A 144,179-nucleotide genomic window follows, 5' to 3' on the forward strand; every position below is an offset into this window, starting at 1 on the left:
TGTTTAGCGTCCATAAAGGCCGCCCAATTTGTTTTCTAAATTTTATACCTATTTATAATATAAGCTGCCAGTTTTTGTTCATATAACCGATGCTCCGTTGACTGTTAATGTATCGTCTCTCGATGTAGCTATGTTTCTCCTGTCCTGGTTTATTCCACTTCTTATGCGATGATTTTAGCCATGTAACTTATGTCTAGTTTATTCCACTTCTTATGCGAATATATGTATATGTATCCGTGTATCTTCCTGTCCACTTGTTGTTAGGTGTATAGTGGGTAGATCCAAATGGTTATGGTTGATGTGTTTGAAATAGTGGTGGTAGAATTTGATTTGCATTTCCTGGTGTTTTCGTCAACATTGGGTGAGTGTTGATTTGATTCTATAAGGTGAATCCTGGGTTTTATTTTTTCTTTATTTTTCCGAACTGACAGGCTCTTCTGGCCAGCTAGGTCTTTTAGCAGTTGTGCTAGTTATTGACCTAGGCTGGCAGGATCGCCATGAAATGTTAAGTTTACAGGCGAATCCTGCTTTGTTTATTATTACTAACAGGCTCTTCTGACCAGCTAGATCTTTTTAGCAGTTTTGCTTATTATTGATCTAGACTGGCAGGATCGCCATGAAATGTTAAAAAGGAAAAGATGTTTAGTGTTCAATGTTCCAACATTAAATCTTGTTTTATTAAATAAATTCTTGTCTTTTATAGTAATTTACTTAACCTATACATTCATAAATATCTTAATACTAATAACTAAAAATAAGTACATAGGAAATGGGTTATGCATACTTGTACGTTTGTATACAGTCTTTGTATACATGTAGTTTTGTATGCATAACTCCATACATGTAGTTTTGTACATTTAGCAGCGTCAGCAGATCAATTTGAGTGTTTTAATATTTTCCCACCATGGGTTGTATGTTTGTATGTATAGTTTATGAGCTGTGAATGGATATGGGTCTCATATTCGGCATTCCATTGATGTTGGTTAGCCGTCTGGGTTAGTTCAATAATTTATGTTGGAAAATATTGTAATATGATTATTACTAAAATATATTTGGAGTTTGTTATGCGTAATGCCGCGAATATGTTACAGTGAGTGTGACGTATAATGATACAATACAGTGGGTGTGACGTATAATGCTACAATGGTCCGAATCGATGCTAGGTCCTCGGATCGTACGCACATCTAAAACACTGGAGGCATGCCGTCCGTCTATCACAACGTGATCGATCTGATTGCGAGTATTTCGATCAAGATTGAGTCTTACTATCGAGAAAATTTATCTCATCCTTGAATTAATTTTAGTTATTTAGTTTTAAGTTAATTTGCAAACTTGTAAATCTAGTCAGTAAGGTTTCTGCCATTGACTCAATAAATATGAATATGAATAATATGAATATGAATAAACACATTCTAGGGGTACCAGGGTCCACGTTTTGGGCTATATCTCGAGACCCTAGCCTCCCAGTTGTATGAAAATTATCCTGTACTATAGCACTCATCAACAGCTTTAATTTGATATCCACATTGTATAAACACATTCTAGGGGTACCCTGGTCCACGTTTTGGGATATATGTCGAGACCCTAGCCTCCCAGTTGTATGAAAATTATCCTGTAATATAGCACTTACCAACAGCTTTCATTTGATATCCATATTGTATAAACACATTCTAGGGGTACCCGGGTCCCCGTTTTCGGCTATATCTCGATACCCTAGCCTCCCAGTTGTATGAAAATTATCCTGTACTATAGCACTCAGCAACAGTTTTCATTTGATATCCATATTGAATAAACAGATTCTAGGAGTACCCGGGTCCCCGTTTTGGGCTATATCTCGATACCCTAGCCTCCCAGTTGTATGAAAATTATCCTGTACTATAGCACTCATCAACAGTTTTCATTTGATATCCATATTGTATAAACACATTCTAGGGGTACCCGGGTCCACGTTTTGGGCTATATCTCGAGACCCTAGCCTCTCAGTTGTATGAAAATTATCCTGTACTATAGCACTCATCAACAGCTTTCATTTGATATCCATATTGTATAAACACATTCTAGGGGTACCAGGGTCCACGTTTTGGCCCATATCTCGAGACCCTAGCCTCCCAGTTGCATGAAAATTATCCTGTACTATAGCACTCATCAACAGCTTTCATTTGATATCCATATTGTATAAACACATTCTAGGGGTACCAGGGTCCACGTTTTGGGCCATATCTCGAGACCCTAGCCTCTCAGTTGTATGAAAATTATCCTGAACTATAGCACTCATCAACAGCTTTCATTTGATATCCATATTGTATAAACACATTCTAGGTGTACCCGGGTCCACGTTTTGGGCTATATCTCGAGACCCTAGCCTCCCAGTTGTATGACAATTATCCTGTACTATAGCACTTATCAACAGCTTTCATTTGTTATCCATATTGTATAAACACATACTAGGGGTACCCGGGTCCACGTTTTGGGCTATATCTCGAGACCCTAGCCTCTCAGTTGTATGAAAATTATCCTGTACTATAGCACTCATCAACAGCTTTCATTTGATATCCATATTGTATAAACACATTCTAGGGGTACCAGGGTCCACGTTTTGGCCCATATCTCGAGACCCTAGCCTCCCAGTTGCATGAAAATTATCCTGTACTATAGCACTCATCAACAGCTTTCATTTGATATCCATATTGTATAAACACATTCTAGGGGTACCAGGGTCCACGTTTTGGGCCATATCTCGAGACCCTAGCCTCTCAGTTGTACGAAAATTATCCTGAACTATAGCACTCATCAACAGCTTTCATTTGATATCCATATTGTATAAACACATTCTAGGTGTACCCGGGTCCACGTTTTGGGCTATATCTCGAGACCCTAGCCTCCCAGTTGTATGACAATTATCCTGTACTATAGCACTTATCAACAGCTTTCATTTGTTATCCATATTGTAGAAACACATTCTAGGGGTATCCGGGTCCACGTTTTGGGCTATATCTCGAGACCCTAGCCTCCCAGTTGTATGACAATTATCCTGTACTATAGCACTTATCAACAGCTTTCATTTGTTATCCATATTGTATAAACACATTCTAGGGGTATACGGGTCCACGTTTTGGGCTATATCTCGAGACCCTAGCCTCTCAGTTGTATGAAAATTATCCTGAACTATAGCACTCATCAACAGCTTTCAGTTGATATCCATATTGCATAAACACAATCTAGGGGTACCCGAGTCCACGTTTTGATCTCAAGACCCTAGGCACGTAGTGAAAAAAAAGTTAGACGTTGGCCGATTCTCAGATCTACCCAATATGCTCGCAAAATTCCAGAGAATCGGTTCAGCCGTTTCGGAGGAGTTAAGCTTCTAAAACCGTGACAGAAGAATTTTATATATAGATATACCACCATATATATACTATATATACGACCGATCTCATCAATTTTTTCAGGCAACAATATGTTTAATATACGAAATTATATGGTGAAGTTTGAAGCTTCAATCTATTAAATTGAGTAAGATATGACAAAAATCCTCTTTTTCTGAAAAATCGGTTGTATGGAGGATGTATGCTATAGTTGTCCGATCTGGCCGGTTCCGACAAATGTCTAATCGGACACCCAGATACACCCGCTAACCAAATTTTATCAAGATATCTCAAAAATTGAGGGACTAGTTTGCATACAAAAAGACAGACGGACAGACGGACATGACTAAATCAACTCATCTTTTCATCCTGATCATTTCGGTATACTTAATGGTGGGTCTATCTATTTTCCTTTAAGGACTTACAATTTTGGGTTTCGTGACGAAATTAATATACCATTTCATTTTCATGAAAGGTATAAAAACTGGTTCAATCAACGGAATTATTTGGAAATTCTACCGATATTTCTTCGATATTTTTCCATCGCAAATAGCTGCTGAATCATCTTCGCACAAATTGTTGATTCTGAATTAAACGCTTTAATCAACCAAAAAAAAAATCGTTAAATGAAAAACAAATAAAAACACTTACAATTGTTTATCAAAACTCTTAGAGTATAACAGTGGCTGTAAATATTACAGAAAATTCTGTGGCACGAGAGTTATAAGAACAAAGCAGTGAGCGTCGTGAGCGTAAGATTCTCTTTAAAATTAGCTGATGCATTTCCATAGTATTGGCAGTTCTTCGCTGTTGAAATAAACAATAAAATCAATTCTTTGATTGAGAATCTGTAATTTTCACAGAATATTGTTAACTTGAGTACAACAGTTTTGCTTCTGTTGAAATATGTTTCTTTAACAGCCGAGGATCTGGCGACCACAAGTTCCTCTTGGATCTAGGGGCTGGAAGAGTGGTATGGCCTTGAAGGTTTCATGAGGTCATACCAATTGATGATGGTGCTTGTTACCGGAACGTACGGCATCTGCATCCGCCAAGGGACCATCAACATCGATAACACTCCCCAACGCCTTCGGGTAGTTTATTTATTTCTACAATAATAACAACAACCATAGACACGTAATATGCTATTTTTTTTTTTGCTTTTACGACCATAAAATAATTTAAAATGGGGGGGATGGGGACAACCAACTTTGTTTACACTTTGTGTAAAAATAACCCATATCTATTTTTTCAAATCAGCGTACGTCTGTTGGGTGCGATGTTGCGGCTAATCCTTCTTGCTTATTATTTGTTATCTCTATAGTTTTATTATGGACCTTGAAAAGCACGCGCGAATAGTTGCGGAAAGTAATCAGAACTAACTATCATCTATTAAGAAGAAGAAGCATACGATACATAATATTCGTAACTATTTTGAACAAATTTTTCTAAAACAATGAACGAAACTTTTTGCACTATTCAAATATTTACAAAACTATAAAAGTTAAGAAAGTGAGATTTTGGCAAATCTTTGTTCTACAATTTCACTCAGGTTTTTGTATAAAAGGCCAGTTGATTTTCAAAAGTCATACACTTGTCTTCAAGCAGTTCTTTATCTAAGCAACAATGAATTCATCAACTTTCGTATTCGCTCTCGTTTTAGCTTTGGCTTGCCTTGCATTCGTTCAATGCGCCAGTGTTCCAGCCACCGACAATTCTTACGCAGGAACCGACAATTCTGAAGCAGCAAATGCCTTCGCTGTATATTGTGGTAAACCTACAACCGTCCTAAACGCGCTGGGAGTACTCCTTTGCAATGCCGTTCAGGACCTCCTTGGTCCCAAAGGGCCTTAGAATGGCAGAAATTGGATAACACGCAAGCACTGGATATTGGACTCCTCCGATGGACTTACAATCATCCTACATATATGAAATTGGAAATATTGGAAATAAAATAAATTTTAAGTTTTGCGTCGTGCAATTTTCACATTTAAACTATGTGTTTATTTCCCCCTGTAAAAATTTTGTGAGACCAAATATGATGCGCACCTACTGCATGGTAAGTAACTACCGTTGCGCGCCCATACCCAGGGTCGACTCTGCTTTAGTGCTGCATGGGCAACGTAAGCAACCAACGCCCCAAATATGGTTGCCAAACGGTCTGTACCTTAGGTTGCGGCGGAATGAAAGGGGCTTCAGGCTAATCAAAGACTTAACTCGAAAACCCGATCAGGAACCAGGATAATTTAAAAAATCTTTGTCGTATTCCCAATTAGAACAGACTTTCCAACTCATCCCAAGTACTGCTTTGATATCTGATAGATGCGCTATCTCTAAAATCTGAAGTCTTAATCTGGCAAGCGCGTGACATGAACATTGATTTGCACAACCGTTTCTTTCTGCAAATCGAGCTTGCGACAGATATTCCTTGAAAAATGTCTATCATAAGCATATAGTCCTCTCTTTTTATTTGGCGTTGCATGCTTTGTTATAAACCCTTCCTGCTTGGTTGATCATCTCAGAATGTTGCCTATGTTTCATTCCGTCCCAAATCGCATATACGAAATTACTCATTTGAGCTCATTTCATCGGATTTGGCCTACAAGTGCAGTCCACACCCTCTCTTGACATTTTCTTACTAAAAGAAACCCAGCAAGAACACAATGGTTAAACGACGCATCCGAGTTCTTAGCAGGGACCAACGACCGGGCCGCCGCAGCCACGAGAAATGCTATTTGTTATTTATTGGAGCGAGAGCAAAAAAAAAGAATTCATTGCTCTGTTGGGCATTGTTATGCAGAACTTTGTCTATCCAAGGTGATACTACTTATTTACAACAACTTAAAATGCAACGTGGGAAAAGAGGTGAGTGCCGCAATGCAATCACAATAACAACAAAAACAAAACGCTACAACACCAACCTAAAGACCGACAAATCAAACCACAAATACAAAAACAACAACATCACAACAACTACATCTGGTGCAACAACAAACACAAGAGACACGAAAAAGTTCTCAATAACAATGCCAAACAGAGCCGAGAGCATACATTTTTTGTTCTTTCGCTATCGCTCCATACAAATAGCTTTTGGTTTGGAGTTTTTGTTTTGCTATTTGCTCCGCTCTAAAACACGATGCAACAACGCATAAGAAATGCTATCACCTTTTAATACTACGGCTCTGCTCTATGCTCTGCTCATCTTCAAAGCCGGAGCAGTAGCAGAGCATATTTTTCGTTGCTACTGTTGCTCTGAAGCAGCAGATGCAAACACTGTATAGAACTTCTTTCTGAATCTATTATGACTCTGGGCTGTTATGTTTCTTAATAAATTAATATTATAGCTACTATGATATTTAAAATTTTTGCACATTTATTCAATAATCTTTTTACTATTTTTTTCTACTGAAAGTTTGTTTTACAACTCTGCCTGATATGTCTAAACAAAAACCAGTAGAATTTCATACTGCTTGTATACGAATCAAAAAATATGATTTTTTCTATACATACATACATACATTCATCAACGTTTCCATGCACTTATGCTTTGTACTGCCATCAAAAATTTCACTATGGGTCTACTTATTGTATTAATCGTTAGCTTAATAGCTAAAGTTAATTTTCTATTTTAAGCTTTAAATAAAATTAAGATTTCAAGTTCAATTGGAGGAAGGTAACAATTGTATCAGCTGCTAGATATAATATATTATAATATTCGTTGGTCAGTTTCCTTTTGTTTGTTTGTCCATTCATTAACGACACTATCTCCCACTCTCTCGTTGACACCTCCGCTTAAGTACGTCCTGGTGCGCTGGGTACATATTTTCCAGATGGCTGATATTGCCATTGTGCACAGATCGTATCCTGCTCGGTTTGATTGTAACCAGCCCTAAAAAGAAGAAGAAGAAGATAATTAGACTATCAGCTTATTACTATAAATCAGACACGTCTTAAATATAGCAAGCGGTCAAGAGCTTTATTCAGCTTTCTTAGACAGACATGACAAAAGCTCGTTGCACGCAGTGACGTCTCTTCAACAGATAGTTGGTGGTTTCGAACGCATTGCCAAATTTCTTTCGTATGACAATTGAGGAAAGCCACCGTGGTGTGTTGGTAGCATGCTCCGCCTACTATACTCAAGATCCTAGGTTCACTCCTCTGGCAAAGCAACATCAAAGTTTTAGTAACAAGTTTTTTCAATTAGGAGAACATTTTTCTAAGCGGGATCGCCCCTCGACAGTGTTTGGCAAGCACTCCGAGTGTATTTCTTCCTTGAAACGCTTCTCAGTGAAAAGTAATCTGCCTTGCAGGTGCCGTTCGGAGTCGGCATAAAACAAGTAGGTCCCGTCCAGCCAACTTGTAGGAAAAAATTAAAAGAGCACGACGCAAATTGGAAGAGAAGCTTGGCCTCAAATCTCTACGGAGGTTATCGCGCCTCACATTTATTTATTTCTTGGACAATTGACTAAAAAAAACAAAAGATTACCAACTATATCTCACCTCACCGCATTACGTTTATAAAATCAGATAAATAATTTCTTGAAAGATAAAAAATTAAATCCGGTTATTACCCTCATAGTCGAGAATTGTCTCGTAATTCCTTAAGCACATTTGTCTGTTACTATGTGATCACTGACGCTAAATGGTGGATCTACTGAGATCAAACTTTCCTTCAGCTCCGCTTAGGACTTCGAGCCATCATCCTATAATCTCACACAGTACTTTATCAAGAAGTGTTTTGGAATGCAAAGAAGCATTGAAAAAATTTCGCTCAGGTCGGACCATACATCTTTATTGGGTTCCCAGTCACAAATGGATAGAAGGTAACGAAAAGGCGCATAAGTTGACAAAAGAGGGTGCAAGACTCGCTGAGTCGACGACGGAAATCAAAAGGAGATAGGAGTGTCATACGATTCATCAAGCAGGAAAGGCGTGAACAAAAGCGCAGGGCTGCAAAATTTCTAAGATCATGTGCAAGATCTACGATATTAGACGCACAAAGTGGCTCATATCTCTGAAGAGAGAAGACTTAAGGCTCACGGTGGGCATACTGGCTGGACACTGCCTTCTGGCGTCACATGCCTATAAGTTAGGTCGCGTGAGTAACAGGAAGTGCAGGAAGTGTGAGCTGCAGGAAGAAAGGGTTGAGCACGTTCTGTGTTCGTGTCCTGCGTTCGCCAGCTCAAGGTTCCAGTTATTACGGGCGGCAGAGTTGCCAGATCTCGAGACAGCAATTAAGCTGGGCCCCAGAAAACTGCTAGTATTTGCCAAAAGGACGGAGTTATTCTATAAAGTAAGTCCTGGCACCTGATTGGGGTTCTTCGTTTGGTCGTCAAACAAATTCTGGTAACACTATGGACACATTCAATCTATATGAGGTCTTCATTGACCTGTCAGTTCAATGAGAGCCATATAGAGCGGGATTTTGGCTCGTCCTGAGAGGCTTCTACCATCGACCAGATTTTCACTATGCGCCAAATCTTTGTAAAAACCCGTGAAAAATAACTTACACACATCACCTCTTCGCAGATTTTAAAGCCGTCTTCGACAGCACAAAAAAGAACTGCCTATATGCCGCTATGTCTTTGGCTTCCTCGCAAAACTTATACGACTATGCAAAATGACGTTGAGCAACACCATTAGGAAAGGTTTGTGGGGGTATTTTGTCAAGAGCTTAATGTATGCCGCAAATTAAGTAGGCTGATCACTGCAGCGTCTTCCAAGAGGAAGCTGCGCGATTAGGGTTGCGGTGGATGAAGTGCTATCAAGTGCTACTACGGATATGGAATTTAACATCTACTCTGATAGTCAGACTAAATAATAGGTCCTAGACTCCAAAGTGATTTTCGGTGTGAGCCCATGCAGTGTTTTGAAAGGGAGCCTCCTTCCGACATCACCTGCATGCTCACCCTTTAATTTGCATTTACTTCAAGGGTACAGTACAGTTTCCACCCCCCCCCCCCCCCCCCGCCCCCCACCCCCTTCTTGTAACCACAGACGTAAGAAACGATTTCAACAGTGCAGGATGGGCAGGTATGCCTTAGACCAGCAATTTAAAATCTCATTATACCTACAGCACGATGATCCGTACTTAGTTGGATACACGGACGACTTTGGCGCCAGCCCGAAGCGCAAAAGAAACGCTCAAAAAGCTCAATCTTCCCCAGGTGACAGCAGGATAAACTGTGTTGATACTGCGAACAAAAAACACATACCGCTAGAAATTTGGCTTTCAACACATCTCTGAAAACATAACCTCAAAAAAGGTAGTCAATAATAGGTATTAGATTCGACTGCCGACTTCCAACATGCAACTGAAAAGGCATCTAAAGAGCTTATATTTCTAAGCGGGTCGATGACAAATATCGAGAGACCAATTGAAACCAAAAGAAAGCTGCTATTGGACAGCACCCTATCCACGCGACTATGCGGTTCGAACTGTGATTAAACACACTTCAGATTAAGAAACTTTGTAAGCTCTATCTGCTGTACATTGGTATCACTTAGTGTCACTCATATCAATCAATCTAATAGCATACGCGAATAATTGTACCCTCTTATTATAGTATGTGCCATCACGACTTAGTCGCGTTGCTAGAACTATCTTCTCTCACTTAAGGTTAAAAAAAATCACACGAAAGCTTCATTTGGTTTCGAATGCTACGGATAGTTGTTTCCCAATCCTTGTGGAGGTGCTGGTGTTGCAAGGAACTTAAATTCAGACATATCAGCATACAATCAACTCCTTTTTGCGCTGTCAAAGACTGCGTTCAAGTCAAGGAAAGGTGGTCAATTTTCCTAACGTGGATTTGGCGCATCGTGAAGATCTGGTCGATAATAGATTTACCAAGCCTGAATCCGCGGTAATTGGCGCGGTTTGTGGGATTACCTTTCTTGTGGATTGAGCAGAGCTTACTAAAGTTGCAATCTACAGGCATGCGCTCTTCCCACCATATTTTGCATAGGAGTTGATGTATGATCTTTACCAACTCTTCGCCTCTGTGTTTCAACTGCTCGGCGATTAGTCCGTCATTACTCGGCGCCTTGATATTTTTTAGACCGGTTATTGTCATTCTCACTTCGTCATAGTCGGTTGCAGGAACGTGTTTTCCGTCATCGGCGATTATGGTATTGGGTTTGTCTTCCCCCTCGCTAGCTAGTAAGTAGTAGCAAAGATTTAGTAACTTATGTCTCATGATTTTTCGATCAAATTAGGCGTCTCTCTACCTTCTTCGCGCCAAAATAGTGTTTCAATATTCGTCACCTCTTTGGTTTTTCTTCAACGAAAGCTTTCCCCTATGCAGAAAGATATTCAAAGCCAAAACCGACATACCGCTTCTGATTTATTTCTTGTAAAAGTCCGTCTTGCAAAGTTGTCAAGTAAGAGTGCAACTTTACGCACGTAGGAGTAAAGCAAAAAGCAGTACAAATTTAAGAAACTTATATTAAGAACCCGGCAAAACAAGAATTATGTGACAGTTTGGAAAATAAATTGTCAACATGCTGGCAAATGAAGTTTCAATGTCAAATTTTTCATACCGTCGGGCAATTGCCGTTTTTACTTATTGGACAGTTTAATTGTCACTTTGTAGTCAAAATGGACGCTAAACACATTTGACGTTGTATGACAAGGCGTTTTCATTGATATGACCAAGTTTGTGGTCAAATTTGACCTAGTGAGATAGAAGCATAAGAAGGAAGTCATTGACAAACAATAAGGTTTTTGGCGTTGTTCCTTTCTTTGAATATTTTTTTTCTTTAACTATCAAGCAGTATGAGCGGGACTGTTATTTTGTGTAAACTGAAAGAAAAAAACTGGTTCAATCAACGGAATTATTTGGAAATTCTACCGATATTTCTTCGATATTTTTCCATCGCAAATAGCTGCTGAATCATCTTCGCAAAAATTGTTGATTCTGAATTAAACGATTTAATCAACAAAAAAAAATGCATGAAATGAAAAACAAATAAAAACACTTTCACAATTGTTTATGAAAACTGTTAGAGTATAACAGTGGCTGTAAATATTACAGAAAATTCTGTGGCCCGAGAGTTGTAAGAACAAAGCAGTGAGCGTCGTGAGCGTAAGATTCTCTTTAAAATTAGCTGATGCATTTCCATAGTATTTGCAGTTCTTCGCTGTTGAAATAAACAATCAAATCAATTCTTTGATTGAGAATCTGTTATTTTTACAGAATATTGTTAACTTGAGAACAACAGTTTTGCTTCTGTTGAAATTTGTTTCTTTAACAGCCGAGGATCTGGCGACCACAAGTTCCTCTTGGATCTAGGGGCTGGGAGAGTGGTATGGCCTTGAAGGTTTCATGAGGTCATACCAATTGATGATGGTGCTTGTTACCGGAACGTACGGCATCTGCATCCGCCAAGGGACCATCAACATCGATAACACTCCCCAACGCCTTCGGGTAGTTTATTTATTTCTACAATAATAACAACAACCATAGACACGTAATATGCTATTTTTTTTTTTTTTGCTTTTACGACCATAAAATAATTTAAAATGGGGAGGATGGGGACAACCAACTTTGTTTACACTTTGTGTAAAAACAACCCATATCTATTTTTTCAAACCAGCGTACGTCTGTTGGGTGCGATGTTGCGGCTAATCCTTCTTGCTTATTATTTGTTATCTCTATAGTTTTATTATGGACCTTGAAAAGCACGCGCGAATAGTTGCGGAAAGTAATCAGAACTAACTATCATCTATTAAGAAGAAGAAGCATACGATACATAATATTCGTAACTATTTTGAACAAATTTTTCTAAAACAATGAACGAAACTTTTTGCACTATTCAAATATTTACAAAACTATAAAAGTTAAGAAAGTGAGATTTTGGCAAATCTTTGTTCTACAATTTCACTCAGGTTTTTGTATAAAAGGCCAGTTGATTTTCAAAAGTCATACACTTGTCTTCAAGCAGTTCTTTATCTAAGCAACAATGAATTCATCAACTTTCGTATTCGCTCTCGTTTTGGCTTTGGCTTGCCTTGCATTCGTTCAATGCGCCAGTGTTCCAGCCGCCGACAATTCTTACGCAGCAACCGACAATTCTGAAGCAGCAAATGCCCTCGCTGTATATTGTGGAAAACCTACAACCGTCCTAAACGCGCTGGGAGTACTCCTTTGCAATGCCGTTCAGGACCTCCTTGGTCCCAAAGGGCCTTAGAATGGCAGAAATTGGATAACACGCAAGCACTGGATATTGGACTCCTCCGATGGACTTACAATCATCCTACATATATGAAATTGGAAATATTGGAAATAAAATAAATTTTAAGTTTTTCTTCGTGCAATTTTCACATTTAAACTATGTGTTTATTTCCCCCTGTAAAAATTTTGTGAGACCAAATATGATGCGCACCTACTGCGTGGTAAGTAACTACCGTTGCGCGCCCATACCCAGTCTCGACTCTGCTTTAGTGCTGCATGGGCAACGTAAGCAACCAACGCCCCAAATATGGTTGCCAAACGGTCTGTACCTTAGGTTGCGGCGGAATGAAAGGGGCTTCAGGTTAATCAAAGACTTAACTCGAAAACCCGATCAGGAACCAGGATAATTTAAAAAAGCTTTGTCGTATTCCCAATTAGAACAGACTTTCCAACTCATCCCAAGTACTGCTTTGATATCTGATAGATGCGCTATCTCTAAAATCTGAAGTCTTAATCTGGCAAGCGCGTGACATGAACATTGATTTGCACAACCGTTTCTTTCTGCATTCTTCTGCAATCGAGCTTGCGACAAATATTTCTTGAAAAATGTCTATCATAAGCATATAGTCCTCTCTTTTTATTTGGCGTTGCATGCTTTGTTATAAACCCTTCCTGCTTGGTTGATCATCTCAGAATGTTGCATATGTTTTATTCCGTCCCAAATCGCAAATACGAAATTACTCATTTGAGCGCATTTCATCGGATTTGACCTACAAGTGCAGTCCACACCCTCTTTTGACATTTTCTAAATAAAAGAAACCCAGCAAGAACACAATGGTTAAACGACGCATCCTCATTTGAAGCATTTGAGGCCAGGCAGGAAAAGCTTAATCCCAATTTTTGAACTAAACGGAGAAAGAAAGCTGAATCTAGCTTGAAACAAATAAGCAAGGCTAAGTTCGGGTGTAACAGAACTTTACATACTCAGCTGCCAAATTACAGCTTGAAGAACTTTTAAATTACGTTCTTTAAAAAGTGGGCGGTGTCACGCCCATTGTCCAAGATTTATTAGTTTTTTATTCTGCGTCATAAGGCCAACCCACCTACCAAGTTTCAACGCTTTATCCGTCCTTGGTAATGAATTATCCCACTTTTTCGGTTTTTCGAAATTTTCGATATCGAAAAAGTGGGCGTGGTTATAGTCCGAATTTCGTTCATTTTAAATAGCGATATGAGATGAGTGCACAGAAACTTACATACCAAATTTCATTAATATACCTCAAAATCTACTCAAGGTAAGGTGTTTACGGACAGACGGACGGACGGACATGGATAAATGAATTTCTTTTTTCGCCCAGATCATTTTGATATATAGAAGTCTATATCTATCTCGATTAGTTTATGCCGTTACGGGGTACCGTTATGCGAACAAAATTAATAAATATAGACTTCTATATATCAAACTGCTAAGGATGGAAAAAAAAATCGATTTAGCCATGTCCGTCCGTCTGTCCGTCTGTCTGTGATCACAATAACTTGAGTAAACATTGACATATCTTATTGAAATTTGGTTATAGATTCATTGGTACTCATCTCCTTAAAAAATTAACAAAAAACCAAAATATCTCACAATCTTTTAATTTTCTAAATAAAAAAATCTTAATAATAATAATACTGCATTTTTGCAACTAAAATATTTACATTTAAAACTTAGGAATTTTTAACTTAAGAACATAAAACTTAACAAAACTTAAGTAGGTACTTAGTATATGAGTTAGTCAGTCTTTCGTGTACAATCAGAAACTCCAAAAATTATTCGGCGACACATCGTTTATACGACTGTACTCGTAATGCGTGTTCGGCTTGTGATACTGAGTTGGCCCACTTCCGGGTCTGTCATAGATGTAACCTCGTCCACCAACACTACGCCCATTACCATTCGGCAATTCGGGACTAGGGCGCGAGCTCAAAGTATCCCATACTGCGCGTGGACTTTGAACGATCTCACGTAAAATATTCACAGCTGCCAAACCCACCGACGCAAACTTCACACCCAAGCGACGTGTAAACGCATCAAAATTTTGTTTCAAACTCGGAGCATACTCTGACTGCAAAGCACGTCCATAGTAATCATTAGAATAGAATTTGTTTGCCAAGCCATATGGGTGTGACAAAAGCTTTTGGATAACATTGCCCGCATTTGGAGGTACATAAAGATCTGCCTGACGATATGTTATATCACAACGGTTTGTGCGATAAAAGAAATCTTCAAACCTTTGATGTGCTGAGCAGGGGCTGCGTTCTTGGAAACAAGTCACTTGTACCACATTGTAGAAGATGGCGCCTAACGTGTTTGCGGTCTCTGTGCGAGAGAGAGAAGTAGAAAAAAGAAAGTAAAATATTAAGTGTGCGAATTCAGATCCAGGCATGTTTGGCGTTACCTGTATTAAGTGACTGCAAACATTTGCGCAGACGCGCATCGCAATCGCAATGTGAGCGCGTAAATGTGCCCGTGTTACAGAGACCACGACGACACTCGCCCACGTTTAGTACATTGGGGCAATGATCATGTTCACGACAGCAACGATCTTCTCCAACATGTGGACCTAAGTCATTGTAGTCGAGCGCAGTGGTACCTGCAAATGAAAAATAAACTTACATGAGTATTTCGTGCAAGATCTTTGACGACGAAAACTTCCAACCTGGTCCACACCATTTTGTTCCAGGATAAATAAAGCCCAGACCACCTCTAAACTCAAGCCCATAAGAACCAGACTTCAAGCATACCTCCTCTAACTCCATAACCGACTCACGTGGCACTTGTCGTATGCGTCTAGGATCGGATTGTAACAGCATGCGTTGAATGTCACCGCTATAAAAAGATTCGCATAAGTTAGGAGCTCAAAATTAATATTAGCTTTTTTTAAGTATTTCACCGATCCGTATGCATTTTGCAGAAAGGATGCCTCGAAGAAAGCTCCACCATTACTGACATTGTATTGTCAGAGATCAACACAGCGGAACCACTGCCACCGCTTATAAATATGGAGACTATCAGCGCCAGAGTAGGTACGATTTTGAGGAGCCTTTTTGTCATGCTGAAAAAGAAGAAATGGATTTAAAGTTGAATTTTTGTGAGTGTCGAGCGAAAAGAATGTCATAAAATATTTGTGAACTTTTTGGCCTCCATTTAACTTCTTTGATATTGGCGCGCCAAGATCAATATTTTTGAAGCGATATGAGTTCGAGGAGCTTAAGGTCGAGGTTATCCGGACGGCATCTGCTAAGGAAGATGACTTTTCTGTGGGAGTTTGTCCCTTACTTTGCAGCTAATAGCCAGTGCTCATCACTTTAGTGCTGTTATTGGTGCCGGGAAGAAAGGGAAGGTCTGCTGAGACCTCGTCGGAACTATATCGCTTTTGATACTTACTTTTTTTTTTAAGTAACTTAAAATAATAGTAATAGGTGCTTTTAATGGGACTTCGGCTAACTATGGAATGGAACTCTGCGGTAATCTACCCTTTCTCTATTCTATCCTTAACTACTTCCACCAAAAGCTTGTTAAGAAAATATTGTCTCTCACATGGATATCTGTTCGAAGTTTTCAAAACCGCCCTACAAGTGCTTGAAACCAAGCCAAACGGCCTGCGTATAATGAACTATGAGTATTCTGAAGGAAAATGAAAAGGATGTATTTATGTGGTGGTGGTTAGAGAAAAAAGGTAGAATGATATAAAAACGGAGGTAAAGGCGGAAAGAACACAGAGGCTGAAAGAGAGAGAACGAGGCAAAGAGGAATAGTTTAAAGGTTCGAAGAGAAACATTTGAGAACGGAGGGGGCAGGACAGGATTTCGGCAAACAAGTGGAAAAACGAGGAGCTGCTAGGGACGCTGAAACGAATATGAAGATGAAGAGAATGAGAAGATACAACTACAGAAAACTGTAGAAGAGAGGGAAGGAAATTGAAAATAAAGAAAGGGTGAGGTGAGGAAAGGAAGGTGAAGAAAAAGAGAAAGAGAGGAAGTGAAGAAAAAAATCCAGAAGCGGAGAAAACCAGAAAGGGAGCAGGAAAGAACGAGGGCTGGTTTTGAATAAGAACAAGAAGACGAAGAAGAACTGTAAGATCGAAGGTAAGTCTACGGAGATAACGAAGCAGGAACATGTATTGACTAAATGAAATACAATAAAATGAGCCTCATAATATTTCAAGTATAATTATATTTAACTCAGCCGCAGCAAAGTGAGGGCGGCCAATATGGTAAAGATGTAAGTTTTCAGCCAGGTCTTTACAACTATTTTGATATCCGTTTTAGGATTGCTTGTCTTGTTTTAAGTTAAGGTGTCATATTAGCTGAGCTTTTTATATAGGGAAGATATGTAAATTCGCAGATTGAATATCGAGGCTTTTTAAATATTTGGACATTAAGGCTCATTCCCTTACATAATCGAAAAGATGTACCCTGATGAGTATATGATCGAAAATCTGCGGATACTGCTCAAAGCACTACCGAACACTAGGCTAAGGCTTCGTACGGTTTAAGTTCCACACTGGCTTTATGGCTTTCGATGCATTCTTCTTATACAAAACGAAAATTGAACGAAAACCCCTACATTTTTGAAAATACTTTTGCAGGATGTGACTTTTTGACACATTCGCAGAAATTGTTTACGCGTTGGTTGATTTTGATCTTGAGTATGCGAGAAGCTCGGCCTTAAATCTGTTCGGAGGTTATCGCGCCTTACATTTATTTATTACATTGTTTAACTTAACCTCATTATTATTATTATCAGGCCTCGATGTATTGCGACCTTTATTCAGATCTATTGTGCTTGCTCTTTCAGCCTATGAGTGTATTTAATATATTTAGGTACCTCTTCAGACTTTTTACCCCATATTAATAAAGAATTAAGAGTCACGTACCGCAGATGGGTGAGTCTTTGCCTTGCCAGAGCGACACATTCGCAGAGATTGTGAATCGGCGTTTCAACCTCCAGCTCACAAAAGCAACAGATTTGTGTATTGAATAAATTTAACTTACTTAGGTGATATCCAAGATTATAGAGTCACGTATAGTACCCAGTGAGAGTTCGCAGGTACTCTCTGCTTAGATTCTGAATTTTGGCTAATGCTCTTGTTCTTGGGAGTATAAACAATTTAGCCTGCCTTTGGCCAAGATATTCAATACAGTGTCGTTTAAACTGCTCTCTTTTCCAGTTACTTATGGGTTCCCTTGTGAGTTCTCAGAACAGGCTGCCTGATTGGCTATGTACTCTGCCTGTTCATATAATTTATGTCCGTGATGCACGGAAATCCAAACTAACAAAACCTTGTTTTTGACTTCCAGATCATTTAGGACTACAATGCTTGCATCCTCTAGCTAAGAAGTACTTATGTAAGACTGCAAGACACGTAAATTTGACCCCAGCGGGTTAGGGGATCAGAATATACCCGCGGTAGGTATGCCTGTCGTAAGAGGCGACTAAAATACCAGATTCAAAGGGCTGTGTAGCGCAACCTTTTAGGTTGCCAGCGCAATATATAGCTTCTCCAAACCCAATTGTCAACCTCACCTGTCCGCGGCGAATCCTGTTTCACTAACAAACGAGGCTCTGGCGACCCCAAGCTCCTCATGGAACTTGGGGGTAGGGAGGGAGGGAATGGCCTGAAGGTTTAATGTGGCCACATAAATCGTTCCCGAGATGGTCGGGCTAGCACCTTAATGGTGCTGTGGTACCGGAGCGTACCGGATTTATATCCGGCAAAGGACCATCACATCGATAACACTCCCCAAAGCCTTCGGGGAGCAACCTTATCGCTACAACAACAACAACAACAACACGTAAATTTGCCCGCTGTCCGAAGAGAAACCTGTACGTAGACATTCTTAATCGCACACTTCTATTGCATGGAATTCTGCCTAGAAAATATTGGAATAGCGTTCCATATGCTAACGATTTTTTGAAGTTCGGCCCATAGATGCCAGCTCCCATCATCAAATTTTGATCCATCCACGAACCACAACTCTAAGTCAGGGTCAGAATATGGATTCTTTGTTTCCCAAAGCATTCAATTTACAATGGACATCTCGTAATTCCGTTAGATTTCCAGTGTAGAGGCCATTGCATCATGTAACTCTTATTTATACCAGATAATTAAAAAAAATGTTACGTATACGCACCGGTACCCGTATACGGATATGATATATGTTTTTTAATAATGTAGTGTAACAAGGCTGCCTTTCGTAATTCAATCATATGTATTCTATCTAAAGCTGGAGTCATTGGTGCCGTATGTCGTATCGCTGTATCCGTATCCCTAACGTAATCAGCTGTTTATCGTTACGACGGTAAACCAAAACCCAATTGGTTGGCTATGATACGGTTACGACCTTAGCGGCACCAATAATCGATTGCATTGATTCTCATAAGTTTGGTCGAATCAGCTGTTAAAAGGTTACCGATACGGTTACCGCTAAAGCACCAATGTCTCCAGCTTAAGTAATGTAACATACCTGCAATTATTCTATCTAAGCAAAATGTAACATACCTGCAATGTAATTTACTACTACTTAAAACATGTCTGTAAATGTACATTTTATGTTAAGCTGCAACACTACTTTAACATTTTCTCTAAATTTTGCCTAAGTTCGTTTTGCCGATCGTTTTTAAATTCAATTGGCTTCGAGCTTGCGAAGAGGAAGGTTCTCGTCCAATATTGCTTCCGACAGTGCTTAACTCTTAAACAAAATCGAAGTTTGTGTGTATACATGTGACGCTCTCGTCCGATATTGCTTTGGACAGTGTATTGCATGCACACGCACACACGTTTAACATACCTATACTAAATCGCCAGAACGTTTAATACTACAATAAATACATAAATTAATCCAATATACAACAAATATCTACACTGTAATGTACATCCATTTTTTGTTATAATAAATCGTATTGAATTTTGCTGCAACGAACCTGGATGAATTATTTTCTTCGTTCGACCCCAAACCAAAATATTACATTGGCGCCCAACTTTGAGACCAGCAATTCAGAAGACGAGACAGAAACAAAAATGGCTACATTTTCTGATGCACAACTTGCACAAATTTTGGAAGCAATCGCAGGTGGCAATAAAGGCGGTTCTTTCACAAAATGTACAGCACGTTTCCGTGGACAGCGAGACCCGTCGGCAGTGGAAGAGTTCGCATCAGCTATCACCGTGTATAAGGATATCGAGAAAATTTCTGATGCGGATGCTTTGCGTGGAATGCCACTGTTGTTGGAGGATTACGCAGCGACATGGTGGATCGGCGTGACAGATACCGTGTCCGTTTTTAAAGATGCTATTGAGCTTATACGCAAAACGTTTTCGCCTCCACTACCCGATTGGAAAATTTTTCTAAATATATTTGACACGAAGCAACAACAACGCGAACCGACGGATAGTTTTATTTGTAAGAAACGGTTACTGTTTTCGCAATTGACGGATACCCTCAGCGAAGCAGTACAGATAAATATGGTATACGGCCTCTTGTCTATGAAGATTAGAGAGCGCGTGAGCCGTGACAAATTTTTCAGCGTTTGACGAATTAATATCCCGTTGTCGAGATGCTGAAATGTTCTTGGCTGAAGTAAAACAGCTTACGAATGCAACGTCCGACAAAAGTGAATTTGTAGAAGGGCAAAAAAGATGCTCGTTTTGTAGATTGCGTGGCCATACTGTAGATGTTTGTCTCAAAAAACAAAAGGAGCAACAGTCGCAGACGGCCCAAAAACCACAACAACAAAATAATAACGCAAGTGAAAGTGCAGGATCGTCCAAACGCACAGCAGCTTTTTCATGCTATGGCTGTGGCGCACCAGACGTATACCGCGCTAATTGCCCGAAATGCTCCGGGCGTAGTAAGGAAAGCCCTCAACCATTGTTGATAAATTGCGTGACCACCACTCCCGTTGGTAGGTCCATTCCGGCAGTTTATTATAAAATGTTTCAGTTGGGAGGTGAAGCTCTGTTCGATACAGGAGCAAAAACAAGTGTTGCAAGTTCAAACTTGAAAAATATTCTAAGCAGTAAAGGGTGCGTATTCCAGGAAGTCCTAGCAGACGTTTCCTTGGCAGATGGTACCACCACTACTCAAAGAGTACAATCCACGATTTGCGATATAAATATAGGTAATCGTGTGCGGAAATCCGTTTGATATCATTACCAAATGCTACAGGTAATTGGACGCTTATCGGATTAGATTTTATGGAGCAAGCGGGTATTGTCTTAAATATGGGGCAACGCTTCTGGTACTTCGAGGATGAACCCAAAGTAAAATATGATTTCGCCAAGCCTAACAACAACCACCAAATATTCGCCATAGATGTCGTTGGTGAACACGTAAAAGAAAATCAGCTGTCTCCTTCCAAAGTTTTGAGAGAATATTCAAACTTTTTAAAACGGGTCAATGAATCCAAACCAAGCACAAGTAATGCTGAACCTCCAGAAACTTGTCCAGAGAGAAACTATGGGCCACGCGTAAAAGGAATGCCTACAAACGATAACGATTACTCACCACGTTGGGTGCAGAATATTTTTAGAAGTTCATTACCGGTTGGAGAGATCACTCCCGAAAATACTCCTAGGCTGTTTGCACCACCGATAAAAATTAAGAAACCGTTGGAAGGCTACGAAAAGCAAATCGTCGAGGAAATCTTTCCTTTTTATATGGTCCAAGTCAATGAAAACCACAACAAAGGCTGTAGTATAACGACAGAGCAGAAATTGGAATTAAACATGTTACTTCATAAAAACGCAAATGTATTCGAGGAGCCAAATTCGGCGACACCGATGGCCATACACCGAATAGATACAGCCAAACATCTTCCAGTTGCCTTACCACCATACCGCATATCGGAAAAACGTAAAGAAGAGTTGAAACATGAGCTCGATAAAATGCTGGAAATCGGAGTTATTGTCGAGTGTGAGTCACCGTGGGCAGCTCCAGTAGTAATGGTTTCGAAAAAGACAGGTGGAATCCGCATCTGTATCGACTATCGGGAATTAAATGCTATCACCAAAGCAGATCCGTACCCATTGCCTCGCATTGATGATTTACTACACGCAGCTAAAGTCACAAAGTTCATGTCAACTTTAGATTTACAGTCCGGATACTGGCAAATTGGTGTAGAAAAGGAGGACCAAAACTGCCTTCGTAACGCCGTTCGGCATGTACAAATTTACACGAATGCCTTTTGGTCTACGAAATGCACCAGCCACATTCCAACGTTTGATAGATCGCCTTAAAGTATCGTTAAGTAGTTTGGTTCTATTCGCATATTTAGATGACATAATTTTATGTTCGTCAAGTTTCGAAGAGCACATACAAGATCTGAATCAGTTGTTTGGCCGTTTACGGGAATATAATTTGAAAGCAAACATAGACAAGTGTAGTTTTGCATGTAACGAAGTGAAGTATTTGGGACATATATTGACTCCAAATGGCATTATGGTCGATCCACAGAAGATATCGTCAATTGTAGCACGGAAGCCTCCGAAAAACGTCAAGGAACTGTTGTCATTCCTCCAAACCTGTTCTTGGTACAGGCGTTTCGTACCAAAGTTTGCAGATATTGCAAAACCACTCTCACAACTGACAAAGAAGAGCGCTACTTGGTCTTGCAAGGAGCAACAACAAATAGCCTTCGATGAGCTAAAACGATTACTGACGTCGCCACCTATTTTGAAACAGGTCGATGGAAGTTTACCATTTATATTAAAAACCGATGCTAGTGGATACGCATGAGGGGCAGTTTTAATCCAGGGGGAGGGTCCGGATGAACACCCTATCGAATACGCAAGCAGATTATTGTCAAAAGCAGAGAAAAACTACTCCACAATAGAATGAGAAGCATTAGCCATTGTGTGGGCAGTTCAGAAATATCGAGGATATATCGAAGGATCTGAGGTGACACTTATCACGGACCACCAGCCATTGAAGTGGCTGATGACACTCAAATCCCCGACTGGACGCCTGGCCCGCTGGGCATTAATTCTACAACCAATGTAGTGGCAGACATTTTATCAAGGCCACCATGTGAAGAAAAACAACAGAGCACAAACAAAATCTTATCCAACTCACAAAGACGAAATCAAGAAGGGTTAGAGGTTGGTTCGAAGGTTTTGATTACAACGCACATATTAAGTAACGCTACAAAAGGCGTCACGTCAAAATTCGTACCTAAGCGTGATGGGCCTTACACAATCATCGAAAAGAAGGGTAATACAACATACGTAATCGCACATGAAGATAATATAGAACAACCATTAGGCACCTATCATGCTTCATCTCTGACTCCATATAGAAGTAATACTAATATTGACGATAACCCAGTTAACAAAATTCGTAGAAGAGGACGTCCACGAAAGAACAATCAGTAGGATGCATCATCGAGACGATTTCAGCATGCTAGGGGGAGACTGTAACAAGGCTGCCTTTCGTAATTCAATCATATGTATTCTATCTAAGTAATGTAACATACCTGCAATTATTCTATCTAAGCAAAATGTAACATACCTGCAATGTAATTTACTACTACTTAAAACATGTCTGTAAATGTACATTTTATGTTAAGCTGCAACACTACTTTAACATTTTCTCTAAATTTTGCCTAAGTTCGTTTTGCCGATCATTTGTAAATTCAATTGGCTTCGAGCTTGCGAAGAGGAAGGTCCTCGTCCAATATTTCTTCGGACAGTGCTTAACTCTAAACAAAATCGAAGTTTGTGTGTATACATGTGACGCTCTCGTCCGATATTGCTTTGGACAGTGTATTGCATGCACACGCACACACGTTTAACATACCTATACTAAATCGCCAGAACGTTTAATACTACAATAAATACATAAATTAATCCAATATACAACAAATACAACACTGTAATGTACATCCATTTTTTGTTATAATAAATCGTATTGAATTTTGCTGAAACGAACCTGGATGAATTATTTTCTTCGTTCGACCCCAAACCAAAATATTACAGTAGGTATTTTACTTGTTTTCGTTGTTTCGTGCATATTTTTCAACACTACACCAAATCAACTGGATAAGCAGCACCACGGGATTTCCATCTTCAGCGTTTTGGCTAATCAAATATATGCTTTTCATGAAAGTTTAGTTAATAGATATATTATTTATATGTAAAACATGGTAAAACAATGAAACCAGTAACTAAGATAATGGGCTGATGACATATTATATTTATATTGAAAATTACATTAATAAATGCATGCAATGAATGCAATGTTTACTAAATTTATAACCTCTAGACTAACATATTTACATATGTTTACAATTCGTACAACAAAGTTGCAGTCATTGTGGATAAAACAAGTGTAATAACTTCAGCATAGACGTCAAAATTACTAATAGAAGGGATCACTTGATTTTTTATTGAGTATCGCTGTCTCATTCTGTATCTCTTTCCATCACCCGCTGAAGATAGCCGGCCCCATGCGCCGCCATATTGAACACCCTGTCAAAACGTTGACAAAACGCTTGAAAGTATCCATATTGAACATGTTGTTGTTGTTGTAGCAGTACTTCGCCCCACCTAACAGCTGCGACCGATCACAAATTGTCATCAATATCCTCTAATGGGAGTCCAAGGAAACTTGCTGTTTAAAAGAGGTGTGGACCATAATTAAAGGGGTGTTAGAGGCGTTGGTTCTACATTACAATTAAAGAGATGGTTGGTGTCATGTGGGGACACATTGCAAGCGGGGCATACATTTTGTATGTCGGGGTTGATTCTGGATAGGTAAGAGCTTAACCTGTTACAGTATCTAAAACGAAGTTGAGCTAGAATGACTGGGGAGTATGCGTTCCTCTTCCGCATGTTTCGGGTACTGTTCTTTGAGTACTGGATTCACCGGGCAATTCCCGGCATAAAGGTCAGCCGCCTGTTTATGGAGTTCACCAAGGACCTGCTTGTGTTTTTTTGCTTCATACGGTTGAGTTCTCAGGTGCCGTATTTCCTCAAAATGCTTACGGAGTTGACTCCTTAAGCCCCTAGGCGGTGTTGGCGCATCAATCAGATGTCTGTTGGGATGCCCAGGTTTCTGGGTATTCAACAGGAACTGTTTGGTTAGCATCTCATTTCTCTCCCTGATGGGGAGTATTCTCGCCTCATTATGTAGATGGTGTTCTGGGGACATAAGAAGACAGCCCGTGGCCGTTCTGAGAGCAGTATGTTGGCAGGCCTGTAACTTCTTCCAGTGGGTAGTTTTTAGCTTGGCGACCATATAGGGGACGCGTAGCATGCAATCGGCTGGCCAATTGTTTGTATGTGGTAATGAGCGTTTCTTTGTCTTTTCCCCAAGTACTGCCAGCAAGGGATTTGAGGATTTTATTACGGCTCTGGATTTTCAGAACAATTGCGGCTGCGTGCTCACCAAAATGTAGATCCTGATCAAACGTCACACCCAAGATTTTGGGGTGTAGGACAGTCGGTAGCGTAGTGCCATCGACGTGCATGTTCAATATGGTCGACATTTGGGGCGTCTATGTTGTAAATAAGGTCGCGGAGGATTTAGTCGGTGATAATGCCAGGTTTAGCGAGGCGAAAAAACTGGAGAGATCAGGGAGGTAGCCCTTTATTCTGTTGCAAAGCTCATCGATCTGTAGGCCTGGGCCTATGGCCATTATTGTGCAGTCATCGGCGTAGGAAACGATAGTAACTCCTTCTGGTGGCGAAGGTAGCTTAGATATGTAGAAAGTAAACAAAAGTGGGGATAGAATACCACCCTGTGGCACCCCTTGTTTAATTCTTCTTGATTTTGATGTTTCATTTCTAATTGCACCGATCCTGTAAGGCAGTTGACGGATAAGATATCACACTTGTTTAACCACAATGGTGGCAGTGATAAATCTGAATAATTAGAGTAATAATAATAAAACGAGCCGTAACCGTGCGCATCGTGCGCAACAAATATAAAAGTCTCATATCAAATATCAACAGAAATCAGCTGTTCTATCAATCAAACATCTATAAACTTACATACATGCGCTTGCGTTGCCATCTGGCGAATGTTAGCAACTGCCGGTAATACAGTGCTAGTTCTAATAAAATATTCACAATAGTGCCATGGTACAAATATATTTCTTTGTGTGATCACAATCGTTTATTTTGAACAAATTATTTTAATAAAATATAGCTAAACAAAAGCACTACGACGAATAATGCCCAAAGCTCGCTAATAGCACGAATCCCCATCTTTACAACCAAAACTTTATTTATAGATTTAGATTCCAAATAAGAGGGAAAATGGGACCTGTACATACAAACAGCAGTTAGAAATAATATATAAGATAATACAAATAAATTCAAAAGGAAGGTGAAGAGGTGTGAGATATTTAATATAAAGCGTTTAAAGTAGTTTTTTGTTTATATCTAGATATGTATCATGTGTTATATGTGTGTTGGTTATCATTAACAACCTGCAAAAATTAGTGCGGCTAATCCCCAAACGGTCTCCGATTGATCTCTTTTTTCTACATTCGGGCATAATGGATCCCCTCTAGTCCCTTTTGTGTACAGTTGGGATTAGTCAGGCTGAAATTTATGTAGTCAATTTTAGGAAACATTAAAAAGCGGCAACGAATTGAGTTAAATAAAAAATATCATGGTCCGGTTTTTCAGTAGTTGGTTAAGCTAAGCTTAAACTAAGTTTGCTTGAACCCTAGTCATATTTAAACTCCAGTTAAACTACTGAGCAATTTTTCAGTCACAGTTTAAGGCCACCTTTGGGGTAGGCTTTTTTGTATGGCAACATTGGTTTTTTATTATCTAGATAATTTGTAGATACGACAACAGCTGGATTTTGCTTACCCAACAAACATTTAAAAGATATTTCTCTAGCGAAATATATATCTACTTCCAACATCATAATCTAGTTATTCTTATACCAGATAGTTCTCAACTTGATATCCAAATTCATTCTCCAATCACTATCCAACCTTTGAAAAATTTATAGTTATCGAGTTGATCCCCAACGTCATTAGCATTTTCAAATTAATATCCAACCTTTGGGAGATTTTGAGAAATGTACAGTTCTCAAATGAATATTCAACACGGTTCTCCAGTTGATATCCTACATTGGATATCGAGTTGAGCTGAAGTAGAAAAAAAATGTCCAAGGTGGTACCACCAAAGCGTTCACTGATTGGGATACTAACGGGCCACTGCCTGATGGGAATACACGGCGAACGCATGGGAATTCCGACCACTGATTTTTGTCGGTGCTGCAGGGATAAAGAGGAGATGCCGTGCTCTGGCCAGTATACGTATGGAATGTCTGAATAAATATTTCGTCGAGTGCTTAGCAGAACTTGGCTCTGCGAAAATCGAAAATATTCTACGATACATCAGAAGGTTTAATTGGTTCAAATCCCTACACATCTAAAGGAGGAAGGGCTATAGCCCACACAGTGGTATTACAATGGGCCAGCTGGCCTAAGTATGTCCCTCACATTTCTGATGGGCAACCACTTTAATCTAACCTAGCCTAACCTACCACCAAAGCCAACAGCTATTTCTTGTGAGAAATAAATACCTGTAATGAAACGTAATTTATCAAAAATAAATCATATATGTATATTTTATTTTCGTGAAAATACTGTAGTTTTGGAATCTTACACTTGAGTCCAGTCAAAGAACCACAAGTTGGGAACTATCATTTTTCAACTTAAGTAATAGCATTTTTCCCTTTATAAAAAATTCCCTCCTTTGCTGAGAGCACTATGATTCTTAAGTAGAACCACAATTTCGTAACAACTCTTGAGATTTTAGAGGTATGCTAGTTGTGAACTTGAGCTCTAATGGTACTCAAACCCAAAAGCTTGTTATTCGACGCCATTTCGAACCAACGCAAATCACCGATAGGTTAAGTAGAGTTTAACCCTGCCAGATCGTCCGCTTAACTTCAGTTAAGGTAGACTGAAAAACTGCAGAATAAGCTTTAGCGTAGTTTAACTGACATACTTAGTTGAACTTGTACTGAAAAACCGGGCCTATATGTGATTGATTCGAATTATTTAAGAAAAATGCGGAGCCCTTTACCGAACCTAAATGACTTAGACCATATATTCCATTATCGTCGACTCATATCTCTTGTAATGAGTTGGCGACTTAAAAATTTATTTACATAGATGTATCTAGCAACTTTTTGCATGCTTTAATATTGCGTTTAAAATGTACGTAACCTCGTACCATACGAAAACTAAGACTTTTTGATGAGAAAAGAGATAAGTCTTCATTCGTTCCCATATGGGCACTAAGCGGATTGGTCGTATCATTCCTGTTCGGGTATAAATGGGTACAATTAGTCTCTTCATATTGTAACGAATTTAGTGCAGTTCCTCTTATTTGCAACCTTCTGCTAACGTTCGAATCGCTAAACTGTTGAATAAATAACTCCACTATTCAATAATGCAAAATGGCCTTTATTAGACTACTTTCAAAATAAGACTTCTATTGCTCGCCAGATAGCGTCTTAAATCAAACTGATTGTCGTGCCTCTACTGTTGCTGCCTTTTATACTGTCTGGTTTCCTCGTTGCATATTTCTAGGATTTTCTATTCTAGAATTTACTAGTTAGTTATCAGCTATAAAATTACCAACTATAACTACGCTTATAGCATCTCATATGCGGGTGTGTATATGAGTCATACTTGCACAAATTATTGCCTTCTTTTGTGAGCAGCTCAGATAAGATATATTCATGGGTTTGTGCGTCTCTTCTCCGCTGCTCGTATGAACATATGGGTAGACATAATGATTGATTTGTTGATGTGCATACGAGTCACTGCTTAGCATCGGTTTAGAGATGATAGTGCCCCTTAGTGTTGCTAGTATTCGTCACAATATGATAGATTTATGATTTATGATTAATAACATTTGTAAAATTTATTTTATCATAAGTGGGCGGTGCCACGCCCGTTTTAAACAAATTTTTCAAATTTTTATCAAGAGTCTCAGTACCAGTCCACACATAAACATTCTAGGTGTATTATTTACTTAAAAATCAGGCTTTTTGTGTTTTTTAAAATGTTATATATGTAAGAAGTGAGCATGGCTTTCTTCCTATTTCGATCGTTTTCAATAGCGATGAGAGATGAGTGCCAAGGAGTTTATTTACCAAATTTGAATTAGAAATCTCAATATTTACTCTATCGTGTGCACAAACAGTGGAACGTACAGACGGACGGACAGGGCTAAATCAGTTATTTTTTCTCTTCCTGAACATTTTGACATGCAGAGGTCTATATTTATTTCGTTTCGGTGTGTACAAAAATTATTCTTAAAGCCTTAAGCTTGTATTTGAACATATAATCTTCACAGGCCGATAAGCAACAACAATTTGGAAACAATAAAATATACACACAGAAAAAAATATTGTAAAATTAAATTAAATTCGCGTATACCACAACTAAAACTTTGGCATAATTAACCTACTAAGTTTAATAAATAATAACTAAATTAGGTAATAAATTGCCTAAGCTTTGTTTCCATTTTCGTGCATAAATTGTGTTAGTACTTTGGTAGGATGTACAAATTTCTTGGGCCCCATACAAAATTCTTTAACTAAGTCAACTTTGTTCGATTTACAATTGTTTTTTCTCTGTGTGTAATAGCTTTAAAAAACACTTTCTTAACTCCCAAATTTTTCCTAATGTCAAAGAAACGATTGAAGTTATCTAATTTAAATAACAATTTTTTCGAGCTCTAGGCCATGTATATGTAAATTGAAACACCAAAAATGCTTATTTTACACATTTTTATCAATTTATTTTTATCGATATTTCGATTTCAAACTGAAATCATCTTCAGGACTGAAAGGCATGTAAAAACAAAAACATATTAACACATAAAACATAACAACATTCCATAATTTTTAACTTACACTCTTGAGTGCACCTGATCGACTAATTTAACAAATCTTAAAATAAACAAGTACAAGGGAAAACGATAAACAAAAAAGGTAAACATCTAAAGAACCGTAATAATAAACAAATTTTTACATAAACAACAATACGTTAAATAATAAGCAGTAAGTGGCGCTCAGCACATTAGCGTTGGGACAGCATGTTTGGAACGACACTCTTCTCACGAGGAATTGTAGTTGTTGTAATCAATCGACGATAGGCCTTAAAATTTATTCTTTGATCTCTTGGTGTATTGATAATATGAAGCATTTCTAATGTGTATCTTTTGTTGTAATGCCTCTCTGGTTGAATTACTGCTACGTTGTTTAAATCTGGAGAGTGCCCGGTTACTCTGCAATGTTGTGTCAAAGCTGTTTTATTCTCATTAGCGTGGTCCCGATTTTTGATATTTGATTTATGCGCGGAAATCCTTGTCTTTAATTTTGATTTTGTAGTCCCGACATATACTTTATTGCATACGTGGGACCCGTCGCCGTTACATGAAATTTGGTATATTACGTCAGATTTCTCGTATTTTTCGATATTGTCCTTTGTGTTGCTAAAAAATTTTTGTACGGTATTGTTGTAAGTGAAGGCCATTTGGAATTTTTCGTGGTCATACATATTGGAATATTTTTGCCTGTTGGACAGTCCAGGGACATATACGGACGTTTTATATATTTTATTTCTATTATTATTTATTCGATTGGTACTTGGTTTTTCAAAATAATCGCGCATATAACCTTTTATAAGATATATCGGAAAGTCGTTGTTTTTAAGCATTTTTACAATAATTTCTATATTTTTGTTATGGTATATTTCATCACTGATGGTCAGCACTCTTCGAATAAAATTTTTTGCTGTGTTTACTATAGTTGGTTTGCTGTATTTCGAGTGGAAATTAATCAATCTGCCTGACGATGTAGGCTTTTTATACCAGTCAAAGTATAGTTTTTTGTATTTTCTTATCACCAAAGTGTCTAAAAATGGTAACTGGCCATCCTTTTCAATTTCATGGGTAAACTTTATTGATTTATTATAACTGTTTAAGTTCGTCAGCATATCCTCTACAGCATCAATTTTTACGATGGCGAATAGATCGTCGGCGTATTTAGATAAAAAGCGGGGTTTATTGGGAGAGTCTTCCTCTAATTTAATCAGCAATTCTTCCATTACTAAGTCTGCAATGATAGGTGATGCTGGTGACATTGGCATTCCCGACCGCTGTTCATATATTTTATTATTTTATTTGAAATATTGGTATTCTTGAATGCAAAATCTCACAATTTCCAAAAACAATTCTTTACTAATACTGGTAAGGGCTTTTAATTGGTTACATTTAGATGCTATAATATCCAAAGCATGGTCGACTGAAATGCTGGGAAACAAGGAAACTACATCGAACGAAATCAGACATTCATCGTCGTCTATATAAGTATCTTTTACCTTGTTTTTGAATTCTACGGAATCTCTGACATTGTACTTCGAAATTTTGGTTAGGTTTTTGAGGACATTAGCAACATATTGGCATAACTTATAAGGCGGGGAGTTGACAGACGAACATATAGGACGCAGGGGTACGCCTTCCTTATGAATCTTGCGAAGACCATATAACCTTGGAGCGTTTGCCGTTTTACTTATTAGATGATATTTCTTCTTCTAATCAATTATTTTATTTTTAAATAGTTTCTCAACAATTTCGTTATTTTTATCCTGTAACCTATTGGTAGGGTCACGTTTTAGTCCGCGATAAGCCGAAATATCATTCACGATTTGTTGTACTTTCTTGTCGTAGTCTGATTTGTCCATCAGGACTGTGACATTCCCTTTTTCGGCATTCAAAACTAATAAATTTTTATTTTATTTGAGAAAAGTTTTCGTTTGGTGTAGTGTGTCTAAAGTAAACCTGTCCCGCGCGTTGTTTTTTGACTTGTTTAGGTGATCTCTTATTAACGTGGTAAAATTGGTCCGCTCAATTTCTTGCTCTTCTTTCTCTTTATTAGTCTGTATACAGTCCTCTCCGTCAGCTATCAGTTTAAATAGTGGAAATTTATCATTGTTTGTTGGTAACGAGAACTTTGGACCTAAGGAGAGTAGCCACTGAGTGTCTGTCGGTATGACAACGACTTTCCGATACATCTTATAAAAGGTTATATCCGCGATTATTTTGAAAAATCAAGTACCAATCGAATAAATAATAATAGAAATAAAATATATAAAACGTCCGTATATGTCCCTGGACTGTACAACAGGCTAAAATATTCCAATATATATGACCACGAAAAATCCCAAATCGCCTTCACTTACAACAATACCGTACAAAAAATTTTTAGCAACACAAAGGACAAAATCGAAAAATACGAGAAATCTGACGTAATATACCAAATTTCATGTAACGGCGACGGGTCCCACGTATGCAATAAAGTATATGTCGGGAGTACAAAATCAAAATTAAAGACAAGGATTTCCGCGCATAAATCAAATATCTACAAGTAAGGAAGGTTAAGTTCGGGTGTAACCGAACATTACATACTCAGTTGAGAGCTATGGTGACAACATAAGGGAAAATAACCATGTAGGAAAATGAACCGAGGGAAACCCTGGAATGTGTATCAAATGAAAGGCATTAAAGAGTATTTTACCCAGAACATCATCTGTTGGATACCGCTAATTTATTTATATATGTAATACCTGCCAATATTTTAAGGGTTTTTTATTTCGCCCTGCAGAACTTTTTAATTTTCTTCTACTTAATATGGTAGGTGTCACAACCATTTTATAAAGTTTTTTCTAAAGTTATATTTCGCGTCAATAAAACAATCCAATTACCTTACCATGTTTCATCCCTTTTTTCGTATTTGGTATAGAATTATGGGATTTTTTCATTTTTCGAAATTTTCGATATCGAAAAAGTGGGCGTGGTCATTGTCGGATTTCGTTCATTTTTCATACCAGGATAAAGCGAGTTCAAGTAAGCACGTGAACTAAGTTCATTAAAGATATGTCGATTTTTGCTCAAGTTATCGTGTTAACGGCCATGCGGAAGGACAGACGGACGACTGTGTATAAAAACTGGGCGTGGCATCAACCAATTTCGCCCATTTTCACAGAAAACAGTTAATGTCATCAAATCAATTCCCCTACCAAATTTCAAAAGGATTGGTTAATTTTTGTTCGACTTATGGCGTTAAAAGTATCCTAGACAAATTAAATGAAAAAGGGCGGAGCCACGCCCATTTTGAAATTTTCTTTTATTTTTGTATTTTGTTGTACCATATTATTGCTGGAGTTGAATGTTGACATAATTTACTTATATACTGTAAAGATATTAAATTTTTTGTTAAAATTTTACTTTAAAAAAATTTTTTTTAAAAGTGGGCGTGGTCCTTCTCCGATTTTGCTAATTTTTATTAAACGTTCATATAGTAATAGGAGTAACGTTCCTGCCAAATTTCATCATGATATCTTCAACGACTGCCAAATTACAGCTTGGAAAACTTTTAAATTACCTTCTTTTAAAAGTGGGTGGTGCCACGCCCGTTGTCCAAAATTTTACTAATTGTCTATTCCGCGTCATAAGTTCAAATCATCTACCAAGTTTCGTCGCTTTAGCTTTCTTTTGTAATGAATTATCGCACTTTTTCCGTTTTTCGAAATTTTCGATATCGAAAAAGTGGGCGTGGTTATAGTCCGATATCGTTCATTTTAAATAGCGATCTGAGATGAGTGCTCAAGAACCTACATACCAAATTTCATCAAGATACCTCAAAATTTACTCAAGTTATCGTGTTAACGGACGGACGGATGGACGGACGGACATGGCTGAATCAAATTTTTTTTCGATCCTGATTATTTTGATATATGGAAGTCTATATCTATCTCGATTCCTTTATATATGTACAACCACCCGTTATCCAATCAAACTTAATATACTCTGTGAGCTCTGCTCAAATGAGTATAAAAATCGGGACCACTCTAATGAGAATAAAACAGCTTTGACACAACATTGCGGAGTAACCGGGCACTCTCCAGATTTAACAACGTAGCAGTAATTCAACAAGAGAGGCATTACAACAAAAGATACACATTAGAAATGCTTCATATTATCAATACACCAAGAGATCAAAGAATAAATTTTAAGGCAGATGTAGAAGGCTGCGCGGCAGCCTATCGTCGATTGATTACAACAACTACAATTCTTCGTGAGAAGAGTGTCGTTCCAAACATGCTGTTCCAACGCTTATGTGCTGAGCGCCACTTACTGCTTATTATTTAACGTATTGTTGTTTATGTAAAAATTTGTTTATTATTACGGTTCTTTAGATGTTTACCTTTTTTGTTCATCGTTTTCCCTTGTACTTGTTTATTTTAAGATTTGTTAAATTAGTCGATCAGGTGCACTCAAGAGTGTAAGTTAAAAATTATGGAATGTTGTTATGTTTTATGTGTTAATATGTTTTTGGTTTTACATGCCTTTCAGTCCTGAAGATGATTTCACTTTGAAATCGAAATATCGATAAAAATAAATTGATAAAAATATATTTGACAGATATAAAATTTATATGTAAAATAAGCATTTTTGGTGTTTCAATTTACATATACATGGCCTATAGCTCGAAAAAATTTTTATAAAAATTTACAAAATAAAGGCTGAAATAGAATAAAAGTAGTTATCTAATTTATGAAAAATTAATTGTTATTTATTGATGTGAACTTCATTTTAGAAATAAAATCCTTTTTAACAAAAAGAACTCTAAACAAAAAGAATTTTGCTCTGCTGGTCAAGAAACGAGGAGGACAAAATAAATTTACCTCTTCCCTCATACGCGTTTCGTATAGTTTAGTAATAGTAATAGTTTTTTTGTATTTATTAACAGCAAGCAACCATAACTTTATTAAACTTACTTTATTTTTTAGTACATTTTCGCTGCAACTAGCCCATAGTACCTGCACACGTTCTAGTTGCGCTTGCTGGTTGTGCATTTATCTCTGCTTGGGACCTTATATACCTTTTGTATTTGTTTATTTTGCCAATATTTTGCCATTGCTTTGTTTACGAAGCTTTGAGTTTGTGGCAAACTTTGTTTAAAGGTCATTGCCACGCCTCAATTTATGTAAGATTTTAACTACTGCTGTTACTGCGCTTGAGCTATTAATTAGCTGCTTCAAGTTGACTATTTGTGGGCACGAATTTATAGGTCACAAAATACATTTGTATGTAGACATCTGTGTATATATGTATGATATAACTACAAGTTAATTTTAGGTTTTATATGTTATATTTCCAAGCGCATATATCTTTTGCAGCACAGCTCCTGGTGTTCTCAAAATGGCACTGAATTGATCCGCAAAGCTTAACTAACATAACATGCAAAATACAAACGAGTAACCACAAAAATCTATTACATATATACATATGAACATTAATCACTTGTTGAAGGTGCACAAGAAGCGTAACATGGCAGTTAACAATCTACTTAAGTACATGCTCATATGCTTCGGAAGGTGAAGGCCCAATATTTTTATTGTCAAATAAAAATTAACTTAATGAAAGAAACAATTAAAAAAATTCATGAGTTAAAGTAAAATATAAACAAAAACAAAAAAAAAACACAACTAAATTCAATAAATAAAGCAAAACTAAATAAAAAACATAAAATTAAAGAAAATAAAACAAAAACATTTTAATTAAAAAATGAAATGAATACAAACAAAAAAATAAAATAAAATGAAATAAACAGCATAAAATAAAATAAAATAAAATATGATAAAATAAAATAAAATTTAACAAAATAAAATAAAAGAAAATAAAATAAAATAAAATAAAACAAAATATGATAAAATAAAATAAAATAAAATAAAATAAAATAACATAAAAGAAAATAAAATATAGTAAAATAAAATAAAATTTAACAAAAAAAAAGAAAATAAAATAAAGTAAAACAAAATAAAATTAAATTAAATTACTTTAATTATATTAAATAAAACAAAGTAAAATGAAATAAAATAAAATAAAACAAAATTAAATTAAATTAAAATGAATTACGTTAAATTAAATGAAATTAAATTAAATTAAATAAAATAAAACAAAATAAAATAAAATAAGGCCAAAATAAAATTAAATTAATATGGATTAAATTAAATTAGATTAAATTAACTTAAAGTAAATCAAATAAATTGAGTTAAATTAACAATTTGTTTTTGAACAATAAATATAGAAAAATTAAAGAACCATAATTATCATTAGAAAAAAAACTATTGTTCTTAACAAAAAAAAAAAATTAAAAAAATAAAATAAATAAAATAAAACAAAGTAAAATAAATTAAAATGTAATAAAATAAAATAAAATCATATAATAAATTCAAATGAAGTAAAATAATTGTGTTTTTATTATGAGGGAAAAACTGAAAGGAATTAAACATACTGGTTAATATTATAGGTATTTCGACCTTGCCAAAATCTCTTCAGATATCTTTGTAGTCAAATTTTAACAAAAAATTTAATATCTTTACAGTATAAAAGTAAATTATGTCAACGTTAGACTCCAGTAATGATATGGTGCAAAAAAATACAAAGATAAAAGAAAATTTCAAAATGGGCGTAACTCCGCCCTTTTTCATTTAATTCGTCTAGAATACTTTTAAAGCCATAAGTCGAACAAAAATTTACCAATCCTTGTGAAATTTGGTAGGGGCATAGAATCTACGACGATAACTGTTTTCTGTGAAAATGGGCGAAATCGGTTGAAGCCACGCCCAGTTTTTATACACAGTCGACCGTCTGTCCTTCCGCTCGGCCGTTAACACGATAACTTCGCAAAAAACGATATATCTTAACTAAACTTAGTTCACGTACTTATCTGAAGTCACTCTATCTTGGTATAAAATATGGCCGAAATCCGACTATGACCACGCCCACTTTTAAGATATCGAAGATTACGAAAAATGAAAAAAAATGCCATAATTATGTACCAAATATGAAAAAAGAGATGAAACATGGTAATTGGATTGGTTTATTGACGCAAAATATAACTTTAGAAAAAACTTTGTAAAATGGGTGTGACACCTACCATATTAAGTAGAAGAAAATGAAAAAGTTCTGCAGAGCGAAATCAAAAGCCCTTGGAATCTTGGCAGGAATACTGTTTTATATAAATAAATTAGCGGTACCCGACAGAAGATGTTCTGGGTCACTATGATCCACATTTTGGTCGATATCTCAAAAACGCCTTCACATATACAACTAAGGGCTACTCCCTTTTAAAACCCTCATTAATACCTTTTAATTTGATACCCATATCGTACAAACACATTCTAGAGTCACCCCTGGTCCACCCTTATTGCGATATCTCGAAAAGGCGTCCACCTATAGAAATAAGGCCCATAACGTTTTAAATAATCATTAACACCTTTCATTTGATACACATGGCATACAAACACATTCCAGGGTTACCCTAGGTTCATTTTGCTAAATGGTGATTTTCCCTTATTTTGTCTCCAAAGCTCTCAGCTGAGTATGTAATGTTCGGTTACATCCGAACTTAGCCTTCCTTACTTATTTTATTTTATATTGACCTTAAAATAAATGAATAAATCACTCCAATATTCCGTATTGCAAATTGGTCTTTATTTAACTTACTTTGGTAGTAGTACTTCACAATTATACTTCACGACCAATAGCGTGCTTAAATCAAAACTGATTCATCAATCCTCAGCTTGCGCTGTTTTTATACTCTCTGTTGCGGCGTCCACATATTTCTACTAAGGTCTAGACGTTTCGCCTTCTAGAACTGCTGTATCTCCTACTTGGTAATTGAGCTACATATATGCGTTTGTATGTGTGAGTAAAAACTTCGGCTGATGACTAAGTCATCTGAGGAGGTATCTCATAGTTGCCTTGTACATAAGTGTGACTAGCTTTAATGTGTACATATACATAATAGTGGCTGCTTCATGTTTTTGTTGTTGCATGATTATTAACTAGCCTAGTGATGTCAACATTCGTCACAGTATGTACATCTGTTCAATATATATTCCATATCTTATACAGCCGATTATTTGGATATTACGAATGGGATAAGATAATTGTACAGCCCCATTCATTCCTTACTTGTTTTTTTATACCTTTCATGAAAATGAAATGGTATATTAATTTCGTCACGAAACCGAAAATTGTAAGTCCTTAAAGGAAAATAGATAGACCCACCATTAAGTATACCGAAATAATCAGGTCGAAGAGCTGAGTTGATTTAGCCATGTCCGTCTGTCCGTCTGTCCATCTGTCTGTTTGTATGCAAACTAGTCCCTCAATTTTTGAGATATCTTGATAAAATTTGGTGAGCGGGTGTATTTGGGTGTCCGATTAGACATTTGTCGGAACCGACCGGATCGGACCACTATAGCATATATCCTCCATACAACCGATTTTTCAGAAAAAGAGGATTTTTGTAATATCTTACCCAATTTAACAGATTGAAGCTTCAAACTTCACCATATACTTTCGTATATTGCACATATTGTTGCCTGAAAAAATTTATGAGATCGGTCGTATATATAGTATATATCCCCCACAACCGATTGTTCAGATAAGGAACTTTTCGCAATTACTGCCCTATTTTAAGAGCTAGAGGCTTCGAATTTCAACGAATGCTTACGTATATAGCATATATTTTTATCTAAAAAAATCATAAAGATCGGTGGTATATATAGTATATATATGGTGGTATATATAGTATATATATATAGTATATATATATATATATATATTTTCGCAAATTTTAGCCCCATTTTAACAGCTAGAAGCTTCAAATTTCACCGAATACTTACGTATATAGCATATATTGTTGTCTGAAAAAATCATAGATATCGGTTGTATATATAGTATATATCTCATACAACCGATTGTTCAGATAAGAAACTTTTCGCAATTTCTCCCCATTTTAACAGCTATAAGCTTCAAATTTCACCGATTGCTTACGTATATAGTATATATTGTCGTCTGTAAAAATCATAGAGATCGGTTGTATATATAGTATATATCTCATACAACTGATTGTTCAGATAAGAAACTTTTCGCAATTTCTACCCCATTTTAACAGCTATAAGCTTCAAATTTCAACAATTGCTTACGTATATAGTATGTATTGTTGTGTCAAAAAATCATAGAGATCGGTGATATATATAATATATATATGATGGTATATATAGTATATATATATAGTATATATATTTTTTTTACGATTTCGGCCCCATTTTAACAGCTAGAAGCTTTAAATTTCACCAAATGCTTACGTGTATAGCATATATTGATGTCTGAAAACATCATTGAGATCGGTGGTATACATAGTATATATCTCATACAACCGATTGGTCAGATAAGAAACTTTGCGCAATTTCTGCCTCGTTTTAACAGCTAGAAGCTTCAAATTTCACAAAATGCTTACGTATATAGCATATATTGTTGTCTGAAAAAATCATAGAGATCGGTGGTATATATATTATATACTTCATATAAATTGTCATTTTGACCCCTTTTTTACGGCTAGAGGCTTCAAATTTCAACGAATGCTTACGTATATAGCATATATTTTTGTCTAAAAAAATCATAAAGATCGGTGGTATATATAGTATATATATGGTGGTATATATAGTATATATATATAGTATATATATATATTTTCGCAAATTTTAGCCCCATTTTAACAGCTAGAAGCTTCAAATTTCACCGAATACTTACGTATATAGCATATATTGTTGTCTGAAAAAATCATAGATATCGGTTGTATATATATTATATATCTCATACAACCGATTGTTCAGATAAGAAACTTTTCGCAATTTCTACCCCATTTTAACAGCTATAAGCTTCAAATTTCACCGATTGCTTACGTATATAGTATATACTGTTGTCTGTAAAAATCATAGAGATCGGTTGTATATATAGTATATATCTCATACAACTGATTGTTCAGATAAGAAACTTTTCGCAATTTCTACCCTATTTTAACAGCTATAAGCTTCAAATTTCACCGATTGCTTACGTATATAGTATGTATTGTTGTGTCAAAAAATCATAGAGATCGGTGATATATATAATATATATATATATAGTATATATATATTTTTTTTACGATTTCGGCCCCATTTTAACAGCTAGAAGCTTTAAATTTCACCAAATGCTTACGTGTATAGCATATATTGATGTCTGAAAACATCATTGAGATCGGTGGTATACATAGTATATATCTCATACAACCGATTGTTCAGATAAGAAACTGTTGAAATAATAACTTGGAGTTTTAAGTTCAATATTTCCTATTGAGAACATATTTCTAATAATTAGAATGAATAAGACATATTACATATATTGATGAGTTAACTATATGTACACATGAATTTTATCTTTTAGTCCCCATTAAATCGTTGAACTAAGAAGTGCTTTTCTTTTATTGTACCGGACATTCACGCAAGTATACAAATCCCCTTCCAAATTCCTACCAACAAAGGTTATGGTCCCAGATCGCGTGTGAAGTTATTTAAAATTTAATAATTAATCGGGTTTTACAAAATAAAATTTTAAAAATGAATTCGAGTTTGCAAATCGAAAAACTGAGCGATAATAACTATGATGTGTGGTGCATGCAAATGCGCAGCATATTGGTTAATATGGACCAATGGCGCATCGTTAATGAAGATTGTAAGCGCAGTGATGAAAATGCAGAAAAGTGGGATCAAGATGATCAAAAAGCGCTAGCTAATATTATTTTATGCGTAAAACCGACGCAACTCAGCAATATTAAGGCTTGTAAAACTTCAGTGGAAGCATGGAAGAGACTTCGTGATGTTCATGTGCCGAGGGGACCTTTACAAAAAGTTTCGCTTTATAAAAAGTTGCTTGGTTGCAGTATGTCTGCTGGTCAAAGCATGTCAACTTATCTAAATTCGTTTGTCGAAGTCGTAGATAAATTAGCCGAAGTGAACATCGAGTTAAACGAAGAGCTAAAAGTCATAATACTATTATCTAGTTTGCCGTCCGAGTACGAAAACTTCGTGGTAGCTATCGAGACTCGTGATGAATTGCCGAGTTTCAGTACTTTAAAAGTAAAGCTGTTAGAAGAGGGTGCTAGAAGGGAACAACAAGCAGATCAAAAAGCTCCTGCGCAAGCTGTTTATACAAGTGTAAGAGAATCAGCGCATAATGGTAATAAAATAAATACAAAAGCAAAAAGTCATGTAAAGTCAAATGAGTTCAAGGGTAAATGCTTTAGTTGTGGCATGCGTGGCCATACGGCTTCACAATGCAAAAGAAAGGGCAAACAACAATATGATCGTGAAGATAAACAAAGTTCTAAAATTAACGAGCTTTCTTACGCTGTATATGCTGCTGCTGTGGAGGATGAACGAAGTAAATACAATTGGTGTGTCGACAGTGGTGCAACGACACATATGTGTTGCGACAAGAATATGTTCGTGTCATTCATCGAAAAACGAGAAAAAGTTATGTTAGCAGCAGATAATTTCACTTACTCACAAGGTATAGGTACGGTCAAAATAAAAACAAATGGATGTGAAATAGAGCTACGTGATGTATTGTTTGTGCCTTCACTGAAAATGAACTTTTATTCTGTTAACAAAGCTCTGCAGCATAAACATACAGTGGTATTCAAAAACTATGTTGTGGAAGTAAAAAATTCTATAGGGTTAACATTGCTTAGAGCTAGATTACAAAATGATTTGTTTATATTCAATGCGCAAGTACAAGGTTCAAAAATTTATTTAAATAATTTAATGTGGCATAATCGATATGATCATATAAACTTCGAAAGTTTAAAGAAAATTGCCGACAAAGGTTTAGTGCGAGGTATGGACACAAAAGATGTGAAAACAAAAACAAATTGTGACACATGCAACAAAGCAAAATTAAGTGCAATGCCTTTTCCAAAAAAATTTGAAATTGAGTCAAAAGAAATATTAGAGCTTGTGCATACAGATGTATGTGGACCCATAAACGTAAAATCAGTAGGTGGTGCACGATACTTTCTCACATTTATTGACGATTTCTCGAGAATGATTTTTGTTTATTGTGTTAAAGAAAAGAGCGAAGTATTTGAAAAGTTTCAATTATTCAAAAATACTGCGCCATATACTCCCCAGCAAAATGGAGTGGCAGAGAGAGTTAACCGCACAATTGTAGAAATGGCTAGAAGTTTGCTGGTGCATGCAAATATAGACCAAGAATTGTGGGGTGAAGCTATACACACAGCTGTATATTTACGTAATCGCGCACCTACAAAATTACTTAGAGATTGCACTCCTTATGAGATTTGGTACAACAAAAAGCCGTCGGTAAAACATTTCAGGGTTTTTGGTTCGCGCGCATTAGCGTTAAATAAAACGCAGCGTGGTAAATTCAGCGCAAAGGGCAAAGAGTATTTGTTCGTCGGATATTCTGAGGTTGCAAAAGCTTATCGCTTGTATGATAAGGAAACGAGGCAAATTTGTGTAAGACGTGACGTAAAATTTTTAGAAGATGAAGTCAACTTAGCTGTGCCCGAAGGTGACACCAAAAACAGAGATGAAAATGACATTGCTACAATTTTTGTAAAAATCGACGATCGTAAACATGTTGAAGAAGAGCGGAAAGAAGATGAAGAGTTTGAAAGTTGCACCGAAGACGAAACAGAGGTAGAAGAGGCAAATGTAGGCAATGTTGCAGAGAATGGAATTGTTTCGGATGAAATGCAAATAATAGGTGAGTCTCATAGAAATGGAAACGAATCACGTCGCGGTCGAGGTAGGCCAAAAATTATTCACACTGGTCAAGTAGGGCGTCCCAAAAAAGAGTATCAGATGCTAAATTATCTACAATATGGTGAAGATGTAGACACGCCTCGATCGGTCAAAGAAGCATTGTCAAGCGAATACTCCTTTGAGTGGAAGAAATCAATGGAAGAAGAATATTCGGCGCTTCTTGCTAACAACACTTGGTCAGCAGTAGATCTGCCTTATGGTCAAAAAGCGATTGGATCGAAGTGGGTTTTTCGAATAAAACGTGATTCAGATGGCAATATTCAAAAGTTCAAGTCGAGACTAGTAGCAAAAGGCTGCAGTCAGCAGCTGGGTTTAAATTACTGGGAAACTTTTTCGCCTGTAATACGATATGAAACAATTCGTATGCTACTTGCTATTGCCGTTGAGAAAGAGCTTCACTTACATCAGATCGATATTTCCAATGCATATCTAAATAGTAAGCTTACGGAAGAAATTTACCTTAAACAACCAGAAGAATTTGTAGACAATAAAAATCCTAATAAAGTTTTAAAGCTAAATAAAGCCATTTACGGCTTAAAGCAGTCTGGGCGACACTGGAATAGTACTCTTGATGTAGCATTGAAAGATATGGGTTTCAGCCCATGCAAAAGCGAACCGTGTTTGTATGTCAAACAATACAATGGCAGTTATAGTTACATTGCCGTTTATGTCGACGATCTTATCTTAGCATGTCCAAGCGAGAAAGAGATTGCGAGCATTAAAAAATCATTATCGTCTAAATTTCAACTACACGATAGCGGGGCAATGACATTTTTTCTTGGCTTCGAAATAGAACGTCAGGGTAAGACAGGTGCGATTTCTGTGTGTCAGAAGAACTATATAAACGAGTTATTGAGTATGTATGGTGTGACATCATGTCGTCCGGTAAGCACACCTCTAGATCCTGGTTTTCAAGTAAGCTGCAGAAATGACAAGTGCACTAAAATAGACTCAACAAGCTATCAATCGTTAATTGGATCTTTAATGTACTTGGCCATTTCAACGCGGCCAGACATTATGCACGCAGTAAGTTTATTAGCACAAAGAAACCAAGAACCCCACACCGAACATGAGGCTGGTGCAAAACATATCCTACGATACTTATCAAAAACCATCAATTTAAAGTTACACTACTGCAAAAATGGTAAACCGGTAGAAGGCTATGCGGATGCGGATTGGACGAGTAACGATTTAGATAGGAAGTCATACACCGGTTATTCGTTCTTTTTGGCAGGTAGCGCTTTTTCCTGGCAAGCAAAGAAGCAAGATGTAGTCGCATTGAGCAGCACAGAGGCTGAGTACATCGCTTTAAGTACGGCAGCAAAAGAGGCTGTATATCTGCGGCGCTTACTTAAAGAAGTTGGTTTTATTCACGACATCGGTCCTGTTAAGTTAAAAGGCGACAACATGAGCGCAATACAAATTTCAAAGAACCCTGTGTTCCACAAGCGAACCAAGCACATAGATTTGAAATATCATTATATCCGAGAAGTTGTCGAACAAAAAGTAATAGAATTAGAGTACGTCTCCACAAATGAAAATGTTTCTGATATTTTTACTAAAAATCTGCAAAAACAGAAACATGTAAAATTTGTTCAAATGCTTGGTCTTAAAAATTAACTGAAGAAATATTTAACTTAAGAAAGAGTGTTGAAATAATAACTTGGAGTTTTAAGTTCAATATTTCCTATTGAGAACATATTTCTAATAATTAGAATGAATAAGACATATTACATATATTGATGAGTTAACTATATGTACACATGAATTTTATCTTTTAGTCCTCATTAAATCGTTGAACTAAGAAGTGCTTTTCTTTTATTGTACCGGACATTCACGCAAGTATACAAATCCCCTTCCAAATTCCTACCAACAGAAACTTTGCGCAATTTCTGCCCCGTTTTAACAGCTAGAAGCTTCAAATTTCACAAAATGCTTACGTATATAGCATATATTGTTGTCTGAAAAAATCGTAGAGATCGGTGGTATATATATTATATACTTCAAATAAACTGTCATTTTGACCCCTTTTTTACGGCTAGAAGCTTCAAAATTCATCAAATTTCATCAAATAGTTACGTTTACGTCATATATTTTTGAAATACGTGATTCGTAGTCATAGTTTTTACATGCAGACCACAAAAAACGTGAAGCTTTGCATCCTCACACAGATTACCTACTTATTTTTATACATTTCATGAAAATGAAATGGTATATTAATTTCGTCACGAAACCGAAAATTGTAAGTCCTTAAAGGAAAATAGGTAGACCCACCATTAAGTATACCGAAATAATCAGGTTGAAGAGCTGAGTTGATTTAGCCATGTCCGTCTGTCCGTCTGTCCGTCTGTCTGTTTGTATACAAACTTGTCCCTCAATTTTTGAGATATCTTGATAAAATTTGCTGAGCGGGTGTATTTGGGTGTCCGATTAGACATTTGTCGGAACCGACCGGATCGGACCACTATAGCATATATCCTCCATACAACCGATTTTTCAGAAAAAGAGGATTTTTGTAATATCTTACCCAATTTAACAGATTGAAGCTTCAAACTCCACCATATACTTTCGTATATTGCACATATTGTTGCCTGAAAAAATTTATGAGATCGGTCGTATATATAGTATATATCCCCCACAACCGATTGTTCAGATAAGGAACTTTTCGTAATTACTGCCCTATTTTAAGAGCTAGAGGCTTCAAATTTCAAAGAATGCTTACGTATATAGCATATATTGTTGTCTAAAAAAATCATAAAGGTCGGTGGTATATATAGTATATATATGGTGGTATATATAGTATATATATAGCATATATATAAATATTTTCGCAAATATTAGCCCCATTTTAACAGCTAGAAGCTTCAAATTTCACCGAATACTTACGTATATAGCATATATTGTTGCCTGAAAAAATCATAGAGATCGGTTGTATATATAGTATATATCTCATACAACCGATTGTTCAGATAAGAAACTTTTCGCAATTTGTACCCCATTTTAACAGCTATAAGCTTCAAATTTCACCGATTGCTTACGTATATAGCATATATTGTTGTCTGAAAAAATCATAGAGATCGGTTGTATATATAGTATATATCTCATACAACCGATTGTTCAGATAAGAAACTTTTCGCAATTTCTACCCCATTTTAACAGCTATAAGCTTCAAATTTCACCGATTGCTTACGTATATAGCATATATTGTTGTCTGAAAAAATCATAGAGATCGGTTGTATATATAGTATATATCTCATACAACTGATTGTTCAGATAAGAAACTTTTCGCAATTTCTACCCCATTTTAACAGCTATAAGCTTCAAATTTCAACAATTGCTTACGTATATAGTATGTATTGTTGTGTCAAAAAATCATAGAGATCGGTGATATATATAATATATATATGATGGTATATATAGTATATATATATTTTTTTACGATTTCGGCCCCATTTTAACAGCTAGAAGCTTTAAATTTCACCGAATACTTACGTATATACCATATATTGTTGTCTGAAAAAATCATAAATATCGGTTGTATATATAGTATATATCTCATACAACCGATTGTTCAGATAAGAAACTTTTCGCAATTTCTACCCCATTTTAACAGCTATAAGCTTCAAATTTCACCGATTGCTTACGTATATAGCATATATTGTTGTCTGAAAAAATCATAGAGATCGGTTGTATATATAGTATATATCTCATACAACCGATTGTTCAGATAAGAAACTTTTCGTAATTTCTACCCCATTTTAACAGCTATAAGCTTCAAATTTCACCGATTGCTTACGTATATAGTATGTATTGTTGTGTCAAAAAATCATAGAGATCGGTGATATATATAATATATATATGATGGTATATATAGTATATATATATATAGTATATATATATTTTTTTTACGATTTCGGCCCCATTTTAACAGCTAGAAGCTTCAAATTTCACCAAATGCTTACGTGTATAGCATATATTGATGTCTGAAAACATCATTGAGATCGGTGGTATACATAGTATATATCTCATACAACCGATTGTTCAGATAAGAAACTTTGCGCAATTTCTGCCCCGTTTTAACAGCTAGAAGCTTCAAATTTCACAAAATGCTTACGTATATAGCATATATTGTTGTCTGAAAAAATCATAGAGATCGGTGGTATATATATTATATACTTCATATAAACTGTCATTTTGACCCCTTTTTTACGGCTAGAAGCTTCAAAATTCATCATATTTCATCAAATAGTTACGTTTACGTCATATATTTTTGAAATACGTGATTCGTAGTCATAGTTTTTACATGCAGACCACAAAAAACGTGAAGCTTTGCATCCTCACACAGTGGCTAACGCCGATAATGATCCAAGCCAAAATTCTCTTGCAAGAGCTGTGGCTTGATGGAACTGACTGGGACGGCCAAATGTACAGCTCCGTTGCTGCAGTTCTGGGGGATGCAGGGTCTGATACGGCTAGCGGCGACGGTGGTGATGTTGAGAGCGATGACGGTGGCGAATGGACCCTTTGGTGGTCACTACAAATTATAGCCACTGGGTGACGCTTTGGGTGAAACGGAAGTGGATTGAACTTCACTTCGATTTGCCGGGCATGGGCTTATATATGCCAAAAGAGGTTAAATAAAAGAGTTGCACAGGTTTACTAATTCACGCACTTCTTAAATGTTTTATTAAGAGATATTTTTTCTACTTTCGTTATAAAAAAGGGTTTCCAAAGGTAAAAGGCACAGCCGATAGCAAAAAGGTCGAAAAAATTTTCAATTTATGTATGTCAAAAGACAAAAGGAATATATATAAAAAATGTCAGCATGATTGACAGCTTTGCTCGTTCAGGCGAGCGAGTAGCGCACGCGTTGCCAACTACGTAGCGGAGGTTTTAGGTGTGTTCCCATGAGGGAGTCATCTAAAAACTACAAATTCAATGCATAAAGGGAAATTCAATAGGTGAAATCAATTCACGGTGCGTGCGCTAATCGCTCGCTTGAACATCCTGCCCCGCCTAGGCGCGTTAGCCGGCTAAGGTCACTTTGAGCTGCTCCAGAGCTCTGATTGCCTCATTCATGAGAATATTTGCCACCTTGCCTCGGTGTGAAGCCGTCTGAAGGCATGCTGCTGAGCACCGAACGGTCCGTGCTTTTGGGATCGTGACTGTGGTTGGATTGTAACGACTGTTGACGGCTTGTTGTTGTGGGCGTTGGCGGCGGCGGCGAGAGTTAGAGCGCGGTGCCGGTGTCGGGGGCACTTGAGCCGTTGGTGCGGCGTGGCTCGATGGTGTTGGTGTTGGTGGGGCCCGGTGGAGCATGGTGTGGTGTGGCAGTGCACAAATTCGGCACATAATGGGCGACGTACACTCACTCGTCGCGTGTGATAGAGCCAGACAATTGGTACAATACCCATGGGCTCGTGCCAGGAGGTACCGCTGCGACGGCTGCATGCCCCGAAAGAGTGGGCAAGTACGTAGCGCATGATGGCGAGCGCATACACGACATTGCATGAAATTATTGTTGGAGTTGTTGTTTTGGCGCTCGGCGTGATTGCTAGCCACCACCACTTGAGAGCGTATCGACGTTCTTGGCCTTGGAGTTGGTGTTACATCCATGTTCGCCTGAAACGAGTCGTATTCATATGACTTTAGTGCGGGGTATATTGACGATTGTAACTATGAGATGGAGCGGGATTTTAATTGTTGGTTTTGAGATTAGGCGGATACGGTGATTTGACGAGATAAGTCTGAAGGACTCAGCGGTCTTGTGAGTGGGGTGGTAACGAAAATCTACACGGTCGCTTCGGGCTGGGCGGACGATCCGCCGGAGGCAGAAAACATAATTTTACTATCGGCCGTGTGAGAATGCCGGATTGGGTGCGCACCTCGACGACACGAATGTGGCCATCGGGGCCGGGGCGTGCCTTTTCGATGCGTCCGAGGCGCCATTCGGTGGGAGGAAGTGTATCGTCCTTGATGAGGACACACTCACCGACTTTTGGTTCAATGCGGGTGTCTTTCCAACGATACCGTTTGTGAAGGTCCTTGAGGTAATCCTCCTTCCATCTTCGACTAAACTGGTGATGGATGACCTTGACCTTTTCCCATCGGTTGAGCAGAGATAGGTTCTCGTGGTCGGGTTCCGGAATCGCTAATAAAGGGGTTCCCCGAAGGAAATGTCCCGGGGTGAGCGCGGTAAAGTCAGAGGGATCCTGAGATAGCGGGGAGATGGGGCGTGAGTTTAACACGGCCTCTATTCGTATTAGCAGGGTGGTAAATTCCTCGAAAGTGAATTTGTGAGATCCGACTGACTTCTTGAGGTGGGTTTTAAAACTTTTGACCGCAGCTTCCCATAAGCCGCCCATATGAGGAGCGCTGGGGGGTATAAACTTCCATTTTATGCCTTGAGCGGCGTATTTTTTGACGACTTCTTGGGATACTTCGTTGGAGAAGATGACAAATTCTTTTTCCGTAGCTCGTTTGGCACCTACAAAGGTTGTGCCATTATCGCTCATCATAGTTGCGGGATAGCCTCGACGTCCAACAAAACGGGCAAACGCAGCCAGAAAGGCCTCAGAGGTGAGATTTGAGCACAACTCGAGATGTACCGCTTTTGTCGTAAAGCAAACAAAACCGGCCACGTACCCCTTCACGAGGGTAGGCGATCTTAGCATGGATGCTTTTATCAAAAAAGGGCCAGCAAAATCAACACCCGTGGTGGTGAAGGGGGGAGCGAAAGTGCATCGTGAGGGTGGCAATGCTGCCATTATTTGGGAGCGCATTTGCTGCTTGTGGACGGTGCAGGTTTTACATTGAAAAATGCATTTTTTGATGAGTGGCTTGAGCCGAGGAATGTAAAATTCTTGTCTAATCGTTTGTTGCATGAGACGGACTTCGGCGTGCAAGAAAAGTTCATGCAGGAAGCGTAGGAAAAGTGCAGCATATCGGGATTTTTCCGGGATAATAATGGGGTGGCTCTCGTTGTAGGTTAGTGTTGAGTCAACTAGGCGACCGCGGACCCGGAGCAATCCATATTCATCCAAATATGGATTAAGGGTGAGAAGGGGGCTCCGTTTGTCTATAGGCTTCGAGGCTAACAACGATGCCTTTTCCTTGGGGAAATATCGCGACTGAGTTAAGGCGATTAGCTTGAGTTTCGTGTTTCGGAAGTCGTCGTGTGTAAGGGTTAACGGGGAAGTTGGTATGTGGCCCGCGCGGGTTTTAAGGGTGCGTATGAAGTGCAACACGTGAGTTAAAACTCTCAGGGCACGCGGAAACGAGGAAAATCGATCCAGAATGTCGGGTTCTTCTTCGCTGGCATGTAATGCTTCGATTCGGCGGACTTCGGGTGGACTTACGGAGGGGCGGCGCAAGTCTTTGGGCCATGATTCTGGGGGACTGATGAGCCATTCTGGGCCTTTCCACCACAGGGAGGAAGTTGCCAAATCAAGAGGTTTGCATCCTCTTGTGCCCATGTCGGCGGGGTTTTCGGAACTGCGTACATGTCGCCAAGTGGCGTTTCCAACCAGACCGATTATTTGCGCGGTTCGATTTGCTACGAAGGTTCTCCATGTATAGGGGGGCTTTTCGAGCCATGCGAGCACTATTTCGGAGTCCGACCACAGCGTCAAGGTAGGCGGACTGAGATTGAGTTGGGATTGAACGACGGAGACTAGTTTCGCTAGGAGCAGAGCTCCACACAATTCCAGCCGTGGCAAGCTAGTGGATTTTAGGGGTGCCACTTTGCTTTTAGAGACTAGGAGATGAGAGGTTGTGTTTTGTCCTACCGTCGTTCGGACATAAATGCTGGCGCAATAAGTTTTCTCCGACGCGTCGCAAAAGCCATGCAGCTCCGTGGGTTGGTCAGGGGAGTAATTGACCCAACGAGGAATTTGAATCCCTGTTATGGCGTGGAGGTTATGTGCGAACTGCGTCCACTTTGCGAGGCGGAGGGGTTTCACCTGTTCGTCCCAGTCAGTTCCATCAAGCCACAGCTCTTGCAAGAGAATTTTGGCTTGGATCATTATCGGCGTTAGCCATCCTGCGGGGTCGAAAAGTTTCGCGACGGACGAGAGAATTTGTCGCTTTGTGCTCGCGGTGCTTACTGGGATGGATTCAACGGTGTACGAAAATGAGTCCTTTATTGCATTCCATTGAATCCCGAGCGTTTTCGTCGTACTTGCTTTTTCGAATTCGAGAAACTGGGAATCCAGCAAGTCTGCTGTGGGAATAGTTTCAATTATGTCAGGATGGTTTGCCGTGATTTTTCTAAGGGGGAAGCCTGCTGACGTAAGGGCTTGCCTGACTTGCGAGAGGGACTCTGAAGCTGAGAGGATGGAGTGCCCGCCAGAAAGTATGTCGTCTACATATGTCTCGTCTTTTAATATCTGAGATGCTTTAGGGAAGGTATTATTGACGTCTTTAGAGAGTTCGTGCAAGGAACGTATTGCAAGATAGGGAGCGCAATTAAGACCGAATGTGACGGTTTTAAGCTTAAAATCTTGAATTGGACCATTGGGGGCTGAGCGAAAAATAATTTTTTGGTACTCTTGGTCCTCCTCATGTAAGAGAATTTGGCAGTACATTTTTTCTACATCGCCGTTGAAAACAAATTGGTACGTGCGCCACTTGAGTATTAATAGCATCAAATCGGGTTGTAGGGTGGGACCGGTATAGAGAACATCATTCAGAGAATTACCGGAAGTTGATTTCTTTGATCCATTAAAGACCACACGTACCTTGGTAGTTCTTTTTTCGGGCTTTATAACCGCGTGATGGGGTAGGTAGAACGACAAGTATTTGTTGTCCGAGCATTTTTCGTAGGAAGTGGTTTCTTCCATATGACCTAGGGTGAGGTATTCTAATAAGACTTGGTCATATTGGGATTTAAGCTCACCTTTTTTTTAGAAGATTTCTCTCCATGCTAAGAAATTGCTGGAGAGCTGAGGTTCGGGATCTACCTAAGGCTACCTGTTCTGGGAAACTGCGTCTAAAGGGGAGTCGCACTACATAGCGACCGTCATCTCTGCGAGTGGTGGTGGACTGATACAATTCTTCGCATATAGTGTCTTCAACATTAAGACACTTGGGGGTGGATACTTCTTCCAGTTCCCAGAATTTTCTGAGCTGCGAATCGAGGGAGTTCGATATTTCCTCCACCTGGGTTGAGAATGAAACTACTTTGCTAGGGACTTGACCACTAAGGATCCACCCAAATATGGTGTTTTGCGCTAGTAGGTTCGGGAAGATTTTCTCAACACCTTCTAGCATTATCTGCGGGATAAGGTCACTGCCAATGACTAAGTCAATCTGGGATGGGGAGTGGCAGTTTGCATCTGCGAGGGTTAGATGCGCCCATTTTTCACGCTGTGCTAGGGTGGGATTGAATTTGGGTAACACCTTGGTTAACTGGGGTAGGACAATAGCTTGTGCTTGGATTCTTGTGATTAAATCGTTCGAGACTAGAGTTAGAGAGCATAGTTTGTTCGATGTTTGAACTACTCTTCCACCCATGCCTGATATTTCGAAATTAGATGCTCGGCATGGTAGACGCAGTTTTATTTGAGCTTTGGAGGAGATAAAGCTCCGTTCTGACCCTTGGTCAATTAGGGCTCTGAGTTTGAAGAGTTCACCTCGGTGTTCTACAGAGACGATTGCCGTCTGGAGTAGTACTTTACTTTCATTGTCCGAGTAGAAAGATTGTACGTGGGCATTTTTTGAACACGTGGGTTGATCGCGGTTGTCTTCCGGAGAGTGGGGAGTTGGGTGACTGACATCAGGGGGGGTGGTAGTTGCTACTTGGGCTGTGGCTTTATGCATTCTGGGTGTTGATGATGTGCTGGAGGACGCATCATCATGGAGAGCTGAGTTGTGACGTTGTCGGCAGTGCACACACTTGAATGTGCTTTTGCAATCCCTTAGAACGTGGGATTGGGATAAGCAGTTAAAGCACATGTGATTATCTCTCACGAACTTGTTCCGATCATGAACTGGCATTCTAGCGAATTTTGCACAGCTGTACAGGGGGTGCTCAGAGGTTTTGCAATATGCGCATTTGTACATTGTGCGGTGTTCTGTAGCATGGGATTGAATCCTCGGATTGGATTTTTCGTGATTGCTGCCTCTGAATGCATAATTATTTTGTTTAGAGTAGCTTGTGCTGGCGGGGGCCGATGTGAGTTTAGAGGGGCGCCATTGGTCTACTCTTTCTACCACCTCATAGCGAGTAGTCAGAAATTGGTTCATTTGGGACCAGTTGGGGAGATCTTTCCTGGAGGTTAGAGACTGTTCCCACAGGGTTACCGTGTTCTCCGGGAGTTTAGAGGTGACCAGATAAATGAGGATTGGATCCCAACTTTCTGTTGAAACTTGCTGGGTGGCGAGAATTTGGAGGCAATTATTCACGGATGATTGCAATTTCTGTATATCCCCGCTATTTTCAATGGGAATTGGTTTTAAATTCATAAGGGTTTTTATTTGGTTGTCGACCAAAACCCTGCGATTTTCATATCGCGACCTTAGGGCTTCCCACGCCAGTTCAAAGTTGGCATCACTGAGTGGGAACTGTTTGACTATTTCGCCGGCTTTGCCTTGTGTTTTATACCGGAGGTGGTATAATTTCTGGGCTTTTGTGAGTTTTGGGTGGTTAATATAGACCGCCGTGAACATGTCACGAAATGACGGCCATTGTTCATAACCCCCATAAAATACTTCTGTATCACAAGGCGGGATTTTTAAGCCGAAACCTGTTCCATCTCTGGGAAGTGATGCAGTGGGGGCGGCTATGGGAGTGTTTGCTTGTTGGAGTAACATAAGTTGGTCCCCTATCTGGGCTTTCGTGTCCTCATACATAATTAGACATGACTGGTATTTATTAAACGCGACCGGTTTGAAGTCATCTGGGAGATCTAGGTCATCTGTATCTAATATCGCGTCATGGGAGGTTTGGACCCGGTTCCAAAACCTATCAATATTGGTGTCTTTAATTTTCAGTGACGATTCCGTATTTTCGTTAATAGGGGTGGACCTGAATCGAGCACAGTAGTCCGTGAAATTATCCGTTTCCGAGATGAATTTGTTTGCCGTGAACATTTGCTTATTTTTTTTGTGGTTAGGCGCGTTTGGCGTTGATCTTTGGCGCTGCCTTGGGATTTCTCGTCGTCACTCATTGTGGGGCTTTTTGATTGGCTTCTTTGAGGGACACCTAACATAAGGTGAACAAGCGAGGGAGAGAGCCTGAGAGTGAGGGAGAGAGCCTGAGAGAGAGAGAGTGAGTTGACGACTTAAAGAACGATTTATCACCGCAATGCAAATTTCACGACAAGAGAAATAAACTTTTTGACCTTTTGAAATTATCTTTAATAACGCGAACCGTGAATTCGTACCACTGTACCCGCTTGAGAGAGCAACAAAATTAAAATTGTATCACCGCACCGCACTTTTATAAACGTGTGTATATATGAGTATATATGCGTATATATGAGTGAAAAAATAAAAATTTTTATTTTTTTTCCAAAGGGATATATAATTGTTATATATTTGAGGGATTTGTAATATTTGTGAGTATTTGAGAAGTTGAAAACGCTAGTTAAAGAAATTTGAAAAAGTGAGTGTTTTATAAATTTATTTTGGGTCCCTGTCTACCAGTTAATTATTACATATGCACATACATACATACGAGTGAGAAACCGATAAGTATATTGGAAATGCACTGTTTTTGGGGTTGAACTGCCTTTCCTTTTTGCAATACGGGACTTATATATGTATTTAAGAAATATTAAAATTTATGATTGCAAAAAATTATTGGGAATAAATATGTATGTATTTATGAATCCTATTGGGAAATCCACAAATATCAAATTTTAATTAATAATGGGGAATATTAATTATTTCAGCGGGGATTACTACTTAGATTTGTGGATTATTATTTTAATAATTTAATTTTGTATGTATGAAGGGTAGAGGCAAAGAGGGGGCCAGTTAATCTTAATTTCTTTAATGCGTTTTATCCTCTGAGGGCAAATGAATAATTTTATACAATATTCAAATTGAGAAAACTCCACAAATATTATCTTTTTAATTAGTTCGGGGCGTGAGTTGGGAATAAGAAATTTGATTTCTACTCACGATTTTTGGGATACTTTCACTTTTAATTTTCCAACGCTGGGTCCAAAAATGGCGACGAAGGGCCAAATGTACAGCTCCGTTGCTGCAGTTCTGGGGGATGCAGGGTCTGATACGGCTAGCGGCGACGGTGGTGATGTTGAGAGCGATGACGGTGGCGAATGGACCCTTTGGTGGTCACTACAAATTATAGCCACTGGGTGACGCTTTGGGTGAAACGGAAGTGGATTGAACTTCACTTCGATTTGCCGGGCATGGGCTTATATATGCCAAAAGAGGTTAAATAAAAGAGTTGCACAGGTTTACTAATTCACGCACTTCTTAAATGTTTTATTAAAAGATATTTTTTCTACTTTCGTTATAAAAAAGGGTTTCCAAAGGTAAAAGGCACAGCCGATAGCAAAATGGTCGAAAAAATTTTCAATTTATGTATGTCAAAAGACAAAAGGAATATATGTAAAAAATGTCAACATGATTGACAGCTTTGCTCGTTCAGGCGAGCGAGTAGCGCACGCGTTGCCAACTACGTAGCGGAGGTTTTAGGTGTGTTCCCATGAGGGAGTCATCTAAAAACTACAAATTCAATGCATAAAGGGAAATTCAATAGGTGAAATCAATTCACGGTGCGTGCGCTAATCGCTCGCTTGAACACACAGATTACCTACCTATTTTTATACCTTTCATAAAAATGAAATGGTATATTAATTTCGTCGCGAAACCGAAAATTGTAAGTCCTTAAAGGAAAATAGATAGACCCACCATTAAGTATACCGAAATAATCAGGTTGAAGAGCTGAGTTGATTTAGCCATGTCCGTCTGTCCGTCTGTCTGTTTGTATGCAAACTAGTCCCTCAATTTTTGAGATATCTTGATAAAATTTGGTGAGCGGGTGTATTTGGATGTCCGATTAGACATTTGTCGGAACCGACCGGATCGGACCACTATAGCATATATCCTCCATACAACCGATTTTTCAGAAAAAGAGGATTTTTGTAATATCTTACCCAATTTAACAGATTGAAGCTTCGAACTTCACCATATACTTTCGTATATTGCACATATTGTTGCCTGAAAAAAATTATGAGATCGGTCGTATATATAGTATATATCCCCCACAACCGATTGTTCAGATAAGGAACTTTTCGTAATTACTGCCTTATTTTAAGAGCTAGAGGGTTCAAATTTCAACGAATGCTTACGTATATAGCATATATTGTTGTCTAAAAAAATCATAAAGATCGATGGTATATATAGTATATATATGGTGGTATATATAGTATATATATATAGTATATATATATATTTTCGCAAATTTTAGCCCCATTTTAACAGCTAGAAGCTTCAAATTTCACCGAATACTTACGTATATAGCATATATTGTTGTCTGAAAAAATCATAGAAAGCGGTGGTATATATATTATATACTTCATATAAACTGTCATTTTGACCCCTTTTTTACGGCTAGAAGCTTCAAAATTCATCAAATTTCATCAAATAGTTACGTTTACGTCATATATTTTTGAAATACGTGATTCGTAGTCATAGTTTTTACATGCAGACCACAAAAAACGTGAAGCTTTGCGTCCTCACACAGATTACCTACCTATTTTTATACCTTTCATGAAAATGAAATGATATATTAATTTCGTCACGAAACCGAAAATTGTAAGTCCTTAAAGGAAAATAGATAGACCCACCATTAAGTATACCGAAATAATCAGGTTGAAGAGCTGAGTTGATTTAGCCATGTCCGTTTGTATGCAAACTAGTCCCTCAATTTTTGAGATATCTTGATAAAATTTGGTGAGCGGGTGTATTTGGGTGCCCGATTAGACATTTGTCGGAACCGACCGGATCGGACCACTATAGCATATATCCTCCATACAACCGATTTTTCAGAAAAAGAGGATTTTTGTAATATCTTACCCAATTTAACAGATTGAAGCTTCAAACTTCACCATATACTTTCGTATATTGCACATATTGTTGCCTGAAAAAATTTATGAGATCGGTAGTATATATAGTATATATCCCCGACAACCGATTGTTCAGATAAGGAACTTTTCGTAATTACTGCCCTATTTTAAGAGCTAGAGGCTTCAAATTTCAACGAATGCTTACGTATATAGGCTATATTGTTGTCTAAAAAAATCATAAAGATCGGTGGTATATATAGTATATATATATAGTATATATATATATATATTCGCAAATTTTAGCCCCATTTTAACAGCTAGAAGCTTTAAATTTCACCGAATACTTACGTATATACCATATATTGTTGTCTGAAAAAATCATAAATATCGGTTGTATATATAGTATATATCTCATACAACCGATTGTTCAGATAAGAAACTTTTCGCAATTTCTACCCCATTTTAACAGCTATAAGCTTCAAATTTCACCGATTGCTTACGTATATAGCATATATTGTTGTCTGAAAAAATCATAGAGATCGGTTGTATATATAGTATATATCTCATACAACCGATTGTTCAGATAAGAAACTTTTCGTAATTTCTACCCCATTTTAACAGCTATAAGCTTCAAATTTCACCGATTGCTTACGTATATAGTATGTATTGTTGTGTCAAAAAATCATAGAGATCGGTGATATATATAATATATATATGATGGTATATATAGTATATATATATAGTATATATATATTCTTTTTACGATTTCGGCCCCATTTTAACAGCTAGAAGCTTCAAATTTCACCAAATGCTTACGTGTATAGCATATATTGATGTCTGAAAACATCATTGAGATCGGTGGTATACATAGTATATATCTCATACAACCGATTGTTCAGATACGAAACTTTGCGCAATTTGTGCCCCGTTTTAACAGCTAGAAGCTTCAAATTTCACAAAATGCTTACGTATATAGCATATATTGTTGTCTGAAAAAATCATAGAGAGCGGTGGTATATATATTCTATACTTCATATAAACTGTCATTTTGACCACTTTTTTACGGCTAGAAGCTTCAAAATTCATCAAATTTCATCAAATAGTTACGTTTACGTCATATATTTTTGAAATACGTGATTCGTAGTCATAGTTTTTACATGCAGACCACAAAAAACGTGAAGCTTTGCATCCTCACACAGATTACCTACCTATTTTTATACCTTTCATGAAAATGAAATGATATATTAATTTCGTCACGAAACCGAAAATTGTAAGTCCTTAAAGGAAAATAGATAGACCCACCATTAAGTATACCGAAATAATCAGGTTGAAGAGCTGAGTTGATTTAGCCATGTCCGTCTTTCCGTCTGTCCGTCTGTCTGTTTGTATACAAACTAGTCCCTCAATTTTTGAGATATCTTGATAAAATTTGGTGAGCGGGTGTATTTGGGTGTCCGATTAGACATTTGTCGGAACCGACCGCATCGGACCACTATAGCATATATCCTCCGTACAACCGATTTTTCAGAAAAAGAGGATTTTTGTAATATCTTACCCAATTTAACAGATAGAAGCTTCAAACTTCACCATATACCTTCGTATATTGCACATATTGTTGCCTGAAAAACTTTATGAGATCGGTCGTATATATAGTATATATCCCCCACAACCGATTGTTCAGATAAGGAACTTTTCGTAATTACTGCCCTATTTTAAGAGCTAGAGGCTTCAAATTTCAACGAATGCTTACGTATATAGCATATATTGTTGTCTAAAAAAATCATAAAGATCGGTGTTATATATAGTATATATATGGTGGTATATATAGTATATATATAGTATATATATATATATTTTCGCAAATTTTAGCCCCATTTTAACAGCTAGAAGTTTCAAATTTCGCCGAATACTTACGTATATAGCATATATTGTTGTCTGAAAAAATCATAGAGATCGGTTGTATATATAGTATATATCTCATACAACCGATTGTTCAGATAATAAAGTTTTCGCAATTTCTACCCCATTTTAACAGCTATCAGCTTCAAATTTCACCGATTGCTTACGTATATAGCATATATTGTTGTCTGAAAAAATCATAGAGATCGGTTGTATATATAGTATATATCTCATACAACCTATTGTTCAGATAAGAAACTTTTCGCAATTTCTACCCCATTTTAACAGCTATAAGCTTCAAATTTCAACGATTGCTTACGTATATAGTATGTATTGTTGTGTCAAAAAATCATGGAGATCGGTGATATGTATAATATATATATGATGGTATATATAGTATATATATATAGTATATATATATTTTTTTTACGATTTCGGCCCCATTTTAACAGCTAGAAGCTTCAAATTTCACCAAATGCTTACGTGTATAGCATATATTGATGTCTGAAAACATCATTGAGATCGGTGGTATACATAGTATATATCTCATACAACCGATTGTTCAGATAAGAAACTTTGCGCAATTTCTGCCCCGTTTTAACAGCTAGAAGCTTCAAATTTCACAAAATGCTTACGTATATAGCATATATTGTTGTCTGAAAAAATCATTGAGATCGGTGGTATATATATTATATACTTCATTTAACTGTCATTTTGACCCCTTTTTTACGGCTAGGAGCTTCAAAATTCATCAAATTTCATCAAATAGTTACGTTTACGTCATATATTTTTGAAATACGTGATTCGTAGTAATAGTTTTTACATGCAGACCACAAAAAACGTGAAGCTTTGCATCCTCACACAGATTACCTACCTATTTTTATACCTTTCATGAAAATGAAATGGTATATTAATTTCGTCACGAAACCGAAAATTGTAAGTCCTTAAAGGAAAATAGATAGACCCACCATTAAGTATACCGAAATTTTCAGGTTGAAGAGCTGAGTTGATTTAGCCATGTCCGTCTGTCCGTCTGTCTGTTTGTATACAAACTAGTCCCTCAATTTTTGAGATATCTTGATAAAATTTGGTGAGCGGGTGTATTTGGGTGTCCGATTAGACATTTGTCGGAACCGACCGGATCGGACCACTATAGCATATATCCTCCATACAACCGATTTTTCAGAAAAAGAGGATTTTTGTAATATCTTACCCAATTTAACAGATTGAAGCTTCAAACTTCACCATATACTTTCGTATATTACACATATTGTTGCCTGAAAAAATTTATGAGATCGGTCGTATATATAGTATATATCCCCCACAACCGATTGTTCAGATAAGGAACTTTTCGTAATTACTGCCCTATTTTAAGAGCTAGAGGCTTCAAATTTCAACGAATGCTTACGTATATAGCATATATTGTTGTCTAAAAAAATCATAAAGATCGGTGTTATATATAGTATATATATGGTGGTATATATAGTATATATATAGTATATATATATATATTTTCGCAAATTTTAGCCCCATTTTAACAGCTAGAAGCTTCAAATTTCGTCGAATACTTACGTATATACAATATATTGTTGTCTGAAAAAATCATAGAGATCGGTTGTATATATAGTATATATATCATACAACCGATTGTTCAGATAATAAACTTTTCGCAATTTCTACCCCATTTTAACAGCTATAAGCTTCAAATTTCACCGATTGCTTACGTATATAGCATATATTGTTGTCTAAAAAAATCATAGAGATCGGTTGTATATATAGTATATATCTCATACAACCGATTGTTCAGATAAGAAACTTTTCGCAATTTCTACCCCATTTTAACAGCTATAAGCTTCAAATTTCAACGATTGCTTACGTATATAGTATGTATTGTTGTGTCAAAAAATCATAGAGATCGGTGATATATATAATATATATATGATGGTATATATATATAGTATATATATATATTTTTTTTTACGATTTCGGCCCCATTTTAACAGCTAGAAGCTTCAAATTTCACCAAATGCTTACGTATACATATAGTATGTATTGTTGTGTCAAAAAATCATAGAGATCGGTGATATATATAATATATATATGATGGTATATATAGTATATATATATAGTATATATATATTTTTTTTACGATTTCGGCCCCATTTTAACAGCTAGAAGCTTCAAATTTCACCAAATGCTTACGTGTATAGCATATATTGATGTCTGAAAACATCATTGAGATCGGTGGTATATATAGTATATATCTCATACAACCGATTGTTCAGATAAGAAACTTTGCGCAATTTGTGCCCCGTTTTAACAGCTAGAAGCTTCAAATTTCACAAAATGCTTACGTATATAGCATATATTGTTGTCTGAAAAAATCATAGAGAGCGGTGGTATATATATTATATACTTCATATAAACTGTCATTTTGACCCCTTTTTTACGGCTAGAAGCTTCAAAATTCATCAAATTTCATCAAATAGTTACGTTTACGTCATATATTTTTGAAATACGTGATTCGTAGTCATAGTTTTTACATGCAGACCACAAAAAACGTGAAGCTTTGCATCCTCACACAGATTACCTACCTATTTTTATACCTTTCATGAAAATGAAATGATATATTAATTTCGTCACGAAACCGAAAATTGTAAGTCCTTAAAGGAAAATAGATAGACCCACCATTAAGTATACCGAAATAATCAGGTTGAAGAGCTGAGTTGATTTAGCCATGTCCGTCTGTCCGTCTGTCTGTTTGTATACCAACTAGTCCCTCAATTTTTGAGATATCTTGATAAAATTTGGTGAGCGGGTGTATTTGGGTGTCCGATTAGACATTTGTCGGAAATGACCGGATCGGACCACTATAGCATATATCCTCCATACAACCGATTTTTCAGAAAAAGAGGATTTTTGTAATATCTTACCCAATTTAACAGATTGAAGCTTCAAACTTCACCATATACTTTCGTATATTGCACATATTGTTGCCTGAAAAAATTTATGAGATCGGTCGTATATATAGTATATATCCCCCACAACCGATTGTTCAGATAAGAAACTTTTCGCAATTTCTACCCCATTTTAAAAGCTATAAGCTTCAAATTTCAACGATTGCTTACGTATATAGTATGTATTGTTGTGTCAAAAAATCATAGAGATCGGTGATATATATGATATATATATGATGGTATATATAGTATATATATATAGTATATATATATTTTTTTTTTTACGATTTCGGCCCCATTTTAACAGCTAGAAGCTTCAAATTTCACCAAATGCTTACGTGTATAGCATATATCGATGTCTGAAAACATCACTGAGATCGGTGGTATACATAGTATATATCTCATACAACCGATTGTTCAGATAAGAAACTTTGCGCAATTTCTGCCCCGTTTTAACAGCTAGAAGCTTCAAATTTCACAAACTGCTTACGTACATATATAGCATATATTGTTGGCTGAAAAAATCATAGAGATCGGTGGTATATATATTATATACTTCATATAAACTGTCATTTTGACCCCTTTTTTACGGCTAGAAGCTTCAAAATTCATCAAATTTCATTAAATATTTTTGAAATGCGTGATTCGTAGTCATAGTTTTTACACGCAGACCACAAAAAACCTGAAACTTTGCATCCTCACACAAAGTACCTACCTGTTTTTTTATTTTATATTTATAATTTTAACAATTTTTGTTGTTATATCGGCCTACTGATTTTAAGATCGCGGGTTCGAATCGAGCTCAAGGCCTAACAATAATTTTTTATCATTATTATTGTTATGATAAATTTTTTCTTAATTGAAAAAATTTTTAAATTAGAATAGAAGAAAGAAAAAATTTTAGACAACTGCCAAAGCTCGTTGTATAGATCCATTTCGGGAACTGCTAAATTCTTTCATCGGCAACGTTTAGGCGCCGCTGCTATAACCATTCAGCCACCACAGCGGTTTTTTTTTTTGTCTTCATTAATCCTACTTCCATTCTGGTTCGTGCCAATTGATATTCACAACACTGCGACATCTGTTGCAGAATAGCTGTAAAAATTGGGCTTGTATTGCCAACAAACATAGTGTCACAACACTGCGACATCTGTTGCAGAATAGCTGTAAAAATTGGACTTGTTTGTTGGCAATGCTGCCATAGTGTCATATTTTATTGACACTTTTTTCCCCGTGCTCTGGGATGTATTAACAATTTTTGTTGTTATATCGGCTTACTGATTTTAAGATCGCGGGTTCGAATCGAGCTCAAGGCCTAACAATAATTTTTTATCATTATTATTGTTATGATAAATTTTATCTTAATTGAAAAAATTTTTAAATTAGAATAGAAGAAAGAAAAAATTTTAGACAACTGCCAAAGCTCGTTGTATAGATCCATTTCGGGAACTGCTAAATTCCTTCATCGGCAACGTTTAGGCGCCGCTGCTATAACCATTCAGCCACCACAGCGGATTTTTGTTTGTCTTCATTAATCCTACTTCCATTCTGGTTCGTGCCAATTGATATTCACAACACTGCGACATCTGTTGCAGAATAGCTGTGAAAATTGGACTTGTTTGTTGGCAATGCTGCCATAGTGTCATATTTTATTGACACTTTTCTCCCCGTGCTCTGGGATGTATTTACAATTTTTGTTGTTATATCGGCCTACTGATTTTAAGATCGCGGGTTCGAATCGAGCTCAAGGCCTAACAATAATTTTTTATCATTATTATTGTTATGATAAGTTTTTTCTTAATTGAAAAAATTTTTAAATTAGAATAGAAGAAAGAAAAAATTTTAGACAACTGCCAAAGCTCGTTGTATAGATCCATTTCGGGAACTGCTAAATTCCTTCATCGGCAACGTTTAGGCGCCGCTGCTATAACCATTCAGCCACCACAGCGGTTTTTTGTTTGTCTTCATTAATCCTACTTCCATTCTGGTTCGTGCCAATTGATATTCACAACACTGCGACATCTGTTGCAGAATAACTGTGAAAATTGGACTTGTTTGTTGGCAATGCTGCTATAGTGTCATATTTTATTGACACTTTTTTCCCCGTGCTCTGGGATGTATTAACAATTTTTGTTGTTATATCGGCCTACTGATTTTAAGATCGCGGGTTCGAATCGAGCTCAAGGCCTAACAATAATTTTTTATCATTATTATTGTTATGATAAATTTTTTCTTAATTGAAAAAATTTTTAAATTAGAATAGAAGAAAGAAAAAATTTTAGACAACTGCCAAAGCTCGTTGTATAGATCCATTTCGGGAACTGCTAAATTCCTTCATCGGCAACATTTAGGCGCCGCTGCTATAACCATTCAGCCACCACAGCGGTTTTTTGTTTGTCTTCATTAATCCTACTTCCATTCTGGTTCGTGCCAATTGATATTCACAACACTGCGACATCTGTTGCAGAATAGCTGTGAAAATTGGACTTGTTTGTTGGCAATGCTGCCATAGTGTCATATTTTATTGACACTTTTTTCCCCGTGCTCTGGGATGTATTAACAATTTTTGTTGTTATATCGGCCTACTGATTTTAAGATCGCGGGTTCGAATCGAGCTCAAGGCCTAACAATAATTTTTTATCATTATTATTGTTATGATAAATTTTTTCTTAATTGAAAAAATTTTTAAATTAGAATAGAAGAAAGAAAAAATTTTAGACAACTGCCAAAGCTCGTTGTATAGATCCATTTCGGGAACTGCTAAATTCCTTCATCGGCAACGTTTAGGCGCCGCTGCTATAACCATTCAGCCACCACAGCGGTTTTTTGTTTGTCTTCATTAATCCTACTTCCATTCTGGTTCGTGCCAATTGATATTCACAACACTGCGACATCTGTTGCAGAATAGCTGTGAAAATTGGACTTGTTTGTTGGCAATGCTGTCATAGTGTCATATTTTATTGACACTTTTTTCCCCGTGCTCTGGGATGTATTAACAATTTTTGTTGTTATATCGGCCTACTGATTTTAAGATCGCGGGTTCGAATCGAGCTCAAGGCCTAACAATAATTTTTTATCATTATTATTGTTATGATAAATTTTTTCTTAATTGAAAAAATTTTTAAATTAGAATAGAAGAAAGAAAAAATTGTAGACAACTGCCAAAGCTCGTTGTATAGATCCATTTCGGGAACGGCTAAATTCCTTCATCGGCAACGTTTAGGCGCCGCTGCTATAACCATTCAGCCGGGAAAAAAGTGTCAATAAAATATGACACTATGGCAGCATTGCCAACAAACAAGTCCAATTTTCAAGCTATTCTGCAACAGATGTCGCAGTGTTGTGAATATCAATTGGCACGAACCAGAATGGAAGTAGGATTAATGAAGACAAACAAAAAACCGCTGTGGTGGCTGAATGGTTATAGCAGCGGCGCCTAAACGTTGACGATGAAGGAATTTAACAGTTCCCGAAATGGATCTATACAACGAGCTTTGGCAGTTTTCTAAAATTTTTTCTTTCTTCTATTCTAATTTAAAAATTTTTTCAATTAAGAAAAAATTTATCATAACAATAATAATGATAAAAAATTATTGTTAGGCCTTGAGCTCGATTCGAACCCGCGATCTTAAAATCAGTAGGCCGATATAACAACAAAAATTGTTAATACATCCCAGAGCACGGAGAAAAAAGTGTCAATAAAATATGACACTATGGCAGCATTGCCAACAAACAAGTCCAATTTTCACAGCTATTCTGCAACAGATGTCGCAGTGTTGTGAATATCAATTGGCACGAACCAGAATGGAAGTAGGATCAATGAAGACAAACAAAAAACCGCTGTGGTGGCTGAATGGTTATAGCAGCGGCGCCTAAACGTTGCCGATGAAGGAATTTAGCAGTTCCCGAAATGGATCTATACAACGAGCTTTGGCAGTTGTCTAAAATTTTTTCTTTCTTCTATTCTAATTTAAAAATTTTTTCAATTAAGAAAAAATGTATCATAACAATAATAATGATAAAAAATTATTGTTAGGCCTTGAGCTCGATTTGAACCCGCGATCTTAAAATCAGTAGGCCGATATAACAACAAAAATTGTTAATACATCCCAGAGCACGGGGAAAAAAGTGTCAATAAAATATGACACTATGGCAGCATTGCCAACAAACAAGTCCAATTTTCACAGCTATTCTGCAACAGATGTCGCAGTGTTGTGAATATCAATTGGCACGAACCAGAATGGAAGTAGGATTTATGAAGACAAACAAAAAACCGCTGTGGTGGCTGAATGGTTATAGCAGCGGCGCCTAAACGTTGCCGATGAAGGAATTTAGCAGTTCCCGAAATGGATCTATACAACGAGCTTTGGCATTAGTCTAAAATTTTTTCTTTCTTCTATTCTAATTTAAAAATTTTTTCAATTAAGAAAAAATTTATCATAACAATAATAATGATAAAAAATTATTGTTAGGCCTTGAGCTCGATTCGAACCCGCGATTTTATATTTATCTTAAAAATCGTTAAGGTATGTAGATCTGTTCACTATATATTTCTTTTCTTATACATCCGATTATTCGGAGATTACGAACGGGATAAGATTATTGTTCAGCCCCATTCATGAAAGGTATGAAGTCTTCGGCACAGCCGAAGACAGTCCGGTTCTTACTTGTTTTTTTTTAATTTGGTATCTCACTTACCTTTTTAGGGTCACAATAACGCTGCCTACTTTAAAAACTTAATTCACTCCTAGTCATGGGTCTGCTTGCTTGACGGTTACACCCCGTGCATACTATCAGCGACCAGTTTCGCTAATTAATTGGTTCGACACTCAGCTGTACAATGCAAGCGTATACCTTTTGAACTCGTATCTCCTATACGACGTTGACATAAAAGTACATAAACCCTTAAGCCACACCATGTTTGACAAATACTTCAAATAATATAACAAATAAGTACAGCAAGGCATTCATCTCCTGAAATTGAACAACTGGCATTCTTTCATGCTGCTGACAGCTTTAATAAATAATAAAATAAACACAAAGTTTAGTGCTCCACCAATATTGATATAATTAATAAGTTAATACTTACTTACGCACACATACATAATTTTTATAAATATTATATAAGCTACTGAAACTTTTATTAGTTTAAATATTTTATTAACACGCCGAATAAATAAACATCCATTCATGTAAACTCTAATCTTAAAATAATCAAGTAGGGGCTTTTTAGTTCGAATAGACGGGTTGTTATGCACAGAAGCTGAAAAGCTTTGCACAAGAATACGAGGTGTGATGACAAACTACGGTAAGTCAGATTGTGGAATCTTTTATATTATTTCTAATTGCTGTTTTTATGTGCAGGTCCCTTTTTCGCTCTTATTCGGAATGCAAATTTATAAATTAAGTTTTGATTGTAAAGATGGGGAATCGTGCTATTAGCGAGCTCTAGGCATGATTAGTCGCAGTGCTTTTATTTAGCTATATTTTATTAAAATAATTTGATAAAAATAAACCATTGTGAGTACACAAAGAAATATTGAACTGAGTTTAGTAAAGACATATCGATTTTTACTCAAGTTATCGTGTTAACGGCCGAGCGGGAAGACAGACGGTCAACTGTGTATAAAAACTGGGCGACGCTTCAACCGATTTCGCCGTTTTTCACAGAAAACAAGTATCGTCCTAGATTCTAAGCCCCTACCAAATTTCACAAGGATTGGTAAATTTTTTTTCGACTTATGGCATTTAAAGTATCCTAGACAAATGAAATGAAAAAGGGCGGGGCCACGCCCATTTTGAAATTTTCTTTTATTTTTGTATTTTGTTGCACCATATCATTACTAGAGTTGAATTTTGGCATGATTTACTTATATACTGCAAAGATATTAAATTTTTTGTTAAAATTTGACTAAAAAAAAAATTTTTTTAAAGGGGGGTGTGATCGTTCTCCGATTTTGCTAATTTTTATTAAGCATACATATAGTAATAGTAGTAACGTTCCTGCCAAATTTCATTATGATATCTTCAACGGCTGCCGAATGTCAGCTTGCAAAACTTTTAAATTGCCTTCTTTTAAAAGTAGGCGGTGCCAGACCCATTGTCCAAAATTTTACTAATTTTCTATTCTGCGTCATAAGTTCAACTCACCTACCAAATTTCATCGTTTTATCCGTCTTTGGTAATGAATTACCGCACTTTTTCGGTTTTTCGAAATTTTCGATATCGAAAAAGTGGGCGTGGTTATAGTCCGATATTGTTCATTTTAAATAGCGATCTCAGACGAGTACCCAGGAACCTACATACCAAATTTCATCAAGATACCTCAAAATTTACTCAAGTTATTGTGTTAACGGACGGACGGACATGGCTCAATCAAATTTTTTTTTTGATACCGATGTTTTTAATATATGGAAGTCTATATCTATCTCGATTCCTTTATACCTGTACAACCAACCGTTATCCAATCAAAGTTAATATACTCTGTGAGCTCTGCTCAACTGAGTATAAAAATTAGACATGCTTAACCAACGAACCGATATCATTTCGTTACGATAATTAACGTAAATAAACGAAACAAAGTCATTTCGTTTCGTTTATTAACGTTAAGAACGTCAAATTAACGAAATGATTTTGTTTCGTTTTCTGCCATATCAAAACGAAATCAAATCGTTTATGTTGATTATTAATTTTAAACTGTGCTGGCAAAGGTGATTGATGGCGGAGTCATTAAAGGTGAAAGCATTAGCCAAGCTGATTGCAACTTTTCTCATGAATTTTGACAGTACGAACATTTCTCAGAGTATTTTTGAAATTACCACCAACGAATCACACAAACAAATTACATGGAGTTTGTGTGTATGTCCGCTCGCTGTTACCACCTTACGGCTTCGCCATGGCTATAGTATTGCCAGCACAAAAAAAACGTTCGTTAAAAACGAGATACAATTTATCTTGATAATTTCTTTATCGATAATATTTCGAATTGTTTCAACGGAAACGGTGCAAATTTTTTGATTAACGATTAGCTTAACGTTAATGTGCATCCCTGATAAAAATAGAGGGCACTTAAAAAATAAAAAATAAATGTACGGCGCGATAACCTCCGAAGAGATCTAAGGCCGAGCTTCTCTTCCAATTTGTGTCGTGCCCCAATGATTTTCCCTACAAATTGGTCGGACGAGACCTACATGTTTTATGCCGACTCCGAACGGCATCTGCGAGGCAGATGAGTTTTCACTGAGAGCTTTTCATGGCAGAAATACACCCGGAGTGCTTACCAAAAACCGCCGAGGGGCGACCCCGCTTATAAACATTTTCTTCTAATTAAAAAACCTTATTTCTAAGATTTTGATGTTGCTTTGCTCGGGGTGTGAACCCAGGGCCTACGGTGTGGTAGGCGGAGCACGCTACCATCACACCACGGTGGCCGCTGGCCGCGGAGGGCACTTAGAGCATACAAAATGTTAGGCAGGGGTGTTTAACAATGTCCTGCCCGGAACTTGTGAAAAAGTCTCGTCCCCTCTCCACCTCGAGTTTATGGTGCTCCTCGAAGCCTTTGGCTGCAGTGGAGCTAGCTGCGGTAAGGCGTAAATTTCCGCGCACTTTACGATTTGGTTTTCAGGCCTACACGGACTCGGTAACTAGGTGGAAATAGCCCTGACTAAGCAAATATATAAAAGCGCCTATCCCTCGATTTGCGGAGTACCGGTAGTACGTTTAGGGTTGAATATCCAGGATTTATATTGGGCAGGAATACTTTCTGAAAACTTTTTTATAGGTTTCAATATCTAGAGATTATTTTGGACAGGAAGCAGTCCTGGAAACTTAATAAGTAAATCAGACAAAAAATGCTTTTATCGCTTTGTAATGATATAGGGGGCATCGGTAAGAGTTGAACACTCTCGCCTAAAATCGAGATGTGCGTAATAAGGACTACAACTAAGACAGACTACTGACTACTGACAGACTACTTCAGTGCACCGAGAGAGAGATAGGGGCGACCCTTAAATGGGCCAATGGATTAATGAACGTGTTCAAATGATATTAAGAACATGGTGGATGGATTGCTATCCAGTTCTAGTACGCATAGTTAATTTAATACCTATTCAAACAGCCCATCAGTTATCAAGGCCCTGTGCTCAACTGTGCTGCGACCGAGGGTGTCCTGCTTGAGTATGAGCTCGCTAGCGATTGCGTCAAACTATTTGAAAATAAAGATAATCTTGGACAAGGGTCAGGCAGATCCTTTAGCTAGCATGGGAGCGACTTAACCGAATGTGGCGGGCTGTAGGGAATTCCCAGCTCCGTTGGCCACTTGTATTCTGCTCGTAGCCATCGAGTTACCCAAGCAATCGCTGGGCAGACACCGTAACGACATTATTTTTTCTCGAAGATGAAGGCTAACGGTCTGTCGAAATCATTAGGTATACCAAGCCTCATCTATTCTTGCTGATTAGGTTTCTGACACCGCACTGTCCAAGGGAAGTCCACGCGTTAACTCGCAATACACGGTCTTAGCTCTCATGGGTGCATTAGAACATCTATTGCGGGATGTAGATAATTAGGAGTTCCCCAAGCTACCTTTACTCTATTTTGGAGTGGACACTGCATCTTTCAAGCTAGCAAAATGTTTCTGTCTGAAAGCGGATAACAAGCAGCTGAGGAAATCATGGAGTTCACTGAGGCTTATCTATCCTTAGAAATGAGAATTATGACACAGTTAAATTGGAGTCCATGAGTTACGTCACAATATACCGGAAAGTCCTGTCTGCTGCAGCTGCTTTCCAGATAACGAGTTGAAATCATCGAGTCATTTCATGCTTAACTCCCCTCCTTTGTCATAACTAGTTGAATGTATTTCGACCTCGACTCACTCGGAAGGCATGGTGATATTATATGGGATCACTTAGCAATCTCCTCTTGTCCAAGCTAGCGTATCTAATGGGAGTATGAGGAAACTTGCTGTTTCAGCCGCGTTGTACCAAAGAGTTTAGGGTGATAGTAGTGTTGGGTATGTCGGGATTGATCCTGGATAAGTAAGAGTTTAACCTATTACAGCACCCAGATCAAAGTGGAGCTATAGTGACGCGCGTCTCCCTGGGGTTTTGAATTTCTGTGAATGTATTTAAGGGCCTTTTCCTCCTCTTTTTCTTAATACGGCTGACTTCTTAAGTGCCAGATTTCGTCATTGTGCTTTCGGAAATAACTTCTTAGCTTCCTCCTGAGGCGGATTCTCTTCAGCTAGGTATTTGTTGGTATGCCTAGATTTCTGGGTATTCAACAAAAACCATTTGTTAGCATTTTCTTTGTGGGGAATATTTTCGCCTCACTGTGTAGATGACGTTCTGGGGACATAAGAAGGCATCTCGTTGCAGTTCTGAGCGCGGTATTTCGACAGGCCAGTACTTTCTCCCTGTGTGTTTTCTCTAGGCTTGACGACCGTATCGGAGATGCGCAGGATACAATCGGTTGGTCAATTGCTTAATATGTGGCTATGGCGGCCGCCGTGGTGTGATGGTAGTGTGCTCCGCCTACCACACCGAATATCCCGGGTTCACGCCACGGGAAAAGCAACATCAAACAACTTAGAAACAAGTTTATTCAATTAGAAGACAACTTTTTTTAAAAGGGGTAGTCCCTCGGCGGTGTTTGGCAAGCACTCCGAGTGTGTTTCTGACATGAAAAGCTCTCAGTGAAAACTCATCTGCCTTGCAGATGCCGGGGGTCGGCATAAAACAAGTAAGTCCCGTCCCGCCAATTTGTAGGAAAAATTAAAAAGGAGCACGACGCAAATTGGAAGAGAAGCTCGGCTTAAATTTCCTTGGGGGGTTATCGCGCCTTAAATTTTTTTAAGAGCGTTTTTTTTTCCTTCTGGTGGAGATAGGATATCACCCTGTTGCACCCGTTGTTTAATACTTCTGGGGTTTGATGTTACTTTCCTGAACTGCAGCGTTGCTTGCCAATCACATAGAGAATTTGAAGTCCACCTATTTAGACTGGGAGGAAGGATAGACCCTTCAACATCTTTTAGTAACGTGCCGTGATTGACTGACAAAAGCCTAAGTCTAGCGCATCGAGTATTGTTCCATAGTGAGGTTCTTGACTCAGGCCACAATTTATTTGTGTGCTGATGGCGTTTAGCGCGTTGATGTTGCTATGTTACGGCTTCAAGTGTCTTGGCTACTGGCGATAGGAGAGATATCTGACGATATTAGTCTCCTAGGTTAGCTGGTTTCCCAGGCTCTCCTGCGCACACCTCGTACGTACCGACTTACACCTTATAACACTAATAATAATAGGCATTAAAGGATTGTATCGAACATGTTTACACTATTATAACGGCTTGTTACATAACAATTTTTTCAGTACTGGTCAAACTTGAACTTGAAAAAGAAAAAAATCTCATTATTTAATTCAAATCATCGGACCAATGCAAAACGAAATTTGTTTTAAAGTGTGGGTTGTTTACCTAGTTTGTTGTTGTTTGTTTTTTATTTATATCTTCCGTATAATATTAGTATTTACATTTATTAACTATTTGCGTTGTTCCGGTGTAAGGTCATAAGCAGTTTTTCAAGTCCAATGACCGTTCGTTTTATCGTTCATTTGTTGTGACGTCATAAATTGACCGCATTTATACATTTCTTGAATTTGTTTCATACATCCACATAAATGTTCAGTTAAGTTTATTGAATAATTTATTTTGCTACTTAATTGGACATTTGATTCGGTCCATTGGGTCAGTTCTGTTTTAATAGATTCTTTGATTTGTTTAAATTTGTTTTTGTATGGCGCTAGAGTTTATGGGATTATAGCTTTTTGACTGTGCCGATTGTCGATTTCCTTACGCTTTGTTGTTGTACGTTTTATTAGCGTTTTAACGACTTAATTACCTTAAATATTTGAAAGTTTGCCTAAAGCTTTGTATTTTTATAGTCGTATGTATATCTGTAGTCACAAGTCATAATCGCCTATATTTTTTATAGCATGTTTATATATACATACTAAATTAACACTAACGATTTTAGATTTAAGTGGAATGTTGATTTTGAATGATATTGTTACGAATATTAGCAAAACTAAGGAGTGCTGCCATCTCCAGGCCGATGCTAAGCAGTGACGTGAATTCACATCAATAATTCAATCATTATGTATCTACATAAACGAATCAATAATTGCGTCTACACATATGTACACATTCCGACGAGCAACATTTACATACAAGGCAGCGAGAGATGAGATGTCACACACAGATGAATTTACTTATACGCTTATGTGTGTTCGGGAGACTGTAAACTACAAACTCACATATGTACATCTGAGAAGCGCTAAAAAGTAGACAATTGTAAACAAGTAGAAACTATATGAGAACTATACACACACGAATATAGTTGGTAAGTTCTGGAAATGGAAGAGCCTAGAAGTATGCAGCGTAAACTATAAAAGTGGGGCAAGCGAGTAAGAAGTAATTCAGTTTGATTTGAGTTGTCAAGCAGTTTGATTAAGACGATATCTAGCGAGCAATAGCAGTGTTTTAGTAGAGTTTCATTGAGCTATCAATCAGTGTGGTTATTAAGCAAGCTATTCGTTGCACAGTTTGTTATTGTGAAGTACTTTAATAAAGGCCATTTTGCATTATTACAAATTGGAGTTATTTATTCAACAGTTTAGTGATTCGAACTTAGCAGAGGATTGAAAATAAGAGGATTTGCAAGCAAATTCGTTACAATTGGTGTCAGAAGAGGAATTGTTGAATAAATTCCAGAGGACAACAAGGACATGGCAAGGTTCAGTGAATTGAAGATCCAGCAACTAAAGAAGGAGTTGGAAGCCCGTGGATTGAATACAAGCGGCGTTAAACTCGAACTTCAGGCACGGCTACGAGACGCAATGGAAACAGAAGGAATTGATGTGGACGAGTATGTTTTTTATCCTAATGAGGACGAGACAACAACAAAAATTGAAGAGAAAAATGAAACACCGCAGACAATGTCGAACACAGACCTGAACATGATACTGGTTGCAATATCGGCACAAATGTCCGAAATGTCATCACAAATATCTACCAACATGTCATCACAATTGGAAGAACAGAAAACGTATATGACATCACAGATGGAATCCCAAGAGACACGAATAACATCAAAGATTGAAGCACAAGAAACGCGTATTTCAAAAATGTCGTCGCAAATGTCATCTCAACTGGAAGAACAGAAGACATATATGGCATCGCAACTGGAAGAACAGAAGACATATATGATATCTCAGTTGGCTCAGCAGTTGAAAGCGCAAGAGGATCGCATATCATCGCAGTTGGAGGGTTTTAGTGAACGACAAGATAAAATGGAAGCTGAGATGGATGCTTTGAAAGATCGGATTCAGCAGTTACAATTAAATCGTCCGGCAGTTTCAGCGAGTAATCCAAAGGTAAAAACACCATCCTTTGACGGTTCTGTTCCTTTCCAGGTCTTTAAGCTACAGTTTGAGAAGACCGCAGCAGTGAACAACTGGAATGTGGAAGATAAAGTTGCCGCACTCTTCGTAGCATTGAAAGGACCAGCTGCCGAAATCTTACAGACTATTCCAGAGTATGAACGGAACAGTTATGACGCATTGATGGCTGCTGTAGAACGGCGATACGGAAGCGAACACAGGAAACAGATATTTCAAATAGAATTGCAAAACCGCTACCAAAAAGCTAACGAGACTTTGCAGGAGTTTGCTTCGGACATTGAAAGATTGGCTTATCTTGCAAATGCGGATGCACCCGTGGAATACACGGAAAGAGTGAAGATTCAGAGCTTTATAAATGGCATACGGGACGTCGAAACGAAGCGAGCCACATACGCGAATCCAAAACTAACATTTGCTGAAACGGTATCGCATGCTCTGATTCAGGAAACAGCGTCGCTTCTATGTAAGCCAGTTTTCAAAGCACGCCGTGTGGAAGTAGAAAGGCCAGAGTGGGTAGACACAATTTTGGAAGCACTGAAGGGATCTCAACAGAAGAATGCCCGAGTTATTAAATGTTTCAAGTGCGGCAACCCAGGTCACATTGCACGTCATTGCGATCTTGGTCCTAATAGTTCCAACAATGTGGGTAGCCGCAAACGCAAGGCTGGCGAAAATGAGCAAGAGCGTGTCGAATGTAAAGAACGAAAACTTGCCCCGGCTATTGAATGTCCTGTGATATCTGTGTCGCAAATTGGAAGGAAATCAAGCAGTCTTACCGTCAGAGGGAATGTGGATGGTAAAGAACGTGTACTGACTGTAGATACGGGCGCATCTCATTCCTTGATCCGATCTGACTTGGTCAACAGGAGAGTAAAGTCATTACCTGGAGCAAGATTGCGTACGGTCACAGGCGAGTATAATCAAGTCCAAGGCGAAGTGGTTTGTGAGGTATTAATTGGGAAGGTCATGGTTTTACACAAATTCGTTGTGGCGGAGATTGTTGATGAAGTTATATTGGGAGTGGATTTCTTGGTTGACCATGACATCAAGATCGATATGCAGAGAAGGGTGATGTATTATGAGAACCAAGATGTGCCACTTAACTTTAGTTTGGAAAAAGGGTTCAGCAGTAATCGGGTACTGGTGGAAAAGACTCGACAAAGACCACGAAAGTCAAAGGCAAAGGTTGATAGATCGAATGGGCCAAATAAATCAAAATCAAAAGTACCTGCGAGAGAAACACTGCCATTGACAAAACCTAAAAGACGCAGGAAAACGAAGCAACGAATTTCCGAGAAAGAATGCGAGGGTAGTTTCAAGCCGGAGCGCACTACTCTTGTGAAATGTGGGAACGATACCGATTATGCAAAGCAAATCCGTCCAGCGCAAGCTCTACGAAGTGGTTCATTGACCAAACAACAGAGTGTGAAGGAACGGCCCAGGGTAATGAGTAGTAAGATGAAACACTGGCATGACAAGAACTTTAATTCGGAAGATTTCTTGGCGGGAGATTTGGTACTGTTAAACAACCCTCACCGGCGGAAAGGTGTTCCAGCCAAATTTCGGTGCAGTTGGGAAGGCCCGTACAAAGTTGTGAAGAAGATCAGTGATATCATCTACCGCATACAAACCACTGGGAAACCACGGATTAGAAGGGTGGTACATTTGGAGATGCTAGCGGCGTTTAGATTGGGAGATTTGTCTGATCGGGACGATCAGACTTAGGTGGAGGGCAGTATTACGAATATTAGCAAAACTAAGGAGTGCTGCCATCTCCAGGCCGATGCTAAGCAGTGACGTGAATTCACATCAATAATTCAATCATTATGTATCTACATAAACGAATCAATAATTGCGTCTACACATATGTACACATTTCGACGAGCAACATTTACATACAAGGCAGCGAGAGATGAGATGTCACACACAGCTGAATTTACTTATACGCTTATGTGTGTGCGGGAGACTGTAAACTACAAACTCACATATGTACATCTGAGAAGCGCTAAAAAGTAGACAATTGTAAACAAGTAGAAACTATATGAGAACTATACACACACGAATATAGTTGGTAAGTTCTGGAAATGGAAGAGCCTAGAAGTATGCAGCGTAAACTATAAACGCGGGGCAAGCGAGTAAGAAGTAATTCAGTTTGATTTGAGTTGTCAAGCAGTTTGATTAAGACGATATCTAGCGAGCAATAGCAGTGTTATAGTAGAGTTTCATTGAGCTATCAATCAGTGTGGTTATTAAGCAAGCTATTCGTTGCACAGTTTGTTATTGTGAAGTACTTTAATAAAGGCCATTTTGCATTATTACAAATTGGAGTTATTTATTCAACAGTTTAGTGATTCGAACTTAGCAGAGGATTGCAAATAAGAGGATTTGCAAGCAAATTCGTTACAATATTTTTTTATATTTGATGCTGGCGTTTTATACAACTTTTTCGATGGCGTGATTTTAGACTTATATACATATAATGTAAGTCTGCCACATTTTCAGCTACAGGTCTTAGATACTTCATTATGTTATCTTTGTTTTCTTACGTTTTATTACAAAATTAAACATTTATCACTTTACAACAGCAATAAAATCACAAGTTCACTAACGAACGTGATCTATCATTTCTCAAGTTCCATTCAGTTGAGAAGCTAAAGTAAATAATAGCAATTAAGTGCTAATCTAATATGCTAAAGGAGAAGAAAAATCAGTATTCAGCTAGTAGGGAGAAGTGAGACCATTTTTCTCACCAGGAGCTGCCCTTAAGGAAGAGCACACCCCTTCCCGCTTGTGAAACTTAGTCATATACGAACTCCTTCAGTTGCTAAAATCCAATGAATTCGATACAGAAAGGTATGCAGATTAATTAGTAATCTGCATCATAGAGATGCACATGGAAACAATATTCAATCGCATGCAACAAACTCTGCGCATCATAGAAGTGTGGTGTGATACCTTAGAACTATCTATCAATTCGAATAAAACTGTCCTAGTGCCTTTGACACGGAGAAGAAATCTTTCCATGCCAGAACCATCCCTGGTGGGCACCAAAATCCGAATTTGAATGGAAGCAAAGTACCTAAGGGCTACATTAAACAGAACTCTCACGTGGAATGCTCATATAGATGCTAGCTTAAGCAAAGCAACACAAGCTTTATTCGCCTTGCCTTTACTGCTGTGAAGCCAATAGTCACCTATACTTCCTTAGTTTGTTAGCTGAAGACCACGCAAAGAACAACAATAGAAAAATTAAGCAAACTGCATCGACTAGTGTGCTTTTGCATATATCTGGTAGATCTATCATTGAGCACATCTTCAGGATGTGCCAGATCCCGGAGAAGGGATACGCACCAGGTCCGCAAGGATTGTGAAGGACATCTCAGAGCCATTCGAAGCCAAACGACATAACAAAATGCTGGAGAGGAATATTCTAGCAACAGAACTAAACCGTTGATGTGCAATCTATTAAAGGAGCGTACAGTTAAACGATCTGCGTTTTCTTGATTAGATAAAATAAATAAATAAATGCAAGGTGGGATAGCCTCCAAAGAGGTGTTAGGCCGAGTGTCTCTTCCAACTTACTTCGTACTCATTTTTTTTTTTTAACTTCAAATTGGTGGAACGGGACCTACATGTTTTACGCCGACTCCAAACGACATCTGCAAGGCAGAGAAGCTTCTCATGGCGGAAACACTAGGAGTGTTTGCCAAATTACTGCCGAGAGGCGACCCTTCCTAGACTTAACTCTAATTGAAAAAAACTTGTTTCCGGCGGTCGCCATGGTTTAGATAAAGAGGCTAAAAAAGTCGGTATTGAGGTAAATGATGACAAGACGAAGTACTTGCTGTCGTCCTAGAAAGAAACGGAACATTTACACCTTGACAGTCATGTCAGTGATGATAGATATAAACTGAAGACTGTGAAGGAACCAAAAATAATGTCAGCTTAGAAATCAAACGGAGAATAATTCTTCCAACAAGAGTTGCTTTGGACTGAGTAGACAATTGAAAAGTAAAGTTCTCTCTCGGCGAACAAAAATCACGCTCTATAAGTCGCTCATCATATCTGTCCTGATGTATGGCTAGGAATCATGAACGGTGTCGAGAGAAGTGTTCGGTAAAAAAATTCTCCTGAATATTTATAGTCTTGTCGATGATGCCGACGGCGAGTATCGAAGAAGGTATTATTATGAGCTGAATGAGCTCTATGCATATATGAAAATAGTGCAGCGACTAAATGCTCAAAAGCATCGTTGGCTAGGTATTGTAAATGGAGGAAGACGCGCCGGCCCAGAAAATATTTCAGTTCACACCGCAGTTGGAAGAAGAATAAGTGGGAGTCCACTGAGTTTGCAGAGTCAGGTAGGGGAAGACTTGACCTCCCTTGATGCTCCAATTGGCATCAGTTATCTCGAAACAGATATAGCTGGCGAAGCTGCGAAAATCGCTTAGGTTTTAAGCGCCAGTTAGTGATAATGACCCAACATTTTCGCACTACGGGTTAAATGACTACCTCCCAACTGGTGCTAATCGGATGCAAAGCAAGACAGTTGTCACACTTGTACCCAACTGCGCATAAGTCTGAGCTATATATATTTAAATTTATTAATCCAAGGCTGCGACTATTTCAGAGTCACCTATCTTTAAACCAGTTAAGAACGCGTTCGAAAGATCTACAAATCCTTGCTATTGTATTTCGTAGGACATCATAATATTAAAGGCGTCAAGTGAAAGTACCGCGAATACAATTTTAACCAGTATCGTCTTTTAATGCAGTAGTTCTGCGCTAGTGTGGAACTAGTGCGAATCGCTGCCGGGGGCTTCCCTTTGAAGAATGTTGTTGTTGTGTTGCAACGGAACAGCGCTAACTGAAAACTCGAGTGAAAGCTTTGAGTCGTTGTGAAAGTCAGAGGGAAATCTATATAATTTTGCTGCTTCAGCTCTTCGATCAAATATGAAAATATTCATACTCACCGATTGACTCATATGGAATAGAATTTAGTTAACCAAATTTTTAAATAAAATGAAATGATTAAACTTAAAAAAATTTCGTCTAAGTAAATTTATTTCAATAACATTGCAGCTAACCTAAATAACTTCTTGCTTACGGCTGTTTATTGCCACTTTACCCGCACCCTTCTTTAAGCGGCATTGAAATTTGCTTTGCGAAACTTTGCTTAGACTTAAAAAAAAATTATTCGTTATTAAAACTGGTTTTAATTTAAATTGGCAATATTAAATTTTTAATAGCTTCTTAAGCGGCAAAAAAAATAAAAAAAAAAAATAATAATAAAAATCATAAAGCAAGCATCCGAAGTTAAATTACACAAGTAGCTAAGTCAAATACTCATCTTTTTATTATTGAGCCACCGTTGTTACATCTACGCCGTTTCAATCAGGTTGAACTGGCCGGACCATGAGGACCTCACATAGACTGATTGAGTCCGTAGTGTTGCGTTTCAATCAGAGTATAATAACTTTTTCTGACATAACGGTTGCTCGTAACAGCATAAACGAATCGAGATAAATATAGACTAATACATATCAAAATGCTCAGGATGAAAAAAGAATTGATTTAGCCATGTCCGTCCATCCGACCGCCTGTCCGTTCGTCTGTCTGTGCACACGATAACTGGAGGAAATATTGAGATACTCGTATCTTATTTGGTGTACGAAATTTGGTATATGGGTACCTTGGCACTCATCTCCCATCGCTATTTAAAATTAGTGAAATTTGATGATAACCAAGCCCACTTTTTACATATATAACATTTTGAAAGACACAAAAAACCTAATTATTTATTAGATAAATAATAGATCTAGAATGTTGAAATTTGATGTGTGGACTGATGATGAAACTCTTGACAAAAATTTGAAAATTTGTTGGAAAATAGGCGTGGCGCCGCCCACTTGTGATAAAATGAATTTTGTATATCGGAACGAATTTCCGTCATCCCTTGTCAAATTTGGTTTTGGGACAAACCGGTTTCGGCGTTGTGCCATCATCAGTGTCGATTTTCGTTCTGATCTGTTGTTGTCGTTTGTCCTTTATTTATAGTTCATAGGTACATGAGCAGGTATTGTCAAAATTGATGCTTGTGTATATTTAGTTATGTGTATGTGATGTGTGTTCATTGAGAACCGAGGGTGGTTCACTAATCGATTTGTGCGGCTGACTGGGGTAGGTAAAAATCCGTAATTTTAGTCGTTTGACCTTCGTTCTGGATTTGTTGTTTTGGTGTGTTAATTCTTTTGTGTTTATTTGTTGTTGTGTGTTTGTCTGTTGTACCTGTGTGATTACTTTGTTTCTTGTAAACAAGTTTTAAAGGTTCGAACATTGTGTCAGAAATTGTATTTATTTGTAAGTTTATTATTCACCGTCGAATGTTTTCTGTTTGTAGATTTCCATGTTTTCGAGTACGTTGGCACGTCGGCCTTTTGCTTGTATGTGAAGAACCTTAACTGTTTTATTGATGTTTGCTGGGGAACATTCATTCTCGACCATGTGGTTCGCGAAGTTAGACTCGGGTATAATATTTGGATTCCGTATTTTTTTGTTGTAATCTCTAATATGTTCTCTGAACCTCGTTCTTATTTGCCGTCCTGTTTGTCCTATGTAACTATGCTGGCATCCGCAGGTAAGCTTGTATACGAAATCCGTTAAAGACCACGCCCACTTTTATATAATATATTTTTGAAAGGGTCGTAGACGAATTTAATAAGCATACCTATGGAAAAAAGCTATATATCAATGGTGTTTCATTTCCCAAGTGAAATTATAAGAAGAAAAAGGAAAAATTACAATTCTTGAAAATGGGCGTGACACCGCCCCTTTTATGTCAAAGCAAATTTCTATGTTTCGGGAGCCATAACTCGAAGAAAAATTAACACATCGTTATAAAAATTGGCAAGAAATACTTTTCTTAAAGCAGGAAATATATCTGGCAAAAATGGACGGAATCGTTTAAAGACTACGCCAATTTTTTATAAAAGATATTTAAAAGGGTCGCACACTAGAATAATAAGCTATATCTTGGCGAAAAATAGTTTTGTATCAAGGATATTTCACTTACCAAGTTTTATTGTAAGACAAAATTGGGAGAAACATTTTTTTAATGGGCGGTGCCACACCTCTTTTCTGATCACCTCAAAAAAATAAATCTCTCGTAACAAAATTCAAAAAAGTAATTTATCTGAAATGAACTGTACAATTGAAACTCACGCAGAGTATATAACGCTTGGTTACACCCGAACCTAGACACACTTACTTGTTATACCTTTCATGAAAATGAAATGGCATACATATTAACTTTGTCACGAATCTCAAAATTGTAAGTCCTTAAAGGAAAATAGATAGACCCACCCTTAAATATACCGAAATGATCAGGATGAAGAGCTGAGTTAATTTAGCCATGTCCGTCTGTCTGTTTGATGAAAACTAGTCCCTCAATTTTTGAGATATCTTGATAAAATTTGAGCCGGTGAGCCGGTAAATTTAGGTGTCGGATTAGACATGTGGCTGAACCCGTCGGATCGGACCACTATAGCATATATCCCCCATACAACCGATTTTTCAGAAAAGAGAATTTTTGTCATATCTTCCTCAATTTATCAGACTGAAGCTTCAAACTTCACCATATGCTTTCGTATATTGCACATATCGTTGTCTGAAAAAATGTATGAGATCGGTCGTATATATAGCATATATACCCCACAACCGACTGTTCAGTCAAGAAGCTTTTCGTAATTACTGCCCTATTTTAACAGCTAGAGGCTTCAAATGTCACCGAGTGCTTAAGTGTAGAGCATTCATTCAAAAAATCATAGAGATCGGTCTTATATATGGTATGTATCCCATACAACCGATTGCTCAGATAAGAAACTTTTCGTAATTTCTGCCCATTTTAATAGCTAGAACCTTGAAATTTCATCATACGCTTTCGTATATAGCATATATTGTTGTATGAAAAATTCGACAAGATCGGTCGTATATATAGCATATGTCCCCTACAACCGATTCTTCATATAAGAAACTTTTCGAAATTTCTACACCATTTTAAAAGCTAGAAGCTTCAAATTTCACCAAATGCTTACGTATATAGCATATATTGTTGTATGAGTAAATCATAGAGATCAGTGGTATATATATTACATACCCCATATAAACCATCAATTATGCCTCCTACCAAAGAACCTACCTATTTTTTATTTTTTTACTTATCTTGAAAATCGCTTAGGTATGTACATCTGTTCACTATATATTTCATATCTTATCCAGCCGATTATTTGGATATTACGAATGGGGTTAGATTGTTGTTCAGCCCAATTCATGAAAGGTATGAAGTCCCGTCCTTACTTGTTTTCATTTTTTTTATCAGTTTTTTACGTTTTTTTAATTTTTTGTTAAAATTAACACTCACTTTCACATCCAAATAAATTTCCTTTAATCTCTTATTAAATTAAGGCTATTCTCACAATTTTCTCCAACCGGAAAAAATAGCAAACTCTAAAAAAAGCATCCGTTTCCGTTAAGCGTTAGCTAATCACTGAAAATCTATTCAAAAATTTCGCTTTGTCTAATCTAGAAAAAGGCAGATACAATTTTAGCAACTCGTAAGTTAAATAAATGTTCGTGTGTAAATATTTGTGTGTAGATACACAACTACATGTAATGTGCGTGCAAATATTGACTAGTCTTGAACTTGAAATATTCAATTGTGAAGAAATTGTTTCAACGATTTTAAAATTGAGCTTAAAAAATTTTTAAATATTTTAATTATACTAATTAGACTTGTTTCAATTAACATAAAGCTAAATTTTTTAGTTTGTGCTAATCATTGTGTACAAATTTGTATCTGGCTACCGGCGTCTATTACTTATTCAACAGCTTCCATTCCTTTCCATTATTTTTTTTTGCAAGAAAATAGCGATCAAAGCAGAAAATGGCATCAATGCCTTTAAATCTTTTTATTTAAATTTCTGCAGTAATTTGTCAGTCTCACCACTGGTGTAGCCTTTCATCATCATCATTGAATGGCGCTTAACCGCCCAAGCGATTTTGACCGTTTAGTAACAAGTCACGCCAGCTATCCCTGTTTCGAGATGACTGACGCCAATTTGTAGCACCAATGCAGGGGTGGCTTTCCGTAATTCGATATAGATCAAGAACGAGTATAAAATAATCGTTTTCGCTTTCCGTAACACAAATTGTCGCCTCGTCGTATTGAACGTTCGATACAAACTCTTCGATAACAAATTAGGTGTCGAATTGTCTTTTTGAAATTTATAACTTTATACTTTGATGATGATTTTTTCTTCAGATATTAAGAACCAAACGCTATTTATAAAAGAAAATAGTTTGGTAGCTCGAAAAAGCTTTGTTGGGAATGCTGGTATATCCAAATGAAAATATATGTACGTTTGTGTTCTAATTAATATTGAACCTAAAACGGAATTTTATATATTTCGGCGAGAAAACTCGTCATGTTATTCAATTCATAAATAAAGATAATCTCATTGAAGAAATTAAAACAGCTGTGAACCCAAATGTGGTAAACGCCATACATTGCGCTTTGCCAATACTGGCCAGCATACAACATGAACTTATAAGGTGCTTTCCGGCAACAAAGTTCTGGCACTGTAAAAATATGGTGACCGACATTGTAAATAAAGACGAACAGAGGGAGATTGTTCTTGCCGAACATAATCGAGCTCACAGAGCTGCCCAGGAGAATGTCAAGCAAATCCTTCGTGATTATTACTTCCCAAAAATGACCAAACTGGCAAACGAAGTGGTCGCGAATTGTAAGATCTGCAGTAAGGCCAAATACGATAGGCACCCACGAAAGCAGGAGTATGGTGTAACACCGGTCCCATCCTATACCGGAGAAATTTTGCACATTGACATATTCTCAACAGATAAAAAATACTTTTTGACATGTCTCGACAAGTTTTCGAAATTTGCTGTGGTACAGCCTATACCATCTCGAACAATCTCAGATATAAAATACCCAATTATTCAACTAATGAATATATTCCCAGGGACAAAGACTGTTTATTGTGATAACGAGGCCTCTTTAAATTCTGAAACGATAACCTCGTTACTAAAAAATAGCTTCAATGTTGACATCGTCAACGCGCCACCTCTTCATAGCACCTCGAATGGGCAGGTTGAACGCCTCCATAGTACACTTTTGGAGATAGCCAGATGTCTGAAATTGGACAGAAAAATCTGCGAGACGACAGACCTTATATTACTGGCAACAATTGAATACAACCGAACGATTCATTCGGTGACCAATGAAAAACCGATTGATGTAGTTTACGCTACACCAACCGACATGAGAAATGAGATAACCATGAAAATAACGAAAGCACAACAAGCACAATTGGAAAGAAATAACCCTTCCAGACAGAATATGGTGTTCGACGTAGGGGAACGCGTACTAGTACAGACGAATAGACGACTGGGAAATAAACTGTCCCCTTTATATGTCGAAGAAAGGGTTGAGACAGATCTAGGAACCACGGTTCTCATAAAAGGGAGGGTGGTCCATAAGGACAACCTGAGATGAAAACCGTGGAATATCTTTCAATATTATAAGGTAAATTAAAAGAAGGTTATTTTCCCCCATCTTTCAGGATCCCCATTATGATGCTCTCCATCCAAACGGCAATAGCAAAATTGACGGACTACTCGACTTCCGATTATATACCGATCCAGGATGGCGACGTAATAGTTTGGACACACTTCGGCTATCTTAAGCATAGCACCAATCTTACGGTATATAAAGAAATAGCAGAAGAAACGAAAGGACTAACAACGCATTTCCCCTTATCCCATATGAGAATGCTACTCGACTCAGACATTTCACACATAAAAGTTCTTTTAACAACACTGGACATTCACCATAGACAGGCTAGGAGTATTAACATTTTAGGTACTGCTCTAAAGGTGATTGCAGGAACACCCGACTTCGAAGACTTTGAAAACTTATCGAACGTTCGATACAAACTCTTCGATAACAAATTAGGTGTCGAATTGTCTTTTTGAAATTTATAATTTTATGCTTTGATGATGATTTTTTCTTCAGAGATTAAGAACCAAACGCTATTTATAAAAGAAAATAGTTTGGTAGCTCCAAAAAGCTTTGTTGGGAATGCTGGTTTATCCATATGAAAATATATGTACGTTTGTGTTCTAATTAATATTATATATTTAATTACAAATAAATGAAATATTACAAAGTTCGCGTTACACGTGCAATCGGATCTATGATCAAAAGAAACAAGTAAGGAAGGCTAAGTTCGGGTGTAACCGAACATTACATACTCAGTTGAGAGCTTTTTCCTTTGGTCCCCAGGCGTTTACTACGCTTCGGGAAAATTTATTACCATGTTCATGTTCGTATCTTAACAATAATTACATATGAGTACAATAATAATAACAGAATTAGTTATTTTTTTTTCCTTCAATAGGACAATTGTTGTAAGCTCTGCATACTGGTTTATGGTTTGAATGATAATAACGCCTGCGAATGGATACAGGCTGACATGTTAAACATGAATATTTATATACATTCGTCATAACTTTTTTTTTTTTGTCATATATATTATTATATTGCTTCTAATAAATACATATTATAATTTAATTCAGCATATTATTGAAACCTTTTACAGTACTAATAATATTAAAAACTAGTTTTTTCAATGACTCCACGAGATGTTTATCGGTGCTGATTGCCATTACATTAAATGGGGGTACCTGGGTTTCTTCGCACAATGTGATATGACGGTGCCTTTTTCCGACCTCATACTTTGCAGATAGCCACATCTAATAAAAAAAATTTTTAAAACTTTGAAATAATACAGGTCCTTGACTGGGAGAATCCCTAGACTTCTAAAAAGTTCTCTCGATGGATGCAGCCGGTTAACATTAGATATTTTTCGAACAGCATACTTTTGCAATACTAGTAACGGCTGGGTTTTGTTAAGGGTGGCGCCACCCCAGCAGCTGATTCCGTATTTTAATTTAGAATGAAAGACCGCATAATAAACTATTTTGAGAAGATTGTTGGAACCGGAAGTTCTGAGATGATAAAGACAACGCAAAGAGAATTGAAGATATTTTTTTAGACGGGATATATGGTTACCCCAGCTCATATTCGTATCAACCGTTACACCCAGATACTGAAATTCATCAACATAGTCTATCGTGAAGCAGTACTTACTACAGGCCACAAGCGAGGCGAAGGTACCGGACTGAAAAACTTGGCACATATTGTCATGTAAAGCAAATCGCTCGCAAATCGCAGAATGAAAAACAATACTTACATCCGGTGGTTTTTTTATATTTAGACTAAAACTCATGAGTTTGCAGTGACTTCCCCCAAGAAGGGCATATCAAAAATTGAATTAACATAAATTAAAAATAAGATGGGACCGAGCACGGAGCCTTGCGGAACCCCTCTCATGATTGGATTAGTCTTCCCCAGCTTTCCGCAAACTCTGACGCATTGTACCCTTTCAGAAAGGTATGATTGAAACCACTTATGTACAAATCCTCGAAAACCGGCATCATACAATTTACTTATTAAAATAGCATGATCTACCGTGTCAAAAGCTTTGGTTATGTCTACGAAAAGACCAGCGCAATTTTTTTTATTGTCCAACTCTTGATAAATAAAAGAGCAGAATTCTCGTAGAGCATCTTCAGTAGAGCGGTTTGCTCTAAAACCAAACTGCCTTGGACTAAAAAAGCTTCTGCTTTCTAGAAACTGCATAATTCGATTTTTAAGAGCTTTTTCAAAGACCTTAGATATAGAGGATAGAAGTGAAATAGGCCTATAGTTATTTTTATCTTCCCTGTTACCCTTTTTAAACACGGGTATAATAATTGCACATTTCAAGGCATCGGGGAAAATTCCTGTAAAAACACTAGTATTAAATAGATGCTTTAGTACGTCCAGCATATTAAGGGCTATGTTTTTAAGAAGTTTATTTGAAATACCGTCGTATCCACTAGAGCCAGAGTTGCTTAGACTTTTTATTATTGCAAGGAGCTCAGTACCTGTGAAGGGTTCAAACATAAAACTGCACCTAGAAATAGATGCGTCACCACTGGACATGATGCAGTTGCAGGAAGAAGTATTGCATTGACCAACAGACACAAAAAAATCATTAAAAATATCAGCAACAACAGAGGGGTCGTCAATCATATTGCCACAATTATTCAGAGCAATAACCCGTTCACTACCAGAGCTATTTCGGTTGATAATGCTATTTACAACTTCCCATTCTTTTTTAGTGTTCCCATGGCAGCTCTAGTTCTATAGGTGACGCCTTTTCCAGATATCGCCATAAAGGTGGAGCAGGGGTGACTCTAGAATGCGTTTGTACGATATGGGTAGCAAATGAAAGGTGTTAATGAGTCTTTTAAAAGGGAGTGGGCCTTAGCTCTATAGGTGTATGCCTTTTCGAGATATCGCCATAGAGGTGGACCAGGGGTGACTCTAGAATGTGTTTGTACGATATGGGTAGCAAATGAAAGGTGTTAATGAGTATTTTAAAAGGAAGTGGGCCTTAGTTATATAGGTGGACGCTTTTTCGAGATATCGCCACAGAGGTGGACCAGGGGTGACTCCAGAATGTTTTTGTACGATATGGGTATCAAATGAAAGGTATTAATGAGTATTTTAAATGCGAGTTGATCTTAGTTCTATAGGTGACTCCTTTTCCAGATATCGCCATAAAGGTGGACCAGGGGTGACTCTAGAATGCGTTTGTACGATATGGGTAGCAAATGAAAGGTGTTAATGAGTCTTTTAAAAGGGAGTGGGCCTTAGTTCTATAGGTGTACGCCTTTTCGAGATATCGCCATAGAGGTGGACCAGGGGTCACTCCAGAATGTGTTTGTACGATATGGGTATCAAATGAAAGGTGTTAATGAGTATTTTAAATGCAAGTTGGTCTTAGTTCTATAGGTGACGCCTTTTCCAGATATCGCCACAAGGGTGGGCCAAGGGTGACTCTAGAATGTTTGTACGATATGGGTATCAAACGAAAGGTGTTACTGAGCATTTTAAGAGGGAGTGGGCATTAGGTCTATAGGTGGACGCCTTTTCGAGATATCGCCATTAGGGTGGGCCAGGGGTGACTCTAGAATGTTTGTACGATATGGGTATCAAACGGAAGGTGTTACTGAGCATTTTAAGAGGGAGTGGGCATTAGGTCTATAGGTGGACGCCTTTTCGAGATATCGCCATTAGGGTGGGCCAGGGGTGACTCTAGAATGTGTTTGTATGATATGGATATCAAATTAAAGGTATTAATGAGGGTTTTAAAAGCGAGTGGCCCTTAGATGTATATGTGAAGGCGTTCTCGCGATATCGACCAAAATGTGGACCAGGTGATCCAGAAAATCATCTGTCGGGTACTGCTAATTTATTTATATATGCAATACCACTAACAGTATTCCTGCCAAGATTCCAAGGGCTGTTGATTTCGCCTTGTAGAACTTTTTCATTTTCTTCTACTTAATATGGTAGGTGTCACACCCATTTTACAAAGTTTTTTCCAAAGTTATATTTTGCGTCAATAAACCAATCCAGTTACCATGTTTCATCCCTTTTTTCGTATTTGGTATAGAATTATGTCATTTTTTTTCATTTTTCGTAATTTTCGATATCGAAAAAGTCGGCGTAGTTATAGTCCGATATCGTTCATTTTAAATAGCGATCTGAGATGAGTGCCCAGGAATCTACATACCAAATTTCATCAAGATACCTCAAAATTTACTCAAGTTATCGTGTTAACGGACGGACGGACGGACGGACATGGCTCAATCAAATTTTTTTTCGATACTGATGATTTTGATATATGGAAGTCTATATCTATCTCGATTCCTTTATACCTGTACAACCAACCGTTATCCAATCAAAGTTAATATACTCTGTGAGCTCTGCTCAACTGAGTATAAAAAGGGAAGATGGAAATGTCATTGTCAGCGATCTTACATAAGTATAGGCTGCTTGCGTTGTCGATAACGTAACCAGTGTTACGGTTTGAACGAATGAAAGATTTGTTCTTGGCTATCTGATAGTCACCACAATATCCCCGGCTAGTTATTTGACTAACTATACCGAAGATGGATTCGGACTTGACGTCCTGATGATGAATATTTTACAGCCACTGCGTCTTTTGCGTTGTAATTGTCTTCACTTCGTTGAGCCGGAGTTGTGGACGTCGCGGGCTCAATCTGTGGACCTTGTACTGTGAGCGTCGTATCCTCGATATCGCTATCGTTAAAAATATATGCCGCTTTTAATCGATCGATAGAGATTTTTGCTTCTCTCTGTCGGATTCCTATTACAAAGAATTTTTTGTTTTTCCATGTAACCCCGTACGGTCCTTCGTAGTTTGGCTCCAATGGTTCGCGAACTCGATCAGTTCGTACGAAAACATATTTACCATCTTTTAGCGCTGGTTGTACATAAGCTGAAACTTCTCCGTGTCGACCTGGTTTTGTTGTTGGCAAGTCCATTATTGCTTTTCTTAAGACTTCGATGAATTCTGCTTCTGTAAGTTGATTTTTTCTCACGTGTAGGAACTCCCCTGGTATTCGTAACTGTGTACCATAAAGCATTTCTGCGGGACTCGCGCCGATGTCTGTCTTCACGGAAGTACGCATTCCAAGAAGGATGAGAGGTAAAGCAAAGCTCCAGTTCCTGGTAGGGCAACACTTAATCGACGATTTAAGTGTGCGGTGCCAGCGTTCAATAAGCCCATTAGACTGGGGGTGGTATGGTGTAGTACGAAAATCTTGTACGCCCAGGATTCTCGTTAATGGTCTGAATACCTCTGATTCGAACTGGCGCCCTAAGTCGGTGGAAATCTTCTGTGGTATGCCATACTCTGATATCCAACCACTATCAGCGCATTAGCTACGCTAGGTCATCTCGAAAATCTGTCTATACACGTAAGACAGTAGTGGAAACCGTTGGAAGTTGGTAGTGGTCCAATGATGTCAATATTAATGTACTGAAATCTATCATCCACGTTCGCGTAACTTCCTAGCGGTGACTTTGTGTGTCGTTGTATCTTCGCTCTCTGACACGGAATACATGCGCGAACAATTTTAGCAACTTGGACGGCCATTCGAGGCCAAATGTATCGCTCCGCTACTAACCTCTGCGTTGTTTTTATCCCAGGGTGAGACAAATTGTGTAGCTTATGAACCACCTTTACCCGAAAGCTGTTCGGTACATAAGGTCCCACTATTCCGTTGAAGACGTCGCAGAAAAGTTTTTCTTGTGAGCCTGGAAGTGAGACTTTTTTTAACGAAATTGAACTATTCTCACCTGAACTAAGAAGGTCTTGAAGTTGTTGGTCGCTCGCTTGCGCTACCGCCATAGCATCAAAATCGATGGCGTTGCTCTGTATTGTGCTAATTCTGGAGAGCAAATCGGCTATGTTATTGTCACGTCCAGGTAAGTGACGAATATCTGTAGTGAATTGACTAAATATTTCAAGTTGGCGTGTTCTTCGTGGGGGTGCCTTTTCGCTGTTTTGACGGAACGCCAAAATGAGAGCTTTATGGTCGGTAAGCAATATGACTTCCCTTCCTTCGAGAGGGTATTTGAAATGGAGTACACCTTGGTATGCAGCGGTATATACGCACTATATTTTTATAGCTTCTGTACTGGTATATGGTGTGAGGATCAGGAGGCGTGGTAGAGGCTGGTGGTGGGGATTGCTACTGTTCGCACATCGGGAATAGCTCTTAAAAACAGCCGAAACAACTGGATGCGCCCTGTACCACGAGAGTCATGAGTATTAAAAGACCATTAATAGCAACCGTAAGTCGCCTTTGTGCGTGGCCGCCAAGGAGCCACAAATGATTTAAAGGAATTGTGTTCGCGACGATTTTAGGAGTTAACCCTAGGTGAAACTACGCTTTGCACGAGATATACAGACAAAAGTGTGACTATTTTATGTATCTCTATTTCTTTTTGCCGACGCAGCAGTACCAATTCCAAAGACCGGGGTTAGGTTCGAAGCCTCTCTGGAGTAAGCGAACGAGGGACAATCCCTCAGCAAGGAGCTACTCCTGAAAATTTTTGAACGGTCTGCGAGATCTTGAGGCAAAAACCCCGGATCTTTCCGAAATGGCCAACATGTTGATATTCTTAAATACATACAAACAAAACCTTTCCTAAATATTATTTTTTTAAATAGAAAAATCAAGCTGTTTAAAGTAAGAACACCGGCGTAAGCCGGCGCGCCACCTACGCCGCCGCCGCCGGTATATAATAGAGCCTACGCCGCCGCCGCCGATAAAGTGATCGGCGTAAACCTCTAGTCTGCACGGCTACGACGTCGTGACGAGATTGAACGTGACCGATTACGATGATTGGCTTTTTGCATTAACTTTTCGAACTTCATTTCGAGGCACTCAATATGTTTACCTATTTGGGAATCCGATGGATCTCCGGTACTACGCGCACCAACGACTGTCATTTGTAGGAAGTCGCCTACTTCCAAAATTATATCGGCCAGCTTTGCAAATTCTGGCAGTTCAGCATCTGATGCTCGCAAAATGGCTCTTGCCTGCGCCGGCAGCCGCTGTAGTCAAAGTGATTTCAGAAATTCGCTACCAACTTTGCCCTTTGCAAGGCTGCTTAATTCGTTGTAAAGTTGTTGGTCGCTTATCTCCTAAGTCTATTTCCGAAAGCAGCTTTTGCCTTTTCTTTTGTTCGCTCTCGCAGTAGCGTTCTATATATACGTGTTTTGAGGTTTTGATATTTGCCAGTCTCAGGTGGACTTAATATGGCGTCAGAATTTTGCGCTAGAACATTTGACTCTATAGAGGCAACTACAGTGTTAAATTTAGAAATGTCGGTGGACACTCAGATATGCTGAATTGCGCTTCAACCAGCGCAAACCAAATTTCTGGGTGCTCCGGCCAGAAACTTTATTAATAATCGTTCTATCATTTGGTGGTGGTGCGCCAGCTGCGTCTGCCTGCCCGTTGACCATTTCGTTTGCTTTTGCTCAAAATATTTGCAACGTCGGGGTCACCAATTGCTGGAAATGCTGGTTTATCCAAATGACAATATATGTATGTACGTTTGTGTTCTAATCTATATTTAATTACAAATAAATGAAATATTACAAAGTTCGCGTTACACGTGCAATCGGATCTAAGATCAAAAGAAAAAAGGGAAGATGGAAATGTCATTGTCAGCGATCTTACATAAGTATCGGATCATTGCGTTATCGATAACGTTGGAATCGACCAGTGTTGCGGTTTGAACGAATGAAAGAAGATATGTTCTTAGCTATCTGATAGTTACCACAGCTTTCTAAACACCCTTTGAAATCTGCAAACGAAAGAGATCATACCAAGATACGGGAACTAAAATGGCATCATCGAGCGTTCTATATCGACTTGAAGTATCGAATCACCCCAGGGGTGGCTTTCCGTAATTCGATAGTCGACACTCGTTCGCTCGATACTTTAATTCGATATCGAACGCTCGACGACACAGTTTTGGATTACGTATTTCAATTTGAGTACATTTTTCTCGTGTATCAAAAAGTGTTTCGAAAGTATATTGGAATCATCAAATAATCGCAAAAGCATTAAAAACTCTAGCTTACGAAAAGCAGTTCAACACCTAAGGTGCTATCGAACAGATTGTGTCGAACGTTCGATACGACGCGACGAGATTTTGTATTACGGAAGGCAAAAACGATTAGTTGATACTCGTTTTTGTTCGATATAGAATTACGGAAAGCCACCCTTGATTAATGATTCGATACTTCAAGTCGATATCGACCGCTCGATGATGCCATCTTAGTTCCCGGATCTTGGTGTGATCTCTTTCGTTTGCAGATTTCAAAGAGTGTTTAAAAAGCTTTTTGGAACTAGCAGAATATTTTCTTTTATAAATAGCGTTTGTTTCTTAATCTCTGAAGAAAAAATCATTCCCTAAATAATCACCAAAGCATAAAATTATAACTTTCAAAAAGGCAATTCGACACCTAATTTGGCATCGAACAGTTTTTATCGAACGTTCGATACGACGCGTCGACAATTTGTGTTACGGAAAGCGAAAACGATTATTTTATACTCGTTCTTGATCGATTTCGAATTACGGAAAGCCACCCCTGACTGTGAGAGTGACTTTGATATTAAAACTGGAGACATTGGTGCTTTATCGGTAACCGTATTGCTAACCTTTTAACAGCTGATTCGACCAACCTTATGAGAATCAATGCAATCGATTATTGGTGCCGCTAAGGTCGTAACCGTATCGTAGCCAACCAATTGGTTTTTGGTTTACCGTCGTAACGATAAACAGCTGATTACGTTAGGGATACGACTACAGCGATACGACATACGGCACCAATGACTCCCGCTTTAAACATAAATTTTCTATCATATCAGGTCGGACGACTGCGGCGGTCAATTCAATCGTTCTTTGTTGTTTTACCAGAACGAGTCCTTTGCTCGTTTTACTCGTTGACTCATAATTATGCGCTCGTTATACTGCTGAGATATTCATAGAAATGTTATGGTAAGCTCTGAATATCGTAACGTGGTTTCACTTAAAATGCTGTTGAATTTCCTCATATCTTTGATACAAATTAAGTAGTTTGTGCCAAACATACCTGAACCATTATGATCGTATCGCTATGTTTCACCATTTGAAAAGTGTTCTAAAGAAAGAGTTCAGCGTTGAAGGATCTTCGCTTTGATTTCGTTCCACCAAAAAATTACTAAGTATTCACCTCTTATCACCAAACATTGCTGTGCTTTGGGACTTAGCTGTATACATTGAGATGCTTTATAGACACCAACCAAGCTCGACACCACCGCACGACATCAGATTTTATCAAGATGGACTCAAATGCCTTTCAAGGCATATGTCTACAAATATTGAAACTGATTGCCCTTTCTCATGCGCAATAGGAGCTCAATTGTGCCTTGGAATGTAGTCTAAGCCTGGCTATCAAGAAAGATCATAAAAATGGTTTCTGACACTATAATGCATTGGATAATTATACTTTGCCTTCTTTGTGTCATAGACCTTCGCCAGAAAGACACTGCAAAAGGCGATAGGACTGACTGGCACGCAGGTGCTTCGAAGAGAGCATTTTTATTATGTCCCTCCCCATTGTCTAGACCCTTTTCTCATTCTCACTCTACAAAGATACTTTACGTTCAGTACCTAAAAGTCAACGATTGTCATAATATAATTCGTGTGAGAAGATATATTAGTAAGGGGGATCGTTTAATCATCCTCCTGTCATGTCATCTAGTATCTTAACGTGCCTGTAATCCTCCAAATGTTGGATTCCCCCTATTCTATAAGCCTATTTTCGGCCAAACCCTGCGTAAATGCAAGTGAAGGATACCAGTTAACCCTTCCAGAGGTGCTATGCCGACTGCCCCGATATTCCCAGGCATGCTAGCCTTTACAACTTTTGTCTTACGCTTTCCATCATACTAGAGCATCATGCGTTAGTATTGATCGAGTCCCGTGGACGTTATGTAGGTAAAGAAATGAAAGGAAGGAAAGGGAGAGAAAAGGACATGAAAGGAAAGAAAGAAAAGAAAAGAAAAGAAAAGAAAAGAAAAGAAAAGAAAAGAAAAGAAAAGAAAAGAAAAGAAAAGAAAAGAAAAGAAAATTAAAGAAAAGAAAAGAAAAGAAAATAAAAGAAAAGAAAAGAGAAGAAAAGAAAAGGAAAGAAAAGAAAAGAAAAGAAAAGAAAAGAAAAGAAAAGAAAAGAAAAGAAAAGAAAAGAAAAGAAAAGAAAAGAAAAGAAAAGAAAAGAAAAGAAAAGAAAAGAAAATAAAAGCATAGAAAAGAAAAATAAAGAAAAGAAAATAAAATCATAGAAAAGAAAACAAAAGAAAGGAAATTGAAGGATTGGAGAGGAAATTTAAGGAAGGGAATGGAAAAGAAGGTAAAGAAAACGAAAAGAAAGGAAAGGAAAGAAAATAAGATGAAAGGAAAGAGGAGGAAAGAAAAGGAAACTAAAGGATAATAGGGTCGAGAAAAAGAAAGAGTATAATTCAAAACCAGAGGTGGAACCGAAAACGGTCGGCGTGCTATGACGGTTTGTTATTTGTTAACATTTAGTTATCGATGAGTTATCGATTTATTATTGAAGTGTTATAAATATGCTATCGATAACAATGGTTATCTATGTGCTACTGATTTTTAATAGAAGTTATTTACTATCAAAAAGCTATAGATTCTTAATTGTAAATTTTTCAAAAATATGGCCAAAAAGTTATCGGCAAGTTATAGATTTGTTATCGAAATTTTGTTTAGTTTTTTATTTTTTTATCGAAAAGTTATCGATGTTCTATCGCAAATTTATCGATTTCTTATCAAAGATTTATCAATTATCTGCGTTGCATTTATTTGTTATCGATGACTCTTCTTTTTTTTACGAAACAGATACCGATAAGACATCACTACAAATTCGAGAGCACACCTGAAATACGGCGATAACAAGCCGATAACAAACCAATAAGCCGATAACTCGGCGATAAAAAGCATTGTGTGGTAGAACTTGTACTGCCGTCTAGACTAGTGCAGACGTAGTCTCATTTTATACTTACAGGGCATTTGTATGTTTAGTTTAAGTCATTGTTGCCTTTGCTTTTTCCTCACAGCCAAACAATAAAGTTAGTCTTTAATGCTAAACGTGAACTTGTCTGTCGTACCATTAAAAACAGTTGTCATTTAACACGTCAGTCACAGTTGGCACAGTTGGCAAAGTTGTCACTTAAGTACAAGTTTGTCATCTGCTCAATCAATCACATTATTGTACAATCGTACTTGTACAAAGTAGGTATGTACATCTGAATTTGAAAAAACCTAAATGCCTACCAGCCTAATAATTAAGTTTTTACGATGAGGAAAAGTACAACAATGATTTTGTAACAGATTTGTTATCAATTTTTTTTAAATACGTGAAGATATTTGAAGCTTAAGTAGGTGAAAAAAATTACTTCTACCATTAATCTTAGTTCATGTTTTTTGCGTGTGCACGCAGTAAAGTTTAAGTTACCCCCATGTTTAGTGACAATATTATTATTGTTGTGTATTGTACGCTTTACAGGCAAGGGGCGGCTGATAAGTGAAGTTTTCACATATATAGAGAGCCGTGGATTGAATACAACCGGCATTAAACTCGAACTTCAGGAACGACTACGAGAGGCAATGGAATTAGAAGGAATTGACGTGGAAGAGTATGAATTTCATCTTGATGGCGATGAGACAACAAAATTGGAGGAGAAAAATGAAACACCGCAGACAGTGGCGAACACAGACCTCAACATGATATTGGCTGCAATATCGGCACAAATCTCCGAAAAGACATCACAAATATCTACCAACATGCCATCACAATTGGAATCGCAGGAGACACGAACATCGAAGATTGAGGCACAAGAAACGCGTAGTTCAGAAATGTCGACACAGATTACATCCAAGATGGAAACTCAGCTGGAATCGCAGGAGAACCGTATAACAGCGAAGATTGAAGCACAAGAGGCACGAATGTCGGCGCAAATTTCAGCACAGATATCATCGCAGATCTCTGCTCAACTGGAAGAGCAAGAAGGACGTATTTCCTCGAAGTTGGAGGCGCAAGATACAAAAATTTTACAGTTTGAGGAAAAAATCGAGGCAGAGGTGGATACTTTGAGAGGACGTATCGAGCAGTTGCAACTGAATCGCCCAGCGGATTCAACGTGTAATCCAAAGGTAAAAACGCCATCCTTTGACGGTTCTGTTCCTTTCCAGGTCTTCAAGCTAAAGTTTGAGAAGACCGCAGCAGTGAACAACTGGAATGCGGAAGATAAAGTTGCTGCACTGTTCATGGCGTTGAAAGGGCCTGCAGCTGAGATTTTACAAACCATTCCAGAGGGCGAACGGAACTGTTATGAAGCATTGATGGGCGCTCTAGAGAGACGATACAGAACTGATCATAGGAGACAGATATACCAAATGGAGTTGCTGAACCGCTTCCAGAGACCAGGTGAAACATTGCAAGAGTTTGCGTCGGATATTGAAAGGCTAGCACATTTAGCGAATGCAGATATACCAAATGGAGTTGCTGAACCGCTTCCAGAGACCAGGTGAAACATTGCAAGAGTTTGCGTCGGATATTGAAAGGCTAGCACATTTAGCGAATACACTGAAAGGGTAAAGATTCAGAGCTTTATAAATGACATACGGGACGTTGAAACAAAGCGAGCTACATACGCAAACCCAAAGCCAACATTCGCAGAAACGGTGTCACAAGCTCTGATTCAGGAAACAGCGACGCTTCTGTGTAAGCCAGTTTTCAAAGCACGCCGTGTGGAAGTAGACGCAATATTGGAGGCGCTGAAAGGATCGCAAAAGCGGAGTGAAAAAGTTATCAAATGCTTCAAATGCGGGAAGTCCGGTCACATTGCATGTCATTGCGATCTTGGTCCTGGTAGTTCCAACTTGGGTGGCCGTAAACGCAAAGCTGGAGGAGATGAGCAAGAGCCTGCCAGATGGAAAAATCGAGAGCTGGATCCAGCTATTGAATCTCCTGTGATATCTGTTTCGCAAATTGGTAGAAAATCGAGCATTCTTGCCGTCAGAGGGAATGTGGATGGAACTTGGTCAACAGGAAAGTAAAACCGTTACCTTGAGCAAGGTTGCGTACGGTCACGGCGAGTATAACCAAGTTCAGGGAGAAGTGATATGTGAAGTCTTGATTGGAAGGGTCATGGTTGACCATGACATCAAGATCGATATGCAGAGAAGGGTGATGCGTTACGAGAACCAGGATTTACCACTTAACTTCAAGTTGGAGAAAGGGTTCAGTAGTAATCGAGTAATGGTGGAGAAGACTCGACAAAGGCCACGAAAGTCAAAAGAAAAGGTTGATGGATCGAATGGGCCAAATAAAGCGAAATTAAAAGTACCTGCGAGAAAAAGACCGACATCGACAAATCCTAATGGACGCACTATAATGACTGAAAGAATTTTTCAGAAAGAATGCAAGGATGGTTTCAAGCCAGCGCGCCCTACTGTTGTGAAACGTCCAGACGATAATGATGATGCAAAGTGAATCCGTCAAGTGCAAGCTCTGTGAAGAAGTTCATTGGTCAAACAACAGAGTGCGAGGGAACGATCAAGAATAATGAGTAGTAAGATGAAACGCAGGTACAATGAGAACAAAAATTAGGAAGGTTTCTTAGAGGGAGATTTGGTACTGTTAAACAACCCTCACCGGCGGAAAGATGTTCGAGCCAAATTTCGGTGTAGTTGGGAAGGACCGTACAAAGTTGTGAAGAAGATCGGTTACAAACCACTGGGAAACCACGGATTAGAAGAGTGGTCCATTTGTAAAGGCTAGCAGCGTTTAGATCGAGAGATTTGTCTGATCGGGACGACCAGACTTAGGTGGAGGGCAGTGTTACGAATGTTAGCAAAACTAAGGGGTGCTGCTATCTCTAAGCCGATGCTAAACAGTGATATCAAGCACATCCATAGATCAATCATTATGTATCTACATAAACGAAACAATAATTGCGTCTACACATATGTACCATGTACGTATACGAGCAGCGGAGAATCAATGCAAAAACACATGCATATATCTGAGATACTCCTGAAAGTATGCAATGTGAGAAGCTATAAAATCGTGCAATTGTAGTTACAGCTGAGAAGTTTGAGAGCTGATGGCATCTAGTAGATTCTGGAAATGGAAGCGCCTAGAAGATGCGAACGTTGAAATCAAAGAGTATAAAAGGCAGCAAATGTAGAGGCGCTGGAATTCAGTTTGATTTGAGCTACCAAGCAGTTTCGATTAAGACGCTATCTAGCGAGCCATAGCAGTATTATTTTGAAAGTCAGTTTCATTTAAGCTATCAGTTTGGTTATTAAGCCAGCTAGTTGCAAAGTATAAGTGTTATTGTGAAGTACTTTAATAAAGACCATTTTTCCATTATTCAATATTGGAGTTATCTATTCAACAGTTTAGTGATACGAGCTTAGCAAAAAGGGCAAATATGAGGATTTGCAGTAAAATCGTTACAATATATATAAAAAGAAATGTACATTTTGATTGTCACTCCATAACTCGAGAACGACTGGACAGATTGCCATGAAATTTTTAGGAAAGATACAGGAAGGAGAGATGATGGTTATTTGATTTTTAAATCCCAAATCGGTTTAGCCATATATGTATATATAAAAATCAAATTCTGTGTGTGTGTGTGTGTTCGCTATGGAAACGTATTTCCCATACATCAATCATCACCAAATTTTGGTTATGGGTTCCCTCGATCAACGGGAAGGTTTTAGGCTAAAAATAATTTTGATATATAAAAGGGGCGTGGCACCTCCCATACAAATGGAATCTTTGGTACTGCATAACTTTGAAGGTATACATGCCAGAAAATTTAAATTCGGTAAGGAGTTATATGAGGTCAATCCCTAGCACCACCAAGAAAATGCGGAATTGGCAAAAAGGGGGCGTGGAACCTCCCATTCAAATGGAATCTTTGGTACTGCATAACTTTGAAAGTATACATGCCAGAACATTGAAATTCAGTAAGGAATTATTTGAGGTCAATCCTTAACACCACCAAGAAAATATGGAATTGGGAAAAAGGGGGCGTGGCACCTCCCATACAAATGGAATATATTGTTACGAATATTAGCAAAACTAAGGAGTGCTGCCATCTCTAAGCCGATGCTAAGCAGTGACGTGAATTCACATCCATAGATCAATCATTATGTATCTACATAAACGAAACAATAACTGCGTCTACATATATGTACCATGTAGGTATACGAGCAGCGGAGAATCAATGCACTAATACATGCATATATCTGAGTTACTCCTATAAGTATGCAATGAGAAAAACTATAAAATTATGCAATTGTAGTTACAGCTGAGAATTTTGAGAGCTACTGGACTAGTAAATTCTGGAAGCGCCTAGAAGATGTATAAAATTGTGCAATTGTAGTTACAGCTGAGAAGTTTGAGAGCTGCTGGACTAGTAGATTCTGGAAGCGCCTGGAAGATGCAAAGGTTGAAATCAAAGAGTATAAAAGGCGGCAATTGTAGAGGCGCTGGAATTCAGTTTGATTTGAGTTGTCAAGAAGTTTCGATTCAGACGCTATCTAGCGAGCAATAGCAGTATTATTTTGATAGTGGTTTTTCATTTGAGCTATCAATCAGTTTGGTTATTAAGCAAGCTATTCGTTACAATTGGTGTCAGAAGAGGAATTGTTGAATAAATTCCGAAGATTGGGAATACAACTTGGACATGGCAAAGTTGAGTGAATTGACGATCCAGCAACTGAAGGAGGAGTTGGAAGTCCGTGGATTGGCTACTTCTGGCGATAAATCCCAGCTACAAAAACGACTAAGTGTAGCTATGATATTTGAAGGAATCTACAATGCTGAGGAGTATGTCTTTCATTATGATAGCGACAGAACAACAACAAAAATGGAAGAAAAAAACGAAACACCGCAGACAGTGACGAGCACAATATATGTACAAACATCGACAATGGCATCTCAGCTGGAGTCACAGGAGGCACGCATTTCAGAAACGGCGTCGCAAATATCATCTCAATTGGAGGAACAGAAGACATATATGTCATCTCAACTGGAAGCGCAAGAGGCACGTATATCTGGAATGTCGACAAAAATTTCGGAACAGGTATCATCGCAGCTCTTTGCGAAACTGGAAGAGCAGGATGCAAAAATTTTACAACTCGAGGACAAAATTGATGCCGAGATAGAAGCGTTGAAAGGTCTTATGCAACAGTTACAACTAAATCGCCCAGCTGTTCCAGCGAGCAATCCGAAGGTAAAAACTCCATCTTTTGACGGCTCTGTTCCTTTCGAGGTATTCAAGCTTCAATTTGAGAAGGCGTCAGCAGTGAACAACTGGAATGCTGAAGATAAAGTTGCTGCTCTATTCGTAGCATTGAAGGGGCCAGCAGCCGAAATCCTACAGACGATTCCCGAGGGAGAGCGGAACAACTATGAAGCATTGATGGCCGCTATCGAGAGACGTTATGGAAGCGAGCATAGAAAACAGATATACCAAATTGATTTGCAAAACCGTTACCAAAAAGCAAATGAGACATTACAGGAGTTTGCTTCGGATGTTGAAAGATTGGCTCATCTTGCAAATGCGGACGCACCCGTGGAATACACTGAAAGGGTAAAGATTCAGAGCTTTATTAACGGCATACGGGACGTCGAAACGAAGCGAGCCACATACGCGAACCCAAAGCCAACATTTGCTGAAACGGTATCCCATGCATTGACTCAGGAAACAGCGCCACTTTTGAGTAAGCCCGCATACAAAGCTCATCGCGTGAAAGTGGAAAGGCCAGATTGGGTAGACACAATTTTGGAAGCAGTGAAGGGATTACAACAAGACAATGCCGGAGTTATGAAGTGTTTCAAGTCACATTGCACGTCATTGCAGCACCGGTCATGGTAGTTCCAACTTGGCTGGTCGTAAGCGCAAAGCTGGAGGAGATAAACAAGAGCGAGTCAAATGTAAAGATCGAGAACTTGCCCCAGCTATTGAATGTCGTGTGATACCTATCTCGCAAACTGGAAGGAAATCGAGCAGTCTTACCGTCAAAGGAAATGTGGATGGCAAGGAGCGTGTACTGACTGTAGATACGGGCGCATCTCATTCCTTGATCCGATCTGATTTGGTCAACAGGAAAGTAAAGCCATTACCTGGAGCAAGATTGCGTACGATTACTGGCGAGTATAACCAAGTCCAGGGAGAAGTGGTATGTGAAGTCTTAATTGAGGTGGTCATCGTTCTACACAAATTCATTGTGGCAGATATCGTTGATGAAGTCATATTGGGAGTGGACTTCTTGGTTGACCATGACATCAAGATCGATATGCAGAGAAGGGTGATGCGTTATAAGAACCAGGACATACAGCTTAACTTTAGTTTGGAAAAAGGGTTCAGCAGTAATCGGGTACTGGTGGAGAAGACTCGACAAAGGCCACGAAATTCAAAGGTAAAGGTCGATGGAACAAATGGGCCAAACAAATCAAAACCGAAAGTACCTGTGAGAGAAACACTGGCATTGAAAAGCCCTAACGGACGTACTAAAACGAAGGAAAGGATTTCGCAGAAAGAATGCAAGGGTGGTTTCAAGCCAAGGCACACTACTGTAGTGAAGCGTCGGAACGATACTGATTATGCAAAGCAAATCCGTCCAGCGCAAGCTCTACGAAGTAGTCCATTGGCCAAACAACAGAGTGTGAAGGCACGGCCCAGGGTAATGAGTAGTAAGATGAAACACTGGCATGACAAGAACTTTAATTCGGAAGGTTTCTTGGCGGGAGATTTGGTACTGTTAAACAACCCTCACCGGCGGAAAGGTGTTCCAGCCAAATTTCGGTGCAGTTGGGAAGGCCCGTACAAAGTTGTGAAGAAGATCAGTGATACCATCTAACGCATACAAAGCATTGTGAAACCACGGAGTAGAAGAGTGGTACATTTGGAAAGGCTGGCAACGTTTAGATCGGGAGATTTGTCTAATCGGGACGATCAGACTTAGGTGGAGGGCAGTGTTACGAATATTAGCAAAACTAAGGAGTGCTGCCATCTCTAAGCCGATGCTAAGCAGTGACGTGAATTCACATCCATAGATCAATCATTATGTATCTACATAAACGAAACAATAACTGCGTCTACATATATGTACCATGTACGTATACGAGCAGCGGAGAATCAATGCACTAACACATGCATATATCTGAGATACTCCTATAAGTATGCAATGAGAAAAACTATAAAATTGTGCAATTGTAGTTACAGCTGAGAAGTTTGAGAGCTACTGGACTAGTAGATTCTGGAAGCGCCTAGAAGATGTATAAAATTGTGCAATTATAGTTACAGCTGAGAAGTTTGAGAGCTGCTGGACTAGTAGATTCTGGAAGCGCCTAGAAGATGCGAAGGTTGAAATCAAAGAGTATGAAAGGCGGCAATTGTAGAGGCGCTGCATATATTATACTGCATATATCTGGATGTCGTAATGGTAGGATAATTAAAATTGGTAAGGAGCCATGTGACGTTAAGTCCTAAAACCTCCAGTAAAATGTGGAATGGGGAAAAACTATGGCTGCGGTACAAACTTAGTTATTTTAACACCTAAAGTTTGACTGCATTGTTGAGTTTAGCTGTTATGCCTTTTGGACGTTTAGTAATCTGCCGCTGTTAAAAAAATTGTTTAGCTTCAGTCTATCTGCATTTCTATAAAAATCAAATTCTGTGTGTGTGTTCCCTATGAAAACGTGTTTGCTATACTTCGATCATCACCAAATTTTGGCTCGAGGTTCCTTCGATCAAGACGAAAGTTTTTCATTTTTCAGAATTAAGAATTTTAAATTTAAATGTTTTTGTTTTTTGGCTATGCGAAAGAATTATCTTAGCTCCCAAAAATGATCATGTTAACAAAATCAATAATCGCTTTCAAAATCAATTTCCTGGTGAAGTGACGAAATATAAATCGATCGACACAGTTACAGATGACGATAAAATTGTGAATTATCCAAATGAATTTCTATACTCCTTAGAACTAAAAGGAATGCCTGCGCATATATCAACTTTGAAAATTGGCTCACCAGTCATGCTTCTTCGGAATGTAATCAAAGCAACAATCATCAGCGGTAAAAGCAATACAATAATGTAAAATAAGATACAATAAGATACAAGCATAAAATGTTTTAACAAAAAATTCCACCAAATATGCGTACAAAATTTAATTCAATTTACAGAATAAATTAAATTATCAACAAACAAAACAGAAAAAATAACGCAACATCCATTCGATCTCGGGCGTTACAACGTGCGCCTGGTAAAGCTAGTTTTGTATAATTCAGACTGATTTCCGCGCGAAAAATTGGAATAACTCTTCAAGAATCCAAGCTTATTTGCTAAAATCCAATCCTTTATGTGTACAAATGAATTGAGTGCTGCCAGCTCTCATAGAACGGATCCGGAAAGTTCCAATGAGATTTTATTCTGATCCACATCTGATATGAACGCAATTATAGGAAGTAATCGATTTTACCTTAAGTTTTTACATTTCCTAACAATCTTAAACTCATTTTACCACGGTAAGCCCACACTCATTTGATTCTACACAAGCAAACAATAACAATAATATCTACCTAAATATGGCCAAATTATCAATGATGTTTATTAATAGGATTTGCAATAGCAAACTTCCGAAAAGCACTAAAACGTAAACTTGAAATTGTTCCGGTATGAAATACTTCTGTCAAAACTTAACAATAGCAAATCAGCACGTCAAAACAATTATAGTTTGGCATATGTTTGCATGCATGAAATGTGGAATACGAAATGTTTTAACGGATTAATATTAACTCAATAGCGGGACAGTTGACATATTGAAAATTAATTATGCACTTTACAGTTAGATGACAGTAACCGCGAGTTACAAACAAGCATACAAACAAGTGAAGCTAATATAAGCGTGTTAAAAAGAAAGGATTCAATCGTTCCCGAGATGGTCGGGCTAGTACCTTTATGGTGCTTTGTTACCGGAACGTACCAGATCTGTATCCGGCAAATGACCATAAACATCGATAACACTCCCCAAAACCTTCGGGAAGTGTTACATATTGGAACGATTTTCCGTCATCCCTTGTCAAATTTGGTTTCGAGACAAACCGGTTTCAGCGTTGTGCCATCATCAGTGTCGATTTTCGTTCGATTGTCTTTATCGTTAATGCAGCAACAACTTCTAGTATTTGCCAATAGCGCGGAGTTATTTGCTCACACAGGTACTGGTTTTTGATAGAGTTTTTCAGTTTGGTCGTTGAGCAAACTTCTGATAACCCTCATTCAGTCTATGTTAGATACACAGCATTATGTAATGACGCCGTAGGAAGAATAAAGGAATGGCTGATCAATATGGGACTGGAGTTGGCTAGCCAAAAGACAGAAGTGGTATTAGTAAGCTCCAAACGGTCGGCGAACGAGTTAGTCTTAACTGTTACGGGTCATCAAATTATCTCAAAGGATTCTCTAAAATACTTAGGAGTGCACCTTGCCTCTAAGCTCTAAGTTAACTTTCAAAGAGCACTTCAGAGCGGTGGGAGAGAAAATTACCAAAGTTAATGGAGCACTTATGCGAATAATGCCTAACATTGGCGGTCCGAGCGAAGCTACCCGTCAGCTATTGTCCAAAGTAACCAGCTCGATAATACCATATGCAGCGCCAGTGTGGTACGCATAGTACAGGTCTACAAGTAAGATATGTAGCAGCACGCACATACACAGTCCCGTTCACCTGATAAAATGCTTGTTCTTGTTCGTTTTTTTTTGTGGATGCTAATTGGCACTGTTGTACTTCTTAGGTCCAAGAAAAGTGTAGTAGCTGCTAACGGAAACTGCCTAAAATTTTTATCGTAAAATTACAAAGAAATATACTTATTTACTTTAAAAGGAGCACTTAATTGCATCTCTCTTTAAAATCCATATGTTTTGGACAATTTTAATTAACAAATTGTGATACTTTATTACCGGGGACGATTGCTAAAACACGACCAAAACCGTCGGGGGAGGTATTAATAGACGCGTTTTTGCCTCGCTTCCAATAATTCGAATACTTTTCTCTTCCACATTTTTGGACGGGTTATTGCAGTCGACCTCGGTTTCAAACTGTTTTTCGCGGAGAACTTTTGAACGGATAGAAAAACTTAGCACCAGTGTTTGTATTCTTAATACTGGAATAACTACGCGTCCTCAGATACCCCAATTCAAGACTTTTGTATAATTTTCTGTAGGACCCATATAGGTGCACTACATTTTCATACTAAATTCGTTCAAAAAAATTTACCATCACAGCAACCCATATCTGATATCAGGTCCTTTTTTGTTTCCCTGCGTCGCTTTCCGCGACAGCAACACCGGTAATTTTGACACTTCGTTCAGTGTCAAACGCAAGTTCCACTGAGTTCCACAAAAGTTTGACACTGACCGAAGTGTCTAACGGCAGTGTTTTAGAAAGAGAAAGGAATTGTTTCCTTCTCATACATATCATACTTGTAAACCTGTACTATGGTGGTACGGATCTAAACGGACGTATCAAAAAGATATATTAGCAGCATACCGAATTGCAGCTATAAGAATAGCAAGTGCTCATCGGACGGTGTCCGTTGACGCGATCTTGGTCCTAACCCTAACCTGGACTTACTGGCAAGCGTAATGGCCGATCTGTATAACACTAACATCGAGCGACCATCTGAAGACGCAAAGAAAAGAGCAAAGACACAAACAATAACTAAGTGGCAAGAACGGTGGGAGGCATCGAGTAAAGGGCGTTGGACCTTCAGGTTAGTTTGGGATGTAGCTCAATAGAATGAGCGGAAGCACGGCGAACTGAACTACCATCTCACGCAGATACCTACTGAGTGGAGAAATTTAGTATAAAAAATGTGCAACAAGAAGGAATGCTGGACTGCAGTGAGCAAAATGGCCTGATGGATGCTGAGGGGGAGCGCAGAGAAATGCGCAGGCGAAGCAGTGGCGATTAAATCGACACTCAGAGCAAATATCGGGAACCTGGACGCAGGGACAACAGTAGGCTCTTAAAAAATGAGAAATATGGAACGCCATCCTGAAGTAATGCGAAAGTAGTGGTTTTTAGTCTACGGACTCATGGTTGCTACGACGCACTATGGCGCCTTTTGAGGTTTTTCTTTGCAAAAATCATAACTTTTGAACTAATGAAGATATTTTAAAGATTTATACTGCACCTGAACGCTAATTATTTAAACTTTGGACAATTTAAAAAAAAAAAGGCTACCAGAGTAGCAGGGTGCTTCACAATAATTCGTCAAAGTTAAAAAATTGTAGAAAAATACAAAAAAAAAATTGTTAAAAAAACTAAAGGACAAACTTTGAAATTTTTTGTATGAGGATTTATTTGAACATGAAATCAGATAAACTTATGATTTGTATGTAGGAGTGTGGCTCTACCCACTTATGATTAAAAGTTTTGTCTTAGTAGCAAGGTTATCAATCTCCACCAAACTTGATGGACGCATTACTTCTTTTAAGGTGTTATACTCTTATAAAAGTGAAATGTGTACGCTAGGGGATAAGTATATAAACATTGCTTGAAAATTCATTGTATAAATTTACTTACATATTTTTGAAAAATTGAAAAACCAATTATTTTATTAATAGTTAACTAAGAAAAATTATTAAAAGTTGTTCAATATTATTGTATTTGAGCCAAAGATGAACAACTAATAAATTTTTGAGCACTGCCCACTTATGATAAACAGTTTAATCTTAATAACCGCTTTACCAATTTCATTGATTTCTGTAAAAGTTTATTACTCTTATGATAGCTAAAGCCTAAGCTTTAAAATATGATTATAATTGCTAAATGAAATAACTGTATTATTTATAATAAATAGTAAACTTGTATTTATTGATTTATTTTTTTTGCTGTGATAGAAAAAGGTGGATCATTTATTAAATTTTAACGTAGTCTTCGTCACTTGAAAATATATCTAACAAGGAAACCATTTCTGAGCTATAGGTGTCTGTAAGATCTTTTTGTGATCTTACATGCCTCATGGATGATATGACTGGATCAGAAGAGATGGCCAACATGTTGAAAGGGTCCTCGTTTTGTCTAGCTTGTGTGATTTTTGAAGCATTAGTACTTCTATAACCTTTGGTAATTTATTTATATTTATTTAAATAATATCGACCGGCACAATTTAACTGATGACGGCCGTGGATTTTTCCAATATTCTGAAGCTTCATCTTTTAAACGGAGGGGAACAATAGAAGCCATAAACATATTACCATCTGTAATTGTTCCATCGTCTACATTTATTTTGGCAATTCTGTCTTAATAGCCTCAACGAACTCCGCTTTTGTCTTTGAAGCTTTGAACACCTCAAATAGTTTGAAGTTTTGTAGAGACATATTAAAATTTGCCATCGAGTATATCTTACTAAAAAAATATGTGAGCTATATTTATGTTTATTTAAATAAACAGAATACTTTATTCTATAGACTCCAAAAAACGAATAATTTTGGGCGTTATATTAAACATTGCTTTATATACTCAAATTATGGAAATGAGTTCCAGGTATGTATATTATGCAGCTTGTAACCGAAAAATTGGTTTTATTAACAAATTCCAAGAACAAAAGTGACCGTACTAAATTCGCCTCCATATTACCTATGCCTGCTCAGGCGCTTATTTATACCCAAGGTTGCTTCACTTAATTTGATGTAAAAAGTGAAATCGCAGCTGGACGCAGGTAGACCTTATGAATTCAGGTAACTGAATATTTAGCAAATACCTACTGTAAATTTCACGGAGACCTTTTTTGTCCTTTTTTTTATTTTCCATCAAATTGCGAAGAAGGTTCTAAAAATAGGCTTTTCGAAAAACCGGTAGATCTGAGAACTTTTATAAAAAAATAAAATTTTATATTTTGCTTTAACCTAGAACTAACTATCCTTTCGTTATAATACAAGAAATCAGTAGCAGGCCGTTTTATTTAGATACAAAACAATTTTTAATACAACAAAAAAGAACAAAAACCACAAATTTTTCTAAGTGTTGAAAATTAATGAACTTTGAGCGGCTCTACCTCCTAAAATATCATCTGTTTAATAAGAGTTATATATTCGTAATCCCTGGAAAATTCTCTATTAGATACACGTATTAGGTTTATCGAACGCTTTATTGAAATTTTTGATTTTTGTCAGGCTTTTCGGGCAGAGGCGCCATGTGCGTCGGCAGCAATTATGGCGTATTAGGAATTTTTCAGCCCTCCAGCACAATGAAAGTTGGCATTTGACGATATCGTATAGAAATTGGTGTGCCTAGGAGAGTGACTCCCTATTAGGATTTATTTAAATTTTTCTCATCAATGTTTCAACGACTGAGTTGAAAACAGCTCAGCGCGGATACCGGTTAGTAAACGTCTTATCTTAGAAATTACCATTTATTAAAGTACTTACTACACTTACATAAATTTACAATATCTTGTACCGCTATCCTACAAAGGATTGCCTTACGTACCTACAAAGGAATGTGACCTTCAGATTTAACTTTAAGAAATATATAACGAAAAGCACTGCATCAAGTACGTCTCTTTTTACAACAACAAGTTCATTTTAATTGCAGCCGGGTGGAGGCGTTTATATATAGATACTTGAATGGATATGTATGTAAAATGATTCAAGGACAACTTACCTGCTGACGCGATTGTGATGACGTTTTTTTTAGAATAATATTAATATGTGTTACTGATTATGGAAGGAAGGATGGATGGATATGTTGTAGTTGGTTGGTTTTTTGAATTCACTTTAAATTTAAGGGTTTTCCAAAAAAAATGTCATTCGTAGTACCACTTTTGTTTAATTATTTTACTTGAAGAGATACCACACAAACACATTAGCAATTAGAAGGCGCGTTATATAAAGTTGAACTATAATCACTTCCAAGAATTTCGAGTTTTATCCGGCTTTTAAACCTCACCGCTTCTCAATATTACGTCCATTTCCTTGGTACGTCCGCGCGTAACTGAGCCCCAAGCTGCGCTATCAGCCACGGAGTTCTCGTGTAGATACAATTCATTGACTGTTTTCGGCTGCTGCATGAACACACACCTCCTCAAATATTTGTACGCTTCTACCAGCAGCTGTTGGCAATGATTGTAGATATATCACTTGAGGGACGAACAACTCGCAAAGCCTCTTAACTTGGCTTTAACACAGTGACAAGTATTTCTTTTTTTCGCTTTTGTGAACAAAGTTTCTTTTTTCAAGCGCTGGCTGCTCACTGCGTTACGCAAAAGCTCTTCCGTTTCTTTAGATATCTCTTCATTCTGTTTATTGTAGTTTTGTTTTGCTCTCGTCATTCGTTTGGCTACTTATAGTAGCTTTTTTTTTTGCCATTTTTCACGGCCAATATAAAACCTCTGCAAAAGCGCGCATCGTGAGCTTTTTTGCTGCTTAAATCAAAAATTTTTGAATATAAAGATGTTGCATGCGCGAACTTCGGTGGAAAGCAGCGGAGCGTAACAAAATTCTAGTAGGTCACTTTCACCACCCCAAAAATTTTAACAAAATTTTTAACATAATTTAAGCACAGAAATACACTGATTGGAGTTTTAGAGAGTAAAAATGTGAATTCTGAACACATTAGATGAATAAAAAGTGTACAAATAATTGTTAAATAACAAATACAGACAGTGGTAGTTTAACAAATTCTGCTGTGGTAAGTGGTGAATGTGACCTACTAGAATTTTGTGAAGCTTGCCTCACACGATTTTTCGTCCATGCAATGTCTCTATATTATATCGTTTCTGCTTAAATGGCATGTGCAGAACGAAAACTGATTTGCGAGCTAAAGCAACAGTGCCACTTAATTGTATGTTAAACATTAAACACCTCACATATGATGAATTTCATATCAAAGGATGAAAAAACGTACATTTTGAACCCGACCCCCTCAGAATTTGATGAAATTTTGCATGGGGTTACATCTTACCCACCCAAACACAACCTCATTTTTAGAAATTGCATTTTCGAAAAATTGTGGGCGTGGCAAGGTATCGAAATATCCGAAAATATTAGAAAAATGACGATAATAGGTACTTTTAAAGTGTGATTACTACGGAATGGCTTTACCGATTTCAAAGATATTCATACCATTAGAAAGGTATTGAAATAAGCTTTCAAAAAAATACACTGTAAAAATGTTTAGTACACTGAAAAAAAAAATTTTAAATAAAATTTAAAACTGAAAAAACACTTCAAAGATCAAGCGATTTTGAAAAATAAAATTTTATTTTAGAAAGGTCTATTTAATATATATAACATATCTGAAAACTAAAATGGGTTTTTTTTTTAATTTTTTTAAGTAAATGCACCTCTTAGTTACTTTCTCATATTTGGATATCACGCTTAAATTAATCAACCAATTTGAAAAATTTTTATACCGTTAGAAAGGTATTAAAATCACCTTTGAAAACATATACTGTAAAGATTCTATATTACACTGAAAGAAAAAAAAATTTTTAATTTTTTTCTAAATTTTTTTTTCAAACTGGAAAACACTTCAAAACCAAGCGATTAAAAAAAAAATTTTTTTTTTAGAAAGGTAGATTTAATACATATAACATATCTGAAAACTAGAAGGGTGTTTTTTTTCTTTTTTTTTTTAAATTTATTTAAGTAAATGCATCTCTTGGTTACTTTCTGATATTTTGATATCACGCGTAAACTAATCAACCGATTTCAAAAATTTTTATACCGCTAGAAAGGTATTAAAGTCACCTTTGAAAACATATACTGTAAAGATTCTATATTACACTGAAAAAAAATTTTTTTTTAATTTTTTTCTACATTTTTTTTTTCAAACTGGGAAAACACTTCAAAGACCAAGCGATTTAAAAAAAATTTTTAGAAAGGTCGATTTAATATAAAAACAAGAATGGTGTTTTTTTTTTCTTTTAAAAAAATTTATAAGTAAAACCATCTCTTGTTAACTTTTTTTTTATTTTGCTATTATTGTGTGACAAAAATGGTACCTAGCTATACTTTGGAAGTTATACAGATACAGATACTATGACTAAGTATTCCAATAGATTCGAACAAGAATCGTATTATCAAATTTTTCAGACACGCACAATAAATAGAAATACACTTGATAAAGTTAATTTTTTATTTTTATTTATTTAGATTTAATATACAACTTTGCGCAGCTCATACTGTTGACTTTCGCAATATTTGCTTACTTACTAGTTTGTTCAGGTAAACTACGCCTGTCCATGCTAGAGCGTTTGACGTCCGAAAACTTTGTTTTATTTGTTTGTATATCTTTGCTAATTTTGATCAATTCGTAAGATAAATCATGCCCAAAAATGTCTTTAATTTCCTTAGATGTCATGGTGTTTGGTAATAGAGATAACATTTTTTGCTTATCCAAATTATTTGAGCAGTTTTCGATTTGATATTTCATGTTCTCCAAAATTTGTTCGTAGTAAGATTTCATCTTCTTTAGGTCTTCTGATAAAGTTGACAGTGAACCACCTCCAAGTGAATCCGAAAGACTTTGCGCAATTTGCTGTGTTTTTTTTTCAGTATGAATCCCTTTCTAAATATTTTCGCTTCATTGGCGATGGATGGCTTCCAAGATGAGGAATAACATGCTTATTTATATTGTCGACGAGTTCGTTGCGTTCGAGTGATTTAGTATAGCTGCCGCATGTTGGAACTTCCTTATATTCTTGATACAATTCACCGCTAGTCAAGATTTCTTGTGCCTCTTCACTTTCCGTTTCAGTAGAACGCTGATTATCAGCAATCTTGATAGCATCCTTAAGTTTAAAGCGACAACTTTCGCAAATACGGCAACGATGAATGTCGGAGACTCCTGGATAATGCTCAGATATCAGCGCTGCTTCGTTTAAGCTAATGTTTCGAAGTTGAGAGGAACATTTTCTTGATAGCTGCACACATCTGTATTTATTGGTTGATTCCATATCAATGCCTAATCTCGTTCTGGTCTGTGTCTATCCGTTGTGTTGTTTTTTATAGTCCATGGGTGCTGTGGCAGGTAATGTCAATCTATGTGTCCGTGGTAGGTAACGTTAATATGTGTGTGTGTGTGCGCGGTATTGATACGTCCGAATTGTTACCTTTTCCAAGGGTTGTTTTTTTAGGTATCTAGACATACTGCTTGTTAGCTAAGCGGTAGGTTGAGGTAGGTAGAAATCGGTGATTTTTTCCGCTTGGTAAATTTTTCGTTTTTGCTTGTTCATTGTTACGTGTTTGGTTGCTCTACCTTCTGGCTTGTGCTGTTTTTTGTAAACTAGTTTTAAGGGTTCAAATATTTCGTCAGAGATAGTGTTGGTTTGTTCGTTTATTATCCTGCCGTCAAATGTTTTTAACTTGTATATCTCCATGTTCTGAAGTACATTGAGCCGCCGACCTTTTCCTTGTACGTGAAGTATTCGAGCCGTTGTTTTGATGTTAGCTGGGGTGCACCCCACCGGAATAAAAAATTTTTACAGTGTATTTTTTCAAAGGTGATTTTAATACCTTTCTAACGGTATAAAAATTTTTGATATCGGTTGATTAGTTTACGCGTGATATCAAAATATCAGAAAGTAACCAAGAGATGCATTTACTTAAATAAATTAAAAAAAAAAGAAAAAAAACACCCTTCTAGTTTTCAGATACGTTATATATATTAAATCTACCTTTCTAAAAAAAAATTTTTTTTTAATCGCTTGGTCTTTGAAGTGTTTTCCCAGTTTGAAAAAAAAATTAGAAAAAAATTAAAAAAATTTTTTTCTTTCAGTGTAATATAGAATCTTTACAGTATATATTTTCACAGGTGATTTTAATACCTTTCTAACGGTATAAAAATTTTTCAAATTGGTTGATTAATTTACGCGTGATATCCAAATATGAGAAAGTAATCAAGAGATGCATTTACTTAAAAAAATTAAAAAAAAAAGAAAAAAACCCCATCTTAGTTTTCAGATATGTTATATATATTAAATATACCTTTCTAAAATAAAATTTTATTTTTGAAAATCGCTTGATCTTTGAAGTGTTTTTTTCAGTTTTAAATTTTATTTAAAAAAAAAAAATTTTTCAGTGTACTAAAAATTTTTACAGTGTATTTTTTTGAAAGCTTATTTCAATACCTTTCTAATGGTATGGAGATCTTTGAAATCGGTAAAGCCATTCCGTAGTAATCACACTTTAAAAGTACCTATTATCGTCTTTTTCTAATATTTTCGGATAATTCGATACCTTGCCACGCCCACAATTTTTCGAAAATGCAATTTCTAAAAATGAGGTTGTGTTAGGGTGGGTAAGATGTAACCTCATGCAAAATTTCATCAAATTCTGAGGGGTCGGGTTCAACGCATATTGGATTTGATATGAAATTCATCATATACTAAATGTGTCCATAGTGTTACAAGAACTTATTTGATGCCCGAAACGAAAACCCGCAATTAGGTACCAGAACTTATATTATGAAAAATAGCTCCATCCTCTTGCGAAATACTAGAAATTTTCTAGAACCTAGCCTTATTGCTGCCTCTACATTACGCAACTCCGGCGCCTCTGGTAGCTGTAGCCTTAACCTCGCGAGCGCAAGACACGAACAGGGAACAGATAACAGAAGCACTTCCTATAAGTGATTTTACTGACGAGGCCAAAAGCAGTGTCCAGTTAGTATGCCCATCATACGCCTTAAGGTTTCTCTTTTTAGAGATATGCGCAGCCCTGTGCTTTCTCCTCAGTGTATTGGGACGTCTACCATAGGTAAATCGTGGGCAGCCCCTTTTTTGCTCACTAATGCGCCGTGTTACCTTCTATCCCTCTTTGACCGGGAGCTCAGTTTAAAGCGAAGACTCTCCAATGTTTGTTTGCATTTCAGGACATTTCTGGATGAAGTATGTGTGAGATTATGGCCTTATTGGGCGCCTGGCTATCAATATATATATTGATGCAGCTTAATAAGGCTTCCTCCAGAGCTTCTGCTGCTTTCGAAGTTCAGGTATGGGCCCATGTAGTCTATATCGCCCTATATTAGATGACGCTATGCTGTTATGGCCATACGACCTGAGCTAAAGATGTCCCGAGGCCTTAAGCCTTGTTGCAGTTGTAAGCGCTGTATATTAGTTATTAGGTCTGCAGGAGGAATGTGCAGAATGGTCGCTGTCGGTGTAGTTTTTAGGGCTGCCGCTGCAGAAGGCGCAGGTAGCGGAACAAGGCAGTTTTATATCTGTCAAAAGACTGCCCACTCTCGCGAAACTCGCTTAAACCTTCTTGGTGTTTTTGCGGTTACAACAACAAAATTCGAGAACCATATTTTTCTTCTTCTTGTAGAGATAATGTGATTGCCCGAAGGTGTTGATGTGCTTTTTTACTGTCGATAGTCCTTTGGGAGATGCACAACGTTCCAGGGAGTAACATCATTTCGGGAGCAACTTGGGATCGTAAGTGCCTTGCCTGAGGTTGAAAATTGGTTTGGCAACCCCTTGAATATGTTGCGCTACACAACAGCTTGAGCCTTCACACTCTTCGGGTGCGAGCTGCAGTTGTTGCAGCAGTGCTAGTTTTCATGACAGAGCAACACGTTGTTTGACAAAATTTTAAACAGCTGTGGCAACGTACTGATATACCCAATGTATGTTCTGGAGTGTCCGTGTTCGACATAAACCCTCCAACCTACAACTTATTCGTCTAGCAGCAAATCTCAATTTGGTCCAATGGAAGAAACATTTCCGCTGAAAGAGAAAACTTGCCTAAGACCAAAAAACCTGGCCTAGTGACCGAAAATATTCGAAAATGATATAACGCATTTTTTTTTTTAATTTTAATATGCTCATTTATTTATCTTCTATTTGTATCAATAAAAACCATCATTATCATTTTTTAATTTTTTTCTCATATATGTTTTTTTTTTGTTGTTTATATATATCATTTATATATGTATATATAATTATAAAATAAAAAGCAAAATAATAATTGTAATTTTAATAATTAAAACTGTTGATAATAATTCACACAATTGCTAACTAAATTAATTAATTAATTAAATCGATTTAAATTAAATTACACAAAAAAATAATGAATTAATTATATTTTTTGTTTTATATAAGTTTTGCATTTAAGAGCGTTTGTTTTAACATTTAATATATATATATAATTTTATAATTAATTTTTAAGTATTTTAAATTTTTAAATATTTTTAGACGCTACATTATGTATATTTTTACCATTTTTCACATTTTTTTAAATTTACAGTTATTTAGTTTGCTTGTTTTTTTTTTTTTTTTGAGAATTTTTTATTACTTTTGTTATTATTATTAGACGTAATTATGTAAAAAAAAAACCAAAATCTACGCAAATATTCCGTTGCAATTAAATACTAAACACTCTTTCACACATACATACACTCTACTATATATATACGTTGTATTTATACATATGTGTTTATAAAGTAATTCTTAAAGGTGTAAGTAAAAAAAATATATTTGAATTAAATTAGCGTGTAAGAGACACAACAGCAGCTGGGCATTGTATGTAGATTTTAGGGATCCGTTTGTTTTGAAAACCGTTAAAATAATGCAAATTTAGATTATGTAAAGAACTTTGTGTTTTGAAATGAAAACATATTAAAAATTTATATCAAAAAATTATATACAAATTCGAAAAACATTTAAAAAAAGTTTAAAGTAAAGAATTTGAATAAAAAATAGAATCTAAAAGTCTATAAAAAAAATTTAATCAATAAATTTTTATACGAATATTATACAAGAAAAAACTTCGAAAACTTTTTCAAGTCAGTTTTTAGAAAAATGTTTCGGGGAGATGTGAACTGAAAGATTTTAACATAAAAAGTTTAAAAACATATTTTAAAAAAAGTTTAATTAATTTCGCAGTGTTCAAACGAGGATTGAATTTGTTTCCAAAAAAAATTTAATTGTTAAAAAATCTGTGCTGAAAAATTATAATAAAATTATATTGAACAAATTATATAAAAATTAAAAAAAAAATTGAAAAAGTTTGAATTCAAGAATTTTAATTAGAAAAAAGTCTTAGTTCTATAGGTGGACGCCTTTTCCAGATATCGCCATAAAAGTGGACCAGGGGTGACTCTAGAATGCGTTTGTACGATATGGGTATCAAATAAAAGGTGTCAATGAGTATTTTAACAGGGAGTGGTCCTTAGTTCTATAGGTGTACGCCTTTTCGAGATATCGCCATAGAGGTGGACCAGGGGTCTCTCCAGAATGTGTTTGTACGATATGGGTATCAAATGAGTATTTTAAATGGGAGTGGGTCTTAGTTCTATAGGTGGACGGACGCCTTTTCCAGATATCGCCATAAAGGTGGGCCAGGGGTGACTCCAGAATGTGCTTGTACGATATGGGTAGCAAATGAAAGGTGTCAATGAGTATTTCAAAAGGGAGTGGGTCTTAGTTCTATAGGTGGACGCCTTTTCGAGATATCGCCATAGGGGTGGACCAGGGGTGACTCTAGAATGTGTGTGTACGATATGGGTATCAAATGAAAGGTGTTAATGAGTATTTTAAATGGGAGTGGGTCTTAGTTCTATAGGTGGACCAGGGGTCACTCCAGAATTTGTTTGTACGATATGGGTCGCAAATGAAAGGTGTTAATGAGTATTTTAAAAGGGAGTGGGCCTTAGTTCTATAGGTGTACGCCTTTTCGAGATATCGCCATAGAGGTGGACCGGGGGTGACTCCAGAATGTGTTTGTACGATATGGGTATCAAATAAAAGGTGTTAATGAGTATTTTAAAAGGGAGTTGGCCTTAGTTCTATAGGTGGACGCCTTTTCGAGATATCGCCATAGAGGTGGACCAGGGGTGACTCTAGAATGTGTGTGTACGATATGGGTATCAAATGAAAGGTGTTAATGAGTATTTTAAAAGGGAGTTGGCCTTAGTTCTATAGGTGGACGCCTTTTCGAGATATCGCCATAGAGCTGGACCAGGGGTGACTCTAGAATGTGTGTGTACGATATGGGTATCAAATGAAAGGTGTTAATGAGTATTTTAAATGGGAGTGCGTCTTAGTTCTATAGGTGGACCAGGGGTCACTCCAGAATGTGTTTGTACGATATGGGTCGCAAATGAAAGGTGTTAATGAGTATTTTAAAAGGGAGTGGGCCTTAGTTCTATAGGTGTACGCCTTTTCGAGATATCGCCATAGAGGTGGACCGGGGGTGACTCCAGAATGTGTTTGTACGATATGGGTATCAAATGAAAGGTGTTAATGAGTATTTTAAATGGGAGTGGGTCTTAGTTCTATAGGTGGACCAGGGGTCACTCTAGAATGTGTTTGTACGATATGGGTCGCAAATGAAAGGTGTTAATGAGTATTTTAAAAGGGAGTGGGCCTTAGTTCTATAGGTGTACGCCTTTTCGAGATATCGCCATAGAGGTGGACCGGGGGTGACTCCAGAATGTGTTTGTACGATATGGGTATCAAATGAAAGGTGTTAATGAGTATTTTAAAAGGGAGTGGGTCTTAGTTCTATAGGTGGACGCCTTTTCGAGATATCGCCATAAAGGTGGACCAGGGGTGACTCTAGAATTTGTTTGTACGATATGGGTATCAAATGAAAGGTGTTAATGAGGGATATAAAAGGGAGTGGCCCTTAAGTTTATATGTGAAGGCGTTTTCGAGATATCGACGGAAATGTGGACCAGAGTGACCCAGAACAGCATATGTCGGGTACCGCTAATTTATTTATATATGTAATACCGCGAACAGTATTCCTGCCAAGATTCCAAGGGCTTTTGATTTCGCCCTGCAGAACTTTTTCATTTTCTTCTACTTAATATGGTAGGTGTCACAACCATTTTACAAAGTTTTTTCTAAAGTTATATTTTGCGTCAATAAACCAATGCAATTACCATGCTTCATCCCTTTTTTCATATTTGGTACAGAATTATGGCATTTTTTTCATTTTTAGTAATTTTGGATATCGAAAAATGGGGCGTGGTCATAGTAGGATTTCGGCCATTTTTTTATACCAAGATAAAGCGAGTTCAGATAAGTACGTGAACTAAGCTTAGTAAAGATATATCGATTTTTGCTCAAGTTATCGTGTCAATGGCCGAGCCTAAGGGCAGACGGTCGACTGTGTATAAAAACTGGGCGTGGCTTACACCGATTTCGCCCATTTTCGCAGAAAACAGTTATCGTTATAGAATCTATGTCCCTACAAAATTTCAGAAGGATTGGTAAATTTTTGTTTAACTTATGGCATTAAAAGTATTCTAGACAAATTAAATGAAAAAGGGCTGACCCACGCCCATTTTGAAATTTTCTTTTATATTTTTATTTTGTTGAACCATATCATTACTGGAGTTGAATGTTGACATAATTTACTTATATAATGTAGAGATATTAAATTTTTTGTTAAAATTTGACTTTTAAAACAATTTTTTTTAAAAGTGGGCGTGTTCGTACACCGATTTTGCTAATTTCTATTTAGTATATGTTTAGGCCAGATGCCTAAAACCTTAAACTTATAAGGTCGCCCTCGTACTTACTTTTCATTTACTTGTTAACAGAGTTGGTCGAACGGTTTAAGTTATATCTGCTAAAACATCGCATGGATAAATAAACCGTACGACAGCAACTCGTTTAACATTGTTAACAGTTTTGTATCCTTCACTTGGATTCATCGTTCATCACGTCCACACGCACCAGGAGCCGTAGCTGTTTCAACAAAGGTAACCTAAAAAATAAGTATAATTAGTATTATAAACTTACGAATTAACGTGACTTGTATATTATTATATACATATTAAATATTTGAAATTAATAGATACCACTTTTCTTTTCTTTTCTTTTACCCCCCAAAATTTGGTCGGTCAAACTTTCGAGTTTGCACTCCGAGCAAAACATTTGGTCATTCAGAGCCGTTTTTTATTTACCAGCGACCGAAAATCACAACCATCTCATTGATTTGGCCTCAAACGCCCAGCGATTTATATGCTAAATATTTCCGAGCAAATCATTAAGGAGTTTGAACAGCAAGCAAAAACATCCATCAGTCACACATTAAATTTTTACCAGCTACAGTCCGCAACAAAAAGCTACAACGAAAAAAGTAAGTGGTTTGAAAATTCAGTGCGCACATATATTATTATAATTGTTAATTTAACAAAGTGTATCGCGAGTGATTTGTTTTCTGTTGTGCAGTGATAAAATTAAATAAACAACAAAATTAAAGTTGTGAGTGTCAATTTGTATAGATAGCCCTTCTGACCATCGAATTTTACTCCCCACCAGTGGTAAAGAATATTTGACACGGCGCAAGGGTCTTCAGTGCACCGAGCACACATATCTATACAAATCAGTGTTGAGAAAGTTAAACCAAAAGTTGCACATATCCCCTTTAGAGGATTGGAGGAGCATATAAGTTTTTCGTTACTTGCACTTCTCGTTGGTTAACTTTCACAACAACAACACTGCACAGTGACTATAACCTCACATTGTTCACTTTTGCATACTAAAAGTTTCGTTTGCACAAAATCAAAAAAAAAAAAAAATCACTCTGGTAGTACACTAAATGCATTATTTGAAATAAAAAAATCACTTTTTCGTAGTATTTGATAATTTATACCTAAAATTACAAATTTTTTTTTGTTATAAATTGCCACCATACTCGTTGCACTTTTTTCTCGGTAGTTGTTATTATAATTTTTTTTTTTATTTTTCTCGCGATTCAAACACAAGCAAATATATGCATACCCCTTTTGTGTGGCGAGCAATAACCACACACATTCATATATAAATATAGTTTTTGCGTTGGTGCAACCTATTGAAGGGTTGTTTAATAAATTTAAAAAAAACTTGCGTTTAACAATAAATTCTGTGGAGATTTATTTATTCGGAAAATTCGGTGGGCAGCATTTTTTTGCTTGATATTTTGGGTTACCAGAAAACAGATTCTGCCTCTGTGCTTTTTTCTGGAGTTTTATACTAAGTCGCGTGCAAGATTCAAAGGTTTGTTTAGAGTAGTTATACCCTTTTTCATCCAATATGGACGCATGCAATCGACTAGCTGACATGGTCGTTGAATTCGAGGTCGAATTCCTCAGCATCCCCACAAGCGACCACTCCAAATTTTCGCTGAAAATTCAGCAGGAAACATTGAAGTCGAAGTGGGACAAAGCCACAGAGGCTTTTGACGAAATAATGGCTGCAGATGACCTCCCGGCAAAAAATTTAGCCATAATCAAAACGAAAAATAAGTCAGCCTATTCAGTCTATGTAAGGTGCATGTCAAAAATTAATGAATTCTCAGAAGGGCTAGAAAAGCTAGAGAAGGAAAAGGAAATTTTAAGCAATCCACGCAACCTACATCTCCCACCCTGTGATACAGATGTATTCAAAGGAGATTATTTATCATGGCCAACATTTCGTGACATGTTCACAGCCATATATGTTCTTAATAAGGGACTTACTCCAATACAAAAACTTTATTACTTGAATCAAAAGACCCAAGGTGAGGCCAGGGAAATTGTCAAGAAGTGCGACTTGACAAACGAAGGTTTTGAAGTAGCCTGGAAAAATCTCTGCGAGCGATATGAAAATAAAAGAATCCTTGTCAATACCCAGTTGAAGATTCTCTTTAACCTGCAAACAGTCGAAACTGAATGCGGTACATCCATAAAGAGATTACAACGGGATATAAACAATTGTATATCCTCATTAGTGAGTCACAAAATTGACATATCAAACTGGGACCCCCACTTTTCGGAAGAACTCTGGCTAAGCAAGTCGAAAGTTTCTTTGCTCGTCCTTTTGAAAATTTAATTAATTGGTTTAAGTGTCAAACAATTGTGTGAATTGCTAAATACATGGTTATATCCTTTCTATTGATTGGAAGTTAATGAACGTTTTTTTTTTGCTCTCTGGCGTATTTCTTGTAAAAGTGGATAGTTGTGAATCTAAAATTAAATTGCAGTGCAACAACAATAACTAATGCACTTATAAATTTAATTGCATGCAACAACAATTAGTGCATAGAACAAGTAAATACACTTTGCGCCATTACTAACTAACCTGACACTTGCCAAGCGGTCAACTGCGCCACCTGTGTGTGAAGACATCTGACCATCAGTTTATATAAAGGTGACCAGACGTTCATTATTGAATCTACTTGCTCGCTTTGTTTTTCGTTTTTGTTTTGGTATTTTGTTCTCGAGTTTTTGATCTCAACTTAATTATGGATGACTTTTGCGGAAAATGTGATAAGGGTTTTGGTCGTACTGACAATACATGTGTGCCGTGTAATGGCTTTTGTAAAAAGCGCTTCCATCGCGCGTGCTGTGAGGGTGCCATCACTGAATATGACGTTAGACTAATAAAATCAAATTATCATATACGCTACATGTGTGCGGAGTGTGTAAATGCGCCTATTAAAGTTTCGAAGGCATTTGACTCCGTCCTAGCCTCTCAAAAACTGGGGCTAGAAGCCATAATGACTGCTTTTGAAGTAAAATTCAGGGATTTGTCTACCCAAATAGATGGCATAAAAAACTTAATTTGTTGTAACCAAGCTGTTAACATGGAGGATGAAAAAAGCAGCAACAAAGACAAAGCGAAGGAAAAAGCAAGTTCAAATAAGCGCAGTGCTAAAAATAAGAATAAAAACAATAAGAACAATCGTGATAGCATTGGTGTGTTGGCTGCCGAAATCGGTGCGGTCAAAGCTGCAGTGAGTTCGTGTACTTTGCCCCCAAACCACAACAACGATGCTATGGTTACATATGCAATGGATCTATGCACTTTCTCGCCGGTGCCTTCTGGCTCGCATTCGCAGTGTACGGGTCCCCCTCTAAACACTCCTCTAGAAGGTTCACAGCTACATATAGCTGATAATGCATCGGCTATGCTCACACCTACACCCCTCTCTGTGCCTATCCCACCTTCGTTTTCGTCAATTGTTTTGTCACCGTCCGCTGTCTGCAGTGACGCCAGACTGTCTACTGTTGAAAATTCTGGCGCCGCTAATTCAAACAATTTCACCGCCGCCGATAAAGTACATACTGTCGTCCCACAGACTAATAATGATGCCGTCGACACCTCAAGTACCTCTTATGCTGTAAATACCAATGTTAAGCCTTCGACTGCTAATAACATTTCTGTTAACCTTAATGGTAAAGACGTTACCAATAAAACTGCAAAAACTGCACATGCCCACGCTGCTGCTGAACACATAGCCGCTGATAAGGTAAACACGAATGCTAAACCTACACCCTTGGCTCAAGTTCAAATTACTGCTGTTAATGATATAACAACCATTAATAATGACAATGCTGCTTCCAGCTCCACCTACACTGGTGGTGATTCTACCTCCGCCGCTGTGCGTTTGCCAAATGTTGACAATGCGCAACCGAGGCAGGTGACTGCCGTGCCGCCTCGCAGGACAATTTTTGTATCTCGTCTTCATTCTTCGCTTATGGAAAATGATATTATTAAGTATATAGAAGATAAGCTAGACCTTTCACAACCTATTAAAATAAGCGTTTATAAATTTAATTTTAGATATGATAGGGATATTTCATCATTTAAAATATCAGTGCCAGACGCTTATTTTGATAGAGTTCTTGAACATACATTCTGGCCGGAACATTCAGTTGTGCATTTGTTTACAAAAAAACCTAACGCCGCAGAAGCTTCAAAAAACTCAAAAATCCCTGCGGAAACAGTGAAAAAATAACCATCACCTACCAAAATGTTCGTGGCCTAAGATCGAAATTAAGTGACTTTTATCTGAATAGTTTTATTTTTACTTCTCAAGTTATAGCTTTTACTGAAACCTGGTTAAAAGCTGACAATTTTAACTCTGAACTCTTTTCACGTAAATATGTAGTTTATCGGCGTGATCGTGAATCTAGAGCAGGTGGTGTCCTTATTGCTGTTGACTCGACGCTTCCATCTGAGTTGCTGCTATTGGACACCACAAATGACATTGAATTTATAGCAGTAAAGCTTGCCTTGCACAATTTTAGTTTGTTTATATGCTGCTCGTATATACCGCCACGATCGGATATACACGTTTATACATGCCATAGCACTGTTATTTGTAGTTTGTACTCGCAATTGCGAGACAAAGACCGCCTAGTAGTTCTTGGTGATTTCAATTTATCATCAGTAAATTGGATCAATACCATCGACTCAAATTTCATGACTCCCACTACTCAGCACGAGTTTTTAAATAGCCTGCTAGATACATCTCTTCTCCAAATTAATAATGTTTTAAATTCCAAAAGGAAAATCTTAGACTTAGTTTTTACAGATGACTCTGCGGGTATTACTCTAACCCGAACTCCCCCATTATCCCTTCCTGAAAACCCTCTTCATCCAATTCCCGACCCCGGTCGAGATGTTTTTCAAAGACGAATTTTAGTGAGCTCAATAATTTGATTTCTGCCCATGACTGGTCGAGTCTTTATGCGTGTACAGACGTTGAAACAGCGACTTCCTTGTTTTATAGTTCTCTTGATGCTTTGTTTGAAAGCTGTGTCCCCCTTCGTTACTACAGTACCACCACGGGTAAACCACCTTGGTTCTCAAAGCAACTATTAAGACTTGATAATATTAAATCTAGACTCTATAAGCGTTTCAAAAGATCTGGTAACGCTATTGATTTATCTAAATATTTAGTGGCGCGCTCCAATTTTCATCGTCTTAACCAGCAGTGTTATAAAGGTTACTTATCATGTTGCAAATTCCAATTTACTAATAATCCGAAACGTTTCTACAGATTTGTCAATTCCAAAAGGAAAATTTCTGGTTTCCCATCTACTTTTATTTATGGGTGCAAAAACGCAAATTCTGATCACGAAATCGCTGATTTATTTGCTGAATTCTTTAAATCAACCTATTCATCCCAATGTGTCCAGTCTAATCTTTATCCATATTGCTTGGAAAGTTCTAATAATATTTTAAACCCATTTATTGATAAAGATACTGTTCTTAATAAACTTCTTGCATTGAAACCGATATCTTCGCCGGGTCCAGATGGTGTTCCTATTTGTGTACTTAAGTACTGTGCTGCCAGCTTATCAGAGCCTATCTTTAAATTATTTAAACTGTCTCTGGAATCCGCATCATTCCCATCTATTTGGAAACAATCGTTTATTATACCTTTGCATAAAAAAGGTAGTAGGTCTAATATTGAGAACTACAGAGGCATAGCTAAGCTCTCAGCTATCCCTAAAACTTTTGAGCAGATAATTACATACCAGCTTCAATACTTGTGTAGCTCTTTAATATCACCTTGTCAACATGGTTTTGTTCATCGGAGATCAACTACTACCAACTTGCTTGAATTTACGTCTTTTGTTATGAATGGTTTTTTAGTTTGCAAACAAACAGATGTAATTTACACCGACTTTAGTAAAGCATTTGACTCTGTTAATCACGAGCTCTTAGTTACCAAACTTGATCTTCTGGGTTTTCCAGCGCTTTTATTAAGTTGGATTTCAAGTTATCTTGAAAATAGGACTCAGCGAGTTTTCTTTAACAACAATCTTTCAAAGTCGTTTGATGTAACTTCTGGCGTGCCCCAGGGTAGCCATTTGGGTCCATTACTCTTTAACCTGTTCATTAACGACTTACCAAAGGTTATATTACATTCTAGAGTTTTTATGTATGCAGATGATGTAAAACTTTGTTACACATATCTGCCTTCGAACTTGTTCTGTTTTAATCAGCTTCAGGCCGATCTTGACTCATTTCAAAGCTGGTGTACTGCAAATTTACTTTTTTTGAATTACTCTAAATGTAAGCAAATGACTTTTCACCGTGTGAAGCCGGTCCTATCATCTTATACACTTAACGGCGACCCCTTGGAGCGGATATCTATTGTAACTGATCTAGGAGTTATTTTTGATCCGAAATTAAGTTTTACCACACATATTTCAACCGCTATAAACAAAGCAACTGGTGTATTAGGTTTTATCAAACGTTGGGCTAAAGAGTTTGATGACCCTTATTTCACAAAGATCCCTTATACCTCGTTGGTACGTCCTATTCTCGAGTACTGTTCATGTGTCTGGTCTCCGATCTATCAAATCCATGTTGATCGGATTGAGTCGGTCCAGAGACGGTTTTTAATTTTTGCATTACGAGGTCTCAACTGACTTCTTCTAATAGACTTCTTCTAATTAATTTGCCATCTCTAGAGAATCGTAGAGTATTACTTGGCGTTATGTTCATTCACAAGCTCATCATTGGTGTGATTGACTCCCCTGACCTAATCAGTCAACTAAATTTTGCGGTTCCTGCTAGGGCGTCCAGGCATTTTGTGCCTTTTCATTTACCTCTATGCCGGCAAAATTTTGCTAGAAACAGTCCCCTGCGCCATTGGTGCTCGCGGTACAATGATTTGTATAACTGCATTGGCTTTGAATGTTCGTTTGCTGCTTTACATACTGCTATACTCTTATGTTTAGCCTGATATTTTAATTTTATTTTTTCTTATACAATGCGATGTCAAATGTTTATAACATACAAATTTTCTATGTACCTTTTTTGAATTTTTTTAATTTTAAGAATGGCTCTGTATTTTACATATATATCTGTCTATTACAATAATTAGTCGACCGCTTTGTGTTTGCGTCGACTTTAAATAAATAAATAAAAAAAAAATTATAACATATCTCTGTTCGACAAAGTTACCTGATGTTACCCTATCACTTTGGGAACAGTCAGTGGAGAATAAAACAGAGACTTCCAAGTGGGCTGACATGGACCGATTCCTATCACATAGGTTCCAAACCTTAGAATCGGTTTCGGGTTTAAGAGGAACAAAGCCGGCAAAACCTTCAAAGGTACAAGGCAATAAGCAGTCCTCTGAACCAACGCATAAAAAGCTTGGGTCTTTTCAAGCGCGTGTCGCTAAAAATGGGTGCACAATGTGTCAAACCTCTAGCCACAGAATATATGCCTGCGACAAATTCAAAAAATTACCAATAAGCGACAGAATTTCATTAATCAAAAGCAACCGATGTTGCCTGAATTGTCTCTCACCGGGGCATTCGGTGTCGAAGTGTACTAGTGGCTCCAACTGCAGCATCTGTCAGTCAAGGCACAATACCCTTCTGCATTTGCAGACGACCAAGGCCACAAATGATACTTTGCCGGTGGCCACAGATTCTACTGATGATTTACCGGCTCCATCCAAATCAGCTCAAATGCGTAATGAGTCTACAAAGAAGAAGAAATCGGCTAAAACGGTTAAAGTAAAATCGAATTTCGCGAACACAAGTAAAGGCGTTTTACTAGGAACAGCCCCGGCACTAATTATTCGGCTAGAGCTCTCATAGATTCGGAATCTGAGTGCTCTTTCATTACAGAAAGACTCAGGCGAAGAATTAACCTGCCAAGTAGGAAAATGCATGCCCAAGTTTCGGGCATCAATAACACCGTTTCTGCGCAGGTTAAAGAGGCATGTGCCATACAATTGCGGTCACCCGTAGACCCTCTAATCTCAATCGACGCTGTAGTGTTAGTTTTGCCACAGGTAACTGGCAACCTACCTACATGCGATGTCAGTGCACTCACACAACAAGCATTTCCCGATCTTGTACTAGCGGACAAAAGATTTTTCGTAAATGAACCAGTCGATCTTGTTTTGGGCGGAGATATTTACCCGCAAATCATCTTGAGTGGTATTAAGAAGAACATTCTTAATACTCTCTTGGCCCAAGAAACAGTGTTCGGTTGGATACTGACGGGTCGTGCCGATGCAGCCAACCCAACCAACCACAATAAGGTATCATTCTTCAATGAAGTGGCTTTAGACAAACAGCTAAGCTCCTTTTGGGAAATTGAAGATATACCCAAATCAAAAGCCCTTACAGCCGAAGAGAAAATATGTGAGGAGTTGTACAAACGCACAACGCAACGAAATTCTGATGGAAGATATGTCGTTTCCCTTCCTTTCAAAGCAGATTACCCAGCGAACATTAGCCTGGGACCTTCATTAAGGATAGCGTGCTCTCAATTTTACAAAAACGAGACACGACTTAAGAAAGATCCCGAATTACAAAAGGAATACAATAGGGTCATTATAGAATACGAGACAATGGGGCATATGTCAAAAATAAGTGCACTTCAGTCGGCCGATGCAGTCGACAACTATTATCTGCCGCATCACGCGGTTATTAAAGAAGAAAGCACCTCAACAAAAGTTAGAGTAGTTTTCAACGCATCTTCACGTCCTTCAAATGGTACCAGTCTGAACGACGTTCTTTTCCCTGGGCCTGTACTCCAGTCTGATTTATCCATATTAATCCTTCGCTGGAGACTTTTCAGATACGTCTTCAATAGCGATATTGAGAAGATGTACAGACAAATCTTAGTAAATTCCAAGCAAACCAAGTACCAACGAATAGTTTTCCGCGCAAGCGCAAACGATCCAATCAATCTTTATGAACTCAAAACGGTAACTTTCGGGATTAATTGTGCTCCTTATCTGGCAATAAGGACTTTACTCCAACTAGCTGATGACTCGGAAGTTTCTCATCCAATAGCCTCGAATATTTTACGCAAAAATATGTATGTCGACGACGTCCTTTCAGGGGGGCATTCCATTGAGTCCGCGATAGAAGCTAGGGATGACATATCTACAGTTTTAAAATCAGCTGGTTTCCCATTGCGCAAATGGACCTCGAATAACAACGAAATATTAAAAGGAATTCCAAAACCTCATCTTTTGAGTGAAGATTTTCTAGAATTTGAGGATTCCAGTAGCGTGAAAGCACTTGGAATTAGGTGGAATACACATTCCGATAAATTCTATTTCACTATCAAATCAATAGAAGAAGATACAAGTCTCACAAAAAGAGCGATATTGTCGACTATCGCAAAACTTTTCGACCCGTTAGGTTGGCTGGCACCCACAATTATAGTCGCGAAAATTATTATGCAAAATATATGGCTAGAGGGTAGTGGGTGGGACGAACCCGTATCTCCCTTAACATTGGAGAGGTGGAAAAATTTTACCAGAACTTACAATGAACTGGAGAAATTACGAATTCCCCGATGGGTCTCCTATTCCCCGACGGAAAAAGTAGAAATTCACGGGTTTTGCGATGCTTCCGAAAAAGCATTCGCTGCAACGGTCTATTTGCGGGTCGAAAAGGATGACAAAGTACTTGTCAATCTGCTTTTGGCAAAAACAAGAGTGGCTCCAGTTAAAACCATTTCACTTCCGCGACTGGAACTTTGCGGGGCGGTATTGTTAGCAGAAATCATCGAATCAATTTGCAGTAATCTGGATTTAGGTCATCTCAATATCCATCTGTGGACTGACTCGACGATAGTGCTGGCCTGGATACGCAAACCCCCATGCTCCTGGTCCACTTTCGTATCTCATCGAATAACCAAAATCATCGATAAAGTGGGAAGTTCATCTTGGTACCACGTAGATTCAGGTACAAATCCAGCAGATTTAGCCAGCAGAGGCATACTAGCTCAGGACTTGTTCGACAACTCTCTGTGGTGGCAGGGACCGTCGTGGCTCCAAGAAGACAGAGGAAATTGGCCAACTCAAGAAACGGACTTCACAACCAACATAGAGGAAAAGCGAGTACAGGCACATCCAGCAGCAGTCGCAGATAACAGAAGTGACATTCTTGAAAGGTTTTCCAAGTTACCGCGCGCCTTGGGGGTACTATCATACGTTTTTAGATTCATTCATAGGACCCACCTGAAAGAGAAAGCACCTATCCAGGAATCTCCCTTCATCTCATCTGATGAAATTAAAGCAACGACTATCTGTTTAATTAAACTTGCTCAAGTGAAACATTACGGTAATGAAGTAGCGAAACTAAAAGTCAAGGAGCCGCTAGAGTCTAGGAGCGAAATACTTTCCCTAAATCCATATCTCGATGAAACCGGAGTCATTAGGACGGGGGGGGGGGGGGGGGGGGGGGCGGCTTGGAGCATCCACCGATATGGCATATGGCGAAAAGCACCCAATAATACTACCATACAATTGTAGGTTGTCGCGTCTGTTCGTCCAGTTTGTCCATGAACTTTCTCTCCACGGCGAAAACCAACTAATGCTGCGAATTATTCGCACCCAGTACTGGATCCCAAAGGTGAAAACCATGGTCAGAGCCATAATTCATAATTGTAAGATCTGTACGATCTACAAAAGGCACGTTCAAAGTCAACTTATGGGAATTTTACCACAAGAGCGTACAACCTTTTCGCGCGCATTTACTAACACAGGGGTGGATTTTGCAGGGCCGTTCGACATAAAGAGTTATAGGGGGCGCGGTTGTCGTACTTCAAAAGGTTACGCCTGTCTGTTCGTTTGTTTTTCTACTAAGGCCATACACTTAGAGGCCACTAGCGATTTGAGCACCTCATCTTTTCTAGCAGCGTTTTCGCGATTCGTAGCCAGACGAGGATACCCAAGGAATATCTACTCAGATAATGGGACCAACTTCGTCGGAGCTTCACGCGCACTAAAGGCAGAATTTAAAGCTTTTCTCGCCGATTTCCGAATACAAATTCTCTCAAAATTTGCATATCAGGCATTAACCTGGCATTTCATACCAGCCGGCGCTCCGCATATGGGCGGGCTGTGGGAAGCCGGTGTGAAAAGCTTTAAAACACATTTTAAAAAGATCGCTTTGAGCTCGAAATTTACTTTCGAGGAATTCAACACGCTACTTTGCAGAATCGAATCCTGCCTTAATTCGCGTCCTCTAAGCCCTGCCTCCAATGAACCTTCGGATCTAGAACCCCTGACTCCAGGTCACTTTTTAGTCGGCGGACATTTATTAGCTTCACCAGAGCTAGAAATCAACGAAAACCCGGCCTCAATCGTGAATCGATGGCAAAAACTCAAGGCATTGCATCAAAACTTTTGTCAAAGATGGAAAAGCGAATACCTATCGGAGCTACAAAAGAGGACGAAGTGGAAACATCCAAAATCAAACATCAAGGTAGGAGATATGGTGGTCATTAAAGAGGACAATTTACCGCCAAATGAGTGGAGACTGGGACGAGTGGTCAATGTTTATCCTGGTTCCGACAACCGGGTACGCGTCGTAGACATTCGGACAGAGAGGGGCCAAGTGACAAGACCACTTGTCAAACTGGTATTATTACCACCATTGATCTCACAATCAGAAGAAACAAATCTGGCAAAAGCAACCAACTCACAAACAAATGACACGAATCTAACCACTACCCAAAACCAACAACCTCACAATTAAAAGAAAAACAAAAAGAAAATACATCAATCCCTTTAAAAAAAAAAAAAATAGAAAATTTTTCTTACTTTAGTCGACCCAGCCTAATGTGAACAACAATTCATATCTAATACGAGTGTAGGAGTTTTTTCGGAAGTTTTTTACTAAATTCCCTTGGAGATTTTTTTTTTTCTTTTCTTTCGACCCGCCCTAAAGTACATGTGTATGTTTGTACAAATCACGGCGTGATATTCTAATGCATATTCACATTTCGTGTGTCTTGGTTACAAAAACACATTTCACCTTTAAGAGGCTTTTTACATGCTCCCATGCAGAACGATTATACTGCTGGGTAGGCACACGCCGGTTTAATTTGTACAAACAGACGCAATACGGTTATGGGTATTAGGCCAAATCACAATGCACACCTTTTTGGTTCCGGTCACCGGAATTTTTCCACATGGGTTTGTGTCAAGTATAAATTCTCGAAATATTACATTAAGATTAAGAGCGGATTGTTTTGTTAATAATGCGTCACTTCAAACAAAAAAAACAAAAAAAAAAAAAAAAAACAAAAATTTTTTTTTGGTGTTGGGAAAAAGTTTGCAATTTCGTTTTTTTATTTTTCTCACACTGTCTTTACGCAATACCGTAACCTAACGCGAGCTTAAGCCAAACAACCACTCGATAATATTTTTTATGAATCACATGGAAAAAATTCCGGCATCAAAAAAAAAATTTTTTTTTCCACAGACTAATACGTAGTCTCACCACACGTTTTTGCACACACATATTTATAGCCAATTATATTACACTGACCAGAAGTGTTCATTTTTTTTTGCAAATATTTTTCACAAATTTTTTTTTTGGAAGAATGGAAAAGAAGGATATTACAATGGCAAAGGTAGCGTTACGTAAAAGGAAATTCATCCGCTACCAATTCCATTGCATTAACCCTTTCTAAACAAAACAGTGATTTAACAAAAAAATTTATCAGAAATCCTAAAAAAAAAAAAACAAAAAAATGGAACAGCCTGATGCATAACCTGTGTTACTAAATAGTAACATCCAATTTATACAACAAAGCTAAAGCAAAACATTTTTTTTTTTCTTTTTTCTAAAAAAGAAAGCGAAAGGAAAAATTTGTTTCCTTGGTACACCCGAATGTACAATACACGCGCTACTCCGATCGTTTTTTTTTTCTCATAATGGATTATCCATAAAACTGAAAAACAATTACACACACAACACAAAACTACATTTTTTCGCCACTACGCACGTTTTTTTTTTTTTCTGGAGGTTAGGAATACATGATATATGTATGTACATATTTTTTTTATATTCACTTTCCTCATGGCTTTATTTTATTTATTTATATTGCATTATATTTTTTTCACTACACTACACTATCGAAAACGCCCGTATTAAACTTTTCGCACGCAGAACCGACAAGCAAAAAACGAAGATTCTACGCGCCACGCTTTAACCAATTTAATTGCCATTGACAAATTTAGTGCAGCGTAAAATTTATCGAGCGGCGATAAATCGATATCGGATCGATGTAGGGATAACACCAGGGCTACACTTGCCATTTATTCAAGCAGTGTAATGGGGTTAGGATGCAACTACCTGAAACGGGTTTGCGGCTCATTTTATACTATTTCTAAGCCTTTATTTTTTCATATTGATTCCCCGAGAGACTTTTATTTAAATAAATGAAATATTTGATCTTTTAACCACCTTCACAAACCACATTGCACTAAGGACTTAAGGGCCGTTTCTAAGTATCCCTAACCCAGCAAGTAGCTACCACCAATTTTTCAGTACGGCGTTATATAGCCGGTCATATTGCTCGCCATGCATTGGGCCTCCATGAAATAAATGGTAAAGGTCTGCAACTTGGAAACTATTACTTTTCCAGATATGACGCGTTACACAGCTTTACGCAAGCGCTCTGAGACGAGCCAATTTGAATTAAGATGTCGGCTATGTAGCAAACCACACCCGCTCAGAGCATGCCCAGTTTTCAGGGACAAGGAGCCCACCGAACGCCTACGATTAACACATAAATACCGCTACTGCACCAATTGCCTTTCAGAGGCACATATCGCATCTCAGTGCTCAAATGAAGGGTTATGTCGACGATGCGGCGAACATCATCATACGATGGTCCACATTGAGCCCAACGAAAAAATCAGGCGACGACCAACACGTCCCACCAGGAATGACGCCAACGACACCGACTCAATGTCGCTATTTGCCTCGGAAGGCGATTTAACTGACTCCGAAACATCTGCTCTCCGCCAGGATAATTTGACTGGAGTGGAATCCATGGCATTCCACCCAGCCCCTCAAAGTAGTACTGCGCTGCAACGTTTCCGGCCACGTCTACGCCATGAAATTCCACAGGGAAAACGGCATAAGAATGCTCCGACCTATAAGGGATCTTGGCGCAACCACAAACAGGGGTGAGTGGAATCTCAAGCATTCCACCTCCATTCTCGTCACAATCAGGGGTAGAGTGGAATCTGAAGCATTCCACCTACCCTCAAGGGTCAACTTCCGCTCCGGCGCAATAGCGATACCCCCGGTCGTACAATGCATCACCTCGGTTGCACCAACAGCAGGCGTCAAGATAGAAGCAGGAGGACGCATACACCTCGTGCGGGCGCTACTCAACGTATGCACCAGTGCCACCGAGGTATCAGAGGACTTGGTACGCGAACTTCATTTGGGGGTAACGTACTTAAACGGGCGGATGTTTTTTAAAATTACGTGGGAAGCATGGCAATTCGGCGACCATCACCACACATGCGGTCTGCGTTCAGCGGATACAACGCAAAACACCAGCCACAAACCTCGACGCAACGGTATTCGGTCAATACGCGAATCTTAAACTGGCAGATCCGCAATTTCACCTCGCCGCCCCGGTTCGCATTGTGTTGGGGGGCGGAAGTTGTTCCTAAGACATTGCTGGGAGCTATTCCAGCGGGAACTCTGGGTCATTTATTTGCCCAGAATACGATCTTTGGGTGGGTGCTATCCGGCGCCTGCTAAATATACATAAAAAAAAAAACTAATCTACATATAATTTTTAAATACATACAAATATGAATTTTCCTTGAATTGATCAACAAAACGTGCCACTGAATTTGAAACCACGTATATTTCATTTTTTCATTTATCTTCCCTTCTTTTCAGAGCGAAGAGCTTAGATATAAGAAATTAGTTTAAAAACCTGAGGAAACACAACGGCTTCCGGTGCGCTTTTTCTCTTCTTTGTTACGTTGCGTCACGCAACGGGGGCCGGCATGTTTAGGCCAGATGCCTAAAACCTTAAACTTATAAGGTCGCCCTCGTACTTACTTTTCATTTACTTGTTAACAGAGTTGGTCGAACGGTTTAAGTTATATCTGCTAAAACATCGCATGGATAAATAAACCGTACGACAGCAACTCGTTTAACATTGTTAACAGTTTTGTATCCTTCACTCGGATTCATCGTTCATCACGTCCACACGCACCAGGAGCCGTAGCTGTTTCAACAAAGGTAACCTAAAAAATAAGTATAATTAGTATTATAAACTTACGAATTAACGTGACTTGTATATTATTATATACATGTTAAATATTTGAAATTAATAGATACCACTTTTCTTTTCTTTTCATTATGATGTAGTACGAAAATCTTGTACGCCCAGGATTCTCGTTAATGATCTGAATACCTCTGATTCGAACTGGCGCCCAAAGTAGGTGGAAATCTTCTGTGGTATGCCATACTCTGATATCCAACCACTATCAGCGCATTAGCTACGCTAGGTCATCTCGAAAATCTGTCTATACACGTAAGACAGTAATGGAAACCGTTGGAAGTTGGTAGTGGTCCAATGATGTCAATATTAATGTACTGAAATCTATCATCCACGTTCGCGTAACTTCCTAGCGGTGACTTTGTGTGTCGTTGTATCTTCGCTCTCTGACACGGAATATATGCGCGAACAATTTTAGCAACTTGGACGGCCATTCGAGGCCAAATGTATCGCTCCGCTACTAACCTCTGCGTTGTTTTTATCCCAGGGTGAGACAAATTGTGTAGCTTATGAACCACCTTTACCCGAAAGCTGTTCGGTACATAAGGTCGCACTATTCCGTTGGAGATGTCGCAGAAAAGTTTTTCTTGTGAGCCTAGAAGTGAGACTTTTTTAACGAAATTGAACTATTCTCACCTCTCGCTCGCTTGAGCTACCGCCATAGCATCAAAATCGATGGCGCTGCTCTGTATTGTACTAATTCTGGAGAGCAAATCGGCTATGTTATTGTCACGTCCAGGTAAGTGACGAATATCTGTAGTGAATTGACTAATTATTTCAAGTTGGCGTGTTCTTCGTGGGGGTGCCTTTTCGCTGCTTGGACGGAACGCGAAAATGAGAGCTTTATGGTCGGTAAGCAATATGACTTCCCTTCCTTCGAGAGGGTATTTGAAATGGAGTACACCTTGGTCTGCAGCGGTATATACGCACTATACTTTTTCTGCGCCGTTGGCAGCTTCTTTGAATAGAAACCGAACTTGCCCATCCACAATTTGATGCAGCACAGCTCCTACTGCGTCGTCTGAAACGTCGACTGTCAAGGTTAGTTTGGAATTCGGTGCCATATAGCTAATTAATGTTGCGTTCGCCAAGTCATCTTTACACGCGTTGAAGGTTACCTTGGCTTCCGTTGACCAAGTAATAGTAGTATTGTCATTTTTTCGATTGCCAACGATGAGGCGCTGAAGGATGTCCTGGTTTTTCGTCGCATGTGGAATAAATGATCGATAAAAATTAATGATGCATAGGAATTTCTTCAACGCCTTGGTTACGGTTGGCAATTTAAAATTGCGTACAGCTTCAACTTTATCATCGGGTGGTCTTATACCCTCTGCATTTATCGGGTGGCCTAGAAACTTAAGCTCTCTCATTCCGAATTTGCATTTGCCGAGTGCAATTGCTAGGCTGCTTTGACGAAGGCGTTCGAACACTATTCGCAGGTGCTTTTCGTGCTCCTCTTCAGACTCCCAAGCCGCCAAAATATCATCGATGTATGCGTAGGTAAAGTCGAGTCCCTTTAGTACCTGGTGAATATGTCGCTGGAATGTCTGTGCAGCGTTTCTCAGACCGAATGTCATAAAAACAAATTCAGGTAGCCCGAATGGTGTGGCTATAGCCGTTTTGGGAATATCGCGTGATTCTATGGGTATTTGATGATAGGCCTTCTGAAGGTCGATTGCCGAAAAAATCTTTTTGTTATGTAAAATGCTCGTAATGTCGTGTAGATATGGAATTGGGTACCTATCAGGCACTGTGATAGCATTTAGTGCAGCTTGTCTGGCGCTAGCCTATTGTTGTGATGTGGTGTGTCACATCTAAATTTACAGGTTTCTTGTTTACGTTGTTCGTGGCAATGTCTTGATACTCACGCAGTAATTTTGCGTATTTTCCGTGGGCGTCATAAACAAAGATCTGTGATACGTTTGCTTGCGTGAAAGTACCTTTCGTTTCTAAAAGCGTGTGCCTATCTAGGAGCATACCTCGTTTACTATCTACAAGAAGATCGTAGTGCTTTAAAAAGTCGGAACCTATTATGGGAGAACTGACATCGGCTAGAATGAACGTCCATAGCCGCAGTCGCTTTTCGCCATATATTTTATCCGTTTACGGCATAGAGATTCGTCGAGCTTACATCTTTGAATGTCTTGGAATTTCGTGCAGGCCACGTCGACACATCTGCGCCGGTGTCAATTAAAAATTTGGTTTTTGTATTGGCGTCATGAACAAGTATGCGAGCAATTCGTTGAATATTTTCAGATCTGCCCACCTGATCCGAAATTTGTATTAGTTTTTTGGCTTTGATAGTTCATACTTACAGGGTGTCCGACATTTATGGGCATTTTCTCCATGTACTTGATGATACCAGCAGTATTCTTCCTTTGCCCGTTTAGGTGTGTCTGCACGGCTACGACGTCGTGACGAGATTGAACGTGACCGATTACGATGATTGGCTTTTTGCATTAACTTTTCGAACTTCATTTCGAGGCACTCAATATGTTTACCTATTTGGGAATCCGATGGATCTCCGGTACTACGCGCACCAAAGAATTCTGGCAGTTCAGCATCTGAAGTTTGCAAAATGGCTCTTGCCTGCGCCGGCAGCCGCTGTAGCAAAGTGATTTCAGAAATTCGCTACCAAACTTTGCCCTTCGCAAGGCTGCTTAATTCGTTGTAAAGTTGTTGGTCGCTTATCTCCTAAGTCTATTTCCGAAAGCAGCTTTTGCTACGTGTTTTGAGGTTTTGATATTTGCCAGTCTCAGGTGGACTTAATATGGCGTCAGAAATTTGCGCTAGAACATTTGACTCTATAGAGGCAACTACCGTGTAAAATTTAGAAATGTCGGTGGACACTCAGATATGCTGAATTGCGCTTCAACCTGCGCAAACCAAATTTCTGGGTGCTCCGGCCAGAATGGTGGGACCTTCACTGAAACTTTATTAATAATCGTTCTATAATTTGGTGGTGGTGCGCCAGCTGCGTCTGGCTGCCCGTTGACCATTTCGTTTGCTTTTTCTCAAAATATTTGCAACGTCGGGGCCACCAATTGCTGGAAATGCTGGTTTATCCAAATGACGTTTGTGTTCTAATCTATATTTAATTACAATTAAATGAAATATTACAAAGTTCGCGTTACACGTGCAATCGGATCTAAGATCAAAAGAAACAAGTAAGGAAGGCTAAGTTCGGGTGTAACCGAACATTACATACTCAGTTGAGAGCTGTGGAGACAAAGTAAGGGAAATCACCATGTTGTAAAAGGAACCTAGGGTAACCCTGGAATTTATTTGTATGACATGTGTATCAAATGGAAGGTATTAAAGAGTATTTTAAGAGGAAGTGGGCCATAGATCTATAGATGACTCGAGAATTTGTTTGTACGATATGGGTATCAAATGAAATGTGTTAATGAGTATTTTAAAAGGGCGTGGGTCTTAGTTCTATAGGTGGACGCCTTTTCGAGATATCGCCATAAACGTGGACCAGGGGTGACTCTAGAATTTGTTTGTACTATATGGGTATCAAATGAAAGGTGTTAATGAGTATTTTAGAAGGGAGTGGGCCTTAGTTCTATAGGTGGACGCCTTTTCGGAATATCATTATAAAAGTGGACCTGGGTTGACTCTAGAATGCGTTTGTACAATATGGATGTCAAACGAAAAGTGTAATAAGTGTTTTAAAAGGGAGTGGGCCTTTGTTCTATGGGTGGACGCCTTTTCGGGATATCGCCATAAACGTGGACCAGGGGTGACTCTAGAATGCGTTTGTACAATATGGGTATCAAATGAAAGGTGCTAATGAGTATTTTAAAAGGGAGTGGGCCTTAGTTCTACAGGTGGACGCCTTTTCGAGATATCGCCATAAAGGTGGACCAGGGGTGACTCTAGAATTTGTTTGTACGATATGGGTATCAAATGAAAGGTGTTAATAAGTATTTTAAAAGGGCGCGGGCCTTAGTTCTATAGGTGGACGCCCTTTCGAGATATCGCCATAAAGGTGGGCCAGGGGTGACTCTGGAGTTTTTGTGTACGATATGGGTATCAAATGAAAGGTGTTAATGAGTATTTTAAAAGGGTGTGGGCCTTAGTTCAATAGGTGGACGCCTTTTCGAGATATCGCCATAAAGGTGGACCAGGGGTGACTCTAGAATTTGTTTGTACGATATGGGTATCAAATGAAAGGTGTTAATAAGTATTTTAAAAGGGAGTGGGTCTTAGTTCTATAGGTGGACGCCTTTGCGAGATATCGCCATAAAGGTGGGCCAGGGGTGACTCTAGAGTTTTTGTGTACGATATGGGTATCAAATGAAAGGTGTTAATGAGTATTTTAAAAGGGTGTGGGCCTTAGTTCAATAGGTGGACGCCTTTTCGAGATATCGCCATAAAGGTGAACCAGGGGTGACTCTAGAATTTGTTTGTACGATATGGGTATCAAATGAAAGGTGTTAATAAGTATTTTAAAATGGCGCGGGCCTTAGTTCTATAGGTGGACGCCCCTTCGAGATATCGACATAAAGGTGGACCAGGGGTGACTCTAGAATTTGTTTATACGATATGGGTATCAAATGAAAGGTGTTAAAGAGTATTTTAAAAGGGAGTGGGCCTTAGTTCTATAGGTGGATGCCTTTTCGAGATATCGCTATAAAGGTGGGCCAGGGGTGACTCTAGAATTTTTTTTACGATATGGGTATCAAATGAAAGGTGTTAATGAGTATTTTAAAAAGGCGTGGGCCTTAGTTCTATAGGTGGACGCCTTTTCGAAATATCGACATAAAGGTGGACCAGGGGTGACTCTAGAATTTATTTGTACGATATGGGTATCAAATGAAAGGTGTTAATGAGTATTTTAAAAAGGAGTGGGCCTTAGTTCTATATGTGGACGCCTTTTCGAGATATCGCCATGAACGTGGACCAGGGGTGACTCTAGAATGTGTTTGTACGATATGGGTATCAAATTAAAGGTATTAATGAGGGTTTTAAAAGGGAGTGGCTCTTAGTTGTATATGTGAAGGCGTTTTCGAGATATCTACCAAAATGTGGACCAGGGTGATCCAGAACATCATCTGTCGGGTACCGCTAATTTATTTATATATGTAATACCACGTACAGTATTCCTTCCAAGATTCCAAGGGCTTTTGATTTCGCCCTGCAAAACTTTTTCATTTTCTTCTACTTAATATGGTAGGTGCACACCCATTTTAAAAAGTTTTTTCTAAAGCTATATTTTGCGTCAATAAACCAATCCAATTACCATGTTTCATCCCTTTTTTCATATTTGGTACAGAATTATGGCATTTTTTTCATTTTTCGTAATTTTGGATATCGAAAAAGTGGGCGTGGTCATAGTCGGATTTCGGTCATTTTTTACACCAATACAAAGTGAGTTCAGATAAGTACCTGAACTGAGTTTAGTAAAGATATATCGATTTTTGCTCAAGTTATCGTGTTAACGGCCGAGCGGAAGGACAGACGGTCGACTATGTATAAAAACTGGGCGCGGCTTCAAACCGATTTCCCCTTTTTCACAGAAAACAGTTATCGTCCTAGAAGCTAAGCCTCTACCAAATTTCACAAGGATTGGTTAATTTTTGTTCGACTTATGGCATTAAAAGCATCCTAGACAAATTAAATGAAAAAGGGCGGAGCCACGCCCATTTTGAAATTTTCTTTTATTTTTGTATTTTGTTGCACCATATCATTACTGGAGTTTAATGTTGGCATAATTTACTTATATGCTGTAAAGATATTAACTTTTCTTTTAAAATTTGAATTTAAAAAAAAATTTTTTTAAAAAGTGGGCGTGGTCGTCTTCCGATTTTGCTAATTTTTATTAAGCAGACATAAAGTAATAAGAGTAACGTTCCTACCAAATTTCATCATGATATCTTCAACGACTGCCAAATTACAGCTTGCAAAACTTCTAAATTACCTTCATTTAAAAGTGGGCGGTGCCACGCCCATTGTCCAAGATTTTACTAGTTTTCTATTCTGCGTCATAGGCTCAACTCACCCACCAAGTTTCATCGCTTAATGCGTATTTGGTAATGAATTATCGCACTTTTTCGATTTTTCGAAATTTTCGATATCGAAAAGGTGGGCGTGGTTACGGTCCGATATCGTTCATTTTAAACAGCGATCTGAGATGGGTGCCCAGAAACCTACATACCAAATTTCATCAAGATACCTCAAAATTTACTCAAGTTATCGTGTTAACGGACAGACGGACGGACGAACGGACGGACATGGCTCAATCGAATTTTTTTTCGATACTGATGATTTTGATATATGGAAGTCTATATCTATCTCGATTCCTTTATACCTGTACAACCAACCGTTATGCAATCAAAGTTAATATACTCTGTGAGCTCTGCTCAACTGAGTATAAAAAGGGAAGATGGAAATGTCATTGTCAGCTATCTTACATAAGTATCGGATCCTTGCGTTATCGATAACGTTGGAATCGACCAGTGTTGCGGTTTGAACGAATGAAAGAAGATATGTTCTTAGCTAACTGATAGTCACCACAGCTTTCTAAACACCCTTTGAAATCTGCAAACGAAAGAGATCATACCAAGATACGGGAACTAAAATGGCATCATCGATAGCGTTCAATATCGACTTGAAGTATCGAATCACCCCAGGGGTGGCTTTCCGTAATTCGATAGTCGACACTCGTTCGCTCGATACTTTAATTCGATGTCGAACGCTCGACGACACAGTTTTGGTTTACATATTTCAATTTGAGTACATTTTTCTCGTGTATCAAAAAGTGTTTCGAAAGTATATTGGAATCATCAAATAATCGCAAAGGCATTAAAAACTCTAGCTTACGAAACGCAATTCAACACCTAATAGTCCGGGAGCCAGCGACAGTTTAGGGTTAGTCATTTTACAAAAGCTGAAAATTTGTCCTAAGCTTTACTTGGCATCGCTAGTAAATGAATGGACCACCAGCTGGCGCACTTCCGGGGGGTGTAGTTGCGGCAGCCTCCCACACACGTAAAATAACAATAAAAAAAAACTAATACCGCAAAAGCTGAAATTTTGTTAATATGTTTATTATGTTATAAATAAATGAAAAAACGTGTCCAGCCGAATTTAGAGTGGGGGATTATGCTCCAGCTTTTCACGTAAAGAAGTGAAAAATATGCGCTGAGTAAACTGATACTACAAAAGCTGAAATGCGCAGCATCCTTCACTGCATCAGCTGGACACTTTTCCCCCACTAAATTTAAAGCTGGATGTTTTTTTCGTTTAAGTTATTAATTTAACTATTAGTTTACAAAATTTGATATTTAAACATAAATTTTCTATCATATCAGGTCTGACGACTGCGGCGGTCAATTCAATCGTTCTTTGTTGTTTTACCAGAACGAGTCCTTTGCTCGTTTTATTCGTTGACTCATAATTATGCGCTCGTTATACTGCTGAGATATTCACAGAAATGTTATGGCAAGCTCTGAATATCGTAACGTGGTTTCACTTAAAATGCTGTTGAATTTCCTCATATCTTTGATACAAATTAAGTAGTTTGTACCAAACATACCTTAACCATTATGATCGTATCGCTATGTTACGCCATTTGAAAAGTGTTCTAAAGAAAGAGTTCAGCGTTGAAGGATCTTCGCTTTGATTTCGTTCCACCAAAAAATTACTAAGTATTCACCTCTTATCACCAAACATTGCTGTGCTTTGGGACTTATCTGTATACATTGAGATGCTTTATAGACACCAACCAAGCTCGACACCACCGCACTATATCAGATTTTATCAAGATGGACTCGAATGCCTTTCAAGGCATATGTCTACAAATATTGAAACTGATTGCCCTTTCTCATGCGCAATAGGAGCTCAATTGTGCCTTGGAATGTAGTCTCAGCCTGGCTATCAAGAAAGATCATAAAAATGGTTTCTGATACTATAATGCATTGGATAATTATACTTTGCCTTCTTTGTGTCATAGACCTTCGCCAGAAAGACACTGCAAGAGGCGATAGGACTGACTGGCACGCAGGCGCTTCCCCATTGTCTAGACCCTTTTCTCATTCTCACTCTACAAAGATACTTTACGTTCAGTACCTAAAAGTCAACAATTGTCATAATATAATTCGTGTGAGAAGATATATTAGTAAGGGGGATCGTTTAATCATCCTCCTGCCATGTCATCTAGTATCGTAACGTGCCTGTAATCCTCCACATGTTGGATTCCCCCTATTCTATAAGCCTATTTTCGGCCAAACCCTGCGTAAATGCAGAGAAATCAAGTGAAGGATACCAGTTAACCCTTCCAGAGGTGCTATGCCGACTGCCCCGATATTCCCAGGCATGCTAGCCTTTACAACTTTTGTCTTGCGCGTTCCATCATACTAGAGCATCATGCGTTAGTATTGATGGAGTCCCGATGGACGTTATGTAGGTAAAGAAATGAAAGGAAGGAAAGGGAGAGAAAAGGACATGAAAGGAAAGAAAGAAAAGAAAAGAAAAGAAAAGAAAAAAGAAGAAAAGAAAAGAAAAAAGAAGAAAAGAAAAGAAAAGATAAGAAAGAAAAGTAAAGTAAAGAAAAGAAAAGAAAAGAAAAGAAAAGAAAAGAAAAGAAAAGAAAAGAAAAGAAAAGAAAAGAAAAGAAAAGAAAAGAAAAGAAAAGAAAAGAAAAGAAAAGAAAAGAAAAGAGAAGAAAAGAAAAGAAAAGAAAACAAAAGAAAGGAAATTAAAGGATTGGAGAGGAAATTTAAGGAAGGGAATGGAAAAGAAGTTAAAGGAAAGGAAAATAAAGCAAAGAAAAGGAAAAGAAAGGAAAGGAAAGAAAATAAGATGAAAGGAAAGGGGAGGAAAGAAAAGGAAACTTAAGGATAGTAGGGTCGAGAAAAAGAAAGAGTATAATTCAAAACCGGAGGTGGAACCGAAAACGGTCGGCGTGCTATCACGGTTTGTTATTTGTTAACATTTAGTTATCGATGTGTTATCGATTTATTATTGAAGTGTTATAAATATGCTATCGATAACAATGGTTACCTATGTGCTACTGATTTTTAATAGAAAAGTTATCTATTTACTATCAAAAAGCTATAGATTCTTAATTGTAAATTTTTCAAAAATATGGCCAAAAAGTTATCGGAAAGTTATAGATTTGTTATCGAAATTTTGTTTACTTTTTTTTTATCGAAAAGTTATCGATGTTCTATCGCAAATTTATCGATTTCTTATCAAAGAGATCAATTATCGGCGTGACATTGATTTGTTATCGATGACTCGTCGGTTTGTTACGAAACAGATACCGATAAGACATCACTACAAAATCGAGAGCACACCTGAAATACGGCGATAAGAAGCCGATAACAAACCAATAAGCCGATAACTTGGCGATAATAAGCATTGTGTGGTAGAACTAGTACTGCCGTCTAGACTAGTTCAGACGTAGTCTCATTTTATACCTACAGGGCATATGTATGTTTAGCTTAAGTCATTGTTGCCTTTGCTTTTTCCTCACAGCCAAACAATAAAGTTATTCTTTAATGCTAAACGTGAACTTGGCTGTCGTACCATTAAAAACAGTTGTCATTTAACACGTCAGTCGCGGTCACTCGTTGTTGCCAAAGTTGTCACTTAAGTACAAGTTTGTCATCTACTCAATCAATCACATTATTGTACAATCGTACTTGTACAAAGTAGATATGTACATCTGAATGTGAAAAAACTTAAATGCCTTCCAGCCTAATAATTAAGTTTTTACGTTGAGGAAAAGTACAACAATGATTTTGTAACAGATTTGTTATCAATTTTTTGTAAAATGCGTGAAGATATTTGAAGCTTAAGTAGATGAAACAAGTAAGGAAGGCTAAGTTCGGGTGTAACCGAACATTACATACTCAGTTGAGAGCTATGGAGAAAAAATAAGGAAAATCACCATGTAGGAAAATGAACCTAGGGTAACCCTGGAATGTGGTTGTATGACATCTGTATCAAATGGAAGGTATTAAAGAGTATTTTAAGAGAGAGTAGACCATAGTTCTATGGATGGACGCCATTTAGAGATATCGCCATAAAGGTGGACCAGGGCTG

General features: G+C 37.9%; 1 protein-coding gene and 1 long non-coding RNA gene across 5 annotated transcripts; both read right to left on the reverse strand.

Moving 5' to 3' along the window:
• Positions 1–6,720: 6,720 nt before the first annotated feature.
• On the reverse strand, positions 6,721–109,383 carry LOC137249708 (acidic phospholipase A2 PA4). Of its 4 annotated transcripts, none has more exons than XM_067781469.1 (6): positions 108,986–109,383; positions 15,475–15,636; positions 15,241–15,410; positions 14,980–15,174; positions 14,813–14,900; positions 6,721–7,254 (listed from the first exon to the last, which is right to left on the reverse strand). In XM_067781469.1, the coding sequence occupies exons 2-6, from the start codon at positions 15,633–15,635 to the stop codon at positions 7,158–7,160; spliced, it is 711 nt and encodes a 236-aa protein (XP_067637570.1). In that variant the 5' UTR covers position 15,636; positions 108,986–109,383; the 3' UTR covers positions 6,721–7,157. The 4 variants fall into 4 exon arrangements, with proteins under 4 accessions (XP_067637570.1, XP_067637571.1, XP_067637572.1 ...); XM_067781470.1 differs by lacking the exon at positions 108,986–109,383 and adding an exon at positions 82,082–82,200; XM_067781471.1 differs by lacking the exon at positions 108,986–109,383 and adding an exon at positions 23,513–23,657.
• A 7,849-nt stretch (positions 109,384–117,232) lies between these two features.
• LOC137247882 (uncharacterized) lies at positions 117,233–120,026 on the reverse strand. Its single transcript, XR_010951924.1, has 3 exons — positions 119,932–120,026; positions 119,240–119,401; positions 117,233–119,040 (listed from the first exon to the last, which is right to left on the reverse strand). It is a non-coding gene; the product is annotated as an uncharacterized lncRNA (long non-coding RNA).
• Between the last annotated feature and the right edge of the window lie 24,153 nt (positions 120,027–144,179).

This window comes from Eurosta solidaginis, chromosome 4 (genome assembly GCF_040869045.1).
Source record: "Eurosta solidaginis isolate ZX-2024a chromosome 4, ASM4086904v1, whole genome shotgun sequence".
NCBI classification, from domain to species: domain Eukaryota; kingdom Metazoa; phylum Arthropoda; class Insecta; order Diptera; family Tephritidae; genus Eurosta; species Eurosta solidaginis.

Coding starts and splice junctions, on each gene's coding strand:
- LOC137249708 (XM_067781469.1), bottom strand. CDS start 15,635: ATGACAAAAAGGCTCCTCAAAATCGTACCTACTCTGGCGCTGATAGTC. Junction 15,411..15,474: donor TGCAAAATGCATACGGATCG/GTGAAATACTTA, acceptor ATCTTTTTATAG/CGGTGACATTCAACGCATGC. Junction 15,175..15,240: donor AACAAAATGGTGTGGACCAG/GTTGGAAGTTTT, acceptor TTTCATTTGCAG/GTACCACTGCGCTCGACTAC.